The sequence below is a fragment of the Symphodus melops genome (genome assembly GCF_947650265.1).
Source record: "Symphodus melops genome assembly, chromosome: 9".
Taxonomy (NCBI): Eukaryota; Metazoa; Chordata; class Actinopteri; order Labriformes; family Labridae; genus Symphodus; species Symphodus melops.
Window position 1 is genome coordinate 11,297,507 of NC_136699.1, and position 137,086 is coordinate 11,434,592.

At 40.9% G+C, this 137,086-nt stretch overlaps 15 protein-coding genes and 2 long non-coding RNA genes across 22 annotated transcripts in view; 10 read left to right on the forward strand and 7 right to left on the reverse strand.

Annotated features, from left to right (window-relative positions):
- Positions 1-783: 783 nt before the first annotated feature.
- On the reverse strand, positions 784-6,078 carry rom1b (retinal outer segment membrane protein 1b). Its single transcript, XM_079352897.1, has 5 exons — positions 5,333-6,078; positions 3,975-4,217; positions 3,306-3,493; positions 2,587-2,833; positions 784-1,533 (listed from the first exon to the last, which is right to left on the reverse strand). The coding sequence occupies exons 1-5, from the start codon at positions 5,480-5,482 to the stop codon at positions 1,267-1,269; spliced, it is 1,095 nt and encodes a 364-aa protein (XP_079209023.1). The 5' UTR covers positions 5,483-6,078; the 3' UTR covers positions 784-1,266.
- A 1,094-nt stretch (positions 6,079-7,172) lies between these two features.
- On the reverse strand, positions 7,173-16,614 carry LOC306828845 (uncharacterized protein). The gene is made up of 7 exons (XM_079351553.1): positions 15,896-16,614; positions 14,136-15,747; positions 12,426-12,454; positions 11,403-11,531; positions 10,610-10,676; positions 10,353-10,460; positions 7,173-9,273 (listed from the first exon to the last, which is right to left on the reverse strand). The coding sequence occupies exons 1-7, from the start codon at positions 16,018-16,020 to the stop codon at positions 8,680-8,682; spliced, it is 2,664 nt and encodes an 887-aa protein (XP_079207679.1). The 5' UTR covers positions 16,021-16,614; the 3' UTR covers positions 7,173-8,679.
- Positions 16,615-16,994: 380 nt separating this feature from the next.
- On the forward strand, positions 16,995-21,691 carry LOC306828873. The gene is made up of 2 exons (XR_013779802.1): positions 16,995-19,461; positions 19,499-21,691. It is a non-coding gene; the product is annotated as an uncharacterized lncRNA (long non-coding RNA).
- A 4,880-nt stretch (positions 21,692-26,571) lies between these two features.
- On the forward strand, positions 26,572-39,372 carry scyl1 (SCY1-like, kinase-like 1). The gene is made up of 18 exons (XM_079352153.1): positions 26,572-26,765; positions 27,370-27,510; positions 28,223-28,345; positions 32,125-32,351; positions 32,902-32,992; positions 33,335-33,490; positions 33,677-33,835; positions 34,068-34,175; positions 34,655-34,768; positions 34,873-35,028; positions 35,117-35,305; positions 35,553-35,628; positions 35,742-35,939; positions 36,126-36,271; positions 36,388-36,477; positions 37,275-37,586; positions 37,701-37,779; positions 37,954-39,372. Exons 1-18 carry the CDS (start codon positions 26,658-26,660, stop codon positions 38,076-38,078), a joined length of 2,598 nt encoding a protein of 865 aa, XP_079208279.1. The 5' UTR covers positions 26,572-26,657; the 3' UTR covers positions 38,079-39,372.
- Positions 39,373-39,866: 494 nt separating this feature from the next.
- LOC306829213 (phospholipase A and acyltransferase 3-like) lies at positions 39,867-43,759 on the reverse strand. Of its 2 annotated transcripts, none has more exons than XM_079352154.1 (5): positions 43,685-43,759; positions 42,016-42,069; positions 41,718-41,826; positions 41,231-41,499; positions 39,867-40,680 (listed from the first exon to the last, which is right to left on the reverse strand). In XM_079352154.1, exons 2-5 carry the CDS (start codon positions 42,028-42,030, stop codon positions 40,558-40,560), a joined length of 516 nt encoding a protein of 171 aa, XP_079208280.1. In that variant the 5' UTR covers positions 42,031-42,069; positions 43,685-43,759; the 3' UTR covers positions 39,867-40,557. The 2 variants fall into 2 exon arrangements, with proteins under 2 accessions (XP_079208280.1, XP_079208281.1); XM_079352155.1 differs by lacking the exon at positions 43,685-43,759 and adding an exon at positions 42,623-42,726.
- Positions 43,760-44,822: 1,063 nt separating this feature from the next.
- On the forward strand, positions 44,823-49,838 carry ints5 (integrator complex subunit 5). The gene is made up of 4 exons (XM_079352169.1): positions 44,823-45,100; positions 45,946-46,198; positions 46,677-48,656; positions 48,836-49,838. Exons 1-4 carry the CDS (start codon positions 45,006-45,008, stop codon positions 49,553-49,555), a joined length of 3,048 nt encoding a protein of 1,015 aa, XP_079208295.1. The 5' UTR covers positions 44,823-45,005; the 3' UTR covers positions 49,556-49,838.
- A 1,148-nt stretch (positions 49,839-50,986) lies between these two features.
- Positions 50,987-63,386, forward strand: ganabb (glucosidase II alpha subunit b). Its single transcript, XM_079353046.1, has 25 exons — positions 50,987-51,087; positions 51,843-51,944; positions 52,051-52,159; positions 52,630-52,757; positions 52,947-53,126; positions 53,306-53,371; positions 55,222-55,279; positions 55,394-55,475; positions 55,685-55,781; positions 56,036-56,216; positions 56,310-56,463; positions 56,613-56,848; positions 56,997-57,123; positions 57,293-57,372; positions 57,901-58,041; positions 58,219-58,315; positions 58,769-58,870; positions 59,543-59,786; positions 59,932-59,996; positions 60,245-60,321; positions 60,466-60,540; positions 60,636-60,749; positions 60,876-60,985; positions 61,200-61,300; positions 61,775-63,386. The coding sequence occupies exons 1-25, from the start codon at positions 50,993-50,995 to the stop codon at positions 61,882-61,884; spliced, it is 2,931 nt and encodes a 976-aa protein (XP_079209172.1). The 5' UTR covers positions 50,987-50,992; the 3' UTR covers positions 61,885-63,386.
- Positions 63,387-64,208: 822 nt separating this feature from the next.
- LOC306828934 (pre-mRNA-processing factor 39) lies at positions 64,209-71,100 on the forward strand. 3 transcript variants are annotated; one of them, XM_079351685.1, is made up of 15 exons: positions 64,209-64,314; positions 65,581-65,831; positions 66,020-66,145; positions 66,268-66,386; positions 66,522-66,689; positions 67,134-67,314; positions 67,415-67,519; positions 67,998-68,115; positions 68,193-68,347; positions 68,440-68,566; positions 68,904-69,175; positions 69,287-69,471; positions 69,802-69,876; positions 70,253-70,424; positions 70,585-71,100. In XM_079351685.1, the coding sequence occupies exons 1-15, from the start codon at positions 64,257-64,259 to the stop codon at positions 70,654-70,656; spliced, it is 2,184 nt and encodes a 727-aa protein (XP_079207811.1). In that variant the 5' UTR covers positions 64,209-64,256; the 3' UTR covers positions 70,657-71,100. The 3 variants fall into 3 exon arrangements, with proteins under 3 accessions (XP_079207811.1, XP_079207812.1, XP_079207813.1); XM_079351686.1 differs by having other exon boundaries at positions 70,588-71,100; XM_079351687.1 differs by lacking the exon at positions 64,209-64,314 and adding an exon at positions 65,364-65,452.
- Positions 71,101-71,299: 199 nt separating this feature from the next.
- On the reverse strand, positions 71,300-75,899 carry ubxn1 (UBX domain protein 1). Of its 2 annotated transcripts, none has more exons than XM_079351688.1 (10): positions 75,809-75,899; positions 75,209-75,273; positions 75,046-75,099; positions 74,826-74,950; positions 74,552-74,642; positions 74,126-74,317; positions 72,574-72,625; positions 72,326-72,448; positions 71,970-72,153; positions 71,300-71,875 (listed from the first exon to the last, which is right to left on the reverse strand). In XM_079351688.1, the coding sequence occupies exons 2-10, from the start codon at positions 75,265-75,267 to the stop codon at positions 71,835-71,837; spliced, it is 921 nt and encodes a 306-aa protein (XP_079207814.1). In that variant the 5' UTR covers positions 75,268-75,273; positions 75,809-75,899; the 3' UTR covers positions 71,300-71,834. The 2 variants fall into 2 exon arrangements, with proteins under 2 accessions (XP_079207814.1, XP_079207815.1); XM_079351689.1 differs by lacking the exon at positions 75,809-75,899 and adding an exon at positions 75,758-75,782.
- Positions 75,900-79,904: 4,005 nt separating this feature from the next.
- On the forward strand, positions 79,905-93,865 carry ehd1a (EH-domain containing 1a). Its single transcript, XM_079352813.1, has 6 exons — positions 79,905-80,701; positions 86,363-86,460; positions 90,685-90,926; positions 91,473-91,643; positions 92,296-92,460; positions 92,773-93,865. The coding sequence occupies exons 1-6, from the start codon at positions 80,313-80,315 to the stop codon at positions 93,304-93,306; spliced, it is 1,599 nt and encodes a 532-aa protein (XP_079208939.1). The 5' UTR covers positions 79,905-80,312; the 3' UTR covers positions 93,307-93,865.
- A 2,991-nt stretch (positions 93,866-96,856) lies between these two features.
- On the reverse strand, positions 96,857-104,997 carry map1lc3cl (microtubule-associated protein 1 light chain 3 gamma, like; the record flags this gene model as incomplete). The annotated part of the gene is made up of 5 exons (XM_079351693.1): positions 104,921-104,997; positions 97,531-97,717; positions 97,385-97,440; positions 97,167-97,273; positions 96,857-97,046 (listed from the first exon to the last, which is right to left on the reverse strand). The coding sequence occupies exons 2-5, from the start codon at positions 97,586-97,588 to the stop codon at positions 96,857-96,859; spliced, it is 411 nt and encodes a 136-aa protein (XP_079207819.1). The 5' UTR covers positions 97,589-97,717; positions 104,921-104,997.
- On the forward strand, positions 99,880-101,575 carry LOC306828940. The gene is made up of 3 exons (XR_013779809.1): positions 99,880-100,552; positions 100,991-101,100; positions 101,405-101,575. It is a non-coding gene; the product is annotated as an uncharacterized lncRNA (long non-coding RNA).
- Positions 104,998-105,103: 106 nt separating the features above from the next.
- On the forward strand, positions 105,104-115,942 carry LOC306828936 (uncharacterized protein). Its single transcript, XM_079351690.1, has 4 exons — positions 105,104-105,803; positions 111,099-111,318; positions 112,128-112,355; positions 112,467-115,942. Exons 1-4 carry the CDS (start codon positions 105,528-105,530, stop codon positions 114,992-114,994), a joined length of 3,252 nt encoding a protein of 1,083 aa, XP_079207816.1. The 5' UTR covers positions 105,104-105,527; the 3' UTR covers positions 114,995-115,942.
- An 84-nt stretch (positions 115,943-116,026) lies between these two features.
- ttc9c (tetratricopeptide repeat domain 9C) lies at positions 116,027-119,031 on the reverse strand. The gene is made up of 4 exons (XM_079351692.1): positions 118,883-119,031; positions 117,733-118,065; positions 117,470-117,652; positions 116,027-116,608 (listed from the first exon to the last, which is right to left on the reverse strand). The coding sequence occupies exons 1-4, from the start codon at positions 118,983-118,985 to the stop codon at positions 116,451-116,453; spliced, it is 777 nt and encodes a 258-aa protein (XP_079207818.1). The 5' UTR covers positions 118,986-119,031; the 3' UTR covers positions 116,027-116,450.
- Positions 119,032-120,040: 1,009 nt separating this feature from the next.
- Positions 120,041-121,394, forward strand: mrpl18 (mitochondrial ribosomal protein L18). Its single transcript, XM_079351970.1, has 4 exons — positions 120,041-120,211; positions 120,303-120,471; positions 120,840-121,074; positions 121,154-121,394. Exons 1-4 carry the CDS (start codon positions 120,124-120,126, stop codon positions 121,229-121,231), a joined length of 570 nt encoding a protein of 189 aa, XP_079208096.1. The 5' UTR covers positions 120,041-120,123; the 3' UTR covers positions 121,232-121,394.
- Positions 121,395-122,105: 711 nt separating this feature from the next.
- Positions 122,106-133,592, reverse strand: LOC306829103 (protein phosphatase Slingshot homolog 3). 2 transcript variants are annotated; one of them, XM_079351969.1, is made up of 18 exons: positions 133,427-133,592; positions 132,372-132,533; positions 131,177-131,214; positions 130,888-131,071; positions 129,127-129,242; positions 128,929-128,997; positions 128,049-128,114; positions 127,372-127,554; positions 127,195-127,288; positions 126,955-127,083; positions 126,674-126,720; positions 126,395-126,541; positions 125,273-125,473; positions 124,937-125,123; positions 124,221-124,283; positions 124,027-124,116; positions 123,195-123,345; positions 122,106-122,774 (listed from the first exon to the last, which is right to left on the reverse strand). In XM_079351969.1, the coding sequence occupies exons 2-17, from the start codon at positions 132,417-132,419 to the stop codon at positions 123,208-123,210; spliced, it is 1,800 nt and encodes a 599-aa protein (XP_079208095.1). In that variant the 5' UTR covers positions 132,420-132,533; positions 133,427-133,592; the 3' UTR covers positions 122,106-122,774; positions 123,195-123,207. The 2 variants fall into 2 exon arrangements, with proteins under 2 accessions (XP_079208095.1, XP_079208094.1); XM_079351968.1 differs by having other exon boundaries at positions 122,106-123,345.
- Positions 133,593-134,999: 1,407 nt separating this feature from the next.
- Positions 135,000-137,086, forward strand: part of grhpra (glyoxylate reductase/hydroxypyruvate reductase a) — a 3,263-nt gene continuing 1,176 nt past the window's right edge. The window contains exons 1-7 of the mRNA XM_079352168.1: positions 135,000-135,257; positions 135,561-135,691; positions 136,230-136,302; positions 136,382-136,498; positions 136,602-136,690; positions 136,831-136,932; positions 137,053-137,086. The exon at positions 137,053-137,086 is cut by the window's right edge and continues 102 nt beyond it. Coding sequence (XP_079208294.1) covers positions 135,169-135,257; positions 135,561-135,691; positions 136,230-136,302; positions 136,382-136,498; positions 136,602-136,690; positions 136,831-136,932; positions 137,053-137,086 — 635 coding nt within the window. The 5' untranslated portion in view covers positions 135,000-135,168. The remainder of the gene's footprint in view (positions 135,258-135,560; positions 135,692-136,229; positions 136,303-136,381; positions 136,499-136,601; positions 136,691-136,830; positions 136,933-137,052) is intronic.

Consider the following 137,086-nt stretch of genomic DNA (forward strand, 5'->3'; position numbering starts at 1 on the left):
CATTTAGATTTTTTTAAATCATAGCGTCTCTGTCTACATTTCTACTCTATAGGTGTTTTGTGGTGGCTCACAGATGCCTACATATTATGACTACAATACAGAAATTCCTGAGATTATCACTGCAATTATTTATTTATTTTTATCTCCAGTTGTGGTCATGTGTTTTTAACACAGTGAATGTTGTTGTTTTTTTTACTTGAAATCCACATTTCTACTTCACTCTTTCATAATATAAGAACATTAACTAATATGAACCTGTTTCTTATGAAAACAATAACACATTCAAGTACATTATTCTGTGAGTTTTATTTAAGAACAGTGAACACACTTAGTGTACAGGTTCCTAAAGGACAGTTTATTATTACTTATTATTTGCAAATAAATAGCCTTTCAACACTATTTTATTTTATAATATAACCAACAACGTGTTGTGTAAGTGTGCTGTTGCCTCTGTCCTTGTATGGCAGAGTGTTCCTGTTTGCTGTCAGTGATGCTTGTGCAGCAGTTTTTGGGATTAACTACACCAGGATTATCAGATTGTTTCAGAGCTGCGCGAATGGACAAGATGACAGCTTTATGACACACATACACAAACACACACAGACAGACAGACAGACACACACACACACACACACACACACACACACACACACACACACACACACACACACACACACAAACACACACAAACACAAACACACTTTTAATCCAACTCTCCTTGTTCAACTCAGATAAACCAGAATGCGTTCCTCCACTATGTACAAAAGAAAGCCAACACTAAAAAGCAGTTAAAAACGTCTACCTTTAATATATAATTCATATGCGGTGCCATTTTAACACACTCCTAAGCATTTCAATTTCAGGTTAGTACAACAGCTAGATGAATAATACAGTGCAAATGGGATAAACTTTACAATCAAGTGATTTCAACTTTGCAAAACTTGAACCAACTCGCACAATATGTTAAAAAATATGTATTTTTTTGTGAACACTAAATCTTTTCACTCTTCTAGTTACAACAAAAAGTATTACTCATGAGGCCCAGCACCAAGGAGATGTTTGTTTTGGTGCCTGTGCAGAGCCTGATAGAATTTCATGCCTTGTTTTGGCCTTGTGTGTGGGGTTACTGCTGAACTGGTGGAGCATAAATCAAGCCTTACATGACAAAACCAAACAGGTGTTTTACCCGCTACCAACCATGAAACCTAGTAACATTCGTCATCTCCTACCCCTCCCTCCTCAGCTCATATTTCAGTCATTTCCCCTCTAGCTGGCAGAAGTAGAAGAAGCAGCCTTCTCAGTGGTGTTATCAGCAGCTTTCTCAGGGTCTGCAGCTTCAGATGGCTCTTGTGTAGCGCCGGGGTTAACTTGACCAAACTTTAGCAAGATGAGAGCCTTTGCTTTGAGGTCCTCAAAGGTTTCCTTTAGACCCTGCTCCAGGATATAACCCTCACTGTCCTCTGCTGGATCTTCCAGAGCCATGGCGCCTTCCACAGCTGTCTGCAGGTAGCGCAGGCTCAGAACTACGGACATCTGGACAGAATTAAACAATAAAAAACCTTCAAAATCAGTGCAAGGGGCAGTGTTGTCACCAAATATATGCTAAACTAGCTTAATGGGCTGATGTCTAAATCCTGCTTATAGGCCCCTAATGCTTCTCTTATGGATGTGCTGCAAAGACAAACTTTCTTAACCTCGTCATAAACTCCTATTTCAATAAATATTTTTTTCACAAGTGATTGTGGTTCATTTTAATCATAGGAGAATAAACATGATCATATCAGTCATTGTATTATGCCACAGGGTGACGTGGATAGAGATAAGACAAAGTCAATTTCAGACAATGTCAAAAATATTCACACTTTGAAAGTTGAATGAGTTAAGGAAACACCTGATAACGATTAGTGTGAGTGTATGAGTGTGTGTAAGAGTATGTCAGCGAGGTGAGCGTTTTATTCTCATTAATTGTCTTTAATGTTCTGATTTGGACATCATTTTTAGACAAGTTAAAAAAAATGCAAGCAAATGTTTTGTATCATTTAAAACACTGTCAATCAAAAGATTATGTTAATTCTGCATTTGTATAGGGTTTTTATTAAAGGAAAAACTATGCAGCCAAATTAAAGCAACATATTTTAGTTTAGCCCTAGTCAGTGCTGTACAACATATTTGGTTTTATCATAGGGCTCTTTTTTCCTCTTTTGTTTGATCTCAGGCTGCAAGATATTGGTTTTAGCAGCAATATCCACCTGCTATGGTGGACAACAGAAACACTTTTTGGCTTCGCATAAAAGTGTCTGCTTAGCAGAAGATGATGATGATAATAGTGAAATGTGTATATTAAGCTTCCTTTTGCAACCAGCCTGAAGTTCCGCTTTATTTGTCAAGGGATTTAATTAAGTAATGTCATCATAACGAGAACCCAATGATCAATGTCAAAGTGTGAAAATCAATGTGTGACATTGAGATTTTCCTTGTTTTTTTGTTTTCATGGCAACAACTGTTAGTTACATTTATGGGATAGTTTCATCTATTTTACTTTATTAAAATAATTGAAGTGTTGTTTTTCTCCATCCTGTATCCCACCTGTATCAAGATGACTGACAGCACACCAGGACCAGTGGAGTTCATCAGGCCCATGTAGTAGTCAGTCAGGGCCTGCCTGCAGCCGAGCTTGTGCAGATTGAGCTCCTCTGATTGGTAGTCGTAGCTGTGGTGGGCGCTGTTATCTGTCAGTTGGTTCTGCAGGCAGGGACGAGGGGAGCGCGGGTTACAGCAGCTGAAAGGGACACCGTCCAATAGGTAACGTCCGTCCACGTTACTCCGGATACGACTGAAGTCAGAAAAAAGAGGGGAAACAAGGGATAGGAACAGAGTATAAGGAGATTTTAAGAGAGATTAATGGCCTTAATTAAGCTTAAACTCCACTCTACACTCTTGATGAATGATCATTGCTTCTATGTAAGTGTCATCATGTCATAACCTTTCTGTTAACTCATCTCTTTCTCTTATTTCATCTTTGACTAACCTTTTATGTTTTCAGTTCATGACCAACCTTTCCATCTATTCTGCCTTTCACTTCCAAAGTAAAGGCCAAATCTATTTTTAAAACACTCATCCACTACCTTCACATCGTTCTTTTTTCCCTTGCCCTCTCTTTTCTTTACTTTATTGTCTGACCTTTTTAAATGTGAAGTCTAATTATTGGTCATCATTAAGTGCTCAATTTCCATCTTTTCTCTGTCCTGTGACCCACCATCAGTCATCATCTTTTCCTTGTTGTGTTTGCATTGTGATGCACTCACTCTTTGACATCCTTGGAGGTGAAATCCAGATATCTGTTGCTCACCCACTGAACCTCGAACCAGTCTCTGAAATTGTTGTTTCCACAACACTGAAACTCCACCTGCAGACGATCAATGGTCTCTTTTTGAAAACAGCGGCCTGGCACATCTGTGTCCTTGTAAAAGCGAATGCCGTTCCTCAAGCCCACCTGACAGCAGAGAGAGCGAAGGAGAGAAAAGAAAATGAAGAAGAAAAAGAGAAAGAAACAGGATTTCACTGTATGACATGCCACATTTTTCTGTTTTTGTTTTTTAACAGACTTATAGAAGAAAGGTTATGTGTTGTATGATACCTATTTTGCATGATGTCTTGTCTGATGAAAGAGTTGTAAAAGTTCATTCAAAAGTAAAATAGAAAAAAATTGGTTTCAATGTAATGGTGAAACAAGTGAATGCTCCAATTGTTAACTATAAAAGAGTTAAATGTCCTTCGACACACTATTACATTGTTTTAGGCCAATTCACACTGGGCTCTCTTTCAGCAACAAAAACTCAGGATGGAGCAGGAGCTATTATGTTTGGATCTTTATTTAGTTGTTTGTTTTTGCTCAAGCTAAAGAAAACCCCAGTTTTACTGAAGAGAAACTCATTCTAACACCCTCCAATTACTACCAAGTCGATCAATCCCACCTTCAGGGACTCCTCCAGGTGCCCCTGCAGAGCATAGCTGAGCACCACCACAGTGAAGAGCAGAAAAGACAGCAGTGTGGCGACAACAAACCAAGCCAGCAGGAAAGCTTTCCATCTGGGGAAGCGACTTGCGTCCAAAGAGTCCTGACACACACGAGTGGCGACCCAGTTGGTGCCGATGGAGGCCAGGCCCACAAACATCAGGATGTTGGGCACCACATGGATCTCTGTGTTGTCCATCACCTCAAGAAAGCAAGACCACAGTCAAAGATGGGAGCAACATATCATCATATCATGAGCCAACTGGAGGTCACTTTCTCTTCCTGCATTCAATTAGCCTTATCTGTTCTGAAGAGGACCACAGCAGCCAAGCGCTTCAATTAGCTGCTGATGCAAATATGGAATTATAATGACAAATTGAATTCATTGCCATGCTCATAGAAAAACTCAATTATGACTGGGTTTATTATTGGCTGACTTTTCAAAATTCTGTCAGCTGTAAAAAGCAACGTTGTTGTTTTAATATTGGCATTTAAAATGCCTTCACCTTCTCACATTATCATCCTGTTATCTATCCAACCAGAAAACATAATTTAAGTAATTTTCACTCCCTATTAAATAATAATTCTTGGTAATGATCTGTAAAAGTTCAGTAAGTAAAGTGCAAACTCATTGTCTAAATGATGCATTTCTCTAAAAAGGATAAACAAAGAACTAAACTATTGTAAATGCCTGTACGATCCCTCCTGACACTATTATGTTGTTAATGACAACTCAAGTGTTTCCTGCTATTTATTCCCTCTGATGCTTCTCTACATTAAAACAATGGCACTTTGCAGCACAAATAAAAAGTAATGAATCCTGGTTCTCTCACTGGACATCAATAAATATCTGAAGGCATGTGTTCATGGCCTGAAGCTTTCCTGTGCAGCCTGCTGCATATCAGTGCACCCAACCTTTTCAGATCAATCAGTAATCAATCCAAACCAATGACTACTTGATGTGAACAAATACATCAAACATGTGGTAGAGGTCATGAATTCCACTTGCTTGTCGAGGGACCACGTTTCAATAAACAATTAACCTCAGTTGCTTAGAAGATTTTAAAATAGGCCTTTTATGAATGTGCCTGAATGTCACAATGTGCATGTTCACACAAGTGTGTGTGTGGTGTGTATCTCTTTGCGGATTAAGATGAGATGCATTTGAATCAAAAGCAGCTCAAAGATGACACAGTCTAAAATCAAAACTTGAAGAGCAAACGAGCATGTTATATTTTTGTAATTAATCAGTGTTTTAACTTTGAACCTTTCAGTTGATGAAATTTTACTGGCATGTGTTCGTTTCCATCTCTCTACCTCAGCCCTGCGGAGCAGCTCAGCCTTAATATAAACACCCAGGAAAAAGACGAACGTCCCACACATCACAGCCAGCCAGGACAGCAGCCACAAGCCCTGTGCCAGATGCACCCGTCGCTGCTGGGTGAACTTCATCTTCAACAGCATCATGGCTCACAACTACGCACAGACCAACACAAAGACCAGAGAGCAAACACGGATAATAGATTGCAGGAGAAATTAGGGTGATTTCAGTTCAATCTGCTCGAAAATGTTACTGTCAGTCCAGAGGTTGCCAGCTGCATGTAGGAGACACTCAGGTCAGAGACTGGTAGTTGTCAGTCCAGGCCTTGGATGTATTGTTTGTCTAGTTATTAGCAGGTTGAGCTTATCCAAGTTGTTCCAGGTGAAAGCGATAAGTAGACAGATCCCCTTGACAATGAAAGACACCGTCGACTTCGGATGGATAATCCAAAAACTTTTCAGTTGTTTGCTGAAAGTGTTCCAAAAAAATATAATCCAAATCTCTGCAGAGAAAACCTTGAAAAGTAAGAACATGTATTTTAAAAAAGCAGTGTACAAGAAGAGAGTGATTAACTATTCCAGAGATGATGGGGTTGTCCCTCAAGTTAATTGCTGAAACCCCAGTAGTCCCCCCCCCTTCAAGAAGAAACCAATGATTTCTTCCTTTTGATGGGGTGTTTTCTTTAGATGGAACCCCTCTGTAATATGTATGTAAGCCCCCCACTAAACCGCTTCAGCCATGGTTGGAGGACAGAAACACTGGCTAAAGTTGAGAGTTTGAAGCCATAATCCCCAAAGAGAGTCCCTGGGATCCTATTAAAGTCCAGGGGCCAATAGGAAAACAGGCCAATGTCTGATCAGCAAACTTGTTCTGACTGACACGTAGTAAGGGAGGGACTGTCAGACAATTATGACAATTATTGACTTACCTTGAATTCCTCTTGCCCAACCTGTATGCCTCTGACAGACAAATAATGTTGCCCTTAAACACCGCCAATTGGAACAATTGAAAAAGAACATTATTCACATACAAAATATAGCCTTAGTAAAGTCCTGCAAAGATTACAGAAACATAAATAGCTACATTCAGGGGCTCAGATTAAATCTTTGAGAGTACAGAAGAAAGTTTTGTAACCCCGTCACACTGTTTTGGATTCTATTGTAGGAGAACATCATAATCTGTAGTTAGATAATGCAAAGGCTAAAGTTTTTGCATTTGTGTACTTGGTAATTTAAAATCCTCTGAGTAGTTAACTGTACAAATGTATCATTGGTGGAGCTCCTTACTTTACATCTTACAGTCTCAAACATTTGCTTGAGTACGGTCCTTTAACTTACTGGTGATGTTGCATTCGGAGGGAGATCATGTGCAGGTTTTTAAAAGGCAGTTATCAATTTATTGGCTCAAGTTAAGATAATATTCTCCCTGAATGATCTCAGTGATGTTGCGGAGGGCAGGGAATAATTCAAGCAAAGTGAAAGTAAGACAGTACGGGATTATGGATGCATTGCTGTAGGGAGAGATTGGTGGGGCTGGATCAATAGGATTAAGGTTATTAAAACTATTATGACAGCTTGAGTCAAACTGAAGCCGGCCTCATGTTAGCAACAGTTGACCCATATCAGTTTCACTTAGATCTCCAAACTCTCAATTGCTGATGTTGAATTAATGAGCAAACTTGTTCAGTCTTGAGTGGCAGAGATGGAAGTGATGGTCCAGAGTCATATACTGTATCTTAACATTTGGTGTCCCCATTAGCAAACCATGAATAATGGACAGATGACTGTAATCTGAGCTGTTTCATTAACTTAACATAAATATATTTATTGGTAGAACAGCTATTATGACGTAGTTACATTTTAAATGAAAGTACAACAACATTATTCATAATTGCACTATGCAGAGGGTGAAGTGTATACATAATGACACACTGGGATTACAATAACATTCAGATGTTGCTGTTGCACTGTATACAATTAGCATTTTCTTAATATCTTTAACATAATTACAGCTTTATGCATCTTCGCAGTTCAGTTCTCTTGTAAATACAACATCAGCTTCAATCACGTAACTACTAACACAGCAGAATGGGAGGGCCTCTACATCAAACATTTCATATATACATACATATATATACACGAACACAGTCATCATTTATTTACAAAAATATATCCTTGTAGATTATTACTATTATACATATATTCTGAAAAAAAATTCCGAAAAGCTTTCATGTTTTTTTCATAATTTTAAAGGCCGTTGTCGGCCTTTCCAGAATCCACACCAATCTGTTCAACATTGTTCATTAAGAGGAGAGGAAACAGTGGAGTGGAAAAATATCAAAAGGTATTCTGCTTGGCTAAAGTATGACTAACTGAAACTAAAAAAAAAATCTATTAGAAACTCAGAAGTGTGTGAAAGCAGAGCAATCATGTTTTATGAGCCGAGTGAGACCCACTTACTCCTGCACTGTGATGGATTTGAAAATGGGTTGGAATTCATTCTTCAATAACATCAGTCTTGTTTTGAAGTAAGCCCGTCAACAGAAAACTCCTCATGAAAAAATCGGATTTAAGTGAAAAACCCTTGATCAGAGACAGGCTGATGAATAATGCTGTAAGCAAGTGACCTCTGACCTGTTATCAACTGAATCCATCATGACTCCTACTTTAAGATTTTTGTCTTTGTTTGTTCTGCTCTGAAATGCTGTGTGAATGTGTTGATTTATTTTATAATGAAAATATTTGGACACTCAGTTCATTCCATTTTCAAGGCTTTAAGGCCTTTTTGATTCTAACTATTGATAACAGTGTTGATGGAGATTTTGCATTTTAAGTGATCAACATGGGAGGAAGGTAACATCATGAAGAAATGGACATAAAAAAAAGCAACATCTTAAAATGACTTCTTAATTGACAATGTATCTGAAAAGCTTACTTAAGTCTACACATTTGATCAGATTCAACTGTTTTTATATTGTTACCTGTTGCTATAATCTGTGTGTTAACTCTGAGGCGGAAATTATTTGCCTCTTATATAGTTAACTATTTTTATCCTATCTACTTCCTTTAAAATCTTCCAATTAGCCAATTTTTATGTTTCTACATCAAGCAGGGGTTTTCTTTCCCCATATACTTTCTGGCTTTTAAATTTTTTTGAGTTTGTTCAGTAAAATATATACAAGCTGTAGAAAAATTCTCATTTTTAGCAGAACAGTTACCTTGTAAATAAATGTGAATAAATGCATATATAGATTAAATAAAAAGAGAACATGGGTCCTGCCATGCTGTTGGATGCCACTTTCAGTCTGCCACTTTTTGCCTGTTTTGTCTGCTCCACCCAACTACTACTGCCCACTCTGGTGCTCCTTTCCACCTCCCACCTCTTTCTGGGCTTGCAGCTGCTCCATGAAGTCATCAAGGATCTGCTGAGCGGTTGTGGCCGTCACATCCACAATGTCCTGCTCCACAAGGGTCACTTTTACCCCTCCATTTCCCATCCAGCTGTCACCACCCATAAGGTCCTGCTGGAGCTGCGGTGAGGCGCCAGCATGGTTGGTGCTCAGTTGAAGCTGCTGCTGACTTTGGGGATATAGAGGTTGGGGTCTGGCAGCATAACTGGCTGCCATTTTCTTATATATGGCAGTACTAATGTCATTTACAGAGAAAGGTGGGCTGCACCTGGACTCATGTGGGTCTGAGAAACTGCTTTCATTTCCCCCTTGTTTGAATGGTATGAAGGCTGTGACCCTCTGCAGGCCTGCCTCTGATTTAGCCAGCCAATCCTGTGCTGCTGCTTCCTCTTTTGGAGTGTTCGACTGGTTGACTGCTCGTGGTGGGTCAGTAGAATGGTTGTTTGTGTCGGAGGTCATCAGCAACTTCTGTATGGTCTCAGCAGAATTAAAGTGCTTCTCCAATAACTCTTTTATCAAGCACGGCACCTGACGATAAAAAAACAACACAAGCATTACTCCTGAATCCCACAGTTTGACCTGCAGTGTCATTTCAGGAGGAGAGTTCAATCTGTAGTTGAACACAGTTTTAGTTGGACCAACTTGTCACATTGTTCCACAATCAATGTACGCTTAAAATATCAAACATTTTACTAAACAGGTAACAATGACAGATTGAATTAAAGAGAGAAAAGGATGTCAGCATTCGCTTTTGGTCCCCAGATTTCCTACCTAATAGACTAAACAGTGTCATTGTAAATATAGTCATGTACACTCCAGCTTGATTGATGCATCACTATGAAAAAGCTTCAAATTAAACATTAAGATTAGTTTTTACCTCAGTATGAGATTAATGCATATTTTCATGTGAACATGCTTCTTCACATTGTTGTTGTGTCTGTACTTTTACAGAAGTAAAAGCAGTGCACCGAGCAGTGATGTATCAAATATATTCAGGATATATTGCAAATATACATGATACAATAGGAATATGTGGTGCAGATTATATTGTTTTAAAGTTCTACTAATCTGCTACAAAGCTGTTGACCTACAGTGGCTATTGATGTATTCCCAGACTTTATTCATGTCTTTGACTGAGATGATCCTTTTCTTATTTTTCCTTTTACCTCTGTGATATGCTACATTGTGTAGGAGCCCTGCCAATGACACATCATCTTTAATTGTTTTGCACATTACAAGTAAAGTTGATTCTATATTTTGGGGCTCTTGTCCCCTTAGGCCACTTAGCCCTAATAGCCTCTTCAATAATTGATCTATAATTTCACCCAGAGTGGAGGTGCATTTTAGAAACATACAAAGTAGATTTTCTGCTGACTTTTACTTTATCATCCCAGCACAAAGCTCAAAAAACACAAAATTGGAGGAGCAATTCAAAAACAGGCTAAAATGTTAGCAATTACAAATACATGTTTCTTATTGTTACCAAAATGTAATTGATGAGGACTAATACGATCCAATGGCTTATTTGGTAAACTGTTTGCTATCTATTGTTGACAACTGTATGTAAAAGTGTTCAGAAAATGTCCAGTAGATGGTGCTGTGCTCACATTAATGTTCTCCAGTGCAGCCATGGTCCTGTGGGCATCCTCCAACTCTGAGCTCAGCTGGGACACACGGTTCAGTAGGTACTTCCTCTCACTGCTCAGGCTCTCTGACTGCACTCACACAAACAAAGCACATGATTGGGTGTTATTTAAATGTGAATAGAATAGCTCAAGGTTTGTGAGTGCAAAGAGATAATATCTCTCTTTTGTTATTCTGCCAGTGGCTTCAACTATCTTATCTCTATGCAACTTTTTCTCACCGCTATATGCAGATGTTCCCCCAACAGGCTATTGGCCTGTTTGGTCCCAGTGTGGGTCTCCAGAAGACTGCAAGGAGGACGAGTATAGAAGAAAAAGAGGAAAAGGAAACTATAAAACACCTCTAGCAGAATAGGAATAATTACTGGGATTTCTACACTATATTGTCATGTAATTATATTTTATCTAGGGGTTAAAGACAGCTGTTTCTCAAGCCAAGTGTCCTACTGAATACAAAACAACTGACACCAAATTTTGGCCCGGTGTGAGTTGACTATTCACACCAGTTGTTCCAGTCTGTTGAAGAATGTGTGGTATGTGCCTGGTGGGCCACAGCATTTGTTTGGTGACAAATACAGGCCTGACTGGACTTTCATTGCTGAGTCAGAAGGGACAGAACAGATGTCGGGACTCCCTAATACTCGGGGGGGAAAACAAGTCACTGCAGATATAGAAAACACATGGAAAAGAACAGCATGGGATGTGTGGAGTTTATCTGTATTTTCCATGGATCAATTAATCTATAGGAGCTTTTATGTAAAGCTATAGGGTGACTTGATAGCATTTTATTGATTGCAGTTTGTTCTGGAGGCTATGTGTGTGCACACGTGACACCATTTGACCAGCAGATTAAAGCTCTTGTCCTCCGTATGTATAGGATCATCACACCATACATGGAACACGGGTTCTCCTGTCCACTGTAGCCTTCACCATATTTTACGTGTACAAGTTACTAGATAAAAGCAATGTCGATTATCATGTATGTTGAATTGTGTTCTATTTATGACTTCAAACCTTTTATATTTCTCCTTGACATGGCTTAGCTCATCCCTGGTCCTCTGCAGCTCCACCTCCAAGCTCTCAATACAAACCACAGTCTGCAGCAAATTCTGATGAAGATCTGTATTCTCCTCTTGCAGTGCCCTAAAAAAGAGAGGAATGATGGGGAATTCTTTCTTTTTTAAAAACAACATAGCTATAAACGTATCAAAGAAATGGAAATATTTTTTTATCCACATCACAGTTCTTAATCATGAGCTGTTTTAATATAAAGAATGACATAGACATATGGCAACTAAAAGATGATCTTCCAGTTCTTACGAAGCCTTTCATTTAGTCGTTAAAACCCCATGGGATGTGTATGACGATTCTCTCATGTGCCTCACATTTGTAGATACATTGAGAATGATTTCATTTTGTGCAGTAAATAAACATTTTAAGACGTGTGTTTTTTCCTTGGCACCGTGTTTATTTAAAAAAACAACAAAGAAAAACACTTTTTAAATACCCTTTAAAAAACTTTGAAAATACTTCAAGAGATGTATACTACTTAGTAAAGTAGTTATCATCAGGTTGAATGTTTTATAAATCTGAATACTCAAATAGATGAAGTGATCTGTGCTAACCACAGGTCCAAGAGGCCAAAAACTACAAAGCTAAATGAGTGGCATGTTTTTAAAAGCTGCATCCATTGACATTCTGTACACACTATATATAACATGCAAGAGGGAACAAATATAATTTTTAGTGTGAGCTACACTTTAAGTCATTTGAAGTTTAAATGAATCTGGTGCTAATATCATTGTGTCCTTATTCTTTTTAGTTCCACTCACACACACATATATACTTTTGTTGATCAACAACTGGTTATATAAATGAGTTCCATAAATACAACCCTTCATGTTCAGGAGCGGACGCCGAGGGGATGCTCATGACTGCCATCAATAACTAACGACCCATCACATGAAAGAGGATGAGCAGAGGAAGAGAAATGTGAAAGTAGTAGAGGAAAAGCTGATTTCTGAGTGACACACTCACCGGAAATGATCCACATCACTAAGTGTTTCCTAGAAAAAGAATCAAAAGATAAGAGCAGAGTGAATAATAATAATAATTATAAGATACAAAAGACATATCGTAGGATCTAAGTGCATTCTTTAGATTTCTGAGCAGGTATTTTTGACTCATTCATTTTATGAACAAACATGCCTTAATCAAAGGCCACATTACATGACCTGCCTAAAACCTGTGGCCCTTATTCTTCTCAGATAAATAAAAAAGTGTTCTTGCTTATCATCACAGCTTTAACCTCACTGTTTCATTTGAGCTCCAGTTTGCTGGAGCACAGCCAAAACAATGAAATACACGTCCCTTTCCAAACACAGAAACAAATATTTACTCAGTGAACTGGAACTTTAAAAAAAATACCTTTTATAGTTGGTTATTTCTGGATTTTATTGTGAAAGGATATACACACACTGGTATAAGCAACAGTAGCATTTCAGGACTGATTACATGGCTTGGTGATATAGTTAATATAAAGACAGACAAACTGTACAAATAAGGAAATCAGGTTTTTATTGGGTGAATGTCTAGAAACACCCAGGATGCGTCATTAGTCCATTAGAACTTCTGTGTAGCCTACACGATAGATTGAATATATTATTGAGCTATGGTAGAGAGTTGCCCGGAAATGGTCTCCACGAGAATCAATTGGTTTAGTGGAGCTATACTGTTCCAGGTAAAAGCACCAATGTATGTGTGACTTTCTATATGCATCTGTGCACATGATTGACAAGTCAATCTCTGAATCCCACACTGTGACCCCATGGAAATAGGAAATGTTAGATAATGCTGTGTTTGTTTCTCAGTACACATTGAGAGTGTAAGCCTGGACAGACACTTACATAAGAGCAATGTGATATGTGATCTTCTCCAACAGCGTCACTCTCACATTTAGCATGGTGCTGGCTGCTACTGTAAGAAATGACTTACAATATGTGTAATTGTATTCTTACATTATCTAATTACATTATTCATGAAGAAGAAATAACGCTATTCAGGGATTTTATTCTTAAACAAAAACATTTAAATTGCTCAGTCAGGTATTTTTGTTTGGAGTTTAACCTTAAAGCACAGGACTATCATCTGCTGCAGTGCTGAAGAATGACTCAGCGTGCAATGCGTAATGTTTGACACGTCCCACACAGCCTGTGACTCAGCTACACTGCCTCTGCAAGAGAAGATCATTTCTAATGCTGATCCTGTTTTAACACAGAGACATCTTTCCTTCAGTACCCTGCTCTGCCATCATAAGATTTATGACTGATTCATTTTACTCGTTGTTCCTCTGTTTTTAATTTTCAGGCTCAGGAAATTAACCAAATGTAAAATTCACATGGATGTTGTAGTGGCATACAAAGTCACATATATACAATTTTTGTTTTCTGTTATTTAAATACATGGTTTTGATCTAATAAAGATTGTAAAACAACAATGGATTTTATGAATTAACGTAGAACAAGTTACTGAGTTAGATTGCCAATTAACTAAAACCTCTTTTCATGCATGAGCTACCACTTTTCGAAACTGTGCAAGCTGCTCTGCTTGGGACATGTTAACTTCTGAATCATTATCTAAAGTTTTGATATTCCCAAACATTCCTTTTTCCAAAATCATTGTTCCTGGATAATAAAAAAAAAAAAAAATCCTAATTAAAGCCCACACCCATTAGAATAATGAACTCACCCTGTGTTGTTTAGAGTGCCCCTCATGTTGTGAATGATGTCGACCACTCTGCTCTGAGCTGTGACTGGTCGCTGTGGAGGCAGTGTCTCTGGCCCTGGGTGACTCTGATTTTGTTGAAGAAGACTCAGACGCGAGGCCTTGTTCAAAACCCTTGGCTGAGGATGGAGGGGAGCAGGAATTCCCTTTGTGTCCGTGGCCGGGTTGTGCCTGCCGACTTTGGTGCTGAGAATAGTACTGGGTATGTTTACTAAGTGAGGCGGTCGGCTGCTGTTTGTGGTGTTGCCGTTGTTTTGGCTGGACGGATTCAGGGCTGGTGCTGGTGCCATCTGTGAGATAAGAACCACTTCGACTAAACCTGTCTCCTGACAAGGAGACCCCAGTGGGAGATGACCTTCTGTCTTTTTGGCTGTTTCCATGAGTTTTGTGGCGAGGAGAGTGGGGGAAGTGATTCGGCGGTGGACTGCCGTGGTATTTCTTAGATGAGAATGAGATGAGCTTGTCAGGGTTGGTACAGTCTGAGTGTTTGTGAGAGCGGCTGCAAGCTGCTTCCTCCTGTCTGTCTGGCTGTCTTTGACGCTGTGCCCTCTCCTCTTCTGAGCTTTCTCTATGCTTCTTTGGGGGGAGCTGGGGCTTTACTGGACTCGACGTTTGGGCTGGGGCAGGTTTCTTTCCAGAAGTTTTATTATTGTTCAAACCCAAGATAGTGAGATCTGAGGGACTTATAACCTGCTTTGTAATCTCATCTAGAAAGGCTGAAAATTGTAGCTTCCCCTGTACAAAATTTGACCTGGCTTGCTCCATCTCAACTTGAGTGATTCCCTTCCCCTTCTGTCCACTGGGATCTTGTCCTTTGGAAACTCTAGGGGACAGCACCTCCATGGACTTAACCTTGCGAATGTCATTATGAGGCGCCTTATTTTTGAGGATGCCTTTGCTGGGTAACTGGCTAGATGACACTGCTCTCTTGGGGCCAAGGGAGACCCCTAACAAAATGTCTTCCTCGCTGAAGGCCAGGCTTCGGTTCAAACTAGATGACTTATACAGAGTGTTGTAGTTCATGTGTGGCACCCTGGACTGCTCTTCCCCAACATCGCTGTCAGTACCCTGCAGGAGGCCTGCACTCCTGCTGTGACTTCGGTCAAGAGAAGAAAAATCATCCCTTCCCCTCTTGTGTGAGCTCTCATGGGTCTCACTGCAAACACTTCCCTTTTTGCCATGTTTGATGGTGGCAAAGACAGTGGGCTCTCTGCCATTGTCTTCCCTGAAACCTCTGCGAACATCAGCTATGTTGGAGCAGGACAGAGAGTGCTGTGGCTGCTCGGCATGACGAACAGAGAAAGGATCATTTGCACTCTCCTCTGTGTACCAGGAGGAAAAAGAGGATGAAGAATCGGTGGAAGAGAGAGAGGAGGAAGATGCCCGAGAAAGAGTTACAGGGGTTTCAGAGTTGTAAAGTATCTCATCCTCTTCACTGTGGTGAAATTGCTGTGTTTGATTACGATGAGGGGCATCATGATGAGGGTCATCATGGAAATAGTGACCATGTTGATTGCGATGGTGGTGCCCATGGCTGTCATCTGCAATTCTGTCTGTGACATCCAACAATGAGTACCTACAACAGAGTGACAGATGTATAAAAACCTTTAAGAAAGTCTCAATTATATTACTGCATTTAGAGGACTGATTATATCCACACTTTAATAACTATTGGCAGAGAATTTGGTTCCCGAATGAATGAAGGACCACAACAACAATCCTACCTTTGTGACTGGGGGTCTTGGTCATGGTGAAGCTGATGACGATGGTTTTGGTGGTGGTGCTTCCGTGGCTTGACTTCGCCAGGCCCAGAAGGGCTGTGAACAGGCTTAAAATAATTCTCCATCATTGGTCTCTTCCCTGGTGGTAGACTTCAGATCCCGTCCCGGTTAATGACAACCGTACAAGGAGCAGTGATGGTGATCAGTGTTGATACTCAGCTGTTTCCTTTGTTCTGCAATGTTTTTCCCTCCCTCTTTTTCTAAACAAGTAACAAGGACTTTAAAAAGCTCAAACAGTTTGAACACAAATTCCCCAAAAAAGATAGATCTCTAGATGTTTCCTGAAGTTTCCATTTGTTGTTCTCTGTTTCTTGCTGCATGAATGAGATCGTCTCCCTCAGCGGCTGGCTCTGCAATAATGGGATCATCGCTCATGAGCAGAAGAGTTAAATTCCTGGATTGTGCTTTTGCATCCTGCTTCATGTAAAAGCTTGCCGCTCATTGAACCAGCTAAAAGAACGAGACCTTTGTCCTCATACAGGAGACAATCGAATCAAGCCCTGAGGGATACAACAAGGTTAAATTAACACAGTGATATAACTTGAAAAGGGGTTTCCTGTGTATTTTTGCTGCCTATATTGGTTTAACTCTATGTAATTGTCATCTTGTATGATTTGTTTTTGTATTTTTCAGGTTTTACAAATGTAAAAAAAATATATAATAAAGAAAGATCGGAAGAGAAAAAAAGCAGGAACTGTGTGAGTATCAACTAAAGTTATTGAACTGCCCACAGCTGCCATATTGATTTTTGGGAGGATTCCTGCTACAATCTGGTTGGTTCAAATATAATGACATTTACTCTCTAGGGTTGATGAAATTAAAAAGGAAAAAAGAAATGTATCATTTGTATCAGGAGCTGTGTCAACGTTTTTATTGTTTGTTTGTTTGTTTGTTTGTTTACTATGCCAGCTCTCTTTTTTGTATTTTTAACTTGTAGGCTATGTGATTAAGTGTTGTGATTTGGATGTCAAGAAAAGAAGCCTTTGTAAATTTCCTAATATATTTTCCAGGTTTGAAGCATGCTGTGGGCAATATATAATTATACTAAATCCCAATTGATAAAGCTGCCATGTCCATATAAAAAACGTCTTAATTATCATTACAATTAAATAGCCTGCAGCCTTTTACACTGCTCACTCAATGCAAATTGAGATATCCTGTAAAGTGACTTCAATTGAAATTCAAAGAGATCAAGATGAGCCTGTATGGTGGTGAAACCACTTGAAGTTTCATCTTAATCACATAAAGGGATTACTTTTTTTAAATGTGGCACCAACTCATGTCAACCAACAAAACGATCAATTCATAGAGGGATGGGAGGGGGTATAAACTCATTCAAAAGAACAACGCCCAACACTAGGCTCTTGTTGATCAATGGTATACAGCTTTAATTTGAAAACTTACGTAAGTGAGGATGCCCAGATTTATCTAGGGTGCTCTAATCAATTTTGCAACCCAGTTCGATACACAGGGACATAAAAATACATTTCACTCTTCACTGCCCCCTCTGCTGGTGAGAAAGCGTCACTGCCACTCTGCCCTTTCAGAAGTTGTAATATTCCAGCTCTTGTTCCTGGCACTGGCTGCCCCTGGAAAGTTCTAGTTTCATCACGTAGGCCTTCTCCTTTCTGCCCGCCAACACATATCCTGCAGTAATGTATTTCACGAATTGGATTGGATATGAAGCCCTGAATTAAACAAATGTGGCTTTTACAAAAGGATATATCTGCACATATTATACATTAAAAGACACAATATTAAGTGCATCGACAGCATTTGATTGCTACGACTGAGCAATCTAGAAAAAAGAAAAACACGTTTCTGGGCATATGCCACCCGGGTTAGGGAAGATGAGTTAGCTGTTTTCTATTGTTCGTTTGTCACTAACAGCATTTCATTGCGGCAAAGAGAAGTAGATCTGGTTCTATATTCTAGTTTGATCCGGTTCCTCAGACCGTATCACAATCAAGTAAAGATGAATCCGCGTAGATAGTCTGTGACGTCAGCTGTTTTTTCAGTCATATGTTACTGAATCTGGCACTTTAAAGACACTTTACTCACTGTTCTGTGTTAAGCATATTTCCACTCACCTAATTCAAATTTTGATGTAAACACAATTTAAGTATAATAATGTATCTTCCTTTGAAGCAACCCTTTACGCCATTATGAAGGGTGCTTTGTATTTAAGTAAACAGTTTGAACGTGTCCAATTTAATAAGACTGTATTTTATGTATTATTTAGTAACATATTATTATCCGGATTAATTATGAAAAATTTGCTTTGAACTCGACTCAAACGCGGAACACAGCATTTGTAAGCGTTTTTTCATCGTTCAATAGAGGTACTACTTTCTGGTCGGAGGAATAACGCCCTTTGCGGTTGTCGAATCACCCAGACAGTATAAATACACTCGAGCGACGCCATTTCAAATCATTCGGCATTTCTTCGATTTCGACATTACGCGAGGCGGTCAGGTTAAACGAATCTTTTTTTTTTCCCGAGTAATACTATGTAATAAGAATTTCGATATGCGTACTTAGTGTACATAGCGTGCTTTTTGTTAATTTGAAGTATTATGAAAGTTATGTCTCTATCGAAAAAGCTTCGACAGTAGGAAACCGAGTTATACGCAGCTATTAGTATTTTCTTTTTAGTAAAACCTGTTAGAAATATCTTTCTTTTTTTTGTTTCAGTGGGCCTTCAGTTAAAAACTGGCCGTTTTACCGCAACTATGATGACGGTCGTTAGCTAAGGGTTAGCGAGCCAAATATAGACCTCACGTACCTCCAAATACGTGGCACGCTTAATACGGTTCTTGTGAGCCTTACGACAGGTTTACCTTATTTAAAAAAAAAAAAAACCCGAAAGAATTAATTTTGTTACAGTCGATTAAAGAATGAAGGAAAAGGAGGTCGGTTATTTCCATTTTCGTAGTTGCAGTAGGCCCGAGAAGGGTTTCGTGACGTAGCATAATGTGAGCGTTTCTATTGGTCGGTTTAAAAAAAAAAAAGTCAGAGAAGGGAGCGGCCAAAATCCTACACTGAACCGCAAGTATCTAACCTTCGTCTTTGATTGATGGAAGTCTTTTGCAAAAAAAAACCCATGTACTATACTAACTATAGGACTTTCAAATGCGGTCATAAGATGCGAGATCCGAGTAAGGGAAACCAAGAGGCTTAAAAGAAGGCAGGAAAGTTAATAACCGAAGTGACTTTATATCCACAATGCTATGGATTTTCCAGAGGGAAAATAACCTATGAAAGATAAACTGAAAGGCAATGAGTTGTGATTTAAATTGAAAATATAATTAACGAGCATAATGATGGTGAACCCGGATAAAATGAGTTAAGTTAACATTTTTAACCAAAGAAGCAATCAAGACAATCAAGTCATATAATTTTAAAGTCTAGTGGTGTATGGGCAGATGTATTAATGCACTTAAATTTTTTTCAAGTCATGTACTGTACTTCAGGCATTCTGCGTGATTTAAAAAAAAAAAAAATTTTTTGTCAATTGTAGTACCAGTAATGTATTTGGCCATGAAGGGAAACATTTTTTTAAAACAAGATTGGAAGAACAAAGTCTTCAGAGTATTTCAACTACAGCTGTAGCATTGGCTCATGGAAGTGCAGTTGCAGATGAAACCTATGGCTCTTGTCACTTTTTCTTTTCTTTTTTTTTCCTTTTATTGCTTAGAGAAGACGGAAGATTTTTTTTTCTTTTTTAATGGACTGAGTTGTCAAGGGGAAGAATGGACTTAGTTATTTGAGGAAGATCACAGGACCAGCGTGGAGCGAGGCGGTGGGACGTGTGGAGCACCAGGGTGGAGCCAGGCAGGACAGGACCAGAGGGCATGGGAGGACCAGAGTGGAGCCAGGCAGGACAGGACCAGAGGGCATGGGAGGACCAAAGTGGAGCCAGGCAGGAGGGGAAAAGCAGAGTGGGCCCAAGAGAGCAGGAAGCAGCAGCTGTCGTCCAGAGGGAGCCAGAGGCAAGGGGCAGGGTAGCAGCAGAGAGGCCAACGCTGAAGCAGTGGCAGCAGCTCCAGAGCAAGCCAGCCAGTGATGAAAGGGTGGGACAGGGCGCACAACGTGTCTTCTAGCTTCAAGTTTAAAGCAGGCGTTGGTTTGTATATGGGTAGAGGTACCTCTGTCAAATGCAGATTGAGTAGTACATTCAGGATCTGTTTAAGAGCACAATTTCTCGCACAGTTTTCTCTTCCTTTTTCAGGCAAGCCGTGTAAATCGTTTTGTACTGCGGGCGACTCCTCTTGTGCGCTGAGATGTGTGGTGGTTTCTGCTGTGATGAATGCCTTGGTAGTGTGCTGACGAGAGGAACATCTTATCGGACTTCTCTACCCCTCCAATCAGAAGTAGTTCCCTCCCCCAGCCGGAAGGAGAGGCAGTCCTCTTGTTGGTCATAGGTCTTCCCAAAAGAAGTTTTCAGCATTGGGAGTGTGAGAGTGGATGGTCTCCTGTGCGGCCGATGTGTGTATACAGCAACCCTTCAGTGCTTCCATGGTACAGATCAGCAACGTCTACCTCTTAAACGAAGCAGTGAGTTAATGCATGTAATGTACATGTGGGTGTAACTATCCAGTACATTAACTTGTCGGTCCCTTTGATGTCTCCTATAGATTAAATCTAGTCATCATATAAATTGTGGGGCAAATTAAGATTTGTAGGATAAGGGGAGGGCGAGGGGGCATTTAAAAAGTGTTTCCGAGTTTTCTTTTTACAGGCCTGGCCCCTAAAGTGGATCATCGAAAGAATCCCCTGTGCTAGCCGCCCTTCACAAGTTGAGCACTTCATACTAACTATATTCTTTGGATCAGGATCATGTGAATCCACTACAGTTTAAGGAGATGTAGGAAGGTATTTGTATTTAATAAGTCCATTGGATCATGTTTTATTCATTCTTCATTTGGACCATGTTGTAATGGGGTGTTGCACATATTTTGGTTGATGGGGGGGAGGGTTGTGGGTCGTTAATCAGTCTCTTCCTAGAATTTACAGCTTCGTGTTATCCAACCGAAACTGGCTTGAATAGGCATCACTCAAGATTCAAGTGGACACTTTCCTCGCAGGATAGAAACTTCAAATCTAGTCTTCTGATGTAGCAAGAAGCTCTGTTTTCTCAGGGAGTGTGGTAACAAGTTTCTTTACTAGAAATCATTGTAATTTTGTACTGATGCAGGTTGAAGTTGCTTTTTTTGGGGATGGGATTGGGTTGTGTATTTGTGACTCTTCCAGATTAAGTACAGTCAAGTCCAAGTCCTACGGTTCACATGGATGGAATCCCTCGCATTCAAACTTGCGGTATTTGAATTCTTCTGAAAAATGGCTTCACACTTTTACAAAACGTATTCAGAGTCAGTGTCCTTTCTAAGGCAGTAATGTAATTTCCTAATTGTCCTGTAGTTGAATACTGCTGTTGGGGAATTGTGGGGAGGCTTTTTCCTTTGCATTTTTCAGTGTGCTGTGTCCTGTGCGCTTTCCAATACCCAAGACATCAGGAACTCTCCTAACTCATTGTATGTTCACGTTTCCTTGCGCGTCGAGCATCACGTAAGGTCACTAAATGTGTCACTTCTCTTAACATTCATTTTCTGGCTAAAATTACACCATTGAAATTCCTTTGCAATTAGTTACATTGCCTTGTATTGATAATACAATGAGTGAACTATCTGTAAAGGATTCTGTAATTGCATAATAAATGCATAGCTTGTTGTGATTGAATACAGTTTTGGTATGCATTTGTTTCTTTTTGGGGGGCTTGTGTGGGGGAGCTTTTCTTGTGCTTTTTCAGGTGTGATTAAAGCTTGGAGTTTTGTAGAGCACGGATGTGACCCAGGCCCGAATGACATCTTTTCAAAGTGGAAAATTGAAGGCAGATAAGTTGAATCCATCAAATTCTAGTGTTGGAAAGCAGACACTTATCAGCCCTTGAGGTATCTTGAATGGGCAAAACTGTCCTCATTGTTGAAATGATGGCAACTTGTTGTACTTGATTGTAGATATGATACATAGCACTGCTGTGCTTTCTTAACAAGAGTCTTTTGGTGACTGGAAGATTTGATGGACTTTCATTGATTCTGATATCTGCAGTAAAGCATTTGCGTAAGGATAACAATAGTCAGTTCTTTGATCCATGTGGGGGGATATAGGGGTGTTTCTTTCTTGTCTGCCTCTGATCTTTCAGAACAGTCCAAAGGAAGAATGCAGTCTACCTAAGACTAAAGGAGTCATCATGCCCCTTCAATCAACCATCACACAGTTTGAGCAAGTGGAGTGAGGTTATTTTGACATGTTTACAGATTTGTCAATGATTAGTTCTCAGCTGCTCGCCCTTGTGCAACTGTGCAGGTGGCAGGTTATCATTAATGTTCAATCGTGCAACTGTACGGTTTTCCAACATTTGAAGCAGCTGAGGAAAGCTGTGCATGGTACGGCTTAAATTCAGTCTCAAAATGCAGCGCAAATGTGTTGCCTTAGTTAACGTGTGCATTGGTATATTGTTGCGGCGTATTCCACTTCTCTTTACAGAAACCAGAGAGCAAGACTGGTTCAAGTACAAGTGAAGGCCTCTGACCTGGAGCATGTAGTAAGACGTTGAAAAACTCCTGCAATGTTCTAGTTGACAATATTACACCTTAGAACTGGCTTTATGTTAACCTCAAATCACAAGTTATAATGCTTTACTAGCATATTCCTCTTTGGCCACATGGCCTTATAGCATTGCATCTTAAACCATAAGATGAGTAGAACTCGAATCTTTGAGTGTTGTTTGGTGGGTGTGTTGTGTAGATCACTCTTTGTTTCAGATCATTTTCGTCTGTCTGCTCCGATCTCGCCTGCCTCTGAATGCAAAGCCATCCGTGGAAGCTGTCAGCGAATATGAGTGTGGCTCCCGAATGAAGTACCAATCCCCTGTGCGCTTGAGCTTAAATCTGAACCCCCTCCCCTCCAACGTCCTTCGCAGAAGCCCTGCTCTCTGTGTTTGTGTGTGCCTTTTTTTCTTTCCCCTTTTGGTTTCTCAGGTCAAATTACCTAAACGTAATCTTAATATTTCATCTGGGATGGCCTAACCTGTGATGGAACACTGAGAATCCAGTCACGTTGAGATCAAGAGCTGCAAGCTTGTTTCGCTAATTCTGCATCACTTCAGTGTCATGGGTGCTGAGTTAAGTAATTTCGGTTCCCTTGATTTTTCTTTTTTTTTCTTTAACATACCATGGCTTTAATGTTTAACTCAACATATTTGCATGCACATCGGCTTTGCATAACAATTTGTGAAACAACATGATCATGAAGTTGTCGAACATTGCAGTACTCTTTTAGTCTGGTTTTTTTGGGGGGCGGGCAACACTCTTCTCTCTTCCTTTCAGACATCTCGTTCAGCTTAACTTGATACTGAGCCAGGTGACGTAATGCTCTGCAGGGAATCATGGGATCACTTGGTACAGGTCTACGCGCGTACGCTTTGAAGGATTGCACATCACTGAGGAAGAGTGCTTTGAAAAATGATGTTACTGAAGTTTTGGTAATCTTTAACCATACAGGCATAACTTCTCATCTTGGTTTCATTGTGGGTGTTTGTGGGAGGGGGGTGGGGAGGCTTAAATTGTTTGTCTTTCTATTACAGCTGTAACCTTGGTGAACAAGCCTTCTCTGTTTTTGGCCCGAGATTCCTGCCGATTTGCAAAGGATAAACGGCTTTTGGGTATCAGCAGGGTTTGGTATCTTGGCTTTGTAAATATGGATTAAATGATGTCTCATCAGTCATACACAAATGCCATGTAGTTGGGGAATGCTGGGGATTGGGGAAACCAGTTCTGTTTCTTCTAGTTTCAGCCTCGTGACCACGAGTAAAAGTCCATGTCCTGACAGGATAATATAGCAGCCAGGTGGTAATGGGTTTTCTTTTCCTGGGGGAACAAACCTTTGGTCTTGTTCCTCCATGTTTTGCTTTACCCTTAATAACAGCAACAACAAAAAGCAAAAGACTCTGGTGGTGGCACTTCTGACTTTGTCATGAACGGGGTTCAACTCCCTGCGGTGTCTGCTTTGAAATTGTACGCTGTGTGAGGGTAACGATTAACATCACGACATGTAGATGAGGTATTTCATAACTGGCTCGCTAAAAGTCAGTTAACGAGTTATTTTTTTTATTTTTATTTTTCCTTTTGTGGGGGGTTAATTATCAGCTCCAAACTTTGTGAGAACAGTCTTGCATTCCAGAGTTATGGAAGCTTCTGCTGTACACATTTTCTCTCTGCACTTATGACCAATATAACTGGAAGCTGTTGGTCAAATTGTAACTTGCTGACATAGTACCTGACCAGTTGCTTGATTTGTGTTTTATGTACCATTGATTTTGACTTTAATGAAATTGTACTGGTTCAATAAAACTATCCTTTGTTGGTCAACTTTTGAATTTCTTTGTTCGCACTTGAAAATCTAAGTGCCCGTGTTATAATCTGGGGTTTATGACCTGTTACTTTGAGTTAGGGGTGGAGCATTGATTTAAAATGTAAATGCTTAGAAATGTGAAGTAATGAAATTAGTGCACCTAACATGAAAAAGATAATTCTGCAGATTCAATCACAATTAATGTAAATATAGCTTTACATTAGTGTAATCAAAGGGACTGTTTGGTTTTCTATCACTTTCAACTCAGCATAAATACTACTTTACAACTGTAGTTGTGTTTAGCATTTAACTTTTGTATTTTGTAATGGAAAGCATTTTCGAGAATATTTTTATGTGGGTCTAACACACTTATCACATTTGTGAAGAAATCTTTTGGTAAGGAATGTATCCGAAGATTTGCCAAATATCTGACAAAATGTTCTATTTAGCTGTGCGTGACTGGAAATGTGGCAGTCCTCGCTGTTCAAAAGGGTCACGTTTAGGATCTTGACTCTTAAGTGCATTTAATAAGCAAATGATATAGGCCAGGATTAGAACCTCAAATGTATAACTTCTTTAATTGTGTATTTTTTGACTACAGTAATAGTTTAGTGAGATTCACTCTGATCTACAGATCCTAAATCCTGCTTTACCATGTGTGGCCATTCTGGCGATCTCTCCACTAGAACACTTAAAAATAGTCACCTAACCACCCAGATTCTGTTGCTATGTAGCCCCACAGTGGGACTTAACTTGGAAACATGTATAAAAATAACTTTTTCTCCAGTTTTTAAAACCAACCTGATGCAAGTAGGGTCTTTTGGGGGTCCAAAGAGATACGGAGGGCCCCCCTCACCAAAAGTCTTACTTATGGTATCGTCACTTGTTGGAGAGTCAATGGTTTATTGTTTAAAATATTCTCATTGTTAACAAGGTTGATAACTGGACCTCTCCCCTTTGTTGTCTGTCTGTTGGGACATACATTCACTGCTTCTGGGAGTGTCCTTTGATTGCAAAGTTTTGCAATATAGCTCAGAAAGTTACAAAAGACTCTGTCCTGTTCATATTAAGCTTGCCTTCAAAAACATCTCTGAGCAGAACAGATTTTAGACTGTAACAAACTTCTGTTTCTGGTAAAATATGAATTTTAAAGCACTGGATTTGTGACAAACCTCCAACTGTCACACAATAGTACCAAGAAATGTATAAAGTTTTACCCTTAGAAAGACTTACCTCACGAATGAAAGTTGATCATTTATTTGAGGGAACATGTTCTGTCTTTGTGAGATCCTTACCCCCACCCCTCCAGGACACCGTACATAAGGGGAGATGAGCTTTAGACTGGAATACTTCCACGGGATGATTTATGTTAATACATTTGTCAGTGCCAGTCTCTGCTTTCTCTTTGATCCTGTTTGACTATCTCTTAGTATACTTTTCTTGTACTGATATTTTAGGTGTTTTATTTAGGTATTTAAAATTAAATTTTGTCTCTGTTTTTATTTCATTTACTTATTTTTTTTTAGGAATATCTTCCACCCTTTTATTGTCTTGTTTATTTTATTATTTATTATTCTTATATTTTGTTCAGGATTTATGTGTATGTGTGTGTTATGTATATAACTTTTTGAGGTAAGGACAGACCTCTGTTTGTGAATACAGAGAGCACTTGTTTGTTCATTCTTTTTTTTCTTTTTTTTTGATAAAAATCAATAAAATCTATTTAAAAAAAAATTCTCATGGTAAAAATCATTTCAAAACAATCTCAAGGAAATAAAAGTAAAGAGTACAACATGAAGTGGGGGTTCAGAGGGGGCAGGTCCATCTTTAGCATCTGTACAGTCTGTTTTGTATGCATTAATATACAGTAAACTCTGCATGGAGCAGAACATATATCTTGCTCTGTTAAGCCCGTGTTTGTATTCATTCAGTAGACATGAATTTATAATATTTTGAGAACAACATTAGGAGTATTTTAGGTTATTTTTGGGTTCATATTAACTATCTTTGTTTGATGTTGGCTTGGCTTAATCCTCGGGCTTTTTCTATTACCTCAATAAATGTATCCAACATTAGACAGGCTTGAACATAATTTCGTAAAGTCACTTTGTAACAATTCAAGCAGTATGCATATTTAATATATATTGACTTTGTATTAGCGGAACCATTGTATGCAGAAGCAAAGTTTACACCGAGCCATTTTACATTGGTGCCACTTGCTAACCAGCCTCACCTAGCAGACTGTTTATCTTCCCCATCGTGTGTATTTGATGAGGTGTGGAGGCAACAGGAGATGTGGTCCTTTTTTGCCAGGGATCCTGTCAAAGACTTTGCATATGAAATCCTGCCGGACTCGCAGGAGGAATCCGGGATATGGAGCCTTCACCGGGGGAAGCGAAAGGTGAGGAGAGGCAGCCCGGGCTACGGTCACTGTTAGCGGGCTCGGAGGCCCTTCACTTAGCCGGCTGGCTAGCTAATGTTTCAGCCTTTAACACAATATCTGGTGGTTCATCGAACACCTCAGATGGCATTGTTTTCAGTCATCTTCTCATCCATGTGCCAGGTTCAGTGTCAGTGCAGGTTTATTTTAGTTAAAGTTTGTGCTAACTAAGGAGCTCGGGCTTTGTTTACCCCGCAGCAGACACGTATTTCTCGCCACGTCACCCTGTTTTAGTGCTCTTAACAAGTGTAATCGGCATAGTTTTCAAGCTCAAGTTTGGTGACGCTAATAAAGGGTCCGTCCTTCACTATTTGAGGTGTACTCTACATCACTTATCACAACTCCCTTTGTTATCTTCGAGCAGGTCAACATGAATTTATCATCAACACTGAAGGGCCACATCAGCACCATGTTCCCGTTTTACTCATGTTTACTGCAGTTTCTGTAAAAAAGGACGCAGACATATGACGTTTTTTTGTGTTTGGTTTTAATCGCAAAGCCTACATTGTTAGTATGAAAATGTTTTAAATGTCAATTGCCACTAATTTCCACTTTGTTTTGTCAGACAAATGGAGAGCCAGTGTCGGTGTTTGTGTACGAGGTAGCACAGGGATCAGAGCAGCAGACCCAGCTGGCCAAGGCTGCATTCAAACGGATGAAGACCCTCAGGCATCCCAACATCCTGGCTTATGTTGACGGTTTGGAGGTATGGCCTTCTTTGTGAGTGATTTGCACAAATGTTGGGTCTCCACACACTGCCGTGTTTTGTAACTTTTAGAAACAAGTCCACTGTGCTTGCTTTATTTTAATACATGTGAATGACCATTTGTCTCATCCTCGTCATTTTTCCCCCTGCATGTTTACGTTCAGGTAGAGGTGAGTGATTATGCCTCTGTAGTCCTTTTGATGTTATTGTGGAAAAGTTGTTGTGTAAAACATACAGTTTTATTAGATTTGTGTGATGTATATGGTTGTGGATAATAGTCGGTTATATTGTAACTGCTTTTGTATACTTGATTGACTCATCCTGCTCATCCATGTAAGTTGCATATTTGTGAAGCTGTTTGTCAAACATCCTGTGGCCTTGAATCTTCCAGGAAGCCATCGCTACAGTTTATTATTTAAATGAATCCCTTTATATTCAAGGCTCTGCTGTACGGGTTCACACCAAACTAGTTTGGAAGATTAAACTTTGTTTAAATGTATAAATAAAACAAACAATACTGTGGATACTAAACAGGTGATTATATGTCAAATACTAATAATGAGGATGTATTAGTGTACATTTTAGTGTTCTTCTTTGATATGTTCTTACCTTTTCATTTGACTTATTATGCAGAAAAAACACCATTTATCCAAACATCAATTTACATTTAACTTCATCAGTTTTCATTTGAATACATGTGTGCATTTCACAGACAGAGAAAAGCCTGTACCTGGTGACTGAGCAGGTGACGCCCCTTTCAGTCCACCTGAAGGCCCAGGCAGAGAAAGGTGGAGCTGGTGACCTGGAAGTTTCCTGGGGACTGCATCAGATAGTGGTAAGTAGTCAAGGTTATCCTTCCGGGCGCTGAGAGAGTCGGCAGCCTGTTACAGCAGCTCCGACTCTTCTTTCCTTATATTGTTATAAAACTGTTATTATTGTTGTTATTTTTTGTATTATTTTTGGGCATATTGCCTGCACTACTGCAGCGTTTTAGTTGCAGCATCACTAAGTGAAGTACGGTACTTTTTTCGGGACTTTTTTCTCTTCTTGCCGGAATGATCACGTACAGTCGTGAGGAACTACTGCGCCTCAGGCATGGAGCCGGTGTCCCAACCTCACGCATCCCTGAGGACTTATGGAGAGGGGTACGCCGGGGGAGGAAAGCCGGCACTAAAGTCAAGGAGAGGAGAAGAGAGAGGATCGAGAGAGTCCGTAAATTTAAACCTTTTCTGCCGTCGATCATTATGGGGAATGTCCGGTCACTCGCAAACAAAGCGGACGAACTCACAGCTTTAATAAACAGCCAGCGGGTCTACAGGGAGAGCAGCCTGCTTTGCTTCACGGAGACATGGCTACATGGGAATATACCGGACAGTCTCATCGACCTGGCCGGCTTCACGCTGGTACGAGCGGACCGGGGGAGACAGAGCGGTAAGAAGAGAGGAGGAGGCCTTGCTGTCTTTGTTAACTCTAAATGGTGTAATCCCAGGCATATAACTGTGAAGGAACGGGTCTGCACTCCCGACGCTGAACTTTTAGCGGTAGGATTACGCCCGTATTACCTACCACGTGAGTTCTCATATGCCATCATTGTTGCTGTCTACATCCCACCATCAGCTGTAGCTGCGAGCGCGAGTGACGTCATACACACTGTGATCGCGGGGCTACAAACACAGCATCCCAGTGCCCTCATACTGATCAGCGGGGACTTTAATCATGTCACTCTCTCCTCTGTACTGACGAACTTTAAACAGTATGTAAACTGCGCTACAAGAGGGAATAAAACCATAGACCTGCTGTATGCCAACGTGAAGGGAGCATACAGCTCTTCTTCCCTCCCACCCCTCGGGGAATCAGACCACAACCTCATCCACCTTGATACCACCTACAGGCCCCTGGTGAAACAACAGGTGGCCAGAAAGATGACTGTGAAGGTTTGGTCTAAAGACTCTGAGGAGGCCCTGCAGGAGTGTTTTAATGTCACAGACTGGGAATTGTTTCAGGAGGAACACGGTGATGACATTGAAGGACTCACTCACTGCATTACAGATTACATCCGGTTTTGTGAGGATACCATAGTCCCTACTAAGAAGGTTCGCTGCTTCTCCAACAACAAACCATGGATCAACAAAGACATCAAAGGCCTTCTTAACAGCAAGAAGAGGGCCTTCATGGCTAAAGACCGGGAGGAGCTCAGGGCTGTCCAAAAGATTCTAAAGAAGAAGCTAAGGGAGGCCAAGAACAGCTACAAGGAGAAGATTGAGGCCAAGATGGGCCAGAACAACTCAAAGGAGGTGTGGAATGGCATGAAGCAGATGACTGGTTACAGCAAGCCTGTGACCAAAGCTGAAGGAGACCCAGTTTTTGCTGCTGAGCTGAACCTATTTTTCAATAGGTTTGACTCAACCCCCACCCCGGTGAGCTCAGACAGTGGGTCTGGGTCTTCAACCATCACTCCAACTGCCATTCGCACCTCTGTTGGTGACTCGGCTTGCCCCCCCATCAACGACCGTACTACCTTCCCCTCTCTCAGCTTCTCACCAGCAGCTTCAAAGGACAGTCCCACTCCACCCCCCCCACCCCCCAGCTCCCTACTTCCGGAAACAAAGAACAGTCCCCCACACCCTCCCCCCACTCTCACTCTCACTACGAGCCAGGTACAACGACAGTTCTCCAAGCTCTGCATAACAAAAGCCAGTGGACCAGACAACATCAGCCCCAGGATCCTCAAGGTGTGTGCTAGGCAGCTCGCAGGAATCTTTCGGCACCTCTTCAACCTCTCCCTCAGGCTGATGTTGGTGCCTGACCTGTGGAAGACCTCCTGCATTGTACCAGTTCCTAAGACTGGTCGTCCCAGCTCTCTTAATGACTACAGGCCTGTGGCACTCACGTCACATGTCATGAAGACATTTGAGAGGCTGGTTCTCCAGCAGCTAAAGACCCTGCTCACTGCTTTCATAGATCCACTGCAGTTTGCTTACCAGCGGCTCATCGGCGTGGAGGATGCCATCATCTTCCTGACCCATAAAGCCCTGTCACACCTGGAGAAGCAGGGAAGCACTGTGAGAGTCATGTTCTTTGACTTCTCCAGTGCTTTTAATACCATCCAGCCCGGCCTCCTGAGGGAAAAACTGCTGGATATTCATCTGCACCCTGACACCACAGCCTGGATCTACAACTACCTCACTGGCCGACCACAGTACGTCCGAGTGGACGGCTGTGTCTCTGATGTGGTGATGAGCAACACTGGAGTACCCCAAGGAACTGTTCTGGCACCCTTTCTGTTCACTCTCTTCACCTCAGACTTCAGGTTTAACTCTGGTTCCTGCCACCTCCAAAAGTTTTCTGACGACTCCTCCATCGTGGGCCGCATCACTGATGGCAACGAGGACGAGTACAGAGGTCTGATCGAGAGCTTCGTCACATGGTGCAACAACAACCATCTGAAGCTCAACATCGCCAAAACAAAGGAGGTGGTAGTGGACTACAGGAGGAAGAGGTGCCCCCCTGCCCCAGTCATCATTCAGGGGGAGGAAGTGGAGAGGGTGGACTCCTACAAGTACCTTGGGGTTCACATTAACAACAAGCTGGACTGGTCCCATAACACTGAAGTCATCTTCAGGAAAGGACAGAGCAGGCTGTTCTTCCTGAGGAGACTCAGGTCTTTCAGTGTCTGCGACAGACTCCTCAAGGCCTTCTACCAGTCTGTGGTGGCCAGCACACTTTTCTTTGCTGTGGTGTGCTGGTGGGGGGGCATCAAGGCTGGTGAGGCAAACAGGATTAATAAACTGGTTAAGAAGGCCCGCTCTGTCGTTGGTCTGGAACTGGAGACTCTGGAGACAGTGGCTGAGAGGAGGATGAAGGACAAAATCATATCCATCCTGGATAACTCCTCTCACCCTCTCCATGACGAGCTGTGGGAGATGAGCAGCTCCTTCAGCCAACGCCTCCTCCCCCCCAGGAGCAAAACAGAACGCTTCAGACGCTCATTCGTCCCCACAGCAATCAGGCTGTACAACAGCAGGAGCTAGCCTGTATTTATTTATATATATTCTCTTTATATATAGTATACAATATTATTATTAGAATGTTTTTATGTTACCTTTATTATTATATTATATCTATACTATACTATCTATATTATATATTACATTATTACAATACACTCTTATATTATTATAACTATATATCTATACTCCAGTCAAACTGCACTATATTTATTATGCTTATAACAGTCAATACTGTTTACATAACCCTCTGATCACAATGCCACTTTAAATTCTTTCACTGGTCACTTTAACATGCCATTCACTGCACAGTATTATTAATATCTTTTCCATTGCCCTGCTGAGTCCACCGTGCTATAGTCCTCTGTATATATCCCCCCATTACTACCTGGATTGTATTTATGCTTATGTTGTTACTTTTTTATTCGATTTTGACTTTTGTTTTTGATTCTGCACTGCTGCTGCTGCTGTAACGCCCGAATTTCCCCATTGGGGATCAATAAAGTTATATCCTATCCTATCCTATCCTAGGTTAAGCCATGTGATAATCTGATGGGAGCCAATGGTTTTGCCACCTGTTCTGTAAATTTTTCTCAATCTCTCCCAGAAAGCTTTAAGTTTCCTGGTCAACGACTGCCACCTGCTGCACAACAACTTGGGTGTATGGTCTGTTTTTGTGGATCGAGCCGGAGAATGGAAGCTCGGGGCCCTTGACCATGTGGCCCCTGAGCAGGGCGACCCGAGTGGGGTCTCGCTCCCTGCCCCCAAGGCTGTTTACCCAGACATGGAGAAATACGACCCTCCTGAGACGCCCAATAGCAGTGGAGAAAAATGGTGAGAGATGAGTGTAAAACAGTTTTCCCCAAGTGTTCTCATTTTAGGATAACACGCCCTGAAGGTTTCCTGATTTGCTTTTTCAAGTCTTCGGAGGCTAGATCTGATTCATGAAAGGTGCAAAATCCAAGATGGTGTACAAAGAGTCCAACACTATGATGACAGACCCCCCCACACACACACTCTGTTGTTAATTCACTAAGTCCTCTCCCCTTGTGCATAGCCCCACTCTGCCCGACGTGCGAGTTCTTGTGAATCATGTATTAATTCAAATCAGTGTCCAACGGGCAGCAAGCGTCAAAGCTTCCAGAGAGAGAGAGTGATCATAACATGCAACAGCACGATTTTCTGTCATCAATAATCAGATATTTTTTTGTTTCACCTGCATTAAAAGCAACTCGGCAAACCAACCACAAGCAGACGGTTACAGCGCTGTGAAATGATTGAATAAAATAGAAGAGCCTGACTGATGAACAGCTGATCAGCATATTTTTTTATTTGCTTTTTGTTTGAAACTTGAAGTGCTGAAGTGTGAGCGTGTTGCTTGCAGGGCCGGGGAGGTTTGGCGACTCGGCTGCCTGATCTGGGAGGTGTTCAACGGGCCACTACCTCGCACGTCCTCCCTCCGCTCACTGGGAAAGGTACAATACATCCATTGTTCTTTTTCTGCAATGACTGCGCTATTGTAATGCCAATACAAAGTTTCACTTCAGCACTCTAAATGTAATTCAGGTTGTTTTTGTAGGTTTTTAATGAATATGAAAATGTCAGTTAAATTAAAAAAACACTATTTGAATTGAATACACAGTAAGTATTGACATAGTGCTGCTCTTTAATAAAATAAGAAAGAACCATTGTCCTAAAGAACTTGACTGACCTTGAATGATTCACAATGATTTGAACCAGCAGTTCAGTGTTCGCCCAAAGTCGTAGTGTTTTTTGACAGTCGGCCTCCCTCTTTTGTGTCCTCTTTGTGCCGTCAGATCCCCAAGGTTCTGGTGCCTCATTACTGTGAGCTGGTAGGAGCTAACCCTCGAGCTCGACCCAACCCAGCCCGCTTTCTCCAGAACTCCAGAGCCCCGGGAGGATTCCTCAGCAACAGCTTTGTGGAGAGTAACCTTTTCCTGGAGGAGATACAGGTGCATTGCGTCACATACAGGCTGCTACAGCGCTTTAAACATACTTCACCAATAAGGTCTCTTCAGGTTCCTTTGGGATCCTGTGTGGAACTCTGTTTAATGTGATGATGCCAATGCCAGCAAGTACCATTAGAAAGAAACCATGGGTTGTAATTAAATGATGTTTAACATTTTATTTCTCTCCAGATCAAGGAGCCAGCTGAGAAGCAACAGTTCTTTCAGGATCTAAGTGAGAATCTCGACTCCTTCCCTGAGGACTTTTGTAAACACAAGGTCCTGCCTCAGCTGCTCACCGCCTTTGAGTTTGGCAACGCAGGCGCCGTAGTCCTCACGCCACTCTTTAAGGTGAAGCCTTACCTTCACGCGTTATTGTTACCCCTCATTGAATACGGACAGGATACCTCCGATACTACAGCTTCTCCAATTCCTTAAAGTATAGTAGATGTTGTATGATGTAAAGCTCAGCTGAATCTTTACAGGAAAAGACCTGCTTTTATTGGTTTTAGGATCTTTGTGTACTATTAATTTCAGGCTCCCTCTGCCTCTTCTTGATTTCATTTTGCTGTTTGTCTGCCAGGTTGGAAAGTTCCTGTCAGCAGAAGAGTACCAACAGAAGATCATCCCTGTCATTGTGAAGATGTTTTCCTCCACAGACAGAGCCATGAGGATACGGCTGCTGCAGCAGGTATGAACGGCCTTTCATCTCTTTCTAGCACTTCGTTCTACAGTCTCTCTCTCTCTCTCCTCAATGTCTGACTGTATTCCCTCTCTTGTTTCTCTTATAAAGGCATACAGAGCCCAAAAATAAATCTTTAAAAACACAGCGGGTCATCCGGTGTTCTAGCCATTAAATCGTGCCCCATGTTATAGAGACTGTAATCCTCCAAGCAGACGGCCATGGTTCAAGTCCCGTCCGCTTGGAGGCTTCTTTCCCACATGTCATCCACCCATATTTCTTACTGTTTCCAGCCACTGTCATTTTGAATAAAGACATTAAAGCCACAAAATACTGTATATTTTTTGGAGAAAAAAAAAGGCAGAATAAATGGGTTAGGAACATGAAAAGAAGTAGAAGTACATTATAATAGATTGTTGCCTTGTTAAGCCTGTGCTGTAGCTTCATGCAATTTATTTGACTGACACATTTTTTTTCCCCTGTCACAGATGGAGCAGTTCATTCAATATCTGAACGAGGCTGCTGTGAACTCCCAGATTTTCCCTCATGTTGTTCACGGCTTCACAGACACAAACCCTGCCATCAGAGAACAGACTGTTAAGGTCAGTTGGACCCTTAACCACAATCCAGGAGGTGTTTTTGTTTATATTTGAGGTGTACTGGATGTCGCTGTGATGACTCTTCTCTTCATCTTCTTTTCCTCCAGTCTATGTTGCTGCTGGCACCCAAATTAAATGAGACAAACCTGAACCAAGAATTGATGCGGCACTTTGCCCGACTGCAGGCCAGAGACGAGCAAGGTCCTATCCGATGTAACACCACGGTCTGCCTCGGCAAGATCGCCTCCTACCTCAATGCTGGGGTAAAGTACAACAACCAACGAATACTTCATCCAGAGTCCAGTCATGTTCTGTTTAAATAGAAGAACTTTGTCATCCATCTGTTTACAGACTCGCCAACGTGTTCTGATTTCTGCCTTCTCCCGAGCTACGAAAGACCCATTCCCAGCCTCCCGCTCTGCAGGAGTACTGGGTTTTGCTGCCACACACAACTTCTACAGCATCACAGAGATCGCAGCGCGCATCCTGCCCACTCTCTGTGCCATTACTGTTGACCCTGATAAGAGCGTCAGGGACCAGGTACATGTGACTTGTGAAAACAAGGAAAACTGGGTTTTTGCCTTTTTGTTTTCCGGTTACTGAATAATAAATGAAGCTATTTCAAGAGTCTTTAGTTTTCAATTTTGAGCAGCAAAGTTATGTTCCTCACTAGTATTATGAAGTTATTAATGTACTAATTCATTTTAAGAGTGAGATTCAGTCTCAGTATTTATTTCAATGCCCTGATTTCTGCAAAGATATCCACTCTCTCCTTTCCCTCTGACAGGCTTTTAAAGCCATCAAGAGTTTTCTTTCCAAGCTGGAGATTGTTTCAGAAGACCCTTCCAAGCTGGCTGATATAGGTATGTGAAATAAACATCATAAATCCTGTGAAAACACACCAATGTACAAAATGGATTGGTTTTTGTACCTCATTCAGTCGCTTAGTTTAGAGGTTTATCTTTGCTCATTCCAGAAAAGGACGTGGCATCATGTGCTCAGCCTGCAGGGGCCTCTTCCTCCTGGGCCGGCTGGGCTGTGACTGGCATGTCCTCCATCACTTCCAAGCTGATCCGCAATGCTCCAGGGCCGGAGGGGGGCACAGGACCTGAGGGCAGTGGGGCTACAGACGCCACTAGCCCTACAAGTGACACTGATGGAGCACCTGCAGCTGGTAGGGTTATCACGTCTGATTTGTTTTCACCCACAACTTGAGTACTGACGGTTAAATCTCGAGCCCTAAAATACTTTTACATATTAAAAAAATGTCTCCTAAGACTTATAATGGAACTGTTATGAATACAAATGTAGGGTTCTCCTTTCATAGGTCCTGAAGCACTGTGTTCATTTTGTCACCAAGGTTCTGAAGAAAAAACTCCACCAACCTCTGCGGCTCACAATGCTACCTCTCGGGGTGCCAGCCAATCAGAAACTCTTGAGTTAACGGACAAAGATGGAGATTCAAAAGGAGACCGCTGGGAAGACGAGGACTGGGGAAGTTTGGAGGTAGGATTTTACTTTTGATCAACCAGAAAGTAGTTTAGATACATGATTGCATGTGTAATTGTGTTGTTTGATTTATTTTCCTTTTCATTTTTATGCATGTCCTCTTTCTCACATAGGAGCCAGAGAAAGCACTCAATGAGCCAGAGGACTGGAACTCTGACTGGTCAGGGACAGCTCCATCCAAAAAGAAAGCCAGTGACAGAGGAGTATGAGCAACGTCTACAAAATTATACACTTTTATTCCATACTTACTTAATTCCTAATGTAAGAAACAAAGCTGATATCAATGCCACAAATAGTGACTTTTAATGATTCCTACTATTACTTTTATTTGAAAATTGTAGAGTTTAAAGGGATACTTCACCCATTTGCATGAAGCTTTGTATCATTAGAAACATGGTAGTAGTGTTGAATGGTCATGAATCCAGCCCTCATTTTGCCCTGAGACGAGAAAAAGGCCTGGAAGTTTTCTTCATGTGATGCAAAAAGCGTCATATTGCATCACATGAAGAAAACTTCCAGGCAAAGAAAAACACATTTTTCTCGTCTCAGGGCAAAATGAGGGCTGGATTCATGACCATTCAACACTACTACCATGTTTCTAATGATACACAGCTTCATGTAAATGGGTGAAGTGTCCCTTTTAAAACGTAGCTGAAATAGGTTATGAAAATGTCATGACATTCCCAGGAATGTCCCAGAATTAAAAGCAAAAAATATGAATTTCTTTGTACTTTCTGAAAATTAAGATAACATACAGTGTTGATCAATTATAACTGCTTAATCAACCTTCATTTATAAGTTCATAATTGTTTTTTTGGCCACATTAATGTTGATAAATTAGTTGAGTGTCAGGTGATCAACAGTGTGCAGGGTATTTTTGTGCGACAGTGTTCCTGCCAATAAGAGCTTATAATGATTAAAAGCTTTGAAGTTGGAGTTCTCTGTATTGAATTTTAGCTTTTTGTCGAACTTTGATTTGTATATTCTCTTCATTATCTAGGTGGGCGGGTCGTTCTCCTCCGTGGCGGTGAAGAAGCAGAGCTCTGATTGGAGCAGCTCAGGCTGGGATGCAGATGACAGCTGGTCTAATGAGAAGGAAGGACAGGGTCAGAGCTCTGCAGGCGAGGAGGGATGGGGTAATGACTGGGCGGAGGAGGACACGGACACAACCATGACAACTTCAACGCTCCCCCTGCCTGAAGGGGTGCGGTTAGCCAGCGATTATAACTGGGACAGCAGCAATGCAGCTAAGGGAGCTGGACAGAATGATCTGTTTGCCAGCGTGTCCCAGAGAAGCACAGCTGCCACCACGGTGAGGGCTGAGGGGAGACAGATGGACAGATAGGATTAGTGTTTCATAGATATAAACTACAGAGAATAGGATGAAACGTGAAGATGAAAGTAACAGGTGTCTTCCCCTCGTCAGGCTGGAGACGGTTGGAGTGCAGAGGCAACAGGAGACTGGGGAAACGAGGAGAGTTGGGAGTCAGTGGATGGGAACCAGGGTAAGTATCTCACATGGCCCCATCGCCCAAAACTTGAACCTTTATGGGCTGAGAAATGGACTTAAATTTAACACTTAGGCCAAAATATTCTTGAGAAATAACCACTTAGGAACTTACTTCTATGATTGTGCATTGAACTGTTCTTTTTCTTTTTTCTTTTTTATTGTTAACCAGGTCTCAGTAAGGCTGAGCTGTCCAAAAAGAAACGGGAGGAGAGGAGGAAAGAGTTGGAAGCGAAACGAGCAGAGCGCAAAGCTGTTAAAGGTCCACTCAAACTGGGCGCACGCAAGCTGGACTGATCAAGGACACAAATAAAGACACAGGAGTGTAAATGGAGAGGTGGGGGACCTTGAGCACAGGGACTATGGACCCAGAGTATTTGCTGGAGGCTTGACATTCCACAAAGAACTAGAACGAATTGTGAGCAGGTGACAAAATACTGTGAACGGAGTCGGTTGTGTGTTGAGCGTAGTACTGTTGGCCTAATGACTATGATGAGTGAGGGGGGAAAACAAACAAAATATCCGCTTATTAATGTGGATTAATGTGGATGTCAGAGGACTGAGGCAGCACTCCTTGCACCAGAAGCGCAACTTGATTGGAGGAAATTCCCATTTGTTTTTGTTTTTTAAATACAAAAGTCTGCAGTTGTAAAGTATATGTATATACATGGAGTGCTTGTCTTCAAATGACATGAAGAAATTACACTTTTATAAAGAAAAATGAGAATCACCGTATATAAAACGACTTATCATCTATTGTTCTACTGAATGTTAAACACACAGGAAACATAAATTGTTGAGTTCAGCTGTCACTATAGATTTAAGAGTTGAAATCATCCTATGCATGTAAGTGTGTGTTTGTGTTCTTAACATTAGATTACATGGAAAAAAATACAGCTTAAGTTGACTTTGCACATACAACACTGTATTTTCCTGTACTTTACTGGTGTTGGCTGATATCAGGTCTGGTACATAATGGTGGTAAGTAATCAAATTGAGGCTGTTGAAAACATTTCAAACAAATCAATGTGTTTACATGTCTTTTCCTTTTTTATCTTGAGCTGGGAAGGGCAGCAGAGGAGGGTTTGTGAAATCATCAGTCTTGGGACAATTACCATACATTTATACTTGTATGATCCTGCAGATCTCCTGAAAAGAAGATGGGTATTGCAAATCAGTTATTTTTAACATTGTTGTGTGATGCCAGGGTAAGAGAGATTACATTACTTTTACTCTTTTTGTGCCTTTAAGTGATTGCAGATCCAAGAACTCAGTTTTAAATGGACATTTTTAAACATGGACCAGAACTGTCTCCCAATGCCAACCGTTGTGTATCCATCAAAGTGTGACCTATATATGCTGTTCAGGTTGGATTTGTTACTGTTGGGTTTTGTGTTGAACACCATACAATCTTTAGATGACTCCTGGCAAAATAAACAGCCACCTCCCCTTGGGTCCATGTCTAGTCTTGTGGGGATCAGGGTAGGTAAGAAGTGATCTGTGCTTGTTGAATGCAGGATGCAACATTTTACAGAAAATCCAAATAATGTAGCATGCAAGCTATTCTCAAAATAAATACTCTAAAAATAAACTTTTTTTCTTCAGACTCATTCAGTTTTAATAGTGGTTATGGAATGAACTGGAATGTATAGTGATGCCTCTATAGAATTGACCAAAGAGCTTAGAGCTTAGAGGTTACCGTTTATACTGTATATAATGATGCCACTTTCTTCATGTTGGATTCACACTAATCAATATACAGCCAGCAGATCTAAAGAGGCTGTCTGCCTTCTTTCAGCCAGTTACTGGGAATAAGGAGCATTTCTTCAGAGAATACTATGCACAGGTATAAACCGGATCAGTAAAGAAATGATGGCATGTTTTTTCTTTTCCACATTGGTTGACTGAATTATCACAACATGCAAGTTCCTCAAAACCTGCTTTAAACTTAAACCGCTGTGTTCATATTCCTCCTTAGCAAATGCTTTAGAAAGTAATGTAGGGAAATGACTCAAAGGAATTCCTAATATGAACTGAACTGAGTGAGGGGACACTATCCTGAATAAGACAATGAATGATCCAGGCTCCTAATGAATACGTCTTTATTGGAAACAATTAAAAGTCAGAGATACATTTTTATAAACTACATTGTCAACTCTACATTTCACAAGAACATGGAAGATGTCAAATTAGTTAAATGAAAAGAACTAATGACTTAAAGTTCACAATAAATAATACATAGTACTTCTAATGTGCATGGTTCATTTGGCCAACTAGAATGATTACTACAATTGCAGAGATATTTCAATTAGTTTCAAGCATCAAACGTTCCTTCATAAACAACTACCAACAAACCATTTTATCAATTAATATAAAAACTCAGAGGCGTGTGATCCTCAGATGTTGTACAATCCAAAAAATATAATTTCATCTCCAAATCACCCAAATATTGTTATCAAAATATTTAAACATACTTTTACCTTGGCACCTAAATTGTTTTGTTGTGTGTGCTGTGTTTAGAATATTCAAAAAAGGCTGACAAATATTAAACATTCCCTCAAACCCAACCAGTCTGCAATGTTATTCAAGGCCAAGACAGAAAGAAGGACAGATGGTGGTTTAAGGTAAGTTGTTGATACAAGACACCCAAATTCCTCACAAAATTAAAGATGCTTGCAGTCAAATAAAGATGTTTTTTTTTTTCAAGAATAAAAACCAGTTAGGCTCTGCTGGTGATCTTTGAATAAAACCTCTCATTAGGCATGTGGGACCGGAATCACTGCGTGTTCTTGTTTTCTTTTTTGCTGCCTCCAAAAAAAGCCCCTGCCAGAGCAACGATACCGAGACCAACAGCTGCAGCCACGCCTGCAATCATGACCGTTTCACCTGCCTTGCGAACCTGCAGAGGGAAACACACAACTGTATGAAAGTGTGTAGGGATGGAACAATCCAAAACAAATATCAGTATCAGCACATATCAGTACATTTTTACCCAAGATTCCTTTTTCTATTATAAAGTTGGCTGGCAAGAAGTCCTAAGTGTGTACCACTCCTCTCACCCAGAGACCCCAATCAGGATAAGCAGTAGAGATAAAATCATGGAGAAGGGACATGTGGATAATGCTACTAAGGAATTTTAGAGGGACTCCTCTTAATTTTAAATTGTTGCTTAAAAAAATGGATTGCTTGCTGATATATTTCTGTGCTATAACACTTTTTTTTCTAGAATCATAATCTCCAATTTGATAAATGACTGCTGTCTGGTAGTGACAGCAATGGCAGTCCATACAGAACAATGACCACATCTGACTTATTTATATAATTTGTTTTTAAATAACAAATCAGTCTCCACACACTATCTAATTCTGTTCTGATGATTGCAGCCGCAGCCCCTCGAACAAACAAAAAAAAACAGTCTCAATTTATTAGCTCACATTGAGTACACATACCTGTCGGGACTCGGCCTTTCCGTACCGAAGTTCATTTGCGAAGTGCTCACAATTCCCCCTAAAGACGCAGTAAGGCAGTTCAGTGCCCACCAGGGCAGAGGCCTCCCTCACAATGACGTGAACCGGGCGAGGCTTGTACTCCTCGTCGAGGCTGTTGTTGATTTTCCACTGGTTGGTTCCCACCACATCCCACAGCTCCTCTTTCTTCACTAAAGCCTTGTCCGTTAGAACAGACATCATGCTGCTGGCACCTGCATTAGGGCCCTCAGCTAAAAAGAAAAAAGTAATGACAATGAACAGAATAATGCAGGTATACATTTACAAAAATATATGCAGACAATGCGCATATTTTTCTAAAAATATTGACATTTTTGATGATTTGTGGGTTATGAATTCTGTCAACCAAATCTTTTTAGCTGTCATAAGACAAAAATGAGAATAGGAGAAAACAGTGCTGACTGTTATGTGTACAGTATGAGGGACTTACAGGGGGGTGCCAAGTGAACAACAAATCCATCGCCAACATACACAGCCCAGTGCTGATAGGAGCCACGGAAGATCTCAATCAAGTCACCTATCTCTGGTTTCTCGTCGTACTTGGATAAGAAAAAGAATCACCAACAGCATCCGTTAAGCAACAACTGAATTGGGTTATATTTGACATAATTGTGATTAAAATTGAATACTTTACAACAGTTCCTTGTACACATGCAATCAGGTTAATGAAAACATAACTGAAAGAAAAAGTAAAACGCGACATCCTAGTTGTCTTATTTTTTCCTTACCAGTGTGGGGGCCATAGTTTATAAAGCGATGACACGGTTCACTGATATGATGGCCTTGACAAAAACAGACATGTATCATTAGATCAAATATTAGTAAAAGATACAGGAATGTAAAAACACTATACTTTGTTGACACAGCATTTTTGTTTAGTGTTGTGTGCTCTTGATCTGTTGGTTGGGTTATGAAATATAAAAAGGTACAAGTGTTAGGGTAAAAGTAGTTGATTGATGCGAGTGAATTTGAATCAGAAGCTGGGATTGGCCACATGGCCACATTTTTATACAGTAAGTCTCGATGATGACCATCGATTTATCCTTTGGATGTACGAATGTCTAAATAATGACCAGCTAAGTTATCTTTAACAAAGATTTAACAAAATAATACTGACAATCGAATGTAAGCTATTGTGGACACAGTCGATCATTTTAGGCCAGTTCGTAAGTTTTAAGTTAAAGCGGACACAAAGGTGCATTAGCTTGTGTGTTACATCATCCCAGCTTCCCTTTAAAGCTCATCTTACATCGGCCATAAATAAGAAAAGAATGGACCGTAGACTGATTTTAAAGTCTAGTCATAAAAAGAGTAAAACACGAGGATACTTCTTACGTTTTAGAGACGATGTCAACACCTTCCTCTGAGACGCCACTAAAGCTCAGCTGTGAGCGATCAGCTGATCTCTCTCTAATTTTAGAAGACCTTCACAATAAAAGCCTTTCCCAAACGTCAAAAAATAAATAATAATAATAAATAAATAATAATAATACCCTGCATCGTATAAAATAAAATATTTTTAAAATGCATTTTCTTGGTTCTTCATTAAAACTTGTTTTAGTGTCAATACCTGTTTCAGTGCCGATATTTTCTTTTCTTTACAATACAAGCGTTTCAATGCCAATCTTTCTTTGTGTTAAATTTAGTTCATGACTGTAACAACAACCAGGTGAACAGTGTCCTTATATATTATTGTTGTTCGCCACATTCTGTAGATGATGTGGTTGGACCTCGATCATTTCCTTAAGAATCAGTCCCTTGTAAACAGTGTTACATGTAGGCCACATTCAAACTACGGTAAATTTAAAACGTTTTTTTATAGACAAATTTTTTTTGCGCGACCTCCCCAGACCCCTCATCAAAAAACGAGCTTCAGATTACATCATTTACATGAAGCAATACTACAGTTCTATTGGGAAGTGGGCCCATCAGAGAATAAACCTTCATAGAGGCAAAAAAAACCTCACAAGTTGTCAAGGTAACACCCTCGTTTTTAAAAAAACACTGTAGTGTCCTGTGATTTAAAACATCATTACATTATTATCATCATGGCCTTTGTCAGTTTGCTTCAAGGTAAGCATCCCACAATGCATTGCTAACTACAGTTCTTGACTGTTTTCGATCAAACTCGTATTTTAATTGAACATTTAGATTTACAGCAATTACTTACAATGTAACTTTCAACGTAAAGCTTATTGTTTTGTTAGTGCAAATACTCGTGATGTCTTCCTGATATCGTGGCGTCATACCATCACACTATAACCTACATTTAAATTACATGCATAATTTACCTTTCTGTGTCCCTGTGTTACTTTGCTTGCTAGTTTCGTTTTGTAATGTTGCATCATAGACCCACAAGTTGTAATTAACATTACAGTATAAAACAACTCTCCTTACCTTTGTCAACCAAATGAAATTGTTAAGTTAAATCATTTCTTTATGTCTTAAAGAAAGTGTCATAAAGAAAGTGACCAAGTGAAAGTGCTTGTCAAATAAAAACTGCATTGAGTTGGATTCATTTCAAATTCTCTAAATTCAGTGACATAAACATAAAGATAACATTTAATGCAACCAAAATAAGCAGATACTATCTCAAACATTTTTGTTTGAAAGTTACTTCAATAATTGCCACAAAATCAATGACGCATTTATATACATTTCATCAGATTTATTAAGTTAAATGTACCTGACTACAGAATAATTTAATATATAAATACACTTTTGTCCATATTTATGACCAGTGCCTCGGAGTTTGACATGATACCATATGGATAAACGTAAGAAGTGAAACTATAAATAAATACAAATAAAACATTTTTTAAGCTAAATTGTTTAATTATTACTTTTCAATTTTCAATAATTATGACGTCATTAGTGTTGTATTGCTGTAGTCTATAATCAGTGAACCGTACAAAAATAGTTAATCCTTTATTGAAGACGTGCAGATTTAAATATAAATGACATTGAAACTGTTCACGTTTTTTTTTAGCATTATTGTTTAATCATTTAGTTTATTATAATGACGTGAATGTTGTTATATTACTTTACAATCAGAACAGTATTTTGTAATACTATTTTTTCAGTATTCTCAACGCCCAAGCTTTATTGAGGAAAATAAATAATAACTATAAAACCCCCCACAATTGCTAAATTAAACATAAAAAGATGAAGAGAACAAACTGTGCGAGTGTCAGTTTAATTTTTTTTCTTAATTATCTTGAAATATAAATACAAGAAGAATGCAAAGGTCAGTGACCTACATACATACATTGAAGTATTTAAAACATTTCAGCAAAAATGTAAAACTTCGGGTGCACAGTGTGTGTAACAATGTGTTTCTTTAGACTTACAAACCATTATCCTGGGAAAGTCCTCTGTCTCTCCTTTCTTGATTGTAAACTTGAATACTGGCTACAAGTGAAGAGCGTTAAATTGGCTTATTTCTATTTCTGCTGGATGGTGTTGACCATAGTGGTGTTGACATGATAGGCTGCTTGGGGTTTTCAGGTTTATCCACTAGATGTCGCCAGCACCCTCAGCCGTCTTCGACGGGTTGCGTTTGGGGAAACACGAAGAAGAAGTCCTCACATCCGGTCCTGAAGCGCCCTTTCCTTGTATTTTTGTTCTGAATCTGGGCAGAGAATATAGTACAAACCCTCTCATAGTAGCTCGCGTCGACGTCAGTAAAAACTGAGAGGAGGATTGATGTGACCCTTAAATGTTTGAAGACCAAGCGATGTCTGTGGTGTTTGACGGGAGTCCGCTGAAAGCGATGCAGAGCTCCCACAGTGTGACAGCGCAGACTGTCCTGAGGTGAGTCTGCTCTGTGACAGAGCAAGCAGCAAGCCTTTACACTCTGAGAGGACACTCACTTACATACTCTGAAGTAGTATTTAAGTTAATTTACAGAGATGCATGTGGTGATGTAACTACACATGTCTGTCATACAAAGAGACATTAAGAATGAGTACCTTGTCCTAAAACAGTTAAACAAGCAAAGCTTTTAGAGCAACATCCAGCTTATTTCCATCATGTAAAGTTTGCATTAAACCTGCAGTAAACAAGGAATTATTTCACTTACTTATATTGAGTTAATTGTTTGATATTTATTTATTCTGAAATCTACATCAATGTTTAATTCCCCCTCCCCCTAGTTCAGTATTGTTGAAAGTGACAATCTTTTCCAGTCTCTTAGTTGGAAGGGTTGGCTTTTCTTCTTTTCTTCTATATGTCTTATGTGATTAACAACTTTGACATCATAAACGCATGCTCTTAAATTAATTGTGAAATCTTTGCTATTGAATGACCATTATGTTTGGTTTGTTTAGTTTGATCAGACATCAGTGTTTTGTTTTTTTAAAGGTGTCAAAATGGTGAAAAATGTTCCACATCCAACGTAAAACAAAGACCCATACTAATGAACACACAGTGAGACATTAAACGGTTACATATCATGAAGATATGAGGCAGGCAATTTGATTTAAAGGACTTGAAGTTATTATCACTATGGATTAAGATTTAGCTAAATGTAAAGTGGTTCGTCTGTTATTTGCCAAAAACTCTTAAGTTAGTCTTTCATTCGATGCCTTTTTCTGCTACTCCCAAAAATGTACTTCCTCGTCCATCAGTTCATTTCTTTGTGTCCTGCCTTCTTCTAGTGCTCAGGAACTGTCTCAGGAAATCAAGTCCTTCATCAGTGGCATCGACACGGTTCAGGGTCGGAAGCTCAGTGTCAGGGAACACGCCCGCTGTGCTGTGCGCCTTCTGCGCTCAGTCCCCGCCTGCCGAGGGGCCGTGCTGGAGCATCTGAGAGGTGTTTACAATGAGCACGTCTCAGCCTTCCTGCACAACCTGGAGACAGAGAGTGATGCCAGCTCTGGGGTCAGCTCCAACCTGGAGGACATCATACAGGTGCAAATTTAACAAGGACATACATTAGACACAACACTAATACCTTATTCTGGAGCTAGTAAAGATATTACTATCACGTTCCTGATTTTTACCTTCCTTTTTTTTTTTTTTACCTACAATTGTAATGATTGTTTTTGTCCTTTATAATTTCAGACTTTTCTTAACAAAAATGTCAAAAATGTTCAGATGAAATCACTTCAAGTTAAGGAGATTATTTGGACTCCTCCAAAAGTAAATAATAAATAATCATAACCATCTTAAAAGTGACCAATTTAGACTAAATTGTTTTTAGTCTAATTTTACTAAATTTTGGTGTACTGGTATCAAGATGAGAAAACACAATTCAAGGTTCTCTGTCATATCAGCAGAGGTTTGTTTCTTTTGCCCATTGTCAGTGTCATTCCAAATCTTGTCACCTACAGTTGTCCTATAATTATTAAGAAAATGGTAATCATCATGTCTGTCTGTCTGTCTGCAGGAGGTTCATGGTGTGCTGTCAGAGTTCATCCGTCTCAATCCACGGGCCTGGGCCCCTCTGGTGTCAGCCTGGGCTGTGGACTTGTTGGGTCAGTTGAGCAGCAAACACGCCGGCCGCAGGGTGGCCCCTCACTCCTCCAGCCTCAATGAACTGCTCCAGCTGTGGATGTCATGTGCTGCGACGCGCTCCCTCATGGAGGCGTACTCCCAGTGTTTGGCCGCCATGCTGGCTTGGTGCCCTGATGCCTGTGTGGATGCGCTGTTGGACACCTCAGTGCAGCACTCTCCTCATTTTGACTGGGTGGTGGCTCACATCGGCTCCGCCTTCCCAGGTACGATCATCAGCCGAGTCTTGGCGTGTGGACTCAAGGACTTCTGCTCCCATGGTGCTAAAGACCAAGGGCTAATGGTGATGGGAACAGATAAAGGCAGCAGGGTGCCTAAGATTGGCTCAGTAGTTGGAATCCTTGGACACCTTGCAGTGCACCACTCGGACAGCATCAGGAAGGAGCTACTCCGGATGTTTCAGGAAAGCCTGAGTCCCTCAAGCCCTCTGTCTCCTACGTCGTCTTCTACATCTTGGGAGAGTTCACCCCAACTCCGACGTGCCGCAGTACCATTTCTGCTGCAGCTGGCTGCCATGTCCCCCAACCTCTTTGGTGCCTTGTCTGCAGAACTTGTAGACCTGCTACGGCCTCCTGTCCTGCTCCAGCTGCAGGCCTTGCTTCAGGGCCTCCCAAGAGAGGAACTCGATAACATGCTGGGGCTCTCCGTCCACCTCATCAGCCAGAATCCATCCGGAGGAGCTCGGGTCCTCCGTTTTCTGGCTGACACAGCTACCCCGGCCTCTGTCATCATCTCTGGCCTTACACCATCCCCTCACGAAGGAGTCAGAGAAGGTTGCGATCGCCTCCTCCAGATGCTGCTCTTGCATCTTCACAAACTGGTTTTCAACCGCTCCGATGGAAGTGAAGTCAACCCCCATCATTCTGCTCCCCCTCAGCCACAAAGAGTTATTCCCTTCCTGGAAGAACTGCAGTCTCACATCGGTGAGCTCTGTGCTGAGACCCTTCGGCTAGAGAGGAAGCGTCACCTCTGGCTGCACCAGCTGCTGTGTCTGCTGTCTGTGTATGGGGGTCCCAGTGTGGCCACTGAGGCTTTCTGTCAGCTACTCACCCAGGCCCGTAACCCAGAGGAGCTCGCTCTGGCCTGGCAGCTCCACACCACACTCTCCTCTTGCATGGCGGGACTCATTCCTGCTGCTGTCGCTCGCTGTGTAGCCCAGATTCATACTCACACGCTGGGGCCAAAACAGCTGAGGCAGCTTCTACTTAACCTGGCTGCAGCCATCCAGAGTCAGGATGAAGAGAGAAGAGGAGCAGCTGCAAGTGTTCAGTCCTCCATGGCCATCCAAGTGGGTTCCGCTGTCTCGGTAAACCTCCATGATTTTGGCCCTCTCCTTCTTCATGGTGACCCGGCTGTATCTCATGCTGCTGTGCGCCTCCTGTCCTGTAGCCCACTCCCTCGCACCTCCTCCCCAGCACAACTGCTCCTGCTCTCCCGTGCTTCTGTCAGTCATTTCTTTCTGTCGCTGCGGCGAAGAGGGGAGGTCGGGAAAGTGGGGAGAGATGGGGGTCAGGCAGGCGAGGCGGTGAACTACTCAGTCCAGCTCCTCTCTCGTTTGGCAGCGTATTCCCCGCTCACTCTCAAAGCCATACTTCAGCAGTTGGTCGAGGGAGCGCTTCATAGAGGCAACGCCGACCTGTTCGGAGGGCAGGCCACTGACATGTCCGGTGCCCCTGTTACTGCCCCATCTGTATCCCCTGACCTCGGAGCATCTCTGCTGGACATCAACTGTCGTTTTGGTACCACTGTCAACTTTTCTGGCAGCGTGTGGTCTGTTTTTCACGCTGGAGTGATTGGCAAGGGGCTCAAGGTCCGCACTTCCAGACAGTTGCCTGATCCATCGGGGGTCATCCAGGTGAGTTGCACAATTTTGAGAACTGTAGTTTAAAACTAATTTATTTACTCAGCTGTATTTTGAACATGTCATTTTTTCATTTGAACATTTTGCAGGGGGGAAAAAAAAAGTTTGTGTGTTGTATGTGCAACAGCAGAAAAGACTGACACAAGAGTTTCACCTTCTTCTTCCCTCTTTAGAACATCCAGACTCTTCTGTCTGTCATAGTGCAGTGTTGCAGCTCCTTGGGACTCAATGGCTCCATCAATGGCTCAAGGCCACCATCTGACCCTGATGAACCTTTGCCAATCAACGCAGAGGCAGCTAAGGTTGTTGCGGTCACATTGGTGGAAAATGTTTGTCCTGACGTTGCCAACGGTGAGCTGTCCTGGCCCCCAGAAGAGCACGCCCGCACCACAGTGGAGAGAGACATCCACATACGGCGTTGTTTCGAGGCCCATCCGGTCCTCTTCCCACTGCTTCAGGTGGTTGCAGCTGGACGCCCAGCTCTCTGCTACTGCTCTGCTGTGCTCAGAGGCCTGCTGGGCACCCTGTTGGCCCACTGGGAGGCTTGCCGCGAGGTGTTGTCCACAGACTCCCCATGGCACCTCCAGGCCTCTTGCCTTCTGGTGTCATGCATGGGAGAGGGTCAGCTCCTACCTCCTGTGCTGGCAAACGTCCACGAAGCCTTCCCCCACATCACTCCCTTTGAGGTGAGGCTGCTGCTCTTGGCCGTGTGGGAGTATGTGAGGGGCAATGGGCCCATGCCCCAGAAGTTTGTCTTCAGCCCTGAGAGGGGCCTTTTCTGCAGGGATTTCTCACGGGACGGTGATGTGGCAAGATATGTGGCACCGATTCACAGCGTCCTGCATAAAAACATTGATAGATTGGGACACCTGTGCTGGCGTTTTCAGCTCTGAAAAAGCAGTAAAGAGAGAACAGTGGACAGCAATTGACAGGGAATATAGATGGAAAACTGTGTGCAAAGTGTATATAAAGTTAATATTCCGTTTTTTGCTCCACACAAAAATTATTGTCAATGTATCATCTTGGTTAGAAAGTTCAACTCAACTCTGCTTGACCCACTAAGTATTTGATTTGAATTATTTTCAGATTGTTTGCAGCTGCAAAAGTGTTTGTTTGTCACATTCACAAACTGATGTTTTAACCATTTTACAAAATAAAAATGGGTTTTGTCCTTAACTGTGTCTTGAATTGAGCATTGTAGTAGATGCTTAGACGCATCATTATAGAGTATCAATCGTACATGTATATGGAATTTTTAACTGTTTTTGTTCTCTTTTTACTTACACGCAAATTGACAAATAACGCATAACATGAAAAACAAAGCAAATCTTTCCATTTATAGGAACTGTTTCATTTTAATAGTTTTTAGAAACCTACACTGTTAAAATTACTCTTAAATTTAACTTTATGACACACAGCAAAAAAAAAAACAGTTGAAATCCTTGAATAGAGTTGGAGTTTGTGCTTATTAGGGTGGTTGCCTGAAAGGCAAACCACACTACTACTATTGTAAATATTCTTATTATTTTAAATTCTGTAGTCTTCTGACCCTTGTTTGGGCGGACACTTGTGACTTGTTTTTTTTATTTTTTTATTAGGTAGGACGAAGAAAACTGTATTTCACAGTTGTATTCATAAAATGTATGAACCATGAAACCATAGAGATGAATCACAAACTTATTTAACTCTATTAAAATCGTATTTGGTCTTATCTCATCAAAATGATCAAATGATAAAGATGCATTTGTCATTTTTGAACCAAATGTAAGTCGACCCTTCATGTTATAAACAGAAGATTTAGAAATGCAGAAGATGAATTAGGTATGGAATAAGGTGGAATAAATATGCACTTATTGAAAAATTATTATAGTTATAATTATCTTGATAAGTGTCACAAGCTATAGCTCTATTATTTTCTATAAGTGGATGTGTTTGGGATGAAAAGTTACCAAATCCATGCTGATAGGATACTTGATCTGGTTGGAAACTTTTTGTAATTTACATTTTTACGTAATGCCAATTCCCGGTTTGGAGGGTTTAAGACTCTTTTTGTTGGACACGTGTTTAGTTGATATTCAGCCAGTGTGTAACAAATCCAGGACAAATGTGTACTTCACTCACTGGAGCTTTGGGGATGACGTGTCCATGCCTGAGAGGATACACATAATATATTCACAAATCCTGCCTTTGTTATCAAATAGATAAGAAAAAATGTCACCATGATAAAATAAACATGATAAAAAAAAGTAATCGTGTAAATTACGTGACTCGGTGCACTGATTTCAAATGACTCGCTTTAAATTTAACTAAATATACGTTTGAGTCATTTGATGCGAATCTTACTTTTTGACGATCTTTGTTGCGGAGTGAAATGGGGGGCGGAGTCATGTGAGAGCATAATCAAGATGGCCCCCTTCACTGAAAGGTAAGACAAAGCAGGTCCGCTCTGTCATCGCGTATTGATCTTCTGTTTCGGTAGTTTTCGCTGCAGGATTGCTAAGATTCTTACCGTGGTGACAAAGAGAGGAAGTTTAGCCGGCACACTTCCTCTCTGTGGGTCTGGCGGCCACCAGAGAGACGAAGTGGAAATCAATTGAATTATCGGCTTGGCACGGTTAGCTCGCTATCTGGAGGCGAGATTTACAATGACACTGCTGTCACACAAACTACCGTAAGCCCTCTGTTCAAGACTAAAGCTTTAAAGTTTACAAATGATTAATTTTCGCCTGTCTATTTCTGTTTTCTTATTGTTAGAGCTTTAGTGCTCGCCACACTTAGCCCGCATTAGCTGATGCGTTAGCTAACTAATGCTATATCCTGGCATCCGTTCAAGCTCGTCACATCATCATTCAATTAATAAAATGAGTCCTGGAATAGAGGCTTTAAAATCTACTGTCTGTAATACAGAGCCTTGGTTCAGTTTGAAAACAGGGGCTCTGTTTTAAGAACATGTGAGCACGTCTACAGGATGAGTAAAAAAGAGGAAATGTGACATTTTCTGTCACACACAGATCAAAGTCCGTGTGTGCGTTTTGTACATGTTTAACTCCTGTACACACATTGTAGTCTGACTAGGTCCTGGTTTGAATTGTAATTGGGCATTATAAATAAATGCATAGAATTGGAGAAGAGACTGTCATCTCATGTGAATTAGTGTTGTTTCTTTGGTTTATTTTCTAGGATGGCGTCTGTCTTGGTGTTCTGGCTGGCTGTGTACCTTAGTGGGACCCTGGCTGTGGACAAGGGCAACTTTAAGACCTGTGACCAGAGTGCCTTCTGCAAGTGAGTTTCAAGAAAGACACACACAAATGAACTAACTTAAATGTAGATTTGACATAGAAAAGACATTTTTAAGATGTATCACTGGTGTTCACTCATCTTCAAACAGACGTCAGCGAGCGTTGAAGCCCGGTGAGTCTCCCTATCGAGCCCTACTGGAGACCATGGAGCTGACCAAGACCAGACTCACCCTGCAGCTCACCAATGACAACAATAAGGTAAGAGGACACACAAAGGGGAAATCATTACGGTTGACTTCTCTTTATCAGGTCTCGTGGGAAAACTCAAAAACAGCAACTATAAGAGGAAGTTGTATTTCAAGACATTTCTCTCATCGATAAAGCCTCTTCAAAATCTTCATGCCACCACATGAGTGGCATTTCCTGTGTAATCAAAACAACAATGCTGATTATGGCAAGTGCAGAAGATAAGAAGAAAAACACCCTTGGTTGAGCTGCCAAGTAGAGCAGAAAATAATTCAGCCAGTCTTCCAGATGACTGGGGTCGATACTGAAGCATATACTCATTTAAAAATAGACTCCTAATTGAAAATAGATTCTGAATCAAATCGTGATCCCAAGAATTGAGGTTACCTTTTGCCCTTTTCTTCTTCTTCTTTACCTCTCTCTCACACACTCTCTCTCTCACACACACACACACACACACACACACACACACACACACACAGGTGCGTCTGCTGCTGGAGCTTTATCGTCTCCAGGGGAACATGACAAGGGTGAAGATTAACGAGCTGAAGCCCCTTAAGCCTCGCTATGAGGTCCCAGACGTGCTCATCAGAGAGCCACCCACTGAGCCGTAAGTTTCCCATGGGTGTCATATTCTGTAACCTTACTGGTTTGTTGGCTGTACGTTTTGTAAAAGCAGAGCAGTCTGATCAGAAAAATAACAAACGTACTGAGAGGATTATAGAATTAAAGTTTTTATCTTAATCCTTTCCTAACTAATACTTCCCTTCCTCTCTCTCTCTCTCTCTCTCTCTCTCAGCCTGTCTCTCCTGTCTCAGGATGAGAACGGGTTGGTGTTGTCCCTGGGGTTAGAGTCTCAGAGGGTCATTGTCAGTGCCAGGCCCTTCAGACTGGACATCATGGAAGGCCGAGAGGTGCTTATGTCACTGAACTCGCGCGGCCTGCTGGCCTTCGAGCACCTGAGGATGCGCAAGGACACGTGAGAAACCGTGCATGCACACACGCTTAAAAGAAGCTCTCTCTTTTGAATCCACATCCTCACTCAGTGGATGATTTCTATTTTTGTTCCCATGAAATGGTTTGGGTTTTTTTTTGTTTTGTTTTTTTTGAGTATTGTCTCTGACTCGTTGTTCTGTCCTCTTCTCCCTATCATCCTAGTTTCTCCTATAAAGTAACTAGCACAGTGGCTAGCGTGTGGGATAATATCAAGAGAGTATTCTCTAGGTAAAGACCCTTAAGATTTGTAAGTGTGTATTCTGTTCCTTGTGCTAATGCTGCCAGTAGTGACCAAAGATGTAGGGACTCCCATCACACAGAGTGCAGTATTTCCCCCTCAAAGAAATGTGAGTGTGAGAGAAGGATGTGTGTGCATGTTGGTGTTTAATTTTAATCCAGATTGAAGAGGTCTCTTTAGGCCCCTGTTATCATCCTCATGTTGTTTGAAGGATCATTTAAAGAGTGAAAGCCTCTTGTGTGTTGATTTGTGGTCTTATTTCATGAAGCAAAGAAAAAAAAAAAATCATCCTGATCATGAAAAAAACCTTCACCTGAATCACGTGGGTTCACCTGTCGCTGATTAAAATGTGCCCCCCCCCCCTCCCGGTTCAATCGATGTCCCATTAACTTAATCAAGCATCTATATATGCAGACTGTCACTCCAGCAGATCTAACAATGCACCTGCATGGCTCAATGTGATGTATAAGCTGAGCTCATTTATAACTGCTACAGAGGAGAAACAGGAAAGGACCGTTTGAGATGGAAGACATGTAAAGTTTTGTGTATGTGTTCTTAACACACACGCAGTCTGAGTTCCACCAAAAAGTTAGTCTCTTCTTCTGCTGTGATTTCTCACTGCAGCTCCGAAGCAGAACAGCAAACTCTCGCTTTGTGGTTATTCTTTACCTTTTAACGGTTTAAATCTGGACATCCTCTGCATCCGCTTAAAAATGTAAAGCCATACTCTCATTATGGTGGAAAAACAAGATTTCTGTCTCGGTGGTAAGCTGATGTTAACAGTGCTGCTATAACGAATGGAGGCTAAATTATACAATAATGAACCTGTTGTGACTTGGATAGAATATCAGCCTTCAGATTTGGTGAGACCATTTGAGCCAAATACGCTCCGATCTGATCGACTGTGAAGTGAACACTGGCTTCTGTTTGCATTCACATTATGGCCTGAAGGTTTCAAAAAGAGCCTGTTAAATTTAGACACTAAACTATTTCCTCATATCAAAACCTCTTACTGGTGTTTGGGTGTGAGGCTCTATGTTAAAAAAAAAAAAAAACAGACCTAAAAGCCTCTTGTAGTTCCAGGAAGGGTCGTGCGTCACATGATGTCTCTCTGTATCCTGCAATTCATTCTGCTCAAGTCCCGTGATGGTTCACTGAAATATTAGCCGGTACGAGCATGATGTATTCAAATCTGAACTGTTGAATTGTGGGTAATGATGCCTCCTATTTTTGCCAACACAGGAAAATATGAAGTCTAATATAAAGAGCATCCTCAGTTGTGCTGCATTGACTCATGTTGTTTTATTACTGTCAATTTGAAGTCAAACATTGTCATAGTAGTGTTAAGCACAATGGTTGGGGTACTCCTCGACATGTATTGACCACGTGTAGGGTTAATGCATAGAATTATCTAGAACTTAGTCACATCAAATATCCTGTGCAGAAAAATCCGAGCCTTGTTTTTCTGCTGAAATGTGAATCTGGTGCAACAGCTGGTTCTGCCAGGAGCCTCGTGGGTGAAACTTTGCTGCAGCCTCTAGATGTCCTGTCCCATGATGTTTAGCTTCAAATAGCCACAAGGTTGGGATTTGCCTAGTCTCCTTTCTCATTAGAATGAACTAACTGAGGACCATGTAGAGCATTTGTTTGTTGTCATTGTAGAGTCAGGGGGCATTCACCAATCTCCCAATTTGTATGTCCTTTTTCTTTTTATCCTAGTGAAATAATACTCCCAATATTTTTGTCACTCTTTACACGATGGCATGACTTTGATGCATCTTTTCCCCCCCCTTATATTCCACTCCCCTCCTCTCCTTCCGGTGTTTGTGCCACGGAGCAGTCAGGCAGAGTCAGAGGGCGAGAAGAAAGACGAGGCCGACTCGGCAAACCAGGCTGAGGTAGCGCACACGAAGATGATCTTTGTCCCTTTGCTTGAACACATTCTATGCTCTGCACGTATCAGCGTATATATCACACTTAATTTCTGTCAATGTTCTCGGTTTGCCTGCCAGAAAGCGAAAGTGGAGGAGGAGAAAGATGAAGACGGGATGTGGGAGGAAACCTTTAAATCTCACTCTGACAGCAAACCTAATGGTATGTCCAAGTTATATTTAAGCTCAAGCTCATTTTGCCTTAATTCAAAGTGCAGTCGTGTGTGTGTGTGTGTTTGTTAGTGAAATGTTTTCAGTGATGTATTCATTGAACGAGTTTTGTTTTGGATCATGTTTTTGGTCAAGATAATTGGGAGCATGTAGAGGGCCGATTTGGTTAATGCTCTTGTTACTTTCTCTCTCACCTCTCAGGTCCATCTGCTGTTAGTTTAGACTTTTCCTGGCCAGGCGTGGAGCATGTTTATGGTATTCCTGAACACGCAGACACCCTGCGGCTCAAAACAACAGAGTAAGTGTGAACGGAAAGTCATATCTCACATACAAGAAAATGATATGTATAATAAACATACAGTATATGCTTGTAGCGTGTAATTGTAATAATACTTTCTATTTCTATACATCTGTACATTTGAGAATCGCAGAGAAAGCTCCTTCGCTCATGGTGTGGAGATTAGTCATTGGTTATGTTACTTTCCTCCACTGAGAGCTCTTTAAAGATTTTCTCATCTTTAACAAAGTCTTTTTTTTTTTTTTTTCTTTCAGCAATGGAGATCCTTATCGACTCTACAACCTGGACGTGTTCCAGTACGAGTTGTATAACCCTATGGCTCTTTACGGCGCTGTTCCAGTCATGTTGGCCCACAGTGCACAGCGGACCACGGGAATCTTCTGGCTTAACGCTGCTGAGACCTGGGTTGATATCAGCTCCAACACAGCTGGAAAGGCATGTCCCTTTTTTTCCCCTCCTTTTTGTATTTCCTGACCCTGTGCTCTTCCTGAAAGATTCACTAACACTCTGACTTGTGTCTCTCTCCAGACTGTGTTCGGCAAAATGCTAGATTATGTGCAGGGCTCCAGTGAGACCCCACAGACTGATGTGCGCTGGATCTCTGAGAGTGGAATCATTGATGTTTTTATAATGCTAGGGCCGACACCCAAAGATATCTTCTCTCAGTATGCCTCCCTCACAGGTAGGAAATGGATAAACACCTAAAGCCTTCTTTTCAAGACTTCCTGGTATTTAGAATTAATGTTTCAAAGCCTAAAGTGTAGCCAAATAAAACACGAGTGGTTAACTGTCCATTTTAATCTGAACCTCTCCTCTCACCTTGTCCCACAGGCACCCAGTCCTTCCCTCCCTTGGCTGCTCTGGCCTACCATCAGTGCCGCTGGAACTACAATGACCAGGAAGATGTGCAGACGGTGGACGCTGGTTTTGACGAGCACGACATCCCCTATGATTTTATCTGGCTGGACATCGAGCACACAGATGGCAAGCGCTACTTCACCTGGGATCAACACAAGTTTGCAACACCAAAGGAGATGCTGCAGGGACTGATGGACAAGAAACGCAAGGTACGGATGAAACTGTACCGGCCTGCAACGATAGGATCCACTTCCTCATGAGCTTTTCCCCTCCCGTCTATTTAGCTGCTTTCCATCTCCCCCTTCACTGTTATGTAAGGATGTTTATACTGTAGAGGTTTCTCTTTTGTTTTTGCAGATGGTGGCCATCGTAGATCCTCATATTAAAGTAGACAGCAACTACAAGATCCATAATGAAATCCGATCTCGGGGTTTCTATATTAAGAACAAAGATGGTGGAGACTACGAGGGCTGGTGCTGGCCTGGTAAGTGACTGGAAACTCGACATCAATCACCTTACATGTACAGGAAATTAATATGTGGACATACCGTTTCCCATTGCAATTATTATTACAAGTATTATTTAAATGAACATATTCTCTCAATTTCTTCTCTGTTCTTCCTCTCTCTCTTTTTGGGATGGGTGTCGTTTAGGTAGTGCCGGATATCCAGACTTCACCCGTGCGGACATGAGAGCCTGGTGGGCCAGTCAGTTTGCATATGATCAGTACGAGGTGAGTCTTAAAGACACTTCTCTTTAATCCGTCTACCAATGACTTAAGCTCTTTTTCAATGTGGTGTTTTTTTGTGGAAACAGACCAATATGCTGACTAAAGTTCTTGTTACCACGAGTAGCAATGCCACTATAGTGACTGTTTGTCCCCTTGGAGTTGACAACTGCATCCAACGTTTTCTGATATGAGCTGCTTAAAGAATGTGGATTTCCTTGGAGTTTGACTATTGCTTTTGAATTAAATCTGGTACTTTTGTATTATCTGGTTTGTCTGGCCTTCAGACTTTTTTTTTTTTTTTTTTTAACAAACAACTTTTTCAGTCACTATTTTCCGCTTCTTCGTAAGGCACTTTGAACTACAGTAGAATTAGTCTGAAAGCTCTGCAGGACTCTCTTAAAAAGGGGTTTTTAACCTAAATGGGACTTTTCCTGGACAAATAAAGGTCAAATAAAAAATGATATTAATAATAAAAAAGCAGTTATATAAATACAGTTTGATTGATATTCACAATCCCCGTCCACCATCCAGGGTTCGATGGAGAACCTTTATACGTGGAATGACATGAACGAGCCCTCAGTCTTCAACGGACCAGAGGTCACCATGCACAAGGACGCAGTGCACGGAGCGTGGGAGCACCGTGACGTGCACAACATTTACGGCTTCTATGTGGTGAGTGCTCCATTTGTCTGGTTTTGTGAAGTAGTTCTGCATGACTGTTCATCGACTCATACAGCGTGTTATTACAAAATCAAATGAAATCCTCTGTTTTCATTTAACTTAAGAGACTTTGGACAAAATGAAATGTGCCTTTAAGCTCCACTGACTATCCCTTGTACAAACCTGCAGCAAATGGCCACAGCGGAGGGTCTTATCGAGAGGTCCGGAGGAGTCGAACGACCATTCGTACTGACCAGAGCCTTCTTTGCTGGGTCACAGCGCTACGGTAAGCCAATTACAGCTCCAGAGAGCTAATGAACTGTAATGTTAGTTTACTTGGTAGTTCCTTCTCTAACACTTTTGAGATATATGTTTGAAACCTTCTGTGTCAAGCTACTTTACCATAAAACCTTGAGACTGCAGCCCGATTTTGAGTATATCCAAGTATATATTGAAGGTACTTCTGCAGAGTGTTTCTGTGTGCAGCATCACATCAACAGACAAACGCACTTCTTTAAAACTCCAAGGCAATCTTTTTAAAAGAATTCAAGATGTGTACAACTGTCTTCACTAGATGAAAAGAAAGGGGAAGTTAACGTTGCATTAAAATATAAAGTGGTATCCTCTGTTTATGTTCTATGTGCCAAGTACATCATTTGTAAGTGTAGCTTCAGCACAAACTCAAGCAGAAAGAGAAAGTATGCGATTTTTGAGCGCATGGTGATGAATGTGTCGATAGGTGCCGTTTGGACGGGAGACAATGCTGCTGAGTGGGACCATCTAAAGGTCTCTATCCCCATGTGTCTGAGCCTGGGCCTGGTTGGAATCTCCTTCTGTGGTGGTGAGTATCATTACACTTCTGATACACCCGGGAGCCTGACGCTCTGCTCAGAGTAAAATCACAAACTGCTGAGCTCAAAGTCAAGCGCTTGTGTTTGAGATTTTACAAGACTATTAAGATCACAGGGAAGTGAAACCAATGTTACTGAGTAAATATAGAAACCACTGCAGATGCTCTACACTAACTTGTATTTATCCTTTGCGAATCACATCCTTGGTTTGGAGTTTAAATGGATCTCTAATGATCAGAATATGCATCACTACTCTTGTTGACATGTCAAATAGCCAACCAGCCTGAATATCCAGAGACGCAGCACCGACTCAAAGTGAAGCACCTTTTTTAAATTAAGAAATGCATCCATTCAATGAGTGCACTCAGAATAATCTGGCTTGGGACACCCTCCTGAGTTTTTTTTCATGTTGTCATAGAAACTGCATGAGCTGTTACCATGGTGAGCTCATCATAGTGTTGCCATGCTCCTGATGCTTGTTACAGTTACATTTAAAATGTGGTGAACCTTTGATTTAATAATCGGGTGTTTTATGTCGGAGGGTTACTTGTCTCCGTTTTAGCCGACAGATTCTGTCGTTTGTGTGTCTGGCTGCGTTTTCTCCACGTCACATTATATTGGCTGTCTAACCCTGACACTAACCCAGACTCCGTCTGTCATAGCTGATGTTGGTGGTTTCTTCAAGACGCCGAGCACTGAGCTGCTGGTGCGTTGGTACCAGACGGGGGCTTACCAGCCGTTCTTCAGAGCTCATGCTCACCTGGACACGCCGCGCCGTGAGCCCTGGCTCTTTGGCCCAGAAAACACTGCGCTGATCCGTGAAGCTGTGCGCCAGCGCTACACCCTTCTGCCCTACTGGTACCAGCAGTTTTACAACACACACCACACCGGAGAGCCTGTGATGAGGTGAGATTTCTGGAATTTATCAGAATGAAACATTTAGTAGTTGTCCTGAATTCACAGCACATTTTGACTGAATGCTTTCAGGCTCATACAGTTGTAGTTCATGTTATTTAGCTCAGCTCACATCTTTTTGTCATATTTGTCGCAGACCGCTGTGGGTGGAGTATCCTCAGGATCCTGCTACTTTCGCTTTGGATGACGAGTTCCTGATAGGTGAGACCCCAAACACCCACCTTGTTGTAAAAGAATCTCTGTAGCTCAGTGGTCCAAATATGGCCACCATGAAAACTGTGTACTGTTGTCATGACATCATGTTGACCTGTTGGTTGTTGCTCACCTTTTGTGAAGTGTGGAAACGGCTGCGAGGGCCAACTATAATGAAAACTTGAAATGATTACAGTGTGGCAGATGTTATTGTAGAAGGTTATCTGATGCACTGATGTTACACTTGTCTGCTGCAGGGAGAGACTTGTTGGTGCACCCAGTTACTGAGGAGGGAGCTCGGGGAGTCACCGCCTACCTGCCCGGCAAAGACGAGGTAAGAGGACACTGCTTGTAGACTTTAAAAAATAGAAAGGGATGATCTGATCAGAAGAAAAATGTTGCTACAGGGCATGGTGACAGTAACGTGACTGCAGATTCAATGTCAGAAATGTCACCTCGAATGTTGTATGTTCCTCAGGTTTGGTTCGACGTCCACACCTTCCAGAAGCATAACGGCGCTCAGAACCTTTACATCCCTGTCACCATGAGCTCAGTAAGATATTCGTTTTTAAGCCGTCTTCTACAGTTTTCAATGATCTGTCTCTCCTTCTTCTCGATGAAACGTGCAGCGTTCTGATTTCTTTGCAGATCCCGGTGTTCCAGCGAGGTGGCTCCATTATTCCCAGGAAGCTCCGAGTTCGCAGGTCCTCCACCTGCATGGAGCACGACCCGTACACTTTACACGTGGCTCTTAACCTCCAGGTAACTCTCATTTCACAACGCTATAATGAGATCCGCATCATTAATATTGCCTACTGCTACACTGACGAGTTCTCATCTGTCATACTGCATGTCTTCAGTCTAAATGCTTTGACTTTTATCTGGCAGAGAGCTGCGGTGGGTGAGCTCTACATAGATGATGGTCACACCTTCAACTATGACAAAAAGGAGTTCATCTACAGAAGGCTGTCCTTCGCCAACAACATCCTCTCTTCTGTGTGAGTGATGAATATTCTCCAGTTATGCCTTTGTTTTGGTACAGTAAGACGGTCAAATAAAAAATAAACCACTGCAGAAACAATACAAGCAATACAGTGTAAGTTATAGGCTCCTTGTAATAAAATCAAGGAGAACACCACTCGCTAACATTGTTGGTTTTTAAGTGCAAATAAAACCTCACATTTGTGTTCATTGTTTTTGCTGACCCCACAGTAACCTGGCTCCAGATGCCCAGTTTTCCACCCGCTCCTGGATTGAACGCATCGTCATCCTGGGAGCCAGTAAGCCCGGCAAGGTTACCCTGAAGACTCCTGGTACGTTTACAGCATTTCTCTCATGTTGTTTCTTACAGATCAATCTAAGAAAATTAACCCTGAAAGTGAACTGAATGCTCTGTTGAAATAGTTACTTCACATGAGACATTTAAACAGGTTTGGTACCATTTTAAGACTTTAATGAGCCGTACAAAGGCTCAGGAGTTACATTCATGTGAACAGTTTTAAATGCATATATATGTATATATTATAATGTGTTTGTAAGTATGTTCAGACAGCTCTCTGATATCATTTGGTATTTACTGTTATCTTACATTCTGTACATTTCAAAAATAAAACACCGCTCCAAGGGAATCATTACTACCTGCTTTCAGAGAGAAAAATTTCCCTTTCAAACACCTTAATCTCCCTAAAGCACTTTGAATTGCCTTGTTCTTGAAATGTGCTATATAAATAAACTTGTCTTACCTTGAATGTTCATTGTGTCTAATGCATTCTCTTTCTGCTCTGCAGACGGCCAGGAGAGCCAGGTAGATTTTGACTTTGACGCCTCCATGTCAGTGTTGACGCTTCGCAAGCCTGGCATGAATGCTGGGGTAGACTGGACCATTGCCCTTGAGTAACCATGGAAACAGAAGACCAAGAGAAGAAACAAATGACTGAACTGGACTGACCAGCAGGAGAGACGGACACAAGGCACTGATACTGACAATGAATGAAGAGCAACAAAACAGGACAATGAACATGGAAAATAAAGAACATTTACACACACATCAAGTTTTCATCCATTCACGCACACACACACACGCACACACACATCAATTTTTTATATATATATATGCACACACACACATACGCACACATCAATTTTTTATCCATTCACACACACACACACACACACATAAACCATGTAGACCTGTTAGATCTGAGCCACATAACAACATGTCTCTCTTGTGTTCAATAACATTGTAACAAAAATTGTTACAACAAGATAAATAATTGTTTGTCAGATAGTTTAAAAAATCAGCAACTCAAATCATGCCATGTTAATGACTGTTTGGGCTTCAGAAAGAAAGAAAAAAAAAAAAATCGGGCACTAATTTTTTTTTAATCAATTTGTTGTCTGCCGGAGATGAAAGATCATTGTGGGAGGATTGTTGCTATCTCAAATGAAGGTTCATATTCAAAGCAAGCTCCACCTGCTGGTTGTTCTCCATAACTGTTTCTGACTCGATGCGCTTAAAAAATGATTCTATTTCTCTCTATTTTTTAGAGCTCAACCCTCTTTATTTGATCGTATCCTGTCTCCAACGATCGGCTGTGTGTGGCTCTAAAAAAAGTAATACTTTCATTGTCCTCATGCCACAAAATCTGAATGATTAATCTTTCGCACTGTTACTTTCCAGTCCCTTCTTTCTTCTTTTGCCTTTCCCTGAATTTTTGCTGAAGTTGTGCGCATGGAAAGGATTCATCATTATTACTACATTCTGGACTTGATCAGGTTGTTAATCAGCTGCACAGAGAGGGATTTTTTTTTAGCTGTTCTTATGTGTTAACTTGGCAATGGGAATTGCTTCAGCAGACTGAACCACTGTGTGTGGATCCTTCTTTTGATGTACTTTCTGTGTTTTACCAAGCTCTTCTCTCTGCGTTTACTAGATTCTTTTTTTAATGCACTTGAGGAAGATAGAGGAATTCAAGGTTGTTTAGATTTTCATGTGTTTCTAGAAGTCAGGGCCATGCAGGATTTCCAGTATGTCATTTTTGTGTCTTTCTGAGAAGGTTAAAACTACCCTTTGAAAGGTTTTTGTCTAACAGATTAGATTTCTTAACAAAATAATTAAGTGCTCTGTGGTCAGACGTAAATATAGAAATGATTCTCTAAAGAACGCATGGTGTCCTGACTAGTCAATTCAGTCAACTTTTTAGGGGTTTTGTTTTTCTATGAGTTTGTCAAATTGTTTTTAATGATCATAAATGTATGTGTTGCTACAGTTTTGTTGGCAATGGCTCGAATTGGAAAAAACTAAAGTGAAGAAACAGACTTCAGCAGTTAATCAAAGTTGTCAGATGTACTTAAAGAGATGAGACCAAGTGAAAATAAAGTTGACCAAATTTAAAACAAGTCCCTAGTTTTCTTTAACTCGAGGAGAGATGCTTACTTCCTAATTATGTCTCTGGATTTATTATGACATTGTTTTGTTTTTTTATGCATCGTTTTTTTAGGGTTTATTTTCTTGAAGCTACTTTAGTTTGAAATGAAATATTTAAGGTGGTTAATCACTTAAAGAAACATTTCATTTTCATCTTGTTGCAGAGCGCCCATTTGCAGGGCTTTGAGGAAACTCAAATCAATAACTATTATTAGCAACAGAATTGCATTTTATAAAGAGGAATTGATTTGCAACAAAAAACACTTTCTTAATTTCCACAAACTATTTTTAAAGACTTAAACTATTAAACCTCAGTCTGATCAGATTGGATGGGTGAATTATGCACTGTATGTTAAGGTATGTTGACAAAACAGTCACAATGTAATGATAATCTAAAGTCTTAAATAGGAGAAGAGAAAAATGTTGTAATGGCTCCCTCACTGAAAATATAAACATTGAACACTGAACTTTATGACCACAGGTCAGAAGTTTCAAAAAGTCTGGTTGACAAATTGTGTATTAAAAAAAAGTAGGAAACATTATTTTACTGGCAACACTGAAGTATTTACTACAATTTTCACTTTTCTTTCATTTAATCGGAATCATTTTTAATTTAAATTTACACATACAAGGAATGTCTTTCTGTTATTAATTATTGCCACATTCACCAAGACATAACAGTACGTGTTAATTTATGAACATCAACAAATACGTTTTTTTTTCTTTATATTTACAGTTTATTATATGATTTACAGTATGTATGATTTTATTCTCGGACGGATTTTCAGAACACGCACCTGCGACTTGTCGCGTGTGGATGACGTCAGTGCGACGTTTCCATCATGGCAGCGGAGGGCTGTGAGGAGATGAGCGGCAACGGGGAGCTCGCTGAGTCCTCAGGTAGTTTTAAAACCTGGATAAAATTTTACTGTACTTTTTTCCCTTCAGAAATATACAGATCGTCGTTATTTCATTTCGAAGAATTCTGAATAAATGCTAAAACCCGACGTATTTTAACGTCAAATCTGACAGGCTAGGCTAGGCTAACGTGACTTAACCACGAAACAGAGCTGTCTCCACTAAGTTAAACTAAATATTTAATACATGTTCAACAACATAATATGGGGCTGCTTCAGACCTTATTAGATGAATAATGTCCAAAACGACTGGAAGGCTCTGAAGTGAATACGAAGAGTTTTTATTCAGTGATGTTTGATGAATGAAACACGTTTGTTTTGTTTACATCCTCATCAAGTGTTTCAACAACTAAAGACCTAAACCACCTGTTTTCTTTTTGTTTGGAGGGTTTTGATAAGGGGGGGAAGTAGTTAGTGTGCTTTCACGTTAAACTGTTTCGATTGCTCGATATAATACCGACTTTGATTTGTTTTGAGCAGATTGTCAAACAAAAGAGCAATATTTTTTTAAGTCTGTGATTGGTTAATGTCTTATTTGTAAAAAAAAAAAAAAAAAAAAAGAAGAGCTAAGTCGTGTTTTATAAAGCATGTTTTTGTCACATGTGGTGGTGTTATGATTGGACTTTTTACATGAATCTGTTCAAGAAGCGGGTGCATTGAAAAGTCTGTCATTAATATCACTTCACATCTCCCATAGAGATTAACTACATGTTCAAATTAACTTGCCTCCGTGTCGTCAATCAAAATTAACAAAAAAAACCTGAGTGCTCATTGCCTCTGTCCTTTTTTTTCTTGTTACATTTAAGTAGGAAAGAGGAGATGGTTAATAGAGGCGCTCAAGTGTTTTATTTGACACCGTATGTCAACAATATTAAGAGTTGTGTGTTGTAAAAGTCTAGCAAGTGATTTGTATGAAAATATGTTTGTCGTAGTGAAGATGGTTTTTAAAAAAATGTTGGTGGTGGCGAATTGAAATGGCGTTGACGTTTGTGTTCTGTTCATTCATTGACGGGGAATTTTTTATATATATATATATATGAAGGATCTTTTGTAGTTCTGTCTGACTCATTGATCAGTTAGGGAGGTTGGTCAGTGAATATTACAAGGGTCAGACTCCACAGGTAGCATAAATGAATCGAAGGTTACTTTTAAAGTGTTCAAGTGCAAACCTGTATGTTGGCTTTCAACTATGTCCTGGTTGCTGTGTGTGAATGTGTTTATAAATGACCTTTGACTACTCTGTCTTCAGCCATGGAGATGTCTGAGGTTCCTATGCCGCCACCGACTGAGATGGAGGAGGTGACGGGAGAAAATGGCGGTGCTGCTGAGGCACCAGAAGCCTCCGTAGACCCTGAGCCTGCTTCCTTCTCTGTGCCCCAAGCTGCAGAGGATGAGGAGGGAGAACTGCCTGCAGACTTTGAGCGACTGTGGAAGGCTGCCCATGACAATCCTCAAGAATTCACATGCTGGACCGACCTTCTACAGTACTGCGAGCAAGAGGTGTGTGTGTTGATTTTATTTTTTATTTTAACTGGAGAGACAGAGGACACAATCGTAGGAAACAGTGCGAGTAATGGTGCATGACAACCTCAAACTTTGAAATGTTTGTCTCTTGCATCCCCACAAGGCCACGCTTAGTGTGGTAGCTTTCTGTGACAGTTACACTTCTCTCTCTTTCCTCCTTTCAGGGTCACATTACAGCCTCGCGCAGAGCACTAGAGGCTTTCCTTACTCGCTACCCCCTCTGCTACGGCTACTGGAAGAAATTTGCTGATCTGGAGCGGCGTGCCGGGTATAACAACAAAGCAGAGGAGGTAAAGCGGACGAAAAGAGCCTGCAATGATTTGATTCTTTTTCCGCACACTGTACAGAACAATTGGATTCAGACGTATATTTTCCCTGGTTATTTATGTTCATGCTTTTTGTGTTATTCCAGGTGTGTGTTCATGGTCTCAAGGTGATTCCTCTCAGTGTAGATCTGTGGATCCACTACATCAATCTGCTGCTGGGAACACTGGACATGAACCTGTCTGAGTCGCCTACACGTATTCGCAGGTACAAAAAGTTACTGGACTTTTCTGCATAGGTTTTTATACCAAATGAAAGAAAATAAACCTATGAAATCAAACAAGCTGGCTTTTAAAAAAAAAGAAAAAAGAAAGAGAAACATTTTCCTTTCTGGACTCTTAGTGTGTTTGAGGATGCTGTGGCAGCGTCTGGTCTGGACTTCCACTCAGACCGGCTCTGGGATCTTTACATTGAGTGGGAGAAGGAACAGGGCAACATGAAGAATGCGGCAGCTGTCCTTGACAGAGTCCTCAAAGTCCCCACCCAGCTCTACAACACCCACTATGACAAGTAAGACTACGCACACCGGCATTTCTTCGAAGAATATTTTACAACCCTTCAATGATTTTTGTCTTCTGGGTATTCTCCTCATCTCCTGACTCCAATGTCTGCTCTTTCAACATTTTCTTCTTACATAAATGGTAAATGGACTTGAGCTTATGTAACGCTTTTCAAGTCTTCTGACTACTCAAAGCGCTTTTACACCGCATGTTACACCTGCACATTCATACACTGATGGCCGTGGTTCCTGTGTAAATTGACCATCAGAAGTAACTAATCCCATTCATACACATTCATTCAGCAGGGGGAGTAATTCGGGGTTAAGTGTCTTGCCCGAGGACACATCGGACATGTTGCTCGCAGGAGCTGGGGATTGAACCCAGAGACGAAGACTCTACCAACTGAGCCGCAGCCGCCCGATGTCCACCACCTCACTTTTTTTTCTTCTGTTAGGTTCAAGGAACACCTGAACAGCCACGAGCCCAAAGAGGTGCTTCACCAGGAGGAGTACGAGGAGCTGAGGACATACTGTCGTCAGAGTCAGAAGGCAGAGCGAGCCGAACAGGCCCAGGAGGAGGAGGCGGAGAGACCACCGGGGGAGGAGGAGCCTGCTACACCAGAGGGCACAGATACTGTCAGTACCATCGTGTATTCGTTCAGAACATTCCTCTAATATTTGTTTGATAAACACAAATTCAAGCATCGGTCAAATTTCAAATCATTTCTTTGTACAGGAGGAACTAATGCAGAAGATCAGGGAACAAGTGCTCCTTCGAAGGGACAAAGTGTATCAGGACAACGAGGGAGAAGTCCGCAAGAGATGGAACTTTGAAGATGCTGTATGTTGTTGTTGTTTTTTTTAAAAAATTCTTTACTCAGTTAATCATGGCATTCTTTTCCAGGCATTTGTACATGATAGAGCCGATTTTAGAAATCGTAAATGTGTAAGATTTTGGCTCAGATCATTTAAGTTTACAACGTCCCCTTTTGATTCAGTTCGAAGCTTAACTCATATGGTCTATAATAACCCAAATTATCAGAATGCTTGATCCAAAATAAAGAAAATGTTAAACAGCTGAAATCACAGGGTCTGAAGAACTGATCTGTCTACAAACCAGAAATACCTTTCTTGTCTCCAAAAGACCACAATTATGACCAATTTAATATTTCTTTGCATTGAAATCGTAATAGTTTACTGTAGAATCATTGCTAGTTCAAGCTTTTTATGAAGAAAAGGACGAGAAGAGCTTAAAATAAGTTTGTATTGTTATTGATTCAGTTGATACCACTGAAGCTGATTTCTATTTTTGGCTGCAGATTAAACGCCCATACTTCCACGTCAAGCCACTGGACCGGCTTCAGCTGCGGTCCTGGCACTCATACCTGGACTGGGAGATTTCTCAGCTAAGCAAGGACACTAAAGACCCTACTTCAGGTGACCACACAACACACACAGCACACCCTATAAACATGTGAAAGAGACCACAGTTTCACATTGTTTTCTTCTTCTAGATCAAAATGAGGCAGCTGCAGAGGAGTCAGAGGTCTCAGTCCAGCCACAGGAAGGCTCAGAGGATTCTCCGCTTGCCAATGATGACCACAGGGTTCGTATCCTCTTTGAGCGCTGCTTAATTGCCTGCGCTCTGTATGAGGAGTTCTGGAACAGGGTAAGGAGGGACGAGACCCATAAGAGAAAGCACACAAAGAAGGTATATTTTAAGTTCAGTACATCTGTTTATACCTTGTATTTGTCGTTCAGTACACTCAATACCTGGAGGCTCAGAGTGTGGACGAGGCCAGGGCCGTTTACAGACGAGCTTGTGAGATTCACCTGACATACAGACCCAACATCCACATGCAGTGGGCCACCTTTGAGGAGAGGCACGGTAAGACAACATCACATTAACTCTGCCATTTTAGCTGTATCCCTTTTTTTGTCTGGTGAACAGTCAGGGCTATTCGTTTTCGTCACTGAAAAAGATATCTTACACATTGAGTAAAGAAGCGTCAGAGGAGACTAAAAATAAAAAAAGCTCTTGAGCTTTTTTTTTGTTCTTTACGTTTTAACCTGTGGTGCTGACCTTCAAATAAAAGTTGTATCAACACCTCATGACAGCCATTTAAAAATAGAACTTGATCTTACTCTTCCAGACACTTGTATCACATGTTATAAATTGCCCCCACTTATTAAAAAAACCCTCGTCCTTCTGTGGTCTCCACCAGGTGACCTAACAGAGGCTCGGCGAGTGCTGAAGGCTCTGGAGAGAACGATGCCTGGGTTGGCAGTCGTCCGCCTTCGCAGGGCCGCTTTGGAGAGAAGAGATGGTCAACTGGACCAATCAGAGGCCTTGCTGCAGGAAGCGGTGGCAGAGTCCAAGGAAAATCCCACATTGCATGCTTTCTACTCAATCAAGCTGGCTCGTCTGCTGCTCAAGGTGGGCAGGAACCCCAGCAGAGCCCGCAGGATCTTACAGGACGCTCTGGAGATCAGTCCGGTAAGATCCATGTACAGTACCACCATGTTTGCAACACAGGAAGTGAAAACCAAGAATTAAAAGATGTATCTCTAGTTTTTGATTTCCTCTGTCGTCCCCTACATACATCAGGACAATGATAAACTGCACCTGAACCTGTTGGAGCTGGAGGTGTCGGGGGACCCCTGGGCCTCAGCTGAGGCGGTGCAGGAGTGTGTGACGCGAGCTCTCGCAGCTCCCCTGGCACCACACACCAAGATCCTCTTCTCACAGAGAGGTCTGCAGTTTGCAGAGGACTACAGCAACTCTATTCAAAGGTCAGAAGTCCTCTGATTGGTCATGTTTACCCTGATAGTACATTATCAGAATCACAAATACTACATTTATTCCAGGAGGAATTTGGCTGCTACATTTACTTTCTCTCTCTCTCTCTCTCTCTCTCTCTCTCTCTCTCTCTCTCTCTCACACACACACACACACACACACACACACACACACACACACACACACACACACACACACACACACACACACACACACACACACACACACACACACACACACACACACACACACACACACACACACACACACACACACACCATTCATCATCTCACTGTTTCGTCTTCTGATTCTATGCTCTACAGTGTGCTGTCGATGTATGAAGAACACCAGAAACTTCTAAAGGAGCTGGGTGGAACAAAAAGAGAAGCAGAGAATGGGTGAGAAGGCGATTCAACATGTGCTGGACATACTGAAGAATCTAAAAAATGTTTCTCTCTGACCCAACTAACAGTAGAAAGATTTAAAAAAATATAAACAAAATATAAAAGACAAAAATACAAGTACAGATTTACAAAAATAAAAAAAAATATTGTTTTTTACATGCATCATTTGTGTACTGTACACTTCTACTTGAAGGCGCTTTTGTCCAAAGTGACGTACATCAGAAAATAAGAACACAAGCAAGCATCTAGAAAAAGATAAGATCACTTTATCTTTTCCCAGTCGGGAAGAACTGCTAAAAACAAATCAGATTTGAAGTCTGCTGTGTAACAAAATATTCAGTTATTCCTGAAAAACTAATTTGTCTTTTAGGGATGAGGACCCAGAAAAGCTCAGCACAGGAGACGAAGTCTCTGCTGCTGAAGTGTCGGAACAAGTCCCACCTACCATGCCGCACGTCCCCATCACCACACCGCCTCCTCCCGTGATGGGCGCCGACATGAGTGCACAGGCCGGCTATGGGGGATACAGCAGCTGGTACCAGGTAGGGTTAAAAATATTATTCAACAGCAACACCTAGATAATAGACTTGAGATTGCTCTGATTCTCTTGGACCTTAAATGGTAAATCTGAATGAGCTTGGCTTAACACGTTCTATTCGAGATCTTCGCTTTATTTATGCCTGTTTGTTGGTTCTTTTCTAGCAGCCTCAGTACAGCAGCTATGGCTACCAGAACACCTGGAACTACAACCAGGGCTACTATCCTCCCAGCTAAAAGAGTTGACACTGTTTTGGACACTAAATCAGTTGGACCTGGGAAGATTTCTCAGCTGAACATCAAGTTGAACTTTACAGTGCTGCAGGTCCACCTGCTGAAAAAACATCCCAACATCCTTTCCTCACCGTCCTTCCTCCGAGTAACCTCAATGTCCTGGATTTCTTTTTTTTAAAGCGGCTACCTCATTTGAGGTCTTTTAAAAAGTTGTCATTTTTGATTGATGCACACAAAAGGATATCATGACAGTCATTGTCAGCACATTTGTGTGTCCATTTTAATTGGAAATATTTTTATATTTGATAGCAACCCCTTGGCTCCACATTTAAAGGCTTCCAGCCTTATTGAAATTGACAGCTGATAGACAATTGATATTTTTTACCATTCCAGAATAGGATATTTGTTTTTTCTAATGTACATAAAGGTGTTTTATAGTGTGTCAAAGTGTTGTTTTGTGTGGCTGGTGGGCTTACTCACACTTCTGCAGTAGCTCTATGTGAATAAAGAGCAGGGGAAGAAAATTCCAGAATTAGTTCTGGTGGAAAAAAGCGACCCCCGCACCTCGACCATGAGGATTTAAGGATTAAGGAAAATAAAGACTTAAAATCATCTATGACTTGGGGGAAAAAAATGCAGTCGACCATCATGATTCTCAGTCAGCTTTATTGTAGGTAGATTTGTAATAATGCAGACAAAAGTTTTGATATACTTTAAATTATAAAAATGGCAAAATCAGGAATATCAGAACGTCTTATGTGGTACTTTGCTATTTAAGGATCAGGATAAAACTGAATTCTTTTTTTCTCTGTATTGTTTCTATGTGATGTTCAAACCATTAAGTAATATCTGAGGCCAGCCATCTCCACTTCACTCGAGGGAGAAGGAATAACTCCTCCCCCTGTACACAAACTACCTGTATCGAGTGTGAGGCGTCATTCGGTCAATTAACCAATTAGTTTAATACTCTTACTTTTAAAAAGTTAGATTATGATTAAAAACGGTTAAAGCACCTCGTGAATGCAGCCTCAAACCAAATCTCACCGCTTCAGTTCAGTAAGCGTGCTTATTGAGTGAATCTTAAAGGTTGTTGCTCTGTTTCCAGATCCGTGTGTGTCTGTCGTCTCTAGTTGATGATGCAGAGGGGATGAGGTAGGCTCAAAGACCAGGCCATCCTGTTCTTACTTTTTGGCAACCACCAGCACAGCTGAAGGCACCAGACCTGGGGGGGAATGAAAATTGAGCTGGGGGTCAGAAACAGGTCAAAAGAGTGCTTCACAGAGGAAAGCAATCGTGGAAAATAAAACTTATCTCACCCAGTTCTTTGAGGGGCTTCTCCATGTCCATTTCAGTGTAGACATGACGGGGGTAGGGGGACAGGAGCGTGAAGTCTTCACCCTCAAGTATGTTGCTGTTCATCTGAATGTAGACACGCACTGCCGCCAGCGGCTCCTGAGCCTTAAAGACTGTTGTAAGGGTCGAGCCGTCCACCAGACGTACCTTCAGATCAGAAAGTATAAAACAAGCTCATCTAGTGATGTGTAATGAATGACAATGTTTACAAGTGAGGTCTCTTCATTTGCTGTTTTGATACAAGGATGGAAAACGGTTGCATGCAAAATGTGGTGAGAAAAGCAGCATGCAGCAGTAGGATAGTAAGTGAAGCCTGTACCTGTATCCTGGACTCATCATACTCCTTCTTAGTAGGCGGAGGTCCATGACTGGTAGGTGATGAAGGACTGGGCTCAGCTGGCTGTGACGATGTGGCCGAGCTTGTAGTTCCACCACCTCCAAACTAAACAAGTTTAAAAAAATATATAATGATGTAAGCAGTTGTTGGTTCCAAGATGTTTCTTCTTTTTTTTTTTAAAGTGACAAAAGGTAAGAAAGGACGTGCAACAAGCCCAAAGATGGAGTTACCTTCTGTGCTCTCTCCTCTCTGTCTCGTGCAATCTTATCTTTAACCCTCTGCCTGAAAGACAGAAACACATCCGCTCAGTGAGAGTCCTAAAGAAAGTAGAGCAGGCCGAAGGACTTCCAGACATTTGATCCGATACTCGTCTCATTTCTGGTCTTGATCAATATCTTCTGTAATACTTAAGATGAGTGCTGACGTAAGATTCATTCTTTTCTAGCTTCATTTAACCTACTTAGGAACAAAATGTCAAGTTAATAACTGAACAAAATAGAAACAATTGGAAGTTTGGAAGCAGAGGTCTCCGGTCACGGATGGTTTCACAGCTGGGAGGTTATTGAAAGCCTTCCACTGGGTATTACAGAGGAGAGACATTCAGACCTTGTGGAGAAATACCATCATCTCTGTTACACCAAAAAGATGATCAAGACACAGTGGATGGTGGAAATGACTGCTCATTAGTGTATTCAATCATATATACTGTCAAGAACAAATAAACATATTAGGCCAGAAAAACACAGGATAATATGAGGAGAGCTTTACATCTTATCAAACAGACAGAAACACAAACAGCTATTTTGAGTTTCGACACACAGACGAGGTTTGACTCAGTCTGATGGGTCCTTGTACAAAGCCTTAATGTGGTTTTCACAAAGCCCTTATTGAAACATGTAAAGCCTTCTATAATAAACCGTCTGCAGAGATCAATGGTGATTTATCCAATGGAACAAGACAAGGCTGCTGTGCCTCACCACTCCTCTTCTCTTCCTTTATTCAAACATCGATATTGAAGGAGCATGTTTGCTATGGGGAGAAGATAAATTAGCTCTATTTGATGACATATTGATTCATTTACCGCAGCCCAAACACGTCCAAAGTTCCTAAACTTAATACCACTTTAAACTAGAGCCCACCTAGACCTTCCAGAGGTAAGTATACACTTAAATAGGATGCTGAACCAATCAGTTATCTGGGGGTCAACTTGATGTTGACCTTAATTACACTCCCTGTTAAACTCAAGTTAGATCAATATACTAAAATAAGTTTTTGAGTTTGAGCTCCAGATTAGAGTCAATTAATATTCTGCTACCGTTACTTCGTTTCCATACTCCAGACGATACGTGTGTGATCAAATCGAGATACTTATGGCGAGGGATAGACCGAGGATCAGGTCTTGAACCTCATCATCATAAGGCAAAGAATTTGAGGGTTTTAGCCTCCCTCCTCACAGGGATCTCACGATGCAGCACTGTTTAGGCCGTTGATTTGCTCATGTACACCAGCAGATTCTGCACCATGCAGTGGGGTAAAAGGTGAAAATATAAAGAATGAGGTCAAAATGTGAATCTAGTCTGATTAGGATGGTACGTTTCCCTTTTTAATAAAAAAAAAAAAAATCATTCTTGCCTCCTTGAAATACATGTCAGAGGAGTTAAAATGTTTTTCAAAAGAAGAAAAAAAAAAAGGAGTGCGTTAAACTGTCTTTGTACTTTATAATTTTATTCCCTTTGGCTTATGAAAAGTGCTGAATAAATTGAGTTTTGATGAGTTTCCGACCTTGCTAATTTGTCCTCCATCTTCTCTCTCCTGCGCTGATCCGCTAGTTTTTTCATATCATCCTCCTGTATCTTCTGGCGAATCTGCTGAAGCTCTTGGCCCTGTCTCCTCCGCTGCTTCTCTCTTTCCAACTCTTCTGCACGCTCTCGCTCTCTTCTCTCCGCCTGCTTAGCCCGCATCAGATCTTCCAACCTGAAAGACAAACACCAACAGAGGCTTCAGCTACTTCTAAGAAAGACCAGGCTTTAACATGTTTTACCTTTCATACACATTAAGTTGTTCAATCTCTCTAAGCAGAAGAAGAAGGAATAAAAAAGACCAGTTTCTTTTATCGTGTCGTTAACATTGTTGGGTAAGGAGAAAAAGCAGTATGTTGGACATTAAGTACAAAAGGGATGTGCGCGTCTGTGCGGAGTGCACTCAAACCTTTTAACTTGCTCTATTCTCTCCTCCTCCGACATCGGCTTCTTTAAACTCTCCTCTAGTTCCCTTTGGGTGCTGTCTCCATCAGAACTCCCTGAAGTGAAAACAAAAGCGCACGAGAAAGAGAAAGAAACAGAGGTTGAAATGTGTTTTAAGTGGAGCTGTAACGTCTCACTCCCCACCACTAATCAAACAAAAGTCGAACACTTGACACCTTCACAAAGAGAAAGAGTCGACATCATGGTCATCCTATTATACATCACTTTTTCCCCCTGACCTTCAGCTGTGTCTGCGAGTGTCGGCTGCTCTGTGGTGGACTGGCTGTCGGCTGCTCCAAGTACGTTCCCTGCAGGTGGGACATAGGGCTCATCGATATCTGGGTCGTTCTCATGTTCCATTAACCTGAAGAAAAAGGAAACAATGTAATTGAAACTGGTTGGTTGATTAGGAGATGGTTGAGGTTCTTTATCATCCGGGCGGTCCAAACAAACACTCACCAGTCCATAGCAGGTTCTATTCCCATGTTTCCTGTTTTGGCCACCGCCTTCTCCCTGCAAACATGATAGAGAAAGTAAAAACAGGTTCTCTAGAAAATGCTTTTACTTTAATTTCCTTGGCAACTGTCTTAAATTATATACGTTTGGTTATGGTGTGACTCACGCTCTGTTTCTGTCAAAACCCATCTCCAGCAGACTCTCCAGGGCTGTCAGCTCTGCCATTTTGACCTGAAACACCAAACATCATCATCTGACTTATTATTATCATACCACTGTGGCTATTAACATAAGGTAAGATGTATTATTACTGAGCCCAATAATCTTATAATTCAAAATTAGGATTAACCATTAAAATGACCATATTCAGTTAATGTAGATTATCTCTGTGTTAAAGAGCTACATTAACTGTACAGTCAAGCTCAGGACTACATCAACTATTTCATCTATTTTAATGTCAAGCAGCCTGATAAACATCTTTTATTCTTCAATCTGTGCTCAGTCGTTGTTGCTATAAATCATCACTGTCGGTTTACTGAGTGTGAAATTAGCATTAATATCGCTAGCGTTCAAATTAGCTCAAAAACTAGCCGGGAAGCCTCGTTGATTAAAACACAAAAACAGGACTCGCTCGAGTTCTCTATCACTAAAGCTACACATGTGTGTTTCTATGTCACATTTAAAGACACTCAACGTCTTATTTTAGCTCTCGTGCAGATCATAACAGCCTATGTGCTCATGAAGAAAACGTTTGTTAGCTACTCACACATCAGTCAACACCGCCTCAGCAGTACGGTAACTCACATGGGTCAAAGCGCACAACACGACAATTGCGTTCTTCTTCTTTGCGTTTTTCTGGCAGTCGGGAAACAATGTTTTGGTTCATTGCCGCCACCAGTTGGTGGATTGTGGGTCGGGGATTCCTAACTAGATATTGAAATTAAAATATATACCACTTGTCCATATAATGTATGTGTAGAATTTCACGTAAATCTAATTTCATCCTGATGTTTTTAAGTCTCAGACTGTGTCCGAAATCCCTCCCTATTCCCTATATAGTGCACTTTATAGTCTACTGCACTATATTATAGTGCACTTTATAGTCTACTGCACTATATTATAGTGCACTTTATAGCCCACTGCATTATACTCACTATATAGTTAGAAGGAACTTGGGAATGAATGAGAAAGAATGAGTGAGCCTCGGTGTCAGTTTTCTTCTCTCTTTGCAGTGATGAACGTTAATGTGTTCTTTTTACTCTTGTTCAAATAAAAGCACAACTCTTTGTAGGATGTTTCATTTCCTTATTTTGAGTGTATTATTTTAAGGTCTAAGGTTTAAGTGTTATGTACAATACACTTTACATGTTTTTGGAACACTGATAAGTGTCTGCATGTCTGCAAACCCCCCCAATTATGAGAAAAGTCTAAGTTACTTTTCTCATCTGGTATTCAGAAAAGATAATTAATAGATTGAAAAAAAAAAAAAAAAACTAATCCAGTTGCTCCATTGCTTTATCGAAAATAATTTAGCCATTCAGTGTTTTGGGGTGCTGCGAGCTTTGGACTTACTTACTTTCCCTTTCTTATTGACAAGGATTAAGAATAATTGTTTATTATTTATTGTTTTCTGTGTATGTATACAATATAGCCATAGCCAGAGTAGTACATGGAGAAAGTAGGTGATGACAAATAGTTGATCTCAGCATCTATACTGATTTTGCAAAAAGGCAAAATAAAGTTACAAGTTAGCTTGCAAAGAATAGCGAAAACATTGTTCAATGTAACTAAGCATTAAGCATGTAACTAAGCATTGCAGAAATTATTATTTCTTGTGACTGTGTAACACCCTCATAGTCAAGATGTATACTGTCAGAATGTGACAACATGAGCAGGGGTGTGTGTTTCTACATGTGTTAAACAACAATTATTACAACAAATGTAGCTAGAATTAATCTGTATCTGCTACTGCTATGAACGTTTTTAAACGTATCCAATTTGTTTGGATGTCTCTCACTTGTGTTTAATGGCAGCCATGTTTGTGTTTAATATACTTTCCGTTTAAGTTATTTTGTAAGTGATGTGGCTGTCTAACAAGCTATTTCAAAATGTGCCCGTACTAAATGAAGAGGCTGAAGTGTGTGGAGGCTTATCTGAAATATCTTCAGGTCAGATGAAGTCTTCTTTGGCTGTTCTCCATCTTGAACAAGCTTTATATCCCATCTCCATATGTGTCCCTGAGTTCAAACAGACTACAATTTGCTGACTTTTATGGGTATCTGTTACATATTTACAGTAAGTGTAATGATTAATTTTACTTCCCCCCACACACAGTCTTAAGTAGCCTTGTTTCAGGAGTCCACCATTACTCAGGGACTTTAGTCACAGCACGCTCACTTCTCTGTGACTTCTCTCCTCTGTCAGACTCTCACTCACTGACTGTTCTCTCCAATTTGCTATTAATTCTGTTTGGCTTGTCTTATTTTCTTTACATTTTCATTTGTCATTTAATTGTGTCTTTCTCCCCACAGAATTAATGACCGACATGAGCCTGATGTGAGTATGACTCTAATAACTCAACTTTTTTTTATGAAACTATGTATAAAAAACATACTCAATTCTGACATTTCTTAATCATCACATCAATCAATCACTTAACGTTGGACTTTCGTGCTATGATACCTAAGTAATAGTTTTAGATTTAGTTTCTGCCAAGATTAAAATGTAAAACAACGTTTGGATTACATCTGAACTGCTTCAGGTTTACAAGCAACTTGTAGCCTACACTTATAGTCACTGATAGAGATTGTTTTTTTTCCATTAGTCAAAAGTCTACCACAGATCATTCTCTGAGTAAATTTGCTCTATTATTAAAGTAAACTGAGTGGCTATAAATAAAGACCCAAAATGGATTTTAAGGCTCATCTTAAACAATAAACAAACAAACAAAAAACCCAGTGAATTTAGCTCCAGATGGAATTGGTTGCTTTTTTTCCATCACAGGGTTGATCTACCTATATAAATCCTTTTAACTGATAGCTGTTTTAAATGGGAATTTATTGTCTAAAATGTTTTGTCGATATACATTTCCATTTCTTTTGTTAATCAAACATTTGCTTCGTAGTTACCCTGCATCACAATGTCCTGTTTAAAAATATAGATAAGATAGTCCTCCTTAAACTGGTTAGTCAGTAAAGAGATCTTTTCATTTTATACATGATTTGAAGCTTTTTATCAGAAACACATCCACTGTAATGTTTGTGCTGAGATTCACAGATTGAATCCACTGATAACCTGTTCACAGTTAATTTACCTGCTAATAAAAAATCTGGCTCATTGGGCAAAGTCGAAGAGGACAATAGGGGTGAAGGTCTTTTGAATCTACTCTTGAATTACTTTATGGCTTTGTTGTTTTACAGGATAAAAGGGTCAAAGCTCAGGTGGGATGAGTTAGGAGAGGTTCAACAAAACTAAGAAGAGGAGTAGTCAAGGAATCAATACATGTTCAAAGCCATATCAATGCCTCCCTGTAAAAGATTAATTTTAATAGACTAGAGGCTTAAATTCATTTGCTGAGATGGCGCACCCTCTTGACTCTCAGCAGACTTTTATGGAGTGAATGACCCTGATTTTATAGGTGTCCTGTTAAAATGTTTCTTAGAAGCAGTAACAAAGATCAGGAGATACAAGCGGATGATATTTTATTGATTCTTTATTAGGTGAGGGAGGTATTATCACATGAGGGCACTCTGAGATAAAGCCATTTTATTTCATGTTGTTGATTAAGCCAACCAAAAGAGGGCAGTATTATTTCATGTGTGAAAGTTTCATCCTACATCTGTCATTTAGTTCAAATATTTAGTGATTGAAAATGTTGCAACAATATCTGCTGGCCTATGTTTCTCTTGAAGTAACAATAAGCAAATATTTGACTTCAGGAATGGTAGGTATCAGCAGTAATCTGTACATCCAATAATGTGATGAATGAAATAAATAAAACTCACCACCAGCTCGTTCTCATGATCTGCAAACACTGTCAGCTGTGCTGTTTCTGCGGGTCTCACCAGCTGTAACAGCATCTCCATATGGAAAATACTCTGGCTTCCAGTGGAGTTGCTGTTATCTGTGGAGGGACACCTCTTGTCGACAAAAGGCTGCTGCCTGATGGGACACTTTGTAGATTACAGTTCACACATCATGTCACAGTTCACACTTGAATCTTGGCTAATGCGCTGTGTACAACATCTGTATTTGTTTTTCACACCTTGCGCCTCATTGTATTTTTTTCTGTGCAGTTTGGCTTTTTAATAAAATGAACTCGATCACTTAAGCTCTGTAGTCTGTACTTCTTTCTGTATTATGTTGTTTACATAAAATAAATGTATTCTGTGTGTTATTCTGTGAGTAAAAGAGAGAAATAGCTGTATGCCTGGGCAAGCCCATTTACAGTTGCCGTCTAAAATAGCAACAAAAATACATAGGCTACAGCAAATAAATATAAGACAACATTTACAGTAAATGATACAAATATACAGTGATAAAAAGAAATAGGGATAATTTATTGTAATGTGAAAACAAAACTTACAAGTAGGAATCACTGTTTCCTTAGGCATATGTATGCGTGCACGCATGCATGTTTTCATAGTTTGAAACAAGAACATTGCTACAAAATTATTAATTTGCTGCTTTAATGAAGACAAAATAATATGGCCTACTACACCCCCTTTAAAGTGATGATAGTAAAAGAAAAATAAAGACACTGCTAAACATTACAAAACATAAAAGCCCTATATTGGGAAAACAAACAAAAAAAACAGGTGATGCTAAATTAACATCAACCGACTTTTATTGTGAAAGTTATGTTGAGCTCTTCCGGTGTGTGTACCTTCTTTGGTGCCTTCAACTGACAGCCGGTTGCTAAACGAGTTAGCCGACCGCTAGGCGAGCTGTGACAGGTTACTTATGCACGTGAGCAAAAGCTGGTATATTGATTGAAACAGAGCAAAATATTTATGGGGGATTGAAGCTATTATTATTTGATAGTAGCCAACGTCAGTCAGCTGAGGAGGGAGTTCTCCCTGAATGACTGACTCGAGGTGGTGTGTGGCTAGCTAGTGTAGGAGGGTGGGGACAAAAAACTTCCAAAGACCTCGCCCAGCCTTCGCTTCATTCCAGCAGGCGGCTACTCTCTGAACGGTGGAAGAGATCCACACATCCACACCAAATTACCATTGAGAGGGATATTGACACACACAACTGTATCGGTCAGCATGTTCAGAAAAAACATGAAGAAAGATCCAGAACTGTTTCAGAACGTGTCTGAAGGTCTGCGGCGCCTCTACCGGACCAAGCTGTTCCCTCTGGAGGACACGTATCGATTCCACGACTTCCACTCCCCTGCTCTCGAAGATGCCGATTTCGACAACAAGCCCATGGTCCTCCTGGTGGGTCAGTATTCCACCGGGAAGACCACCTTCATCCGGCACCTCATGGAGCAGGACTTCCCCGGTATGCGGATTGGCCCTGAGCCGACCACGGACTCTTTCATCGCGGTGATGCACGGCGAACAGGAAGGGGTGATACCCGGTAATGCCCTGGTCGTCGACCCCAAGAAGCCCTTCCGCAAACTCAACGCCTTTGGCAACGCGTTCCTCAACAGGTAAAGACCGAGCCGAGCTGTGAAACCTCTTAAAAACAGCTTACACTTAGCCATCTGAAAGAACTATAGGATTTGGGCCCGGAAGTGACAGTCATTCATTTATGTATGACTGAAAAGAATGAATGTCAACGTAATATCTTTCTGTCTTGAAATAAGATTAGGAAATCCAGCCGTGTGTTAAGAAGTGTGTCATAACAATAGTTTAAATGCCCTCTCTACATGTCCTTACACGTGTCGTGCCACTCTCTGGCCAGGTAAACTCACAGTATGTTGTTGCACAATACTCCCAGCTGAAGAAAAGTCTGATTGTGAAAGTAACTGAGAGAATGCAAGTGTTTAATGTCAGTAGGTTGGTGGAAGAGTCCCTGTGTTACTGGCAAAGCGAGGTTCTTTCCAACACCTCGTCACATGGAAAAGGAGTTTACTTCTTATTCAACATTATAATATTGCGCCATCTGGGACCTCTTCCTTTAAGCACCTGACAGAGTCACTGGTGACTAATCCCCTCAGCCCTAAGTCACAGTGTGGCACCTTGAAAGTACAAATACTTGTATGTGATGTTGCTAGGCAACAGGTTGACCTTGTCCCCTGCTAGGTTGATGGTACATTTCTTATCCATTGGTCGTATAAGTGTTACTTCATCGGTAGAAGCCGACAAGGCCCACTCTCCCTTTCCTTTTTCTTGTCACTAGGCCAGGCAAGTTCAGTCTAAGTCTAAGGTGAATTTATATTGCAAAAAGGGTTGAAGGTTCAAGTATTTTCTTGTATGTTTTCATTGTATCAGCAGGTTTGGATCAAGTCATTCAGCTCATTGGAGGCTGATTCACATGTCTGATGATTCAGATATTCTCAGGCTAAAAACTTTCAGGGTGCATTCATTTGTAGTGACACTGTGTGGAGAAAAAGCGTAATTGTGTCCCAGGGGTATTTCTCAAAATGGGCTAACACCTTTCAAAAGATAAGCAGATGAGAAAGTGAAACAAACTACAAATACAGAGAGAAACTGGACCGGTGATGGGGCATGCTTTTAAAATAGGAAAGAGCTAATATGGATTACAGGAAAGACGATCTTCACTGAGAATATGAAGTGACGTTCTCCATATTAAAGTCACAGCGTAAAGTGTTTCTGCACAGGCAAGGTGCTGTGACTGAGAGCCAGTATGGTGACAACTTTTAAAAGCTGAAACATCTTAATCCAATCTATTGTGTTTGGATTTGTGATGACATCAGATGGGTAACTATCAGTTGTTGATGATGTCGCTTCCAGTAGAGGATGTGGGTAAACCCCTCTGTACCCTAGAGCCAGTGTGGTGTCACCCTGAAGAACAAGCCGCCAAACAGACACAGAATGAAAATATCTTTGACTGTAATAAGTTTAAGATTGTAAGAATAACTTCAAGTTTTGCGAGTGTGATGTGGGATTAACACTCAACTTGACATTTCCTCAGTCATTATCCACAGAGAGCCCTTCCTTGAATTATTTCAAGTGTTTGCATTATCTCGGATCAGTGAACGTTTCCGTCAAACAATAAGTCAAACTCTGAATGAAAAATAAAGTTATGCAACTCAAATGACACTGTAAAGGGTGCAATGTCAGACTTAATAGACTACAAATCACATCTTTGGAGTTTAATACAGACCTGAGGGGAAACAGGATAAGATTGTGGATAAACAAAGGCTATTGTCCATTTCAGCAGCATTTGTCAAACTGTTGGACCTCAACCTGCCGACTGCCATTATTGTGGTTCCCATTGATGTCACTGTGCATCTTTGTCTCATAAGCCTGTTCAAGCTCACATAATTGCACAAAACAGACTATGTGTTTATGACAAAGCAGGTCGTTCATCTGTTTGAACAACATATACATATTTAATTATTTGTTTTGGGACATTGCCTGGAGAAGGCCAAAGTTGACACAACTTTTTGTCAAACTTTTTGAGCCGGGCTGTTTTTATCTCTGACTTGGCCGGCGTTTAACTTTCCTCTCAGGAGGCCTAAACTATTTCAACTGGCCTCTGCTTGGTTGAATTTGTTTTTGCTCATAAAAGTCAACAGGAGACAGGAGTATGGGATTGTTAACTGGCAGATTCATAGGTAGATAATACATATCAAAAGAGCACACAAGGTCTGGTTGTGTAGCTCTTTAACCATAGTAATTCAACATGCAGATTAGCCTTTAACGATCCCCCTCAGAAGTCACTGTCAGTGTAATCAGTTATTTATGTAGAAAGTAAACAGAAATCAGTCATTGGATCCACAAAGCTATAGTTTGTTTATGTCTAAAGTAACAGTCAGTGTATTCTACTGGTCAGCTGCCAATTTTCCTATTATTTGTGTTTTGTAGCAGTCTGGTTTTCAGATTGTATCCCAGGCAAGCGGCAAACCTCCAGTGTTAGAAAAATAAAGCCAATGAGCAGGTGAAAAAAACCTTCATTTCATCAAGTGTCCACTTGAGCCTGGCAGCAGAAGCTACGGACGTCACACACGCAGCCAGTAGCAGACTTGTACTGATTGTTTTTATTTTTTTCTAAACATACCCGTAAACTCAATCATTTTTGGATACGTGATTGACCTGAGTGACGGCGAGCGCGTTGTAACTATTTGGCAGAAGGAATAAGACCCGCCTCTGCTCCAGCTCTTTTGCCTGGTGTTAGGTTGACTGAAAGTTAGGTTGAGACAGCATTATCCAGCACAGCGACCTCCATTCACACCACAGGCTTCCCAAGCTCCCTTCAGTAACTAATGATGTCACCCAGGCGTCGCTCACTAATATTTATTATTGTATTTAGGTTATTAACCCATTGAGATCAAGGGGGACCTGGTCCCAGTCCATGACCCCACAGCCTTTAATACTGATTTTAACCAGGATCTAAACTGGAGTGAAAGCATTCTTCATACTTTTCTTTCAGCTCAAGATAAAGCCACATATCTCTTTCCTCTAGTTAAAAAGCCACAGCAGTCAGAGGGCCTCAGTATGATTGTGCTCTCTGTAAGCTATTACTCAGAAAAACCCGAGTCAGCAAAGTGTAAGTTCCGCACTGGCCCACCCTGTCCTGCACTGTCCGACTCTGTCCTGTCCTGCTCATGGCCTGTTATCCCAGGACGCTGACTCTGCACTTTACTGAGGTAGGGCTTCACACATGTACTGCCTTACAGAGTACCCAACAAACTAATAGATACTGTATCTATAATACATAGATCATTAACAAGGGCTGTGCAGTTGATCATAATTTTCTCCTTTTCCTGATATGATCACATCTCTGTGGTGTGAATTTTGCAAAAAAAAAAAAAAAATACCATAATTATTATTTTTTCACATTTTATTTACTTGTGTTAGATCGAGGCCTGAGTATGATGGCCATGTTTTCACACAATTTCAAGGCAGTCAGAAGAAGCTCAAGCGAGCTATTATCTACCGTCTGATTTTTAAAAGGTTCTTAGTTTCGTGGAGGGGAAAAAACAACTTTTTTGGATTTCTTTTGCATTGAGGACAAACGCGTTGTGGAAAAACACAAGAACAGCAGACAAAAGAACACAAGCTAAACACATTTGCAGTCTTAAATTAGCACACCAAATCATTATTGCAACATTTTGTTATCGCACATTGCAGGCCTAACTTACACACAGGGAGATTTAAAGGAAGCAACCATGGAAAGGTGACACATTTTGTGGACCCTCAATTCCCATCCGCCCTGTTTCCTCTTCTCTCTTCAGGAAGTTCAGGTTACGATGAGAGAAAAAGTAATGGGTCAAGAGTTGGAGTAGGAGAGGAAGACCTTCTTTCAGGAGCCCCTTCTCCTCACACATGAGTGGTCGGATATGGAATATTAACCCATGCGTTCATCCCGGTGCGGGAACTTCACATATAGGAGGAGTTTCTCACACTCCCGACACATTCTAACAGCAAAGGCTCTCTGATATATCTGGGCTCCTGGGGGCCTCAGTGCCTGGTAGAGTTCTGTTTCTAAGAATTCCGAGTTCATCAGAGCATTTCTTTTCCCTACGAGCTCTTCATGGAAAAATGTAAGGAAAGATAGTTTAATGGAAGACCTATGCCAGATTTCCAACTGGATATCATTGATAGTCAGCTTGGAGAAGGAGTGGAAAAAAACCTGCATATTTGTTATCGTTTGCCGTCACTATTATTGTAAAGTAATAGTATTCATAAGGTCAGTGTTCAAGAGGCCGCTCTCTCATATTCCTTTGACTTGTTCATTGTCCTTGGATTTTTCCTTTTTCCTCCCTGCGTGTGGTATGGGATCTGTGTGTGTGTGTGTGTGTGTCAGTGTGTGTGTATCTGCCCTTAGTGTGGTTACAGCAGGAATGTAAAAGCAAAGTTCTCCAAGTCTTATGACCCAGTGCCTCTGAGCTCATGTTTTGAGTTTTAGTTGAGATCGAGTAAAACGCCTGTAGAGTGAGAAGCAGCGCCTGGAGCTGTGGGGTTCCTTAACAATCCCTTTCTTTGTCCTGAGTGGGATACTGTGGGTTTATGCAAAACCACTCATCCTCTCACTTTGTGCTTGTGTGTTTGTGTGTGTGTGTGTTTGTGTGTGTGTGTCTGTGTCTGTGTGTGTGTGTGTGTGTGTGTGTGTGTGAGATTGTCTTAGCCTTTACTCACTTTCTGTTTTAGAGAGCAACAATCCCCCTTTAAAGTTTCATCTCCGGTGTGCAGTATTTAGGGAGCTCCTTTAGTAGTGACTGATGATACATTTAAGTTTAAAGACTTGAGAACATAGTAAGTAGTATCTTCGTGTTTTACTATTATTTTTTCACTTATAAGTTACTTCACATCTCCATACACACTGTTCGGACATTGTTTGGAAAATCTTACAATGTCATGATGCCTCATAAATTAACTGTGTTATAAAACAATCAGAAAATGAAATAGCTGCTTATTTGATCAGTCAGTAAATTAAATTATTGTTCAAGTACAATTGCTAAACGTTCAATGAGTCTGGCATGTGATAGTAAATAGACTGCATTGACTGTATTTTCATTGACATATTCTCAGTGACAATTCTCATTAGACTCTTAAAGACCGTCGAAGGAGTTCACCATATCAGAAACATTGTCTCAATAAATAATCAATAATAATAAAATAACTTTCGGTTAACAGCCAAAGAGCCGGATGAAGCATTAATCCGTCAGTCAGCCACGGCCCTTATGAATAACGTTATACTTCGTAATATTTAAAACAGATGAGTCATAAAAGAAAGCCAAACTGTAGAGTGTCAGCACTAAAGTTAGCATGTCAGACTAACATGTATTTGGAGCAGAATTGTTGTACTTCCATGTTGGCTTCATTTTCTAACATTGAAGGTTGATGTCACCTTGGAGAATATGAAAACAAAAGCAACCGACTTTAATAAGCCTGTAATTTAAATGTGACAGTTATTGTCTCTATAAAGTCATGTGATTTACACTCCGATCCCACCAGTTTCTGTTTTGTGTTGAGGGTATTTCCCTGATGCTGCTGCGTGAGAGAATGAAGTGTGTTGGTGAATAATGTCTGTTTAATGCCAAGCTTATGGATAAACATTCTCACCAGCCTGTTTTTGCATCACTCCTGCCCTGACTCTCTCCCAGTATGTCTCGTTCTTGAATCACCTCTTTCACCCTGCCTGTACCATTCCCTCTCTCATCCCTGTGTTTTCTTGGCAGGTTCATGTGTGCCCAGATGCCTAACCCTGTCCTGGAGAGCATCAGTATCATTGATACTCCTGGAATCCTGTCCGGGGAGAAGCAGAGGATAAGCAGAGGTCTGTCTGAAATAAACAGCCAACCTTTTACCATTCCCCAACTCACTTGTGCTGTACTGTTTTAGAAAGCCCCACTCTGCTCAAAACCTTTTGAAATGATTCAAACAGTCATCTAAAACGAAAGCATAGCAACTCTTAAGTTCACATATGAAAAGGAAACATGCTTAACCCACATGCACTTCCCTCAGTCTCTCTCTGGTATTTCTGTTTGGCATGTGCCTCACTAAGTCAGCTCCAACAGTCCGCCTTCTAATGCAGTCAAACCTGTCTTTAACTCTTAACACCGTCAGGTCGGAGCGTAACCGAGCAGGTCATGGTAATCTGATAGAGGCTTTCTGAAGCTGACGGTGGCACGGAGAGGGCTCAAAACACTTTGAAGTTCATTTCCTGTTTCTGTACCTGTCGTTTTTTGCAGCACACTCCTTTTTTCACATCCTTCCTCTTTTTTTTTTTTTTTTTTCTATCTCCCAATTTCAGCCTGAATCTAGCTTAAGACTAAATTAACCACCGCAGAAAACGCTTCCTATGCAGCTGTGTGACACATTAGTTTACCATTTATCACTTTTTATCTGAGTCATTTCCCTGTGCTCTGCTGAAATCAATAGATTTGTATTGTTGACCATGTGCTCCAGCGTGACTGCAACCTTACAGGGTCACTTCAGTTTTTGCCTCATATGCAGATTTTCCCCTTACTTTTGATGATCCTACAAAATCCAGACAGATGATAACCTTGCAGATGAACACAGCTTCTGTTTTTTTTTTTTTTTTTCCTACCTGATTGGAGCCCCTTTAAGAGGAAGTGCACATACAAGCTGTAGACTTTGTGTGTACTCTAGGGAAAGGATGTGGAGTAAAATGGCAAACATTGCAGGGAGAGTTTCCCAATACCTCCTCCTCCTCCCACTCCCTCCATCGCCTGTATTGCATAGAAAGCTGATATACAGTCACAACAAGAAGGAAGAGTAGAAAAGAAACAGGAATTACCAGTCTAGTGTTTATTAAGTGTCTTTCACCTTAGGACTGTTGCTAACTAACAAAACGTGTTAATTCTTTTTTTGAATGAGCAGACCGACGTACGTGGAGGTGACCCTGTACGAGAATAAAGAACAGATGAAGTGTGACGCCTCACACCTCAGTTTGTTTCCGTACTTGAAAGTTTTTCCTCACACTCTCTGCCTCTTTCTCTCGTACACACTGATATCCTTATGACTGTTTCTATATAAACACAGATACAATACTGTAGTGCCCAGACATACTGAACTCTCCTGTGTCATATATAAACAGGAACTGGATTGTACAGCTGAGGTGTGACGGACATGTTTGTGTGTAACGTGTACGTGTCAGTACTCTGCTTACCGCCTTCGTCCACCAGCATCTTAGGAAGTTTCTTTAACAGCTTTACATTCAGACAGTCATTTTGTTGTCCATTCATGAATTGCAAGCTTTGTCATTGCGTAATACTTTGTATGTGAATTCACTTTTGTTGGAGTCAGCAATGTTGGTCAGTACTTCCTCGTTTGTGAACTATGAAAGGACAAAACTATTATGAAACTGGAATAATGCAGAACAGTTCTCACTGTTGTGACTTTATGTTGAATATGTTCATGTTTCCGTTCTGCAAACTGTTGGTAAGATACGTTAAGCTACGTTGATATTTGGAGAATGTGAAGCATTTTTCACTAGTTGATAGTTTGGTCACTACTTTGATAGCGGTCTACAAGTAGGCTACGCCACTGACTCTGTATCCTAGCGAGTCAGTATTATTGCCCCTGAAGCTAACCTTAGCTAGCTTACTCACGCTGACAAAAACAAAGGGGTCAAATCTCCACTCAAGGTCGTGCTGAAGCGTAGACAGTTGAGTTGAGTGTTCAGACTCTTTTATTCTTCTTCCCCAGTTTTTTTTTTCCTGTTAATAAAATAGATTATAGGTAGTCTAGTCTTAGTTTACGTTACATACATTCCACGTGAGATCATGTATGAGAGCACATGAGCACATGTGGTGGAACATTTTTACCTCTGGCAAACCAATGTTTATAGTTTCTCCTAGCAAGAAATATGCCATTATTTAAACATCTTTTAGTAAACTGTTTAAGAAAGAAGAACATCGATGTGTGTCTGATGCAAACAGACTTTAATTTGGTTAAAACTGTCGTTTTTAAAGCCTATTAAGATGTCAAACTGTTCTCATCGAATGATCCCTCAGATGTTTGATAAATAGTCTCAGATTTACTATAAAATCATCTGTCCTCTGATTTCTATTCTTGCCATCAGTGATTGACACGTTCTCTTGAGGCCGTCTAAATTCATCGTGACTCAGTGGGTTTAAACCTGCATAGATGTCACTATGAAACTGGAAGTGACAGTTGTTGATGATATGAGCTATAAGTAATTCCAAAGTGGAACAGCTGTCTCTCCCTGGGATTCCTGGACGCGCTTTTTAAAAACAGACTGAAGGAAGAATGAGCAAATGTTCTCAACTGGTTCCCACAGGGTGTTTGGACTTTAAATATTGCACTTTATCCCCCTCGACTTTCATTTGTCGTCATACACACAAACATGAGACAAAGTCCTTTTTGTTCAGGGGGATTTCTATCCTTACCCGTCTCTTGTTTCGTTCAACTTTTGCTTTCACTTTTTCTCACCCCATGTGTCTCTCCCCTTTTTTTTCTCTTTCTCTTTTGAACCTTCTCTACGTCGTTATTTTATCATCGTAACTCTCTCTATACAGATTTTGATCTCTCTCTCTTTTGTATACATGTGCTCAGACGTAGACAAAAGACATCCATGTTGGAATGCATGTGCTGCAGATCTGGCGGCGTTGATTGTGTGACAGCAGAGTTGAGTTTTTAGAGCAACTGCATTCTTCTCTGATCAGACACTAATCAAAACCACAATTCTCTCTTCCACACTCCTCCGCTCCTCAAAGCAAAAGAAAGTTCAAGAAGAAAAACAAAAACCCTGTTTTATGTAATTTGAGTTAGTCCCCCTGCTATTCTTATAACCAAAGAAGTGAAAGGCAAAGCAAGTTTCTGTTCTTCCACAGTGATAGAAGTGTGTTTGTGACACGTATCTCAGCTCAGGCCAACACTGACGCAGCAGTCTTTTATCTGTACTTCATAGTTTCTGCCTTTGTGAAGTGGTTGCTTTTTTTTTTTCTTTTTTTTTTACTTCCTGTCTATCTTTTTATACACCAGCCCAGTTTGTAAGACATATCGCTGATACGTTATGGACGACATTCATCCCTCAGACAAATCTGCTTTCTTAAAACATTGGATCTGTCTTCACCTCCGGACTCTACTCTGCCGTCTCAGTGCAGCTAGTTAATAAGTGACCAGAGGAGACGGCGCTGCCTCTTCAAAGGCCTTATCTAAACATTAGGAGATCAATATGACTCGGAACATGATCTCCATTTAAACATGCTCTAACACTATTGACTGATTGGAGACCTTTAGTGATTGTTTTCAAGTTTGGTTTCCTGTATTTCTCCACACATCTACGCAGTGTGTTCTGTTGTTGAGCACTGTTCTTGTGCAGAATGTTAGCTATGCTTTCAAACTGACATGAGTGGACAACAAGCCTCTCTAGTAAGCTCCCATGATAGGAATAGTACATGGCATTCATCTTCCTCTGTACCAGTTCCTCCACGATTTCCTTGAGTCATGTTTGGTCAATCATTTCTTAACCCACAGAAATGGCCGCAGTCACACCCTGAATGCAGCATGCAACACAAGAGCTTCCAGCTACTTTTCTGATTCGACCTTGATAATGACTTTTCCTATGATAGACAAAACAAACTACTATCAGTACTGTTCTGAAATTAATCTCATGTATCTGATTTACTAAACCAACAAGCCCTAATATGGGTGCTCAATCAAACTCAACGGGAAGGGATCTAACATAATCTTTATGAGTAAAAGGTCTTATTATGAGGAAGTCCGAGAACACTGACTGTGCAGTAGCTTGAATTAGAAAAGTGTTTACTGAAAACTTTAACTGGGGTAAGTTTATCAATTTCCGTAATGGCATAAAGTAAGGGAGAAGTTGACATGCTAAATCTCGACTCCCAACTTAAATGGCACAGCAGCATTCTTCTCGAAAAAGCTACAATCACAGCCAGTTAAAGACCTGCTAACAAAAACTAAACTGAGAGCTGGTGTCCTATTAGGGTGCTCCTCAGATCACGTCTCTAAACAGTCGTTTTCTTTTTTTTTTTTTTGTCCCCAGGTTATGATTTTGCTGCAGTGTTGGAGTGGTTTGCGGAGCGCGTTGACCGCATCATCCTCCTGTTCGATGCCCACAAGCTGGACATCTCAGATGAGTTTTCAGAGGTGATCCGGGCTCTTAAAAACCACGAGGACAAAATGCGCGTGGTTCTGAACAAAGCGGACCAGATCAGCACTCAGCAGCTCATGAGGGTTTACGGAGCTCTGATGTGGTCTTTGGGAAAGATCATCAACACACCTGAGGTGAAAAGCACATCGCTCTTTAGTGAAACACACGCAGTCATTTGAATGGACAACATGTCTGACTGATTCAAGCTAGCGTTTTCAGTATGTATATATGTGCTGTATGTAATGAATGTGTGTCACAGTGATAATACCATCTTTCACAAACCACATTTCAAACCTGATATCATGGGACCTAGTAAGTCTTGTGATTTGTCTCTGACTGTTGTGGTTAATGTTTAATCAGGGGCCATATTCATACTGATGGCAGAGACACCTTTGGATCATGTGGAGAATTATTCATTGACTTTGAGTGCATTGTTATGTGAAGCCTGCATGTGAAACACACTGCAGATACACTTTAAAATCTTATTGTTGCTTTTCTGTATACCTCAGCCGTGTCACAAATCACACACGTCTATTTTGGGTTCTCAGATTTACAAGTGTATGTCTGTTTCCTTAGCCTGTTTGGGACCTGGAAAAGGACTTCTTGTGGCGCGGGCGGTGAAGTGTTACCTGAGGTATGGTTTCGATTATCAGAGGTCAACATGTGCGTTCTCATTCCAGGTGGTGCGCGTGTACATCGGGTCATTCTGGACCCAGCCCCTTTTGGTCCCTGACAACAGGAAGTTGTTTGAGGCAGAGGAGCAGGATCTGTTCGTAGACATTCAATCATTGCCACGTAATGCAGCCTTACGTAAACTCAACGACCTCATCAAACGAGCACGCCTCGCCAAGGTCAGTATTCACATGATGAATGGTCTCCTAGCAGCGCTGTATCCTGCAAAACACAACTACAGCTGGTGGGAATGTTATTAGTTTTACAGGTAATAACTTCACTAGGTCACTGACAAATTAACAATACTGATGATGGTGGAGGGAAATGGTTATTACCTTTTTACCTGGGGGCCGGGTTGGGGAAGGGGTGTGTTATTGTCCATTAATACATATATGTCATGACAACTCACTTGAAAAGAAACGTCCATGGTTATCCCGTCATCGAACTGTCCAATAGTTGTGAAATATTTCCATCAGGACAGAAACAGTGGATCATGTTACACACTGTATCTGCCACTACTTAACCAAGCCGTGAAAACAGCCAGTTAAAAATCTGCACAACACATTTGATCTATGCCCTTTCTTCCTCATTCTCACACCACTATTACTCCCACAAGAGTACAGTTACCCACAATGCCTGTTTTAATGCAACTCTGTAAATGTTTATTTACCCAAAATGCAGAAGTGAAAACCAGTGTCATAAGGTTATTGCAATGTTGTAAACTCGTAAACCAAAAAAACAAAACTTAAACTCAATCCAACTCCCCACAGTCTGAACATAAAAGTGCAGTTCAATCATCAATGAAAATATTCTGTTCTCCATGGTGTCCAGGTACAAGCATACATTATCAGCTCTCTGAAAAAGGACATGCCTAGTGTGTTTGGAAAAGAGTCCAAAAAGAAGGAGCTGATAGCCAACCTGGGCGAGACCTACCATAGGATCGAGAAGGAGCACCAAATCTCACCTGGAGACTTTCCCAACCTCGCCAAGATGCAGGTGAGCTAACACGCGTACTGTGTTTATACTCAAATGACGATTCATTTGACTTTATCTTCAGCTTTTTATAAGAATTTAAACAGAAGCTAAGTTTATCGTAGAATGGCCTTTCAACCTTTACTCTCTTCACATCTTTGCCCTTCTTTCCTTCCCTTGCCCTCCAGGATGGGCCAGGACAAGGATGAGATTTATTTTTCCTGGTTTGTCAGGAAATCCTGCTTCTTGTATGCTACTCCCATTGGTAGCCACTGAAGACTGATCTATTTCTATCACCAATTCCTGTTTTTTTTCTCAACCTCCCCATCCCTTCAGGAGCTGCTGAATGGCCAGGACTTCTCTAAGTTTGCAGCGCTGAAACCCAAGCTGCTGGAGGCAGTCGAGGACATGCTCGCCAATGACATCGCTCGTCTTATGGCTCTGGTGCGCCAGGAGGAAGCCGCAATGCCCAGTCAGACCGTCAAGGGCGGAGCCTTCGAGGGAACCATGAGCGGTCCGTTTGGTCATGGCTATGGAGAGGGAGCCAGCGAAGGCATTGATGAGCTGGAGTGGGTGGTGGGCCGTGACAAGCCCACATATGATGAGATCTTCTACACCCTCTCACCCATCAACGGCAAAGTGAGCGGAGCTGCAGCCAAAAAGGAGATGGTGAAATCCAAGCTGCCCAACACAGTCCTGGGAAAGATCTGGAAGCTAGCAGACGTGGATAAAGATGGCCTACTCGACGACGAGGAGTTCGCTCTGGCCAATCACCTGATCAAGGTGAAGCTGGAGGGCCATGAATTGCCAGCTTCGCTGCCCGAACACCTGGTGCCCCCGTCCAAACGTGGGACAGTCCTGGCGGACTAGAGGAGGGTTGAAGACCAGCCACATCAACGCTTTGCACCATGTTGAGGACTCTCCAGACATAAGTCCAACCACAGGCATGAACAGCATCATCCTCCATTAAGCTGTGGGCTTCCAGGCGTCCTGACACGGCAAACACTTATTGCTGTGATCTTTACACCAGAGAAAGACTGGAGGTTTTCAAGGGGCATGACAAGAGGAGATAATGTTAAGATATCTATGAGAAATAAATGGAGATAAAGGGGTGGGATAAAAAAAAAAAGAAGATGAACGGACATCACTGGAACTGAAGGGCAGTTAGCGGTGGCATGGTGGGGCTGAACATGTATTTGTGAATCCTGTGTTAAAGATACCTTATATGTACACAGTCAATATTATTATTATTTGTTGATCCAAAGAAATATAGTTTTTTTTCCATTTGGAGAGAAAAAGAGGAAATAAATCATAACAGCTGTTAGAATTGTTTTATCTCTATTTTTGTATTTCCTGACTGTTAACTTTGACTCTTTCCAAATGCTTCCCTTTTTATTATTTTGCCAGACAAATAAAAAGGAATACTGTACCAACTGACTCATGATTATGTTGACTGTTTTAGGTTCATCAGATATTTGAACTTGAATTAAATCACTGAAAGTTTCACCAATTTAAACTTGGGAGAAATGAAATCACGTTTGTGCTTTCAGTTTGTAGACATTTGTCATTGAGGGTCAAGTAAAGGCCTGTGAGGTCATCCAGAGGCTGACTTTTATTTTGAAGTGCTATCATTTTGATAGTTTAAATACAATGCACTGCCCTCTGTAGGACGTACAGAGTCATTGCTAGCACTTCCACAGGAGTAGGGCATGTCATTAAAATGTAATGTTATGATGGCGAGTTTTAATTTAATATGGGGCGTCCCCTGGGTTTTGGACATCACATTGTGTCACAATCTTGTATGAATTAGAGTTGTAGACTAGAATCCGGAAGTAGAAGTTAAACATTTACTCAACGCTCGCTCATCAGCTGTTTCACAACATGCAGAAATCCAATCTGCTTTGAGGTCTGTTTGCATACTTGAAATAGGTTATAGGAGTATGAAACGAAAATGAAAATCAGGTGTAAATGGATGAAAATGTTTTGGGACTCTCCCACATCAACAGCCACATCAGATACAAGAACACCTGATGTCTACAGGCTGGAGATGTCAGTATGTATAAAGTCCAGCGGGGCTCTGGTGTCCTGAGATGTCTTTACAGGTACAGTTTATATTTAGCCTATTTCTAACACTGTCTTTGTGTCCACCAGGTTTCTGCTGCTGCATCAACAAATGGCCTAACCCTCAAACAAGCTGACCCTTATAACAGTTTAAAACTGAATGTAAAGCCAATAAAAGATTATATGATAATTTAACAAATGCCGTGCACAACAAAGATATGCAATCTTTTTTTTAAACAAGACTCTCAGCACAACGTTGTGGCTTTCAACCCTTTTTCAGTTGTAACCCCTTAAAAATTAAGTCTTTCTGATCCCTCATGAGAGATTATGTTCTTAGTGTTGAATGAGACTTGCATTTTAAGCGGGTCAATTAAACTACAGTTTTTTCCTTGGATTTGATAATTTAAGATTACATTTTTTCTTTTTTGAAGTCAAGACAAAATGCTGTAGCACTGAAGCTGTGCAAATATGAAATATAAAATATCAGTTCGGGGCACACAAAGAATCACAGTGCCAATAATACTGATAAATGCACAGTTAAACACTAAGTGTCATTGTTCACACACACACACACACACACACACACACACATTATATATATATATATATATATATATATATATATATATATATATATATATATATATATATATATATACAAATAAAATAGTAGATATTTTATAGAGAACTTACATTATAGTGTAATCACCTGATCTCACACTGTCTTCATGAAATGCTGGATCCCTGAATAACCTGTTGTCTCGTGTTTTTCATAAATGATAAAGATGTTTTGAAGGATTGTTCCACTGTTAGTTCAGACCTGACACTAACACTGTGTTTAAAACAGATATTTTACAGCCTGCTGTGGCAGCAGGTGCCTCTGTTCTGGAGTGATAATATAATGACAGAGAGCTGCTGGAATGCACAGAGAGCTGTGAAGTTAGAGAAGGGGCCTGTCTGTACATCCCTGTGCTTCTGTACTCTGTGTGTTTTGATAGCTGACCTGCTCCCCCACTGTATATCTCTCCTTTACACTATTTCCTTTTTCCTGTCGTCCTCTATTGGGGCGTCACTATCTTCCCCATGTTTCTCTTTCCCTTTTCCCTCCTTGTCTTCCACTGTTTACTGTGAATGGCTTTTTGTTTTTCATCTCTACACCGTCACTCCCATACCCCCGACCCTCACCCCGCTCTCTCACTGTTTGGGTCACATTTGTTCTTACATGTCTAAAAATAGTCCCGCCAGCCCTCTGACACACTGACCCCTGCAGGTAGTTGACTGGGTCACGCTTATATAATGCAGTCATGTGGAGGGAGTGCCACTTCATGGATAGGTGAGGAATTAGGCACCTCACTGTACTGCATGTACGTGTCCAACACATATAAGTACAGTTAAGTAGTGCAACAGACTAATTGCTTCACTACTTAATAAAGATGCTTAATAAAGCATCTTTGATCAAAGAAAAAGAGTTGATGTGTTGCCAAACAATGTATTTTGTTTAACCCATCCATAGTATATTTAACTATTTCTCTGCAGGCCAACCACATTATTTGTTTAAGCTGTGTGTAATGACCAGACAACATCTGTAGTTCATGCAGCACTATGAAAAATGTCAATCTTGACAGAACCATTTTCTCACTAAATACAAAATTTACAAGAGCATTAATACTACAACAGGCCGACTAAAAAGCATCAATATCTCACAAAGCCAACCAGTTAAAAGAACAAGAATGTATTCTTTATTAAACTTCCAGCTTGATACAGAACAGGAAAACATAGCAGCATCAAATTGACATTCATGTTTTCAGTCAGTACCTCAAGAGTCAGGAGCACACTTCACATTTTCAAAGGGAAGATGGGAACAAAGAGAGGAAAGGAAGGGGTGATAAGTGCTAAGTAGGCGCTTGATTAAAAGTAAGAGATGGACCCTCCTGTTTGTGTAGCCTGTAGAAGTTGGTTGTGGTTTTACACTGAACTGGCATTATTGCAATGTTAACAGTTTTTTTGTATTAAAATGTGGTGAAATATGACGTGAAGAAATACATCAGGCAAACAACATCACATTTATCGATATAAAATTGTCTTTATTTTCCAAATTGGTTTCTAAATATAATAAAATCTCTCAACGTTTAACTGGGTGAGAATGGCACACCACAGTCTAGTTTTGGCAGAGCATGTAAAAAATGTGGGACTGAGCTATTTACTGAAGTCCAGCAAGTTTCATGAGGTAGGCGGATCTGCAATTGGGGGAAAATTGATAAAACAGGACAAAAACCATCTGGGCCAGGCTCAGTTTGTCCAATGTTTTGTGGTGTCAACACCACTGGTTGAGGTTCAGTTCATTTTATTTGCTTCAGGATCAGCATGGCGGCCTGGCTGCATGCTGAGGTGCTCCGAACATTTCTTGTGATGCGTAGGTGATGTAGAGGAAGCCATCAGTGTCGCTGTGGCGGGAATAAACCTCCCCCATGCTGGAGGACATGCAAGACATGCTCTTCTCTGCCACCAACAGGAACAGAGCCTGGGTGGAGTCCAAGGCAATCTTATTCCTGAAATATCAAACATGACAAATCTTAGAATTTGGTCTTAAGAGAAAAAAAAAAGATTGTTTCGGGGAGAGGCTTAAGAAATGGAAAATCGAGCTTGTAAAGTCAGGCAAAATTCAATACCTTAACAGGCATAGGAACTGACCCAAGGTGAGCTCAAATGGGACCAGGAACTTTGTTTTATCCAACAGGGGAAGAGCCTTTTCACGAATGTAACGTTCCACAATCACCTAAACAAAAGAAAACATCTAGGATTTGCTAGTAGAGACACCATGTGCAGTATATAGTAATAAACTAGTAATTCAATTTTGAGAAAATATCAGAATGGGAAAGTAACTCACAGGCAATTTGTTGGGAAATTTAGACCGAATGTTGCATACTTCATCTTTTCTTGTTTCTAGATAGAGATTTAATGAATATTTTACACTTTTAAAAGCAACAATAGGCATTGTTAGTTCAAGTATGTAGCAATTGCTTTTTGTCTTACCAAGGCATTTCCTTTGCTTGAAGGGCATCAACTCAATGGATTTCTCAAAAGGAGCCATGTTTGTGGTGCTCGGGGCGGTTTGCAGAGACCAGCGGTGATGGAGGCGTTACAGCGGTCTTTCCCGGGCTGACAGAGAAGTCCCCTCGGGTGGAAGTAAGCAAACCCCACTAAGCTGCTCTGACCACTGCTGTTTTATAGGGAACAGATCCGGGAGGAGTCCAAATGTGTCATCAACAAACAAAGACACACTCATCGTACTGGTGGGCTGTGTGTGTGTACATGCTTCTGCCCTCTTTATTGGTTTAAACCAGATTCACACATACTGGTTATTTTACAGGGTACTGTCACATCTACTTGTGACATTATTTCTGCTGTCACGTACACATTCACACTGAAGAGTACAAACACGAGGTGCAATGAGGGCAGACCAACCATAATAATAATGTTTTAGATGAGACCTCCTTGAGGTCTTGGGTCTCAAAACCTCCTTCCTTGAACACAAACAAAAGATAAATAAACATTTCTCAGTGAAAAACAAATGGTGCTGACTTGATCACAAGTTGTGATTACTCAAAAATGAACACATGCACTAACACAGACACATGTTTTCTGAACTGACCTTTGACCTCACCTTCTGGTCTCCAGGCTGGACACGTTACATCTGTTTATCAATTGTTGTTCTAGCACTAGCCAATAATGATCATGATCAATATTAACAGAGACTGCTGTGAGTGTGGTTCATGCTCACATTTCTAATACATTTACTTTAGGACAACCTGATGTTAATACGTTTTTCTTTATGTATGAATTTACTCTTGTTATTCAAAATCATGTTCCAAAAGCTTAACTAGTTAATTAGTAAGGGCATAAATGTCTCTAGTACCACTAGTGTTCTTCTTATTGATCTTACTTGTCAATAAGTAGGATTTAAGATGTTTACTAGTAGTACTAGTGTAAGTCAAAACGCACACTTGTATCACTCTTTAAGGTCTTTTTAGTACACTAGTGAGGCTTTAAATGCTTACTAGTTATAATAGTCATAATGTCCACTAGCTTCACCAGTAAGACCCTGTGTGACCTTGCTAGTAACTAGTGAGCCTAAACACAGTTAACTAATTTACAAGTAAGAGCAACATTTCAACTAGTTGTTCTAGTGAAGTTTTTTTTGTCAGTACTAGTTAACTAGTTGACTAGTACTGACTGTCACAAGTGAACTAGTAGTCAACAAATCAGTCTGTGTTCACCTAGTTCACCTAGTTAGCTGTCAAAACAAGTGTTTTGACAGCTCAGCTTGTCAACCTGTAAAATTGTAGCATACTACTAGTTAACTAGTCAAAAGCACATGTCAACTATATGCTGTTTTGTCCACAACCAGTTTACTAGTGCCATACAAAGTCTTCCACTAGTTTACTATTGAGGCCAAAAACACTCCTGCGAGTTTAACTAGTGGACATTGAGGCACTTACTAGTTTACTTGTGAACTGTACGGGGCGTTACTAGTAAACTAGTACAGTATAAACTGTTTTCACTAGTGTGATTTGTACACATAAGTAGTAAACATTTCTGAACCTCACTAGTTAACTAGTAGGGTTTGAAATACTCCACCTAATGTGACAAGGTGACAGAGTTTCTAAGTTCTAGTTACCTAGGGTGTGGTCACTACGGCCTTGCAGGGCCCGGACTCTGAAATGAGTTAAGAGCCTAAAAGCTTGGCCTTCACTCCTTGATCGGTAAACAATCATCAAATGTATTGTTGAGACATTATTCGGACTGAATTGATTCACACGTGTATGATCCGTTTGAACCTCACATAAATTGATAATGGCAGAAAAAGTGATTTAAAAGTAGAAGGACGGAAAGCATAATTCATATAAACAACTATAAATGGTTTGGGCTTTTAGACATATTGTAGATCAATTTAAAATGCATGAGAAAGTGGAATGATGCATCTGGCATGGATGTGGAAGACAGTCTTGAGATGCTGTTCAGAGGTTCAGTTGAGGGGTCCCTTCCAGAATTCATTAAGAACAAACTCAGATGTTGTTGGGCTTTCCACCCTACCCTTTAAATAATTGAAGAAACATATCACTCACCACACAGACAGGCACAAGGAAAGTGAAAGCTTCTGAGCTTAGAAGACTGTAGGCACAACTAGCTAAGGACCAGCTTCGGGAGTCTCTCTCATTCGGTCTCTGTCTTCCTTTCAGATAAGACAACACAGCCTAAAAATCTTTCATACAATAAGGCTAATAAGGGTCTGGAGCGTCTGGAGAGGTCGCTCAAATTGTCTGTGTACACATAAAAAAAATGTTGTTCTTTCCATAGAAGGAAGGTAAAGTGTGAGAAGACCTCCCTCTGCTGGTCCAAATGTGGCACTACAGAAAAGTGCACTGCACCTGTCACAGTTACAGAGAATAAAGACCTATGGTTCTCCTTTTTGGAGTAAAAAAGTTATTCAGTTCTAATCTGCTGCACTTCCATTTTTTAGTAAAGATAATGCACATTTGGATCACAAAATACAAAACAAAGGTCTGAAAATGGATGCTTGGCCTTGCTAAAAAAGACATTATCTCTAATATCAAACCCCAAAATAAACAGCTTTTTCTTGTTTCGTTAAAGACTGTTTCATTGCAAGTTTCAATGCCAGGCTTGTAACAGAGACAGTATAATAATACCAGGAGCCTGAACCAGACGCAGGCATATTGTATTTCTTTGCAGAAAATGTTTGGGAATGCTGAAAGCAGACACATATTGCAAAACACGGCTGAATATGTAAAAGTATAAGAAAAACAGCTGAAAGCTGTTGGTACGCTTGACTGCATTGATGAACAACCTGGAAGCTGAAACACCCTGGATGAAAACCTACTCTAAGCTATTAATAGTAAAGATAAAGCATGATATCAATATCAAAATTCTAAAGTAACTATACTCTTACTTGAGTACAATTTTTGGCTACTCTACCCACCTCTGTTGGAGAGACAAGAGAAGAGTGGAGAGTCTTGCTCCTGTGAAGTTCTACATGGTAAGTAAAATAGTCTAATTTAATGAAATAAAGTGAATTAATTATCTGAACTACATAAAATATTATATTTGTGGAGAATATGTACTTTGAAAGGCCTTGTTTATTGCCATGAACTAAATGGCTACAGTGACATTGACAAGCTAATGTTAGCGAGCTGTATCTTGTAGTTAGCTAACCATTAAAATCATTGAGCTATCATTGAATACACATAACTTTGAAACCTTTTAGAAATGATAGTAAGTGTTTTTATGTTTACATTTTGAAGTTGAAGTAAAAGTGTTTTTGTTTTTTTTCCCCCTCTCACTGCACCTTCCAAGCATTATGGCCTTCATATTAACCCCCTCACTTTTGGCCACAAGTATGTGTGATGCATTTATTGACCTATATTTGAGTTGTAATTTGGCTTTGCGCACATTTGAGTGTCCTTTTTTCTCTCAGAAAATGGGTGGACTGAAAAAGGGGAATCGCTGAGGCCATTGTCAGAAACCTGTCTGAGATCCTTCATGAAGCCAATGAAATACAGTTTAAAGTTTATCAACACATGGAGGGTGAGACGATGGGAGCTTCAATTTCAACCTGTCAGTGATCCAAGCCAAGTGCATCATTTTCAGACTTAAAGAAGAATTTAAAGTGCTAAACATCAGCTTTTCAAGTGTAGTGTTCGCTTATCAGTAAATAGTGGTTGCCTGCTGTTTAATAACTAATTATTTGAAACACTGATTTAATCTTGTGTTAATTTGACTCTAAAAAGTGTGGATCTATATAAACCATGAACAAGTGTTGAAATCAACTCTGTGGTAGTTAATTCAACACTGGGCTTTCACGCTGAAGCTTTCGATGTCTTTGTGGCAGCACGGAAAAGGGTCAACCATGGAGCTTCAATACAGGGAGGATGACAAAGGACAGCCACAAACCTGCCCAACAGTGCCAACAGAGGGCAGCAACCAGTGCTGGTAAGTCTCTCATGTGGGAGGGCCCATCAGCTAGCAGACCCACAAAACCCTCTAACAAAAAGTTAACTTATCTTTAAGGCCATACTAAATGCATGTACCCACACGTCCAAGGGGTTCTTCTCTGTGATTGTAAATTGTTTTAGTGACTTCAATTTTAATATTTCTTGTTTCGTTATGCTGCTTTTGGTGCTGTTGTGTAAAGCTCTTTGAATTTCCTTGTTGTTGAAATGTGCATCACAAAAAACTAGCCTGGCAGTAATGTGCTTTTTAACTTCTCCTCACAATAAAAATGACTGTTCTATTAAAATGAAATACATTGAAGTTAATGGAACCACGCTTAGGGCCTTGTTGGACCCTGGGAATGTTTAAACGCTGGTATACCGGACGTTTGTGTCTCTTTTCCAGGAAGCAAAGGAGAAGGAGCAGGAAGCCGAGTTGGAAATCATATGTGACAAGTGTATCTTACAAATTGCATCATCGATGGTCAACAAGAGTCAGTGTTGCAGCTAGTGGTTGCCCAAGCAGCTGGAAACACCATGCCTGCCTTTGGGTCATCTGGACAAACGCAAACAAGGCTTGTATTAAAAAAACATTTCCACTGGCCTGCATAGAGATGTTGCTCAGTTTTGTAAAAGTTGCCCTTAGTGCCAAATAAGTAACATCTACTTAAACGACCCAAGAGCTCCATTTTAACCACTACCCATTATTGGCCCTCCATTTTAACAACTTGGGATGCATATAGTTGGTCCTGTAGAGAGACACAAAACAGGAAACCATTATATGCTAGTTATAACAGACTATTCTAACAAGTATCCAGAAGAAGTTTCCACTAAAATCCATAAAGGCAAATGGGGTGGGATTTGTTAACGTTGTATTCTGTGTCATCCAGATAAGAGATCGGCTGGAGAAAATGGACGAGCTGGCCCAATCGCACATGGTGGACGCCCAGCAGCAACAAGTCCTGTTATGATAAGTCAGCCAGGCCGAGAACCTTCGACCCAGGACAGAAACTCCTGGTGTTCCTACCTGGTGATAGAAGTGTGCTGGATGAAGAAGTGGATGATCTCAGATGGCAAACTGCTTCAGGTAAGATCTATCTGTAATTCAGAAGTTTTCCACGAGAATAGTGGGAGAAAAAATAACATTTTGATCCCACTAACATTGAAGAGCTACTATAGGACTGTTAACAAGCACGGATGAACTTTTCCAACTGGGTGTAATATCTAACCTTATAAAGCAACTGCACTGTTAAAACAAGTAAAGCCGAAATTTCTTTAAATCTTTATTTGTATAAATATTTTAAAAGCAACTGGCGATTTGTTGACCGACAAGGAACAAATATTAAAGTAAAAAAATTATGGTAGTGTGTATTTTACATAATATGTGGCCTTTAAGATATAAACACCTGTATATCCTGTTTTGTGTTTTTTTCTAAATGCAATGTTTAGAAAAATGTTTTATTCGATTTAATACTTATAAAACAGAATCAAACAAATATTTTATGAGTGTACTGCTCATATATTCCTCACCAGCTGCTCTTTGTTCTAGTCGCTCAAGCTCACTGCTTGTCAGCACTGTGTACCCCTCCGTCTCCTGTTTTTGCACAACAATCATCAGTTGTACCTCTCTGTATTAGTCCACTGCCCAGATAGCAGAAGACAGTCCCCTGAAACTATCCTTCATGAAACTGATAATGGCAAAACAAGAGTTTTAATAAAGACAGTATTTTTTTTTTCTTGCCGGCCTGGGTCGAGCAGAGAAATTCTCAGCTGGGTGGCTCTTTGTATTACCTGTGATCATCCTGCAATAAACTGTACATAATAAACAGCTTTTGACTTCATCTCATTTGATCGCGATTTTCCTTTCAGATAAGACGACACAGCGTAAAAATCTTTCAACTGATGACCCCGATGTGATGTCTGATTGACAAGACGAGTCTGAAGTTAGGACCATGTGTGGTGGAGGTGGCGGACTTCTCCACAGACCATTCAGGGGCCCCCAACTAAAAGGTGAGCAGAAAACCTTCTGTTATTGGATAATCGAAATAAAATTCCCCTCTCTCTCTCCCGATATCCATATCGATCCACTTTCTCTCTCTCTCTCATAATAAAGGCAGAAAAAGCCCGGAAAAAAATTTATTTAAAAAAAGAGAGATCCTGTGAATATTAACTGTAAAAGGAGGACAGGGATTTTCATCTAAGCTGGCATATTTCTGACAGTCAGACCCAGAGAGGGGTGATGGCCCTTACAGCACAGGTAAGGATTTGTTGTTTTTCATGAAATGTGTTAAAGGGTGGCAGATTGACACACAAATGACAACTTTTTGATGTGTATATTGACATTGTAGAGACTTCCCAGGGAAGACTCGAATTCGTGTAAATATCACACGGTCAGTGTCAATCATATTGGGAACAAAGGGTGGTAATAGGTAACTAGCGGGATATACATTGTGAATTATAAATTAGGCTACGGTCCGAATTCAAAGCCGATCTGGAGGATCTAAGATTGGAGGGCCTGGACTCTCAAATTAGTTGAGAGCCTAGAAGCTTGGCCTTCACTCCTTGATCGGTAACAAATCATCAAACGTATTGTTGAGACATTATTCGGACTGAATTGATTCACACGTGTATGATCTGTTTGACCCTCACATAAATTAATAATGGCAGAAAAAGTGATTGAAAAGTGGGAGGATGGAAAGCCCAGCATGGTGGTGACTGGAATAATGCTGCAGAGAGTAACAGTGACAAGCGTTTAATAACTACATTTTCAGTATCATTGCAAAAACTGTTGATATTCACCCATATGTTCTGATATTGACCAGATCAAGACAAAATGCTTGATATATTTGTGGCGTCTCTGTTGACAGCTCTTTACCGTGACATCTATTTAATATTTTTTGTTTAAATTTAGTTAATTTGTTTGTGTGCTTTATTTTAATCTACTCAATTTAAACAGGTTATTCTTAAGCAACTGATTTCAGTTATTTTAACTCAACTTTTAACAAGTTCAGATGTAATTAATAATGTGTGCAATCTGCTGCCTCAATTTTATTGAGTAGTTAATGTGTATCTCTTTTTACAGTGTAGCCTAATAGCCTCCATCACATAAGCAATGTTATGATGAGTATCCATAACACACTTGACTATACAACATATTAGATGTAACACCAGAAGCATCTCTCAAACATTGCATTTTAAAGCAGTCAACAGAGGGATATGCTAAAGTTAGGGCAAAGGTGTGTGCTGTGAGAACAGTCGGCATAGCCTGGATTTATACGGATATCCATGGACAAAATAAGTGAGTATGCCGGCAAAAACAAGCATTTGTGCGGGTTGGCCCGGCCCCCTATGGCCCACCGATAACGACTGGTGTGACCACTGCTATAGTGCACGTTAAAGTCACAGAGAAACCTCACCACCTCAGTAGTATATCTTTGAGATTGCATTTTCCCTCTGGCATCCTGCACAGTGAAGTTGGACACATCTTTTTTTTTTCTCCACGCTTCCATTCGAAAAACTTACCTGACCAATCCGCGTTCAGCTCTGGTGCAGTAGCTCCTCCCCCTCGTTCTCTGGTTCGCACATGTAACGCTACCAGCATCTCCTCCGTCTGTTGCATTGTCTCATTGGGGACGCAGCAGCAACGAGAGCGCAGCACCATGGTTACTCCACTGGACTGGGGAGCTTATGAGTGATATAAAGAGGTACGGTGTCAAATGGAAATCAAGCCTAGATTCATGAGAGACAGACATGGCTCGTTGATTTGCCTTCAATGCACCAGAGAATTCATTCCAGTCTTGTGCCAGTCAGCAGGGCTGCCTTTTTAGACTTAGGCTGCATGGCAAGTTAGAGAGGGTGAGGATTATATTTTCTGGTAACTGAAACGGCTACGAAAATGGTATCGCTTGCAAGGACAATGTTTCCCGAGTCCAGTCCATAGCCCATTCAGCCCTCCTTAGCACGGAAACATCGCTGGTCAGTGGTGCGCCCGTTTCCCCCTGTCGGCCGGGCACCCCGACGAGGATGGCCGGCCGCCGCGGCTGCATGAACTCGCTTTGGTCGGGCACCGAGCGCGTCCGCATCGGAGAGCGCCTCAAAGCGACCCTGGCTGGGGTGCTGGAACTGGAAGTGCTCAGATGCAAACACCTGGAGATTGTGGACCGCGCTCTTGAGGACAGAGCCCACGCTGCCGCCAACGCAGACGAAGAGCCACGGGTGGAGGAGGAGGAGGGGAGCGGGACCCCTGAGAGCGCCGCCACTGATGCCGAGCATGGCACTGCGACATCCCGCAGGCAACAGGTCAGTCAGTGCGTCTGTCAGCCTGGATCTCTACATGACAAGATTATTAAATATAGATGTTGGGATGATTATGATCTGCCAACAAGCTAGTCCCTCTGCTGCTCAGTAGGCAGATTTTCTCCCCTGCCTGGCGGCGCATGGCTGTGCCCACAGATCAACATCCAACTGAGGTGGTGCCAGAGACCATCCATGCATGCAGCCCAGATCAATTCACACAGCAGCGGTGTCTGTGACCATCACATGGAGCACATGTCATTGAGGTCAGGGCACAAGGACCAGCTCGTCTGCTTGGCCCTGTGCCCTGCCTCAAGGTTATGAAGCAGGATGTGGTGGGAAACAGGCACTAAATATCAGGTGGAGGTCTCAGCAGACAAGCCAGAAAACAGACAGTGCTCATTTTGTTGGTTCTGGTGGGGAAGCTGTAAAGGTCACTTTGGCACCCAGATAGAATTTGAATAACTCTGATAACAGTGTGGTAGACTACAGGACCAGCCGTCACCTTGTCCTGAGCTAAAAGTGCATTTGTCTTTTACGGAGATATCAGAAACATAAGGATGTGTAATCTTAGGCCACCCCCAAACACACCCACATAAAACAAGTAACCCATTTCCCAGCCTTGCCTTGAAATCCACACTGAGGTCCTTTTTGTCTGGGGAATGACAGGAATGTGGGTTGACATGTAATACATGGGAAGGGGATGTGAACAGGTCCCATCCTGAGGCCTGGACATGGAGCTTGTATAGGTGATTTAAATTTCTCCGAGACAAAGATAACTGAAAAAAATATCATTGACTCATACTCTACAGACCTTCATTTCAAAAGGAGCGGCTGCTGTTTATCAATATCAAGGTCTTCATACAAGTCTATCTGTTGATCTCTATGTTAAGGAAACCAGCAACATGCTGAGTTCACATAGTGGTCAGGTTGTGTTGTTGTTTGGTGGTCTTAGCGATCCTGTGCTTCATAAAAGCATTTTAAAGGATTCTGAGTATCAGATATTTTCTGCTGGTCCCCGTTGTACAGTGTGCTATGATTGGAATGAATCATATTTGTCCGCAGCCTGCAGCACAGAAATCCATCCATCCACAGTTTAGATATTTGACAAAATGACAAAACAAAATTCCTTAAAGACTGCAGAGGAATCAGCTCTTTGTAATAATAATAAAGTCTTTTTATCAGCGCAGGGAGAGAAAGCCCTGATTCAATCTAAGCGAGGTTATCTGCATGGAAGTGTGGCTCATAATGTTCTTCCTTCCACTGCCCACACAAACATCTCCTCTATGTCCCCCCCGTTGTGGAGACATCCCATGGAGAGGTCGAGCAGCTTTGCTCGGTCTCACCTCTGAAGGGAGCTGACAGTGTATGAGAGCAGGCTGGCACTCTGCCCTCTGCCCAGGCTGGCCTCCGCCTACATACAAACTCACAATGTTTGCATTAATGGAGAAAACTGTATAACAATTCTGCATGTTGTTTTAAAAAAGTGACCACAATAATGTAGCAGCTGGAGGGAGAACTAGCTGGAGAGGGTAGTTTATTACCATGAAAGTGGAAAGGTTGTCTCAGTCCAAAATGGGTTGTAATCGCTTTACCGGAAATGTATTTCTTTTTATATTAAGAACTCAGCTACCACAGCTTTTAAAAATACAACTATTTTGTAAGCTGCGGATTACATGACTCACAACATAATGCGCTCTACTCTAACTGCAGCTTTGTTTTTTAGTATTTAACCTCTTGAAATGTGATTCACATTTTCTCTCTCTAATAGCAGAAAGAGGTTCTCCATGTGCAAATCCATATTTGGCTAGTCAGGATTAAGTTGTATAGTATGGCGTAATCCTTGGTGGAATACTGAAATTGTTTTAAATGTTCAAATATGTTTGAATATAATTGCATCATTAGGATTTCCAAATTGGAATCTTTAATTTATAAATAGAATCTACTTTGATTTTCTTACAAAGTTTTCTGCATGTATTACATGAACTACAAAAACACTTCTCAGTTTGGCACTTTAACACTTTCCAGAAACTCTCCTTGCTTGAGCGGGTTTCAAGGCGATGTTGGTGAATCACTGATTGTCGCTATTGTTGCCATTCGATGTTCAGTGTCCAAAAATAAAATTCTTGTGGCTGAGCCAGCACGCTGAGTGCAGGAGTGGGAGAAATAGGGTATTTGGTGCAACACTTACCTTAAAGATATATAATAGATATACTGCAGAGCTCAAGTGATAAATTGGTTAATCTACTCTCCAGCAAACTTTGTGTCCAAAATGTTATCTTTTGCAATTTCAAAATAAATGTTGCTTTTTCAGGTTATTAGTTAAGTTCAATAAATAATTTGAAAGAACAACTGTGTGTGAGGAAAGAAGATGTCTAAAGGAAACTAACAGCAGTTGTCCATGTTTTCTGGTGTCGAATCGATTAATAACTGATTGATGAAAAAACGTTATCAGCAAATGATAAAAACAAATGCTTCTTGCATTATCTACAAATACTATATGTCTCGAAATCATCTGCACTACTGTTTCCAATTAGGACACTAAAAGCAGTCAGTCTTAAAATAAGATTTAATATTGGAAAGCCTCACCTTACATGGTGAGTCATTTCCCTAACCTGTGGAGTGAAACACTCTTTGTCTCGAAAATTTTTCTCTGAATGTTTTTTTTTTTTTTTTAAAAGGAAGCACATCGCAGATGAAGATACACAGCGTAGGCTGTCTTTAAATTTCAATAGCACATTAATAATGCATGAAACAATAAACACTGACAGCGCTGTTGAACAAGCAAGTGCATCTCACCAACCAGTCGCTTCGTCCCACACTGTTTTTACCAAATTATTCAGCCCCTACATGGCAGCCGCTACAATTTGTCCCACAACAATGACATAATCAACTAATGAAGAGGACGTGTATTTCTTGTGCAGCTGTGATCACTATAGCATTATCGTCCAATCAATGGATACATTTTCTCCATACCGTTTTAGAGGGGCAGAGCTGCTCCCTTACTTAAAGTCATATCATATTACAGAGCTCTGAGCAAACCCCCACCGACTTGTCTATCAGCCTTTCATGATTTGATCATGCACTAGTCTCCGTGCAACATTATACCCTGTTATGTGAAACACATCATGCTATTGGGGGATACAATGGCGCACCAGAGGTTTTGTCAAAGAGCATACATAAAAATATACATATTTAAATAGATTGAATAAGAGAAGGGAAAAACTTAAGTTAAAGTACATTCAAGTGCAGGAGCGTATTTGCATTGAGAAATTTGAATCAACAGACAACAGAGCAGGCAGAGTCAGAACCAGACTGAATTACGTGTGTTCAAACTGAGGATGAGTTAAATACTTCGCCATTCGTTGTGCTGTTGTGGTTCTGTGTGGGAGGAGAGGTGAGCAAGAGTTGGATAGTGAGCAGCTGTAGCTATGGTGAGTCTGGGGCTTGAAGAATATTACCAAAGTGGGAGGGTTGGGGGGGATTATTTGTCAGGGTGTGGGGGAGGTGGGGGTCCTTCAAGATGCCCTTCTCTCTCACCCGGCAACCGCTTACCCACCCCCCCTCCCTACCTCATCCCGTCCGCCTTCACTCACTCAGTGACTCACTCTCTTTTTTTTTTTTCCAGTTCCTGTCTCTTATTTCCTCCCTTATATTTGTTTTTGGTCACCCACTCAGCCACGACTCACTTTTGATGCACTTGGGAGAGGAAAATAAAAGGGGACAGGAGTAAGCGGAGGCTTATAATTTTACAGAGCTGAGAGAAAGAAAGGAGATAAGCCTAATACAGGTCAAAGTCTCTAACTCTCTCTCCCATTTGTTTTCCTTCCTTCCAACTTCCCCCCTCACTCCTTCCCTTCTGCCACTCTGGCTGCTCTTTGTTACGTCATCTGTCTTCTGCCATTTATCTTTTCAACCCCTCCCCTCCTGTCACCCTAGTAGTGAGTCACCTGTATTGTTCCCTCAGTAACAAGAGGATTGATCAGTCCAGCTCACAGTGTTTCTGCTGTCCTGGAGGGGTGGGTAAAGAGGATTTGGAAGATAATTAGATAGTTGGAGGATGGGGTTTTCTCCACCAAGCCCTTACTAATCTTGGAAATGGAGGTACTCTGCTAACTTGACAAGATGAGGTGGTGAAACCATAGACTGTATGGTGAAACATGGTGAAACGTCATGGGAGCACATCTGGTAGATGTAAATGATATTGTGGCGGTACAACCCTACATGTCTTTTCACATAGGTCTTGTAACTTTAACCTTTGTTAAAGTAAAACCTTTGTTAAAGTTTAACCTTTGTTAAAGTTACCCAAATGTTGCATCTGTTACGGCGTAATGTTGGTGTCCCAATGTGTAAACATATACACACAGCACTGTTCTACCCTGCTAGCTCTGATGTTACACATTTCCCCTCTGTTGCTACCTCTGAAGGCTGAACAGGGCTGGAAAGACTGGGCCTTTCTTTGTAATTCGATACACATTGCAAACGAGATGTAACTGGGGCATAAATATTCCACCTTGAACTGGCAATCTGTAAGAGCCATGTGTCTATTCTCACAAAAATGTGCAGTACATTGCACAAATCCTGTGCAATGTACCACTTTACTCAAAATATCCTCTTTTACTTCTACTTGAGTTGCACATTAAATTACTTGTATCTGATAGATACAGTTACAATAATATTTTCCAATTCAGATTTTAAATAAAATAAAACTGATAAACTGAATATGAAAACATTGTTATTCTATCATTAATTGTGGGAGGCCTTACAGTAGAGCAGTATTCAGTTTAAGTTCATTTCATATACAAGTACACACATCACTTCATTTTTTTTTTACTGTACTTGAATAGTTTTAGGTTCATTTAGCTGATAGTACATCTACACCTTTACTTAGGAAATATATTTTTTCTGGGCACAAGGACCCCCATAAAGTCCTGTGTCTCAATATAACTCATTAAAAAATAGATGTTGTGATTAAATAACATATATTGTAATAATCTATATTGTGATTATTGATTTCTTGTGGAATTATAACACCTTCATAGTAAACATTTCTACTGATCAAATTTGTGTCATGTGTAATTTATTCTGTCCAATTAAATGATTATGGACAGGATGTTATTAAAACACATGTGTTTTTGACTACAATGAAAAACAAATGTTTTAACCTGTTTGGCCATTATTATTATTTTCCATCATATGTTCATATATGTGTGTTGAGCATAGCTAAGGGATTTATTGATTTTGGTGTTTTTGAATTCCTTTCTGTTGCTTGGACTTACCTGACCATGTTTTTTTTCCCAGGCTTCATCTCACTCAGATAATGTGGCTTTGCCTTGTCAGACCGGCCCAGAGGACTGTAGCAGTAGCTCAGGGGAAGGGACAGGCCACACCTCATCTGGCAGGGGGAGCAATTCCCGCTGGTCAACACTGTCCTGGGATGCTCCCTCTGACCTGCTCTCTCCACCAACACCTGACCCCTGTGGTACCATCCATCTGGACAGTGACTCCCGACCTAGTTCAGGTAAACTTCCAAACACTCACATACTCCTCTAGACGACTTATTCAGTAGTGTGAACAAAAACACCAGCTTGTACAATGACCAGCACAGTTCGTCACCTTCTAACAAAACAACAGCTCACCTTGAGGATAAGATAAATCCCACAATTCAACATGCTCTTCGACATGGCACTGACTGATTACTTTCTTTCACAATGTTGACTTTGCAGAGCGAGCTACAACACTCTTATCCACTCTCATTGTAACTGTGGTCTCTGTCTCCACAGCCAACTCAAATACTCCTTTCACAGCTACGTACTCATGCACACACTATTTTATGTAGTTCTTGACTTTTTTGTAGAGTTTATTTGAGAACTTCATGCAAGTAATTTAACCTGAAACTAAATACTTGGAAGGCATTATTTCATATAAGGTTGAATGATTTTTAAAAACAAACCAAATTTACAATTTTGTTAAGGGCACCACATCTCTCCTCAGGATAGACAAACTAGACAAAGAGGAAGTGAAACAACAAGCAACACAAAGGAGCCATTTTAGTGACACCTCTGTCCTTTTTTGGTTTTAACCCCCCCCCCCCCAAAAAAAAAATAAAAAAAAAACCTTGATGCAATCATTTCATGTACAAATTAATGATAGATGGTAGCAGTCTACAAAAGTATAAAAGATAACTCCTGACGTGCGTTCAGGACTCTTTTCGTTCAGTCCTATTTCCTTATCCACGTCCAAAATCATTACTGCTCCTCAGAACTGTGGGGAAAACTCTTGCATATTAAATATGGTGTTACTAAATTTCTATGCCTCTGTCTTGTCAAGGTTTCTACTCAGTAAGTGGGAGCTCTCTTTCCGACTCTTGCTACTCAGTATCCAGTGATGCTGCTCAAGGAGGTTTGGTACCGCTGGCCAGACCTCTGAAGCTGTGGGAGCAGGTTCCTCCGTCTGCTGAAAACACTGATATCCTGTGGTCAGAAGGTGCAGTGCAGCAGCAGCCTGCACTGCAGAACAGCCAGGAAGATACACTGACAAAAGAGACGCCAGTCACAGGTGAGCTTTTTCAAGAAGTAAAGCTATGTCCTGTATATTCATCCTTACATTGACAGAAAATTAGACATGCTGGCTCAAACAGTCAACAGTTACTCTTCTTTTCTCTTACAGTCCAAAGTGACCTCAGCAAAACTGGCCTGAGCTTTCTGTTCGACCTTTGCTCAGAACTTGGTGACTCCCTGATTCCTTCTCTCCTCCCACTTCTTGACCTCACCTCCCCTTCAAACGCCTCTTCCTTCAATCTACCCCAGCTGGACCCTCGTTATTGCACAGACCTGGTATCTCGTCGGACCAAAGAAGTGTATCCTTATCCCAGCCCACTGCATGCCGTTGCCCTACAGAGCCCCCTTTTCACCTCCCAGAGCCAAGAGCAATCACCGTCTCAAAGCCCTGAAGGAGCCCACCTAGATGACCAACCAGAATCCAACACGGATCCACCTTTGCCTCTTCAGCCTCACAAGCCCCCTGCTTCACCTTCTTTCACCCAGCTGGAGCAATACATATCTCGACTGGCTCACCAGTATCACAGTAGGTTAACCTTCTCCACCTCAGATATTGCCTCAACTGCAACACCTGCCAAAGTCACAAACAGAGGTTTTTTCACCCCTGGCAAAAGTCATGGTTCCACCCAGTCCCTTTCTGCCTTCGAGAGCCGCAATACACTCAGCATCACTCCCTGCAAGTCGCTGCTTGGAAACTCTGCCAGAGTCAGCCTCAGCACTACCGGGAAAAAAGCCACAAGGAATTCAATCAACCTGGGTAACTTACCTTCAGCAACTGGAGAGGACTTGAATATAAATCTGCACCTCAACCTCAACTTGAACCTGACTCCTGGATTGAATTCCAGCCAGGGACTGGTGGACAATCCAAAAAATGGCAGTTGTGGTGCTTTAAGGAGTGATTTTGCTGCTGTCTCCACAAGCTCTGCCACACCACTCTCCTCTGCTACACCCACCCCAGCACTTAGACCTCGCCCTCGCATTTCAACATGTCCAAGCAGCTTGAGCCACCGCAGTTCCCTGGAGGTCCCTTCAGGGCCTGGACCTAATTCCGCATTTGGGTCATCTGCCTTCTGTCACTCGTTGGACTGGAGCAGCGGCGCTCCCAATGACACTGGACCATCAGTGTTTGGTACAAACTCTGGATCAGCTCCTGGGTCTCAGCGTAGCAGCTTGATCCAAGAGTACAGTTCCAGTCCCAAAGTCAATGAAGACTCCCCCATGGTGGGGGAGATCTCCCGCCTCTCTGGATTGTCAAGGGCTGTTGTGGTCGGACTGATGGAACAAGGTGTGGAGCTGGATATTGACTGCTTTCAAACAGATGCTGCAGGTGAGCTGAGGGGTCACAGTAAAACTCATCTGACAACTCAAACAGATCAGTCACATGACTATGCTAGACTGACTGACTTGAATCCCCAGAGGCCAATACAATTGTCTCTCAGTGTCACCCATTCTCCTCAGTCTCAGTCCAGCATGACTCCCCCTCTCTCACACTCCAGCAGCCCCATTCACCCTTATCATTCCAACCATATTCCTTCTCCCCACTACTCTTCACATTACCATTACCAGCAGATCCCCTCCCCATCGGACATTCCCTCTTCTACAGCTTCCTCTCCTGCCTCCCGACCAAACCCCAGGGGCCGCTCACCTCCTCGGCCTCTCCAGCCATCCCCCCTGGGTGCCACCCCGTTGTCTGTTTTCCGTCGGGATGCACCCTTCCAATGCTCGCTGCCTCGCACCGGTATGAGGAGCTCTCCTTTGGAGCATGGCGGTATTCAACATAGGGGTGGATCCCTTCGACAGAGTGGAGGAGTGGGCACAGGAAGCGGTGGGTGGAAGAGATCGGAAGGGGAGGGGCTTTACAGAGGAAAGCATGCCTCTCACAAGTTGGTCAGGGCAGCTACAGTGAGCAACTATGGCAAGAGAGACAACTATCACTCAGGTTGGGGGGAAGAGCAGGAGATGGAATTATCAACAGCCCAGACACCCAGGAAGACCTCCATCAAACTCTTCGGGGGCTTTGAGGGAAACCTGTGGGGGAAAGAATCAGAAAACAAAAAAGAGGAGATGGACAGAGCTGAGTATGGCTATGGATGGAGGAGGAACAGTGTTGGAAGCTGGAGGAAGGAGCATCGAAAGCAGAAAGCTTCATCCAGCAGTAATGACAAGAGGCCAAAGGTAGATAACTCACCCATCTTCCAGAAGAAAAGGAAGGACGATGGAGAGAGACGCAGCTCCAGTCTAAAGCTTTCCAGGAGAGCTTTGTTCAGGAGTGAGTCCCAAGGCTTGTTGATGCCTCGTAACCACAGCAAGGAGCCCACAAAGCGGGCACACTGGGTCTCTTCATTAGACGTCGGACAAGGTGGCATGTACATCAGTAAAGGTGAAGGGGTCAGACTGCTGCGAGCAAAGGAGGAAGACAAGCATCTGTCCTCCACTGCCAGTCTCTTTAACCTCTCTCGTTCTCAGAGTCTTGAAGGCAGTTGCCATTCCATCTCCCCTCTCTCCTCACCTTCCTTCTCTCCATCTCCTCCTCTGCAAATGCCCCTCCAGCGCTCCCGATCTCTGAGAGACTTGGGAAGGAGAGTGTTTGGCTCAATGAGGTCTCTTAGTCTTAAACGGAAGCCATCCAAGAAGTGACTCTCAGAAAATAAGTTCAATGCGTTGTGTTCAGAAAACTATTAATGGATGGTATTATAGTTCATGGAAAACAAAGTGCCATCATTTTAAGAATGTAAGATTCCAAGATTAATGATTGATACATGTACAGTTTTCAAATTCTGGTCATTAAGTAACGAAAAGTCGGTTTATCAACCATCAATTAAGTCTTATGGATTACATTTGTTCTGGGGCTTCAGGTGTTTATTCAAATCCTTGTACATTTTAAAAACGTGTCAATGTTTTATAGCCACCCAAAACTGCCATATTCTCCAAACTGGATCTGCAGCATAATGTGTGCTTTGTATTAAGTGCACTGCTTCCAAAAGTTTTCCTCACTGCATCTGTTGTTGTAAACTTTGCAGCCTACAGTAGCAATAAAACTTACTGTAGGATGCAGCGCTGCCCAGCAAGAGCTGTCAGTAATGAGCACATAGGTGACAACTTCCTTTAAAACTACAAACCTTATTACTAATGGTATCATTGTGAGTATCAGTGGAGTTTTTTTTAGTAATAATGCTGCTTCAAATGATTTTACATTACAATGGGAACATTCATCTGGGATTTTTAGTGACTAAAATATCCAGATTGGAAGTTATTAAATATATAGATGAAAGATATTGTCAATGAGCACCAAACAGCTCCATTACATATTGACTGAATCCTCCGATAGACCTGAGTGTGAATGTGTTTGTGTACATTCCTCTTCTGCATGCTGCTCTGTAACTTGTTCGGTAACTATAGCTATTGTGAGAGTGGGATTTTCTTGATGTTTATTGGCAATACTGCCTCTGAAGTACAATCATATTGGCAAGACAATGACCAAAACAAAGCAAATACTCTTTAACTTGATATAGTGCTCAGGATTTTCAAATAAATATTGAATACTGCAGTGTTATTTAAGACAAAATGTGTCTCTTCATGGCTAATCATTATTAAAATGTGTATAATGAAACCTGTTCTGTGCCTGTAATACCTTCAGTATTTTATAAAAAATAAGTCTGCCAAAACGACTTGTCAATTATTAAAAATGATTTTACTTGAAAAAAAATCCACATTCACAGCACTGACCAGACAGCTCCAATCAAAACAACATAATCAGACATTTGAGTAGTGCATAAGGAGTCCTTACATAGCTTTCAGAAGCATTTTTATGAAATATCCAAAGCCATGCCCTTTTTGGCAAAAAACCCCAAAAAAAACATCATTGTGTCCCTGTTGCTAGGAAACAGACTTTCCTGTCCTATCCTTTCTATTTTCAGCAGCAGCATCTTTACTTTCCCATTAACAGTGTGAGTATTCTGTTTAATCCAAATTTCTCTCAAAAATGATCCTGTAAAGATACACTAGCAGAAGAAGTTCAAGATGTGGGGACAGTCTTCAGTTGATTTGTGATCAGTTGAGGTTGAACAGTCTGTATTTGGAGGAGGGTAGCAGGCTAGACTCCCTCATCAGTTCTGTTGGTTTGGTTAATCTCTTCTACTGAGCTGCTCTTCTGGCTGGAGGAAAACATGCCCCGATACATGGCCTTTTCTTTCTGGAGCTCTTTATTCAGCTTCTCCTCTGCCCTCTGCAGATGCTTCCTCACATTGGCATCTGAAACGGAAACAAATTCAGAAATTAAGACTTTCTTTCATCCCACAGCTTTTCAAATATTTTAGAAGGAAGGAATAAACTGCCGGATTGATAAAATGCATCAGCTCTGTAAATTACCCAAGTGTCCTTTGGTGAAAATCAGCATATTGCTAAACAATCCCTCTGTATTTGTTAAATACTCGGTCTTGCAAAAATCAGCAGGGAATTATTAAGCAAACTGTTAAACAAAATACAACATTTTTCGCATTCCCTGAATTTTCAAAGCAAAAATGCAATTGAAGTGACTGACAATGAATTTGGGACAATACTGTGTAACCAGTGACCAGATACAAGAGGTTAGTCAGACCATGTTAACCCTTGACCTAGCTATTTTACATGCCCTTAAGTTAAACCACATGTTGCAGTGATTGTCTCACTCAAATCATGACAAGAAATTACTTGAGCACATTTCTAAATTCTATATTTCTCCAAGTTAAACGATTAACCAGTGAGTTGGCAAAGCATCACCTGATTAGAGTCCAAACTATCTTGACAAGTTTTCTCTTATTCTCAAAACTTTATTTAGATTATAAGAATATCAAATATAAAACACGATCAGTATTATCATTCAATTAACTTACTGTTACCCTTTCTATCATTCACCTCAATTCTATTGTCCATTCAGTGACCAATGTAAATACTATGACTACTTATTGGGCTTTGAGTGCTGTCAAACACATCTTGTTCATTTTGCTGTGGCTAAACACATTCTGTGTCACTGCAAGGGAGCAGATTACTGATGTGTTCTTGACATCTCAATTTGGTTATGTATTTAAAAATATATTGTAATGGACAGTCCTGATGTGCCGCCTCTTTTCTTACCATTAGGCTGTTCTCTGCAGGCCTGGGTCAGGTAATGTTTGGCAGTCTGTGCATCTCCCATCTCCAGAGTAGCTACTCCAGCCCTGTACAGGGCTTTAACGTCACCTGGTCGCCACTGCAGGACCCGCAGGCTGTACTCCCGCACACGAGCATAGTCAACACTCTGTCTCTGCAGCAAACAGGCTGAAAGAGAAACATATTTACGTGTGTGCACATATGTCATTCAAATGTTGTGATGTGTAACCATTATACTTGTTATCTACCAGCTAGGTTGTTGTAGCAGTCCACTTGTGTGTTTCTCAGTAAAGCCTCCTGTTCAGGTGTAAGAGCAGGCATCTCAGGTCCAAACCCCTTCACTGAAGCCAGTACTTCTGAGTCCAGACTTCTTAGGACCAGCAGTGCTCGGTGATAACGACCAATGGCTGAGCGGATGTTCTTCTCTCTATAAAAAGTGTTTCCTTCTTTTTTCTTTTGAACTGCTTCCTCTAATGACGCCCAAACGGGTTTAGCAGAAGTCTGACCTTGTCCAGGAAAGATTGGCTCCTCTGCTGCTGCCCCCCGTGCATCCATATTCTCCTCTCCTGCAGCCTCCATTTCTGAAGAGAATAAAGAAAATGTCATGAGAAAATGCTGGAGAGCAGTTACATACACTCAACTTCCTGTTCACCAAGAGAACAACTATTAATGAACCTTTATCAGTGTAATGTTTAAGTAGTTTCAGAAGTATATCAATCATTCTTCTCTTTACATAAAAGAATAAAAACAGGTCCCCACTAAGATCACGCATTTCAACGCGAGAATAGCAGCTCGTGCTGAACATGCATAAACATTTAACCTGAATTTAGTGAAAGATAACTCGGGTTATTGCATTCACGTCTGAATGTTGCCAAACATATAACTAACATCAGCACTGAACAAACATTTGTAGGCCTACTGTCCCTTTTCTTACTTATCACGTCAGTGAGATTTGAGTATTTAGCTTTACTGCTGTAATATTTATGACAATTGACCGCGATAAAAAAAAGCATCAACACATATCTGTGTTAGTTTCGTTTTGTATACCAGCATAACATATTTTTAAATGAATTGTTTTATTTCATCCACTGCCATTTTCCCATCACTGACTTGTGTTTGCTTTAAAACAAAAAAAGTTTGAATTTTCTGACCGCAGACGACATAATAAAAAAAGGACATAACACTGGAAAGAAAACTATTTAAAGATAAAACATTAGTGAATTTAGATTATGTCAAAATAACACTTCAGTTTACTTCTCACACACAGATAACCATACATGTACTCACACATAAACACACACGCTCGCTAATGATCCTTGAGACAATTTTAGTACACGAAATCATTTAAAGTTTTGCTGTATTTCAATGGCATTGTACGAAATCAGATTATAATCTCACCTGCTAAAGAATATACTGTATAACATTCACAAGCAGTCTGCTTTCTCTCGCAGATTTTCAGATGTACAGACACTTCCTCGTTTGGTCGTAACTTCAACTTCATTCATCGTTACTGCCACACCGCGGTCGAAAAGGGGATTACACAGGTAGGTCTACCTTGTTTTATTAGCCACATTTAGGCTTTTTTTTATATTTAATGACCTTCTACTGATTGACATAATCTTTCTCTGTTTTTAAGAAAGAAAAAAAAGGTTGAAGTTTTCAAAAGTTGTCAAAAAACTGAAACGTTAATCATAATATTATAGAGATAATTCATTTAACTCTTGACCTACAACTATCCTCTTAGCTTCTCGAGATCATCCTTGACACTTTTCATGTAATATAACATATTGCGTGAATATATGATATCATAAGTCTACATACATACATATAAATAAATAAAACAAACAAACAAATAAATATATAATAACATATTGAAACATCAACATCACAGGTAATCCAAATTCAATACTATAGAAATGTACAAAAAATGTTGGTTATAAAGACAATACCACTACTTAAAGTGAATATAATGAAAAGCTATTTTATAATATGTTTATACGTTTATACCAAAGTTGTCTTAACTTTATAAAGTGTTTTAACCGAAGCAAAACTATGAAAATTAAAATCATAAGCATGCTCACATTTTTCCCGCCATTAAAAGGGAGGCTATCTGTTAAACACTTAAGCTACCAAATAAAATGATTACAATAATAAAAAATGTACATCGCTCTTCCCATCTCACCTAGAGATGGTGCCTCATGAAAGTCATTTTAAAACGATGAATAAGTTTCAAACACAGCCAGGCTACACATGGAAGTACTCAAGAGCTGCATTGACACAAACAAATGTGTCGATTGAGAAAAATTAAATAAACAAGTAGTATAGTATACTGTTATATACTGTATAGTATAGTGTACAGTTGAACTGGCGCTTACATGTTTTTTTAACCTCATATTGTAAATGAAAACTTGCCAGCGGAACACTATGATCGCTGAAATCTGCTTCTGTCAGGGCTGTTAATAAAGCAGCACCGATTATCCAACCGGATGTTGTCCGAATGTCAAAGATGGCGAGCTACAGGGCGGAGTGATTTCTTGTTAAAAACCTGGGCTGAAAGGCATGCTGTAATACTTGGATGAACAGAGGGATTTGTGGACTGTAAATGATACATACTTCAGTTTTAGATTTGAATAGAGGGAATGGCTTTAAGCGGAGTTTGTCGCAGTTTCAGGCAGGTTTTTAGTCAAATTCATCAATGTCGTCCGACTGTAGCTTTGAATCAAACAGGTCAGTCATACTCCTTTAATATCAACTTCTTCTATTACATTACAATAGTACATATACAGTTACTCGGATATATGGGGGTGTTTCTCTCCAGGTCGGTGTTTGAGTCAGACAGCCTCCGAGCCGGAGCCCAGTGCCGATGAGAATGAAGCTGTGAATCCGACCTTTGAGAACAGAAACCCCCGGAACCTGGAGCAGCTGGCTCTGGCTGTAAAGGACCGAGGCTGGAGGACGAGCTGGCCCCACAGGGAGTTTTACCACAGGTAGGGCTGCTGGATGGATTCAAGGGGGACGCATCCGTCTGTGATACTGTTGCATGGTTATCGTTAGGATGTAAAATAAGTCCATTACTCTTGTCTGTCAAACTGCCAATGTTTCAGAAATCGTCACAATGTGTGAAGAAATGAATTGCTCCAAAATAGTGATTTTCACTTTAATACTTTTTTTGGAAATGTCATAGTGTTTGCTAAGCACCACTGAGACTGTCAAAGTTTTTAAGTACTGTTGAAATACAAATGTAAATAGTAAAGGTAATCATTGCAAGACTTCTGTTGAGTAGAAGTCATCTCATGGGGTTCCTCTTGTGTATCTTTGTTCTGCTTTACCATGATGGTCTCTCTCATCTTTCCAGGCTGGTGTTTTCTCGCACTCAGCACCACGTGACAGCAGAAGTGTTCTCCAGCACCTCTTCCGACCCGGTGGTTTCCTGTTCAACTAAGGAGTGGGCATTGAAAAAGGAGCTGCCTTCCACACACTGCGTGGCAGCATGTCAGGCTGTTGGCGAGGTGCTGGCACAGCGATGTCAGCAGGCTGGCATCACCAGGATGGTTTACAGAGAAATTCCCTGGGCGTATCGCTCGAATGCTGTGAGTTCATACAGCATTTGTTGATTTGTCCCCCCCCTTAAACCCCTAAATCGTAATGTTTTTTTCTTTTCTTTCATAGGTTCAATCTTTCAGGACAGCGATGAAAGGAGGAGGAATTATTCTTAGTGAACCAAAAAGAAAATACATTGGTTCCTGAATCTACCACTTCAGCTGTTTTGTTAAACCGTCTACTTCCTCTTCCTCACTGCTCTTGAAAATGTTGACTGCAGAGATAAAATGACCAGTGCCAGACTCTGGGAAGAAAATCTAAATAAAAGTAAAGTTGTTTTGCTCTTGTGTATAAAATATCTTAGAACAAAGCAGTTCTCCTCTGGTGCATTACTCAAAAAAGACATTTGAATATGATCTATATTGTCCTTAAGTACTCACAGACTTTGATGCATGTTCCTACTGTAAGTCTGAGTGCATAATGCTGCCCCAAGATGAAATCGTCAAGTGAGTGAGGGATCGCCTGTTGAATTTTCAAGTTTTTATGCATCCGGTCTGTAAAGTGAGCATAGCTGCAGATTTGGCGTAAGAGAATTACCCAGATTTCTTAGCCTAGAGACAAGAAACATGATCCCTGAGGTAAGCCCTCAAGAATGGAAAGATAAACAAACGTCATAAAACGGAAGAGACAGAGCATATTATTCCTATTATATGAGATGGACCTTTATTTATCCCTCAATGGAAAACTGCACATAACCTTTATATTAAGAACTTTTTTTGCCAGGAGGCTGTGAGTAAGTAAAGTAAAAAAACATAATGCTGTCATGGTCACAGCGAAGTCAAAGTGCTGTCCCATTGGTTTGAAACCGTTTCAAGTCCTAGCAGCCTCATGCACTCAATCACTTTAAAGGTGACGTCATTTAAGTCCGTAAGAGCTCAGGGTTTAAGGAGGACATTGAGATACAGCCATAGAGTCGTTCCCGACCTCTTTTCTTTGAAGCTCCGTCTGCTTGTGTCAAAGAAAAAGCTGAGTCCCTCCCAGGACCCACTGGGGACCAAAGACACGAGACATGGACACGATATTGAAAAGGAATCGTTTAATCATAACTTGATGTTGGCTCAGGCAGTGTGAACAGTGTGTGTTGAGGGATAATAAAGTGCATGTTTTCTTCAAAGGGTGAGCATGCAAATTAAATGTAAATTAGCTTGGGTTCATCAGCTTACAACTGGAGTGTTCATACATCAGCATTGAGTGATCCTCAGAGTTTAAAACAGTGTACTGAAGAATTTACCTTGATCCATAAAAAGGTACATATAAATACTGAAAACCCTGAACAATTTGGTCTCACATGTTGGCATAAAAACAATGAACATGCTCACAGTAAATCAGCAGTTACATACGCATTGCGTGTACATGCATAACTTTGGGGATTATATTTATACTGCAATCAAACCAAGTGAGAAACAGCAGGGGATACGAACAATATACAGCCTCCATGTTGTAGTAAAACCATTTAAACACCAACACAGTCATGTTTCTCAGGCTGAAGGCACTCATACAAACCTGGTGAATAACATGAAGACATTCCTTTCTAACAGTACTGACACAATAAAGATTTAAACATTTAAATAGATTTATTGGCACATAGGAATAAATGGTTTGGCAAACAGACTCATGCCATTAAACTGGCCCTGACTTTGTTCTTAATTACCAGCTTGGATACAGTAAGATCCTCCCGTCTGTGGACAACCTGAAAAAGACTTCTGATAAGAATATAAGACACATTTAAAACTGTCTGCCTTGAATCAGGAGCATACAGCATCACATTAACAGAGGAAAGGGGAACAGCCATTGCATAGATCTCTTTGGAGCGAGCCAAAGAAGGGAACAAGGGAGACACACCACAGAGGGAGAGACCTGTTCTTCTAAATGTGGTACGTTATGTTCTGAAGATAGTGTATAAAAACAAAATACAATTTAAACTAAAAAGTAAACAAAGATGTGAAAAACATAAATTAAAGCTTTTACAATCAAAACAGAAAGCCAGAATGTATCAGTGTAGGAACCTTGGCATGTTACTGGGGCACATTTCTCAGGTGTGGACTCCTTCATCAAACGCGTTTACTCCCCTCCTCGTCTCCCTCCTTTCTGTTAATAACTGCTCTCTCACCGTTTTCATCACTTTAGGGTTTATTTTGTCCACTGTCCCGCAAACTCCCTGGTTCAGGTGAAACATCCACACATGCCCTTTGGTGAGTGAGACCCCGTCGTCCCTGGCTACGTCTCCGCTGCCCCGGAGACCGCCTTGGGCTGCTAGGCAGCTTTGAAAAGAACAATGTGAAGGCGTAGATTAAAGCTCAGAGGAAATGAACGTGTTCTGGCACACATCTCCATGTACAATTAGATGATTGAAAGAAAATAAATGGCAAACTTTTAACAATTAATTCATAATTTCAGTCGTTTTCAAGCAAAAATGTAAAAAGTTTGATGGTAGAAGTAATACATTTAGAAGCAATGATTAACTGCTTCTTTTTATTCATGATCAAACTTTTGATAGATAAATTAATTCATTGAAAAAAGCAAATTGTTATAATTTGATAATTCAAAGTTCAGTTGCAGCCCTCACTAACATTAGGGACTCGTAGTAACAAAAGCTGTAACATTACAATCAGTTATCATGTGGACATGTTTGCTGGATCCCATTCTTTTGGTATAATTGTCAAATATTTAAATACTGTAATTTATTAATTAAAACAAATTCTGTTATTCTAATAAAAATGACCACTTTAAAAAAAACAACTAGTTGTTTTTCGGTTTTGAAAAGAACCAAATCAGAAGAAAATGGTGGATTCACATTCCTTCACTGCTTTAGTCCAGCTATCTTCTACCTCTTTTTATACACAAGGGAGTTTGCAATTTTCTACATTTACATGGCAGCTGTCTGTGTTTTCACCAATATAACAGTACAGAGTTTTAAAGGAAGAAGACTAGGCTTTATTTACCTGTCCTTTATCCACATCGTCCAGCTCACTGATGGACTGCATGAGTGAGAAGAGGTTCATCCTGCCACTGCGATTAACACTTGAAGCAACCTTAAGATGAGGAAAAAAAAAAATCAGTGGCCAATAAAAAAAACAGTGAAGACACATTTCTTCAAGTGCAGTGGGTGAATAAAAGAACATTTGTGTGTGCTCACCTTTTCTGGTTCATTTACTGTGATAATAGGATTGTCAGACATCTGTGAGGGCTCATAAAACACCTGGATGGATTAGTGAAGATGAAGAAAAGTCAGTTTGGTGCTTTTTAGTGCCAACTGAAGGTCATAAGACACACTGCTGTAAAGGCTCCTCAAATATCTCCCCTCACAGACAGCATGCATTTGTTGACAAGCAAATGAGCTGTGTTGGGAAAGTGAAACTATGTCAATCTATCACCGGATTTTGCATTAATCAGTCCATTTTAGAGACAACTTTTAGCATGTGAAGGATTTATATATTTGTATGCAAGCCTGAGACATACACACATTAAAGCTGCTAAACAGGAGAAAACGCTGACATCAGTAACAGTAGAGCCTAACATTACATCCTAATCTGTTGTCATTAATATCTGTAGAGATGTACATTTGGTTTCACGCTCAATCACTCTCTGATGTCCCCGTCTAAACTTTACCCCTCACCTTCCTCTTCTGTTTCTTAGCTTCAGATTGGCTCTTAGCCTCAGCCATTCTGTGAAACTGGACTGAGACGGGGTAAATTGGCTAGTGCTGTACACACGGACATGGGACATGGGAGTGACGCTGTTCTGCCTGTTTTAAGTTGTTGTACTTCAGATCGACTTCGAAACGACAACTTTTTAAGGTGGAAGTTACATATTGTTGCTTTAATTACTCATGTCTTTAATGTATTTAAATACCTCAGAATCTTCTGCTGAATCCTCTTTTTCATCTACACTCTCCTCATCCTCATCCTCCTCGTCAGAGTCAAGTTCCTCCTCCTGCTCCTCCTCTGGCTTTCCTTCCTCTCCTCCATCCTTGTTGCACACCGACTTTTGCCTGTGGTCTCGAGACCTTTGCTTCCAGAGTTTGCTGTGGCGCTGCTGGCTGAAAAGATGAAGAAATGTACAGCACAATCATCATCATATAAACACAGATATCAGCAAAGTCAGAAATTGGCAAGCTCATAAATGTATTGAATCTTTTTCATTTCTGCTTTTATGGCATAGAACATCACAGCTGATAGAAATCCTAACCTTGCAACGAGGATGCCACTGTAGGTCTGAAGCTGTTTCATGAAGCCCTCGTTGGGCTTTATGATGGACCGGCAGTCTCTAACATATTTCAACGCCACATCCAGAGGCCAGCGCTCCTGCTTCATGGCATATGCAATCACAGTAGATGCAGATCGAGAAACACCCATCTTGCAGTGCACCAACACCGCCTGTCCACTTTTTCTACAACACACAGAGATAGAAATAAAAAAGGCTGCTCCTTGTTTTTTTGGTGATTTAACTTTAAAAATAGGAAGGCTAAAGGTTGTACATCCAAAGATACCCTGCGGGAATGTGCATGTTTATGTAGCCACAAAAGGCAATGCAATACAAATGTTCAAATCTTGTGACAACTCAAAGCTGCAACACTGGAGGTAAATACTGGCTCATTTAGTAAAACATGTGTCCACTTTCTGATGGATGAGGAGATTGCTAACAATCTGACATCTTACTGCTATATATAAAGCTATAGTTAGCTATTGATTTTAGTCATCATAAAGAATTGAACCCTTAGGAGAGCGCTAGTCTGTCAAGTAAAACAAACAACAACTTCCTGCAACCCGAGAGTCCTCAAGAAACACAAGGCCCCATGGGTGAACAATAAGCTGTTTCCCCCCACCTCAGGGTGTTATATTTGGCATGATTTTTAGTAGTATTCACTGGTTGCCTGGTAACTGCTAAGAGCCTGGATGTAGTCTGGCACCTTTAGATGTGCTGATTTTGAAACTGTTGACAGCTTGACTTCCTTCCACTACTAGTCTTTGTGCTAAGCTAACCATCTTGAGTGTAATGCTTTATACTTGGCAGGAAAGTGCAAAGCAATATCACTTACTCATGCACTTTAACTCTACTGTAAAGTGAAGCTTCATAAATAAACATTTGCTTTGACAGGACAGTCTACAAACTCCGCTGGTATTGTGTAACAATCCAAAAAGCTTTTTTCTATTGCGTGTCGGCACAAATTATTTTAGTTTCAGTTTGTCAAACATTTCCCCTTCTGACTGCTGATGCAACTTCAAAGTCTAACAAAAGTACAAAATGTGATGCGTCTTCACTTGAGAGGATTTTATGCTCTTTCTGATTTCTGTGGATTTTCAGGACAACCTTGCAGTGTTGATGAAGTTGTACGTGTCCGGCCAGTGAGCCAGCAAGTCGGTCTCTTCCACATCGTACACTCTGATGTTGAAATAATTGAAGGACTCAGGGAAAAAGTTATCAATCTCCCTCGTTATATTTAGAATATATCCCACACTGAAAGAAAGCACACAGACGCAAAAACAGAGCAGTGATTAAAAAAAACAGAAAAAAAAACACAATGTACAATGAGTATTAACCATGCGAGGAGGAAACAGTGCATTAAGGGTTGCAGTTGTATTCACTGACTTGTTTTTCTGCAGCTCCTCTAAGTTAGCTGCATTCCACTCAGAGCCCTGCAACCAGAGGAGGGGGAGAAGTTCAGTTGAGGTCACAGAAGACGAATAAAGAAAAAAAAGGAAAGGGCCTACAGAGTTGTCTTCCCTATCTGTCAACACACATCTCCCAAATAGAGGAAGTGACAGTCACATGAAAACATCCTAGTGCAAGAAGATTTCACTCAAGTTCGAGAAGAGATGCAGTACGAGGGTCAAATAAAAAAGTACAGTCTTTGAATGCAAACCACTCACAAGGTAAAGGTAGTCAAATATCTTGGAGGGTTTGTCCATCTGAGCCATGGTGACCAGGATCTCATTATCAATGTACTCCTTATAGGGTCTTATGTCGAAGCCGATCCTGGTCTTCAGGGCAGAGTGCACCTACAGAAGCAAAGGAAAGATTAAAGCAGCTACAAAAACATTTCATTTCTTTAAGCATGCTCTGCTATACTCCAGTATGTAGCCAACTTCTCCTATTGTATTTTGTCTCACCATTTTAGAGGTCAGGTTGTCCAGGTCTTCAGTCCTCATGATGTCTCTCAGGTGCTCCTTGATCAGCACTTCATTGGAAGTCCTTTCTTCTGAGCTTTTCACATCATAAATGAGAAAAATGAGTACAGGCAGACATGTGACGACTAGTATTGTTATTTTGTTTTTTTGTTTTCTTACGTCTGTCTATCACTGTCCTTGCGGACCGACACCAGGTCGTCCATGGCCTCCCACTCGTTGAGGCAGAATCGGTCCGACTCAATGTGTTGATGGTAGTGTTCTGCCCACTCGAGGCCATTTCCTGGAATCACAGCTGCCTTCACTGCCCGCTCACAGCAGCCGTGCAACGCCTGCAACACTGACCTTACAGCCATGCAGATGTTAAGTATTAGGGCAGGTGATAATGTATGTGTGAGACCAATGAAAACAAAGGCAATAATTGAATATTTTGGAGTGGGGCTGTATGAGGTTCTAACAAATAGTCTGTGTGTGACCTGAAGTAGATCAGTCAGAGAGCTTCCTGTTCTGAGAAGGCAACCAGAATGCTTCCATGCATAAGAGCTAAGCTATGAACAGCTGTACACAGGGTTACTGTCACAAGAGCTTTAGCTACTTTAACATATCCCATCTGAAGAATTCAAACTATCTTCAACTGTTCCAACCGCCATAAACTGTAAGTAATAAATACACTGATTTGTTACAGATGAACACAAACATCCTAAATAACAACACTTGCAAATAGTAATTTCATTGCTGGTGAAGAGTATAACAGTTCAGTTGAAGTGATGCGCAGAGTGCCATTGTCAAGACATTGACGTCTTTTACAGTGACTCAAGGGTGTCAGCATTTTCACTCACCACATGGTCTGCATGGACACAGGCTTAAAAATTCTGGTCTCTTCAGCTGAGGTCACGCTGAAACCACTGTGGGAGAAAAAGCACAGACATATGAGCTACAAGATCACGTCAGAGAAAGTTTGGATGACAGGAAGCATTGTTGGACAGACAGAGAGATTATTCATTTATTCAGTGTAAACTTGTGACAGTTCTTGAGAGGAAGGTGGAGGATGAACATGTGAGGATAGAGGGAGAAAGCGTGTGAAAGAGAGAGAGAGAGAGAGAGAGAGCATTAGCAAGGTTGGAGGTGCGATTCAGCCTCATGTGGGTTGAACATGCAGAGTGTTTTGTACATGCCGCACTCAACTATGACAGCTCATTAGTTAAAACAATAGATCCATCACACTGTGAGAGCATAGATCATTTTGGAACTGCTAGTTTTGGAGCTCGTTTATTTACTTTCTCTTAGCAATGAACAGATAAGGGGCCTCGACATTTAAAACCAACACTGACAGCCTCACTGGTTATTAGCACCAAAAATGACACTGACTGTTACAAGTAGCAACAGTTTGTGCTCTATATTTGATTTCTCTGAACATTTGGTACTGACACAGAGAGAAGCAAACACTTTCATTTTATTTTCATTGCAAAACAAAACCAAACAAACACATGATCCCCTGCTTATATAAGGTCTGAAGGAGCGATAGGAGCAGTTGTAATGCATTAAGAATGATTCGGCTCCATAAATAGACACATTACTCATTCACATTATCTCTGGCTGGTGGCCCAGACATCAGTCTGCCCGTCTGTGCTGCAGCCTCTTAAAAACTCCTCGTTTGTGCTTTGAAATTTTATCCTCTTCCCTGTTTTTTATTTTTTTATTTTTTTTAATCTTTCTTACCCGTCTCCGTCCAGATAAACCTGTGTGTCGCTCCACACAGGAAGGACCAAGCCGATGGTGCACTGATCACTGCAGAGAGCGAGGACACAGTGAGCCAAGGTGACGAAATACTAAAACAACACCGTATTAACCAAATTGACTTTTCTTATCTAGTGCTTTTGTTCGGACACATTACACCGGCATCTTAGTTACACACACCTGTCTGAGTCGGGGAAATCCATTCCCAGCAGGATGCTCTCCTGTTTGTTTCCGAGGGTTGAGACGACGATCAGATATCTGACTCTGACCGAGCTGGTGGACTCCAACTGCACTGCCTGTACGATAGAGTGCAGAGGACAAGAAGATGTGAAATACTGAAATCAGACTGAGGAAGAAAAGATTAGTGCAAACATCTATAATCAATAAAATGTCTCTGTTTTCTCTGAAGTTTTAGGTGGTCCACCAAATAAACCTGTTTAACTGCATACAGTGGAAACAAATCTCTTCCTTTTGGGTATTTTCCTGTTCAGGAAGTTTCTGTAATTTTCAAAGATTAATGTTTTACCCTTCTTGTTTGATGTAGGATTTCAGCAGTTCAAAGTCTCCTTTGCCTTTTTTTATGCTTCGTAATGCTCCAAACATTTTCAATGGGAGGACTGCAAAAAGGCCACTGTATCCACAGGACTCTTTTTACTACAGAGCTGTGCTGTAGTGCTGCTAATCGTGCAGAACGTCGTTTTGACCAAAGCCCTCCTTGAAAAAGCTCTTGTTTATTTGGCAGCATATTTTGCTCTTATTCCTGTATGTGTTGCTCATCAGTAACTGAGCCTTCATACATGTGCAAGTTAACCATTCAAAGTTCTCCAATACTTTGGAACTGTTTGCTGATAACAAGCCGGATGGTCCCTCAAATCTTTAGTCTAAGATTTTTCTGCCACGATGCCATGAGCTTGGCATTTCTGGATTTGGGTTATAAATGGTCGCCTCTTTGCATGGTCGAATTTCAGCTTACAGTTATGAATGTACAGAGAGTACTATGTATACTGACAATGCTTTTCAGGAGTGTTCGCATGTCTGTTTTTAAGCCAGAGCTTTCTAAGGGCCTGAACATTATGGCCACCCAATATTGGTTTCAGTCTTGTCCTCTGCATAGAGAGATTTCTTCAGCTTCTTGGACTCTTCCTTTTCTGTACTGAAGATGATGAAATCCACAGAGTTGCTCAGTTTACCAGCACAGTGGTGTATACTTCCCCAGCTTTACTTTGCAAAGACTGATTAAAAATCAAATAGACCTGTGGGGTTTTTTAACATCTTTCAATTCATCTCATCCAGTCTTTATTTACATTTTACACAACACAGCAGCTTTTTTGAATGTGGGGTCACATTGATAAGGTGTGACGTGTGAGTGATGGTTAGAACTCTGATTCTCTGCTCGGGTTCTTCCAACCAAACGTTTGTCATTCACAAGTAAACTACTTGACCAATGACGAGGCTGGAGCCTCCTGTTTGTGTGACTATCTGGTCTCTGCTGAACGTACAAATGCGGATAATTAACTTCTAATGGAGAAGAGGGGAACAGTCTAAACTGTATATGATTGTGTCATTCGTTAGCATGTTTGTCACTGATGACGATACCGTGCTCTTTAGCTCGCATAATCTCCAGACCAAACTCTGTGGAATTCTCTGGCATTATTTACGTAAGGGAGCACGGGACCAGGGAGGCTGTGGTAATAAAAGCTGGGTTTGGCAACCCACTGAATCAATGTTTTCATGCAGCTGAGAGCATAAACGAATAATGTATATCATGCCGTAAACAAGGAAACTATTGTGTATGTGTCACACCATTGCAGATCCACAACATAAAAACAGAATCAGCCCTAGAGTGAACTCTAGCGTAATGAATGTATGATGTATGGGAGATAAGTAAACGCCACTTTGTTGATCTGATTTTGCAAGTAACGCACGTAAACACGTCCTCACCAGCTTGATTGTATCTTCTGGTCTGAGCTGTTCCACCATGGAATGAATCTGCCTGTGGCGTTTGTCCGACGCTCCATCACGTTCCTTCCCCGGACACAGAGGCGGCGAGGTCTCCTCATCCAGGCACTCCCTCGCGCCCTCTTCCAGCTGAAGGACGGCCCCCTTCACGAGGGCAAAGCTCTCTCTACACACAGACAAAGATCCGTGAGGATGATGCTGTTGTCATCTTCTAACTGGGAATCATTCTGTTGGATTAGAATTCATGGACCAGACGTGGAGAAACATCTACCTTTTCTGAAGTCTTCCTCGGTTTGGGAAGCCTTCATCCTTTAAACATAAAATAAAATACAAGGAGGCCTCATGAAGAAAAATAAATATCAGACATAACCTCTTCAGTTGTGTTGAATCTGAGATCCCTTTTTTAAAATGTGGCACAAACCCTATTATGTTATCTTGCTATCATACTAATAGTGATAGTTTTTCTGGGAACATAGAGGGAAAGTGTGAGCAATGTTTAATTTCCTGTAAGAAAATGTGTACACAAGTGGCCGGAAAACATGTTTTATCACTGCCTGTGGACTGTTCGGGTGAAATGTGGTGCAACATAGATAAGATGAGAGGAATACTGAAGTGAGGACTGAGGAGACAGATACAGAGTGACATGTGAACAAAGGGAGCACTGAAGGGGAGGAAAAGGGATGAATATATTTTAAGTAAAAAACTATGTAAAGATAAAGGGTCGGGGGGGGGGGGGGGGGGGGGGGTGAGGAGTAGCAACAAAAAGTTTACAGAGAAAGAAACTGGAGAGACAGTAACATTACCTGTTACGCAACTGACAAGTCCAGACAGAGTCAAGAAAAAAAGAAAGAAAGAAGAGAAGTGGGCAAGAGCCAGGAGAGGAACGATGGGGGTTTGAAGAAGAAGAAGAAGAAAAAAAGAGAGAGCACAAGTTAAGATAATAATGTGATTAGATTCTGTGACAAAGTATGCAAAAAATGAGAGCCACAACCTCGTCGGTTATGGTCAAATTGGCAATGATGAAGACTGTAAAGAAAAGCTCGTTCAACTGATGAGACAGAATGAGAGTTAAAGACAGATGCTGGTGATACAGTGCTTGTATGTCTTCTATAAATATGTGTGCATTAAACTGCTACAGTGGCTGTGAGAGTTCAGACTGACAGAACATGAGCCAATCATTCAGTGAACTCCCTTTATGAGGGTATACATATTTATCTGTAAACCTATTAACACAATCACAACCCTGAGAAACACGGCAGGCTCTTTATCATTCAGGCTATTTTTGTGATACAATCCACAAAGGCACAAAATCAGGACTGACTTCTCTTCATGAAGAACTTCAAATAATAACATTTAGTTTTGCTTTATTATTTATAAAGAAAAGAGAAAAAACCCATTACAAATCTGACTAGATAACGCAACGTGACTAACTTCTTTTTGGAAAGATTGTAAATAGCTGAACTCACGGGAGCGCAGGAGATGGAGGGGATCCTATGCAGGGTGAACAGAGCCATGGCACAGTACAGGTATGTCTTCACTAAACCTGTAGCTCCAGGCAGGCTCAGACAAGCTCTGCAGGCTCCTCAGCCAAAAGTGTGTCAAGGGTGAGGCAAAACTCTGTTTTTGTTCTGGAATGACACATGGATATTTAATCACAATCAATAAATAGACTTAATACGTGAGATTCCATTCGATGAGTCAGATGACTTGAATTTGAACGTTTTATGAATTTGTACAGCAAAATGACCACATGTGGGATCTAATATGTCAAATACATGAAGCATCAGAGATTTTATGCTTTTTTTAAAAATTACACCAGGACTGTTAAGAATATGACTGAGTAAACAGGTTTAATATTATGATGGCTTAGTGTTTTGGTAATTCAGCTCCATCCCAAGATTAGCAGACATTACAGATATTATCTGGATATGTTATGCATTCCTGAAGTGCCACAAAACTGTACTGTGTTTGCAATTAACCAAATTAAAGACCAACAAAAGAAAAAATGTTGATGGATGTGTTCAATGTTCTTCTTAAGGTTTGAAGTCTGATTATAAAGAACAGACAAGTACTTGTCTCGAAAGTGTTTAATAATAACAAAGGCATTTAAAATTGCACAACTTAAATTACTGTTCTCAACAGATTTCAAAGACCGAAAATCAACCAAACTAAAATCTTGCCATAAATGGTTGGTTAAGTGTGTGGACTGTTGACCATCATAACAGGGCATGAGTGAGTGGTTACGCCTTCATCATATGGCAGCAAGTATTAGATTATGGTTTCAGTTCGTCGCTTGCAAATACTACGCGGGGTTTATATCTTTTTTTTTTTTTTTTTTACAGATAAGTAATCTTGAAGAGTAATAATAAAACCTGCCTGTCGAGCTGAAAGGGGATCGTTTCTACAACAAGACATAAACAACACATTGTGCAGTCGCAGAGCTGACGATACTGTTCGCCTCTGCGATACACGACAACATTTATCTATTTAAAAATAAAGCCAGAAACAAACATGTTCTTACCTTTGTCTTTTTTAGTTCCCAGCTTGATTTCCTGCTTTGTAAACTGCTTGTGTGTTTCCCAAGCACTGAGGGCTCCTTATTCCGCCCTCTGCTGCTTCGAGGGTAAGGACTTCACCATGTACAGCTCAGCTGCTGCCTCAGAGGAGGAGCCCGAGCACGAGCACGAGGACAGGACGAAATGACTCCTACGTCATACGCCAGCAAGCAGTGAGCTACGTCGTCTCGCGGTCTCGCAGAATGAAGGCTTAGACATGACACCGTACTCCAGCGTCCTAGTCTAGGTTGTCACCACCAAGGTGTCTTTTTTTACTGATTAAAATGCTGGTGTTCGTTTGGATCATAGTCTGTAAATATTAAGATTTCTACACTAACAAACGAGGTGAAAACCCCGTTTAAAGTGCACAATTGCACCTTAAATGAGCACAGACTTATTTTGCAAAATGTAGATCTTTTTTCAGACACTGCTGGACCTTGCAACAAATGCAAATGTTTAATTTCAACAGCTTTAAATGTATAGGTTTCTATTCTTTTTGATTAAACAGGTTTCATTTTGAGCCATGGAGGCTATCTTATATAAGGCAAAGATTGTTTTAGGTTACTCCTGACATGAAATAGAACTGATTCAGATGATTACTATTGATCAAGTACAACTTGAGAAACTAAAGTTTAGAAAGAAAATTTAAAAGTTTATATGGTAGAGCTGTCATTTCAGTAGCGAATGGGTGGGGCAAATGTGTGCAGACCCGCTGTGTGCATTTATTCATTATGAGACTGTTCTAGCTCCATACTCTATTGCTGTTAATTGCATCCCTCGACTGGTTGGCATCTTTTATCCATATCAAGACAAATGATATATTTGTGGCGTCTCTGCTGCCAGGTCTTCACCGTGACATCTACTTCATATTTTTGTTTAAATTTGGTTAATTTGTTTGTGCTTTATTTGAATCTACTTGATTTAAACATGTTACTCTTTTTCAACTGATTTGAGTTATATTAGCTCAACTTTTAACAAAGTTAGATTTAATTAATAATAACGTGTGCAACTGTTGCCTCAATTTTATTGAGTAGTTAAAGTGTATCTCTTTTTACAAACAGTACATATCTTTATCGATAAACATTGCACATGCACTTATGACATGTAGATACTTTCAACACACTAATAATAATAATAATAACATTAATAATAATACTAATAATAATGATAATAATAGTAATAATAATAACTTCATTAATCTAAAACAACTATTTACAAAGTTTCTAACAGATAAAAACAAATACATCCACATTTAGAGAAAGAACAGAGGTTAACGGACGGACCCAACAGGGAGTATAAAAATAAAGTGTAATAAAGCAGATAACAGATTAACAGAAAATACAAGAGATACAACAGACATGTATCACATTACAGGCTGTAAACAGAATGAAGATAAATAATAAAAAATACTTTAATGCTTAATCACATAACCTAATTTGATTAGGCCATGTGTTGAAAACAAAATCTAAGTGAAGAAAAGTGAAATCCAGCAGGTGGCAGTAGTGCACATTATTGGACACCAGCCGCCAATAAAACTCAAACGAAGAACAATTACGTATAAAACGTGAAGTACTTCCTGAGGTCTTCAGGAGTGTTTGATGTGTGGTTTCCTCCAGTTATCATTCAGACATTACAGTTTAAATCAGAAGCTGTTTGCAGAGTGAAACGTGGTATTATCAGGAGAGGGTTTTGTTCATTGTGGCTCTTGATGCAGACAGTTGGAAAACTTATGAAGGTTTACGTCACGAGGCGCCTCCCGCCGGAGGGCATGAAGATACTGTCATCGGCTCCTGGAGTGTATGCAATAATTTTCACCTTCATCTAACTTTCACAAGACAAAGCAACACATCATTAAGTGCATTGCATACAGTGTAAAAGGGCTGTCTCCTCCTTTGGCTGAAACACGTTACACATTTATGTTCAGTTGGATTCACGTGACATTTATTTACTTATAAGTGAGATGATCACACAATGAAAAGTTTGGTGTGATTCAGAAGATCACATACACAGTAGCATACATTTAAGACTACATCTAAAAGACAGCCTGTATGACTGGATGAGGTTCTCCCATGTAATCCTTCTCTGTGTCCTTGTGAACAGATGTGATGTTTCTCTGTGGGACTCGGATGAACCTGTGCCGAGGACAGAGCTCCTGAAAGGTGTGCAGGGCGCTCATGGTATCCTGTGTATGCTGTCAGACAAGATTGATGCGGAGCTTCTGGATGCTGCAGGTTCTCACATCTTTGTACTTGTGAATGCATATATCTATGTTTATGAATGTAAAGAAAAAGCTACATTGTAATTATGTATTACATAATGTATTTAAAAATCTTCAACATTTGCTTATGTTTTTATTACTGATATCTTTAATATTTACAGTCTATGCAGACTACGGGGAGATTTGGATACAGAGGTGGGATTAAAAGTAGTGCGTTACATTTTTTGGTCAACATATAAACCCCTTTTTTGGTTTTTGCCCTTGATGTCCTTGCGCTTAAAGACAGTCTACATGAAAATTCAAAAAGGGGTGTGCACACTTTCTTTAGATGCTGAAATTTAAGATGACATGATACATAATCATAAGAAGTGCACACAGCCAAAGATAACTTTAATATCATGATTCTATTATCCATATTTATTGGCAACATTTTCTACCAATCAACTCATATCACTTAAGGTAATCTCTAAAAAAAAGGAATCCTCAAAATTAGCCTGCTCATCATTATAAAGATCTTATTTATATCTCAGCTGATCTTTCTCTAATTCCAGGACCAAACCTGAAAGTCATCAGCACCCTGTCCGTGGGATTTGACCACCTGGTTCTTGACGTAATCAAAAAACGGTAGGTCAACCCTATAGCACTGACCTTTAACTCACAGCATGAAGTGTAACACAGCTTATACATGTATGTTTCCAAACAGCGGCATACGTGTTGGATACACTCCAGACGTCCTGACTGATGCCACGGCAGAACTTACTGTAGCCCTGCTACTAGCCACTGCTCGCAGATTACCAGAGGGGGTGGAGGCCGTCAAAAAGTCAGTCTCAACTTGTTTACTATAAGAAATCTGTTTGTCCTCACATAGATTTCAAGTAATGACAAAAAACTTTGGTCAAAATGTTTTTCTTCTGGTCTGCTAGTGGTGGCTGGACCTCTTGGAAGCCTCTCATGCTGTGTGGTTATGGTCTCTCTGGCAGCACTGTGGGGGTCATTGGACTGGGACGCATTGGTTGTTGCCTTATTTACTTTAAAACTTCATCTTCATTATAATAGAGATAAAATGTTATATTTAGATCCATTTGACAGCTCTAATAGCATTGTCCAATATTAATTCCAAAGGAAATGGTGCGTTTTGTGGTTTTTGTTCAGGCATGGCCATTGCTCGCAGACTTATGCCATTTGGAGTGAAGAGACTGCTGTACTCTGGGAGAACAGCCAAGGCTGATGCTGCTGATGTTAGCGGAGAGTTTGGTAAGAAAAACTTATCACAGTGACAGGGAGAACAACTAAAAGCACAGTAAGAAAAAAAGAACAGGAGAGAAAACTAGGTCAATATTTAATGTGTGTTTCATCTCCCCTCTCTTTGAACAGTTCCCCTGGACACACTTGTGTCTGAGAGTGACTT

Bases quoted from the DNA above. Each gene is read 5' to 3' on its own strand.
- rom1b (XM_079352897.1), bottom strand. From the start codon at position 5,482: ATGATGCTGTTGAAGATGAAGTTCACCCAGCAGCGACGGGTGCATCTG. The intron at 3,494-3,974 runs GTGGGATTGATC...CTCTGCTGTCAG, and splicing joins ACCTGGAGGAGTCCCTGAAG to GTGGGCTTGAGGAACGGCAT. The intron at 2,834-3,305 runs GTGAGTGCATCA...TTCTGACTTCAG, and splicing joins ACCTCCAAGGATGTCAAAGA to TCGTATCCGGAGTAACGTGG.
- LOC306828845 (XM_079351553.1), bottom strand. From the start codon at position 16,020: ATGATGGAGAATTATTTTAAGCCTGTTCACAGCCCTTCTGGGCCTGGC. The intron at 11,532-12,425 runs GTGAGTGTGTCA...TCTCTTTTTTAG, and splicing joins AGTGATGTGGATCATTTCCG to GGCACTGCAAGAGGAGAATA. The intron at 10,677-11,402 runs GTTTGAAGTCAT...TCCTCCTTGCAG, and splicing joins GTCAAGGAGAAATATAAAAG to TCTTCTGGAGACCCACACTG.
- scyl1 (XM_079352153.1), top strand. From the start codon at position 26,658: ATGTGGTCCTTTTTTGCCAGGGATCCTGTCAAAGACTTTGCATATGAA. The intron at 33,491-33,676 runs GTGCATTGCGTC...ATTTCTCTCCAG, and splicing joins TTTTCCTGGAGGAGATACAG to ATCAAGGAGCCAGCTGAGAA. The intron at 37,587-37,700 runs GTGAGGGCTGAG...TCCCCTCGTCAG, and splicing joins GAAGCACAGCTGCCACCACG to GCTGGAGACGGTTGGAGTGC.
- LOC306829213 (XM_079352154.1), bottom strand. The intron at 41,500-41,717 runs GTAAGTCCCTCA...TTTTCTTTTTAG, and splicing joins TGTTCACTTGGCACCCCCCT to CTGAGGGCCCTAATGCAGGT. The intron at 40,681-41,230 runs GTATGTGTACTC...TTCCCTCTGCAG, and splicing joins GAAAGGCCGAGTCCCGACAG to GTTCGCAAGGCAGGTGAAAC.
- ints5 (XM_079352169.1), top strand. From the start codon at position 45,006: ATGTTTGAAGACCAAGCGATGTCTGTGGTGTTTGACGGGAGTCCGCTG. The intron at 45,101-45,945 runs GTGAGTCTGCTC...GCCTTCTTCTAG, and splicing joins ACAGCGCAGACTGTCCTGAG to TGCTCAGGAACTGTCTCAGG. The intron at 48,657-48,835 runs GTGAGTTGCACA...TTCCCTCTTTAG, and splicing joins ATCCATCGGGGGTCATCCAG to AACATCCAGACTCTTCTGTC.
- ganabb (XM_079353046.1), top strand. From the start codon at position 50,993: ATGCGAATCTTACTTTTTGACGATCTTTGTTGCGGAGTGAAATGGGGG. The intron at 51,945-52,050 runs GTGAGTTTCAAG...ATCTTCAAACAG, and splicing joins GACCAGAGTGCCTTCTGCAA to ACGTCAGCGAGCGTTGAAGC. The intron at 52,758-52,946 runs GTAAGTTTCCCA...TCTCTCTCTCAG, and splicing joins AGAGAGCCACCCACTGAGCC to CCTGTCTCTCCTGTCTCAGG.
- LOC306828934 (XM_079351685.1), top strand. From the start codon at position 64,257: ATGGCAGCGGAGGGCTGTGAGGAGATGAGCGGCAACGGGGAGCTCGCT. The intron at 66,690-67,133 runs GTAAGACTACGC...TTCTTCTGTTAG, and splicing joins TACAACACCCACTATGACAA to GTTCAAGGAACACCTGAACA. The intron at 70,425-70,584 runs GTAGGGTTAAAA...GTTCTTTTCTAG, and splicing joins GATACAGCAGCTGGTACCAG to CAGCCTCAGTACAGCAGCTA.
- ubxn1 (XM_079351688.1), bottom strand. From the start codon at position 75,267: ATGGCAGAGCTGACAGCCCTGGAGAGTCTGCTGGAGATGGGTTTTGAC. The intron at 75,100-75,208 runs GTGAGTCACACC...TCATGTTTGCAG, and splicing joins GGTTTTGACAGAAACAGAGC to GGAGAAGGCGGTGGCCAAAA. The intron at 74,643-74,825 runs GTCAGGGGGAAA...TTTTCACTTCAG, and splicing joins ACTCGCAGACACAGCTGAAG to GGAGTTCTGATGGAGACAGC.
- ehd1a (XM_079352813.1), top strand. From the start codon at position 80,313: ATGTTCAGAAAAAACATGAAGAAAGATCCAGAACTGTTTCAGAACGTG. The intron at 86,461-90,684 runs GTCTGTCTGAAA...TTTTGTCCCCAG, and splicing joins GAAGCAGAGGATAAGCAGAG to GTTATGATTTTGCTGCAGTG. The intron at 91,644-92,295 runs GTCAGTATTCAC...CATGGTGTCCAG, and splicing joins AACGAGCACGCCTCGCCAAG to GTACAAGCATACATTATCAG.
- LOC306828936 (XM_079351690.1), top strand. From the start codon at position 105,528: ATGGCCGGCCGCCGCGGCTGCATGAACTCGCTTTGGTCGGGCACCGAG. The intron at 105,804-111,098 runs GTCAGTCAGTGC...TTTTTTTCCCAG, and splicing joins CGACATCCCGCAGGCAACAG to GCTTCATCTCACTCAGATAA. The intron at 111,319-112,127 runs GTAAACTTCCAA...TGTCTTGTCAAG, and splicing joins TGACTCCCGACCTAGTTCAG to GTTTCTACTCAGTAAGTGGG.
- ttc9c (XM_079351692.1), bottom strand. From the start codon at position 118,985: ATGAAGTTGAAGTTACGACCAAACGAGGAAGTGTCTGTACATCTGAAA. The intron at 118,066-118,882 runs GTGAGATTATAA...TATTCTCTTCAG, and splicing joins TACAGTATATTCTTTAGCAG to AAATGGAGGCTGCAGGAGAG. The intron at 117,653-117,732 runs GTAGATAACAAG...TTTCTCTTTCAG, and splicing joins CTGCTACAACAACCTAGCTG to CCTGTTTGCTGCAGAGACAG.
- mrpl18 (XM_079351970.1), top strand. From the start codon at position 120,124: ATGGCTTTAAGCGGAGTTTGTCGCAGTTTCAGGCAGGTTTTTAGTCAA. The intron at 120,212-120,302 runs GTCAGTCATACT...GTTTCTCTCCAG, and splicing joins TGTAGCTTTGAATCAAACAG to GTCGGTGTTTGAGTCAGACA. The intron at 120,472-120,839 runs GTAGGGCTGCTG...TCATCTTTCCAG, and splicing joins CACAGGGAGTTTTACCACAG to GCTGGTGTTTTCTCGCACTC.
- LOC306829103 (XM_079351969.1), bottom strand. From the start codon at position 132,419: ATGGCTCTGTTCACCCTGCATAGGATCCCCTCCATCTCCTGCGCTCCC. The intron at 125,474-126,394 runs GTTGTCCTGAAA...TGTGTGTTGTAG, and splicing joins AACTTCATCAACACTGCAAG to AAAAAGTGGACAGGCGGTGT. The intron at 125,124-125,272 runs GTTAGGATTTCT...TCATCTTTTCAG, and splicing joins AGTGGCATCCTCGTTGCAAG to CCAGCAGCGCCACAGCAAAC.